The 144,179-nt window shown below is 41.1% G+C and overlaps 1 protein-coding gene and 1 long non-coding RNA gene across 5 annotated transcripts; one reads left to right on the top strand and one right to left on the bottom strand.

The window, feature by feature from the left end:
* Positions 1-28,071: 28,071 nt before the first annotated feature.
* LOC132210439 (uncharacterized) lies at positions 28,072-92,384 on the bottom strand. Of its 2 annotated transcripts, XR_009446553.1 has the most exons (4): positions 92,144-92,384; positions 91,548-91,602; positions 59,360-59,465; positions 28,072-28,271 (listed from the first exon to the last, which is right to left on the bottom strand). It is a non-coding gene; the product is annotated as an uncharacterized LOC132210439 (long non-coding RNA). The 2 variants fall into 2 exon arrangements; XR_009446554.1 differs by lacking the exons at positions 28,072-28,271; positions 59,360-59,465 and adding an exon at positions 85,261-85,597.
* LOC125457058 (immunoglobulin superfamily member 3-like) lies at positions 91,924-133,709 on the top strand. 3 transcript variants are annotated; one of them, XM_059650295.1, is made up of 10 exons: positions 91,924-92,003; positions 92,228-92,366; positions 104,669-105,046; positions 106,659-107,066; positions 111,221-111,601; positions 113,068-113,472; positions 114,793-115,194; positions 116,802-117,218; positions 125,249-125,662; positions 131,150-133,709. In XM_059650295.1, exons 2-10 carry the CDS (start codon positions 92,291-92,293, stop codon positions 131,365-131,367), a joined length of 3,099 nt encoding a protein of 1,032 aa, XP_059506278.1. In that variant the 5' UTR covers positions 91,924-92,003; positions 92,228-92,290; the 3' UTR covers positions 131,368-133,709. The 3 variants fall into 3 exon arrangements, with proteins under 3 accessions (XP_059506278.1, XP_059506277.1, XP_059506280.1); XM_059650294.1 differs by having other exon boundaries at positions 91,926-92,366; XM_059650297.1 differs by lacking the exon at positions 113,068-113,472 and having other exon boundaries at positions 91,926-92,366.
* Positions 133,710-144,179: the final 10,470 nt, after the last annotated feature.

The raw sequence follows: 144,179 nt of genomic DNA, 5'->3' as shown, positions 1-144,179 counted from the left end.
ATTAAGGAGCATAATCCCTGAGACTTGATCATGTGTATTTCAAACTCTGTGGTAAGGTAGGAAGTAATAGGTGAGCCTATTGCTGTGATACTTCTATCGTTGATAGATACAGGTAAGGTACTGAAAGACTGGAGGCTGTCTAATGTGGTGGCAGTACATATATTTGTTTTTTGAAGGGTTGGTAAGGAAAATCCGAGGAACTATAGACCAGTGAGTCTGACATCAATGGTGGGCAAGTTGTAGGTTGGAAGCCTGAGGGGCAGGATTTACATGTATTTGGAAAGACAAAGACTGATTAGGGGTAGTCAAATGGCTTTGTGCATGGGAAATCATGTCTCACTAACTTGATTTGAGTTTTATTTGAAGTAATGAAGAGAATTGGTTGAGGTGGAGCAGTGGATGTGCATTGTATGGACTTCAGTAAGGCGTTTGACAAGGTTCGGCATGGTAGACAGGTTAACAAGGTTAGATCATCTAGAAGACGGGGAGAATTTGCCATTTAGATCAGAACTGGCTCAAAGGTAGAAAATAGTGGTCAGTAGAAGGTTGCTTTTCAGACTGGAGGCCTGTGACCAGTGGTGTGCCACAAAGGTCACTGCTGGGTCCACTGCTTCTGTCGTTTACGTAAATGAGTTGGATGTAAATAAGGTATGGTTAGTAAGTTTGCAGATGACAACACCCAAAATTGGAGGTCTAGTTGTCAATGAAGGTTACCTCAGGGTGTAACAGGATCATGATCTGATGGGCCAATGGGCTGAGTGGCAGATGGAGCTTAATTTAGATAAATGTCAGGCACTGCATTTTGGGAAGGCAAATCAGGGCAGGACTTTGACATGATGGTAAGGTCCTGGGGACTGGCTGAACAAAGACCGTGGGGTGCAGGTTCAAAGCTCCTTGAAAGTGAAGCTGTAAGTAGATAGGGTTTTGAAGGCAGCATTTTGTATGCTTGTCTTTATTGGTCAATGCATTGAGAGTAGGAGTTGGGAGGTCATGTGGCTGTACAGAACATTGGTTAGACAGCCTTTGGAATACTGCATTCCACTTTTGCTTCCTTGCTTTTGGCCAGATGTGAAACTTGAAAGGGTTCAGAAAAGATTTACAAGGATTTAAGAGTTTGAGCTACAGCGAGAGGCTGAATAAGCTGGGTCTATAGCCCCCATCCCAGAATGTGGGAGGCTGAGGAATGACTTTTTTTTTTAGAGGCTTATAAAATGAGGGGTTTGGACAGGGTGAATAGACAAGATCTTTTCCCTAGTGGAGGGAGTTCACTAGGGAAAAGTCTCAAACACCCACCTCTGTACTTTTTTTTTCTTTTGTTATCTGGAAAACGGGCAAAAATGATTGCCCATGCTATTCCTTCTTTCAAATTGTTCCCTTTGAAATTTTTCTTTTAGTTCCGACAGCAACTTTTTAGCCAGCAGTCCCTTTTAAAGGACTCGTATACAGGAAGGTAAAGCCAGAAAGAGTCCAAATGTTCTCCTTGGTTCTGAAGTTTGTATACTTTCTTGTCTCTTTTTCTCCTTCTGTGCTCCCAGGATGTGGTTGAGGCCTGCTGCTGATAGGGAAGCTCTGCCAATTGAAGTTGAAGGAATAGCTGATCCAGATAGAGCTGTATTGGCGTTCCTCTGGGTTGTAACACGACTGTGAAATGGTGCAGCGAGGTGAAGATCTGTGAAAAGGGAAAGATGGAAACAAAAACAAATTACTGGAATAACTTAGCAGGTCCATCAGCATCAGTGGAGAGCAATCAGTTAACATGTCAAGTCTAGTGACACTTTCTCAGAACTGATGGTAGCTGGGAAGGTGTTGGTTTGTAAGCGGAAAATAGGGTGGGGGAGGGGGTGTAAGATGGAAACGATAAGTGGGGGATAGAGCCCAAAGAGAGAATAGTTGGAGACACAATCTGGCTCGGAGGGTGAATAGCTATTAATGGGGACTACTAGTAGCTAACAATGGAACAAAAACGAATTTGCTGGAAAAGCTCAGCAGGTCTGGAGGAGAAAAGAGTTAACATTTCAGGTCCAGTGACCCTTCCTCAGACCATGTTTCCTCGGAAATGTTTCTGGTCATTGGGCCAAAACGTTAACTCTGTTTCTCCTCCACAGATGCTGCCAGACCTGCTAAGCTTTTCCAGCAACTTTGTTTTTGCTCCTGATTTACAGCATCCACAGTTCTTTGTGTTTTAGCAGCTAACAATGGGTTGTTTGTAATAACAGACTGTGATAAGAGGGTAGGATACTGATGGGGGAGGAAGTAAATGGGCAGGTGTTGCACCTTCTACAGTTGCAGGGAAAGGGCATTTTGGGGGCGAGGGGACCCGGTATTGGGCGTGAAGGAACAGTGGATCAGGGTTTTCTGGAGGGAACGGTCCCTTTGGAAGGCAGATAAGGGAGGGGGAATTTGTGTCTGGTGACATCTTGCTGGAAATGGGCAGCTAATGAACATCTGGAGGTGAATGCTAGTGGGGTGATAGGTAAGGACAAAGGGAACGTTATCCCAGTTATGAATGGAAGGAAAGGGATTAGGGCTGAAGTGCTGGTGGTGTTTTGGACCCAGATGACAGCCCTGTCGATAATGGTCCTGAGGAAACTTTGGTTGAGGAAGAAGGTGGACATTTCAGAGGCTCCTCTGCAGCAGCTGGCATCGTTAGAACAGATGAGAGGGAGGAGAATGGAATAGTTTTTACACCCTGCTTCCTGTATGGTTATGGTAACTGTGGGAGTTAGTGGGTTTATAGTGGATATTGGTAGCTAGTCTATTGCCAGAAATGGAAACGGATGTTGAGGAAAGGAGGAGTCAAATGGGCTGGGTGAAATTGAGGGCAGGGTGGAAATCAGAAGCAAAATTGATAAATGTTTCTATTTCTGAACAAGAAAGCGAAGTACTATTGGTATACTGGGGAAAGAGTCGTGACTGGGGGCTGGAATAAGACTGGTATGAGAAATGTTCTGTGTACCCTACAGAGATAGGAAGGGGCCTATGAGGACAAGCTGGGCCAGAGCTATGGGAGCTATTCAGGCCCTTCCAGGAAGAAGGGGAGGCCCCTGATACCATCCTCATGGGGAATGGAAATCTAATAGGATTGCACATCCATGGTAATGGAGTCAGCTGGAGACTGCAAACTGGAAATTCAGAAACTTCAGGAATGGGAGGGAAAGAGATAATGAAATGAGGTGACCATGCTTGATATAATGGCTTGATGTTCTGTGGTAGGGTCATGGTCTGGGGGAGATAGAAGGTAATTGAGAGCAGGTGCTCAACCTCTGCGATGTAGAGTAGGTCTGTCAGTCAACAGCAAGCTCCCTTATCAGCAGGCTTAATTACAAAGTCAGTTTTGGATCTGAGAAAGGAACCTGCCCCCCTCATATTTGAAGGTTCTATCAGAGTAGGTTATTGATTCTTTTCAGCAGTTGTGCACCTCATGACTAACACACCCGCTATTCATCACTTTTGCACACTTCTGAACTTCCCTTAGCCACCATCCAGCAATAACAAACTTCCAACAAATTACATAATACAAAAAATGAGGGGCTAGTTATTCTTTGTGTACTCCCTTGGTGTCTTAATATTGCTTGCCCTTGGGCTCCTACACAATGGATGCAGAGAGGTCCTGACTTTCAAAATCCCTGAGTTATGGGGGAGATTGCACTCTCCACCTTGGTGATATCCTTCCTAGAACTGGGCGTTGAAAACTGGACATAATATTCCAGAAGCAGCCTTGCCAATACTCTGTACAACCTCAACATCATGTCCCAACTCCTATACTCAAAGGACTGAGCAGTGAAGGCAAGCATGCCAAACATCTTTTTAACCATCCTCTCTATGTGCCGCTTTGAAGAATTATGTAGCTGCACCCCTAGGTCCCTCTGTTCTACAGCACTACCCAAGGCCCTACCCTTTTTTGTTCTACAAAAATGCAATATGTCGCATTTATCCAGATTGAACTCCATCTGCCACTTCAGCCCATTTGACCCATTTCATCAAGATTTGTTTGTAGTCTTAGAAAATCTTCTTCACTGTCTACTCAAATCATTTACATAAATGACAAACAAAAGAGGACCCAGAACTGATCTCTGGAGCAGGGCTGGTGACAGGCCTCCAGTTTGAAAAACAACCTCTACCTTTACTGATATAATAAAATGTGAGGCTGGATGAACACAGCAGTCCAAGCAGCATCTCAGGAGCACAAAAGCTGACGTTTCGGGCCTAGACCCTTCATCAGAGGGTCTGATGAAGGGTCTAGGCCCGAAACGTCAGCTTTTGTGCTCCTGAGATGCTGCTTGGACTGCTGTGTTCATCCAGCCTCACATTTTATTATCTTGGAATTCTCCAGCATCTGCAGTTCCCATTATCTCCTCTAACTTTACTGTCTCCAATTAGTATCCAATCAGCAAGCTCACCCTGAGTCCCATGTGACCTAACTTTATTAATTTGTCTACCATACAGAACCTTAAGACCATAAGACACAGGAGTGGAAGTAAGGCCATTTGGCCCATCAAATCCACTCCGCCATTTAAATCATGGCTGATGGGCCTTTCAACTCCACTTCCCTGCACTCTCCCTGTAGCCCTTGATTCCTTCTGAGATCAAAAATTTGTCGATCTCTGCCTTGAAGGCATCCAACCTTGTCAAAGGCTATACTGCTTTGCCATCATCAAACCCTTTTTGGTAACTTCCTTGGAAAATTCGATCATGTTTGTGACACATGATTTTCTTTGCACAGAACCATCTCCAGCCTCATTTTCCAGTGGTCCAATATCTCTTTCCTACCCCTTGATATATCATAAAAGATGATCACAGCATTTTTTATACTACTAGCTAACTTACTTAACCTGTCATTTCATCTTCCCCCTGATTTTTGTTTTTTAATTATTCTCTGCTGAATTTTTAAAGTTTTCTCAATCCTTTGGCTTCCCGCTAAACTTCACCACATTGTATGCATTTTCTTTTGTTTTTATGCTATACCTGACTTCCCTTGTCCATGATTGCCTCATTCACCCCTTTACGTTGCTTCTTCCTCGGGATGAATTTCAGCTGTGCCTCAGAATTATCCCTGGCTTGTTGTGCCGTTGCTGCTCCACCTTCTTCGCTGTTAGGCTTCCCTTCCAATCAACTCTGGCTAACTCCTCCTCCATGTCTTTGTTACCTTTCACTCCATTATTATTACATCTGATGTCAGCTTCCCCCTCAAACTACAGTGAGTTCTATCATATTGTGGTTACTGCCCCCTAGGGGTTCCTTCTCCTTAAGCTCCCAAATCAAATCTGCCTCATTACACAATTGCCTGTTCCCTAGTGTGCTCTACTGCAAGCTGCTGCAAAGAAAATCTCATGGAATTTGTAGATGTCTTTGTCTTTTTCTTGAGCTCTGCTACAACCTGATTTTCCCACTCTACCTGCATATTGAAGACCCTTAAGATTATTGTAATAGTGCCTTTCTTGCCTGCCTTTTCTATCTCCTGATTTATTTTCTTCCCTACATCTTGACAGCTGTTTGGAGGCTGGTACACAACTCCCATCAGCATCCTTTTCAATTTGTGGCTCCTTCACCCCAGCTGCACATTTTATGCCATCTGACTACACATCCCCTCTTGCCATTTAAATGAGGCAGTACAAAATGAACATTCAGCTAGTTTCCAAAGTGAGTTGTACATTGGCCCTCTGCTCCTGAAAGTTGAGCAATTCAACTATTAATTAATATTGCCACATGTATGAAATTGTAGTTACCAATATAATCCTGAAAATGCTTTTATAAAAGTCCAAATACCATGGAAACATTAATCGAATCCAAAGCGAACAATCCATCGTTTCCCAAACTCCAATAGCAGCTGACTTTTTTTCTTCGTGCTGACTTGCGATTTTGAAGAAAAGCAGTAATTTCAATTATATAGTTCCTTTTGTGCAATAAGACATCTTGAGTTTCACAGAGGCATTATTAAACAACATATTTCACCTAAGCTCGGACAGATACGTTGGGTCAGATGACAACATTTTGGTCAAGGAGGTAGGTTTTGAGAAGTGACTTAACTTGATTGATTTATTGTCACGTACTGAAATACAGTGGAAATTTTTGTTTGATTTAAATGAGGACAACAAAGCGGAGTTTATGGAGGGTGGAAAGTGGAAGATCAATCAATAGTGCATCAGAATAGTCAAGGAGTTTCGGAGCCAAGGAGGAGGGTTTCAGCAACAGATGGACTGATGCAGAAGTAGTGTTGGATAATGTTATCAAGGTATAAACAGGCATTCTGGCGAAGTTTGCTGATGATACGAAGATAGATGGACAGGCAGGTAGTACTGAGGAGGTGGGCAAGCTGCAGAAAGATTTAGACGGTTTAGGAGAGTGGTCCAGGAAATGGCTGATGAAATTCAATGTGAGTAAGTGTGAGGTTTTGCACTTTGGAAAAAAGAATACAGGCATGGACTATTTTCTAAACGGTGAGAAAATTCGCAAATCAGAAGTGCAAAGGGATCTGGGAGTGTTGGTCCAGGATTCTCTAAAGGTTAACTTGCAGGTAGAGTCCGTAACTAAGAAATGTAATGTTGTCGTTTATCTCAAGAGGGTTGGAATATAAAAGCAACGATGTGCTTCTGAGGCTTTATAAGGCTCTAGTTAGGCCCCATTTAGAATACTGTGTCCAATTGTGGGCCCCACACCTCAGGAAGGACATATTAGCCCTGGAGCGTGACCAGCAGAGATTCACACGGATGATCCCTGGAATGGTAGGTTTAACGTATGATGAACGGCTAAGGATCCTGGGATTGTACTCATTAGCGTTTAGAAGGTTGAGGGGAGATCTAATAGAAACTTACAAGATAATGCATGGCTTAGAAAGGGTGGATGCTGGGAAGTTGTTTCCATTAGGCGGGGAGACTAGGACCTGGGCACAGCCTTAGAATTAGAGGGGATAAATTTAAAACGAAAATGAGACGACATTTCTTCAGCCAGAGAGTGGTGGGCTTGTGGAATTCATTGCCGCAGAGTGCAGTGGAGGCCGGGACGTTGGATGCCTTCAAAGCAGAGATCGACAAATTCTTGATCTCGGAAGGAATCAAGGGCTACGGGGAGAGTGCAGGGAAGTGGTGTTGAAATGCCCATCAGCCATGATTTAAATGGTGGAGTGGACTTTATGGGCCGAATGGCCTTACTTCCACTCCTATGTCTTATGGTCTTATTCGTAGTTTTGGCACAAATAACTAACAGAAATCCCATCCCAGGATCAAAACTGTGATTCTGAAGATGTTTGTTCATCTTTCAATTGTCAGCAGGGCTAGGAATTGATTTGGTGGCTGGGGAATGTGGTTTGGAACAGGATGAAAACTGCTTTCAATCCTCCTAAATTTAACTGAAGGAAATTTCTCATTCATTATTTGATGCAAAGTAAGTAGTCTGACAATTTAGCAACAGTGGAGGAGCTGAAAGCCTGGTTGGTGAGATAAAGGTATGTGTAATTAGCTTTCACATGAATGCCAACTTGTTTACTGATTTTTACCAGAAGGCAGAAATAGCAGAGTAAATGCAAAGGGACAGAGATGAAGTAGTCTGGGTACAGAGCCAATGGTGAAGGAATGGAAAGAAATGGCATGCTTAATGATTCTCTGGCTGTGATTGGGTAGATCAGAATGGCACCAGATGAATGCAGTTCCACCCTGGAGAGCAGCTGAGATGAACTGGGCCAAAAGACTGCAAATGATTTAGAAAAGAAGAAAAAAAACCTTTGTCACAGTCATATTGTACATCCTTGTGTTTTTGATAATAGACATTTTGATACTAGGGCAAGAGCAGATAACTAATTGGAGGGAATTCCTGTGAAGAAGAGCAAGGATGAATTGTTAAAAGTGGCTGGAGTTGACGGAAAAAGTGAGAATGGCAAAGGCAGTAAGCAGGACAGGAGGACAAGGGGAAGGTATGAGTTTATGGCTAGCAGAGAGGGGAGGGGGGGAAATGTTTCTTCTGCTGGACTAGAAGACAGGAAAGTAAGAGGGATAGTTGACCTGTTGTCTCTATCTTAAGGACAGAGGTACACAGCAATTTTTTGAAGATGTAGTGAGGGAAATGAATGAGAGATGTTTTAAGATGGTAATTTGTGGTAGAGATTTGGTAATTGGAGTTATACTTTTGCATTCTAGGATGATCCTAGAATAGTGAACAATTTTAGCAGTACAATCCAACAGTGCTTGAATAAGAATAGAAAATGCTAGAATTAATCAGATTTTTAAAAAAACGAAATGAAGTTGACCTAATGCAACAAAAAGGCAAAAAACACAGAACAAGATGGAGGTAAAGGTTATGATCCCAAGTTGTTGAACAGTTTTGAGTTCAGAAAACTGTTAAAATGCCAAGTCAAAAGGTAAGGTACAATTATAAAACAAAAAAAGATGCTGGAAATCTGAAACAAACTAAAACTGTGATGGCAGTAGTGCTTCCAGACTTGACAATCCTATGCAATTGCAGATCACATAGTGAGTTACCACACCTTTGCAATCTTTGCCACCACACTGCTGACTGAGCCCAGGCTGTACACCTGAAGTTGCCTAACTGTCCCAGATGTATTCTTTCCAACACATCATCCTGAAGGGAAACTGGGAAAATTGTCCATCTTATACTAGTATTTGATTTATCATTGTGAAATGCTGTTGGTGCCCAAAATATGTTCTTGGCCAACTAGCTAGACTTTTAATTGTATCAGAGATAATGGGAATGCAAATGCTGGAGAATCCAAGATAATAAAGTGTGAAGCTGGATGAAAACAGCAGGCCAAGCAGCATCTCAGGAGCATAAAAGCTGACGTTTTGGGCCTAGACCCTTCATCAGAGAGGTGATGTCTGATGAAGGGTCTAGGCCCAAAACGTCAGCTTTTGTGCTCCTGAGATGCTGCTTGGCATGCTGTGTTCATCCAGCTTTACACTTTGTTAGCTAGACTTTTAATCTGGCTATCTCTCAATGTTATACAAACGAAGGTTAACAGAGTCTTGGCATTATTTTGTTCCAGCTGAATACAGTTGAAACTCTCTCGCATGCTGGTCACCATTTCTCCTCAACTGTATGAAACATTTCCTTTTATGCCATTGTAGGTAAATCCAAAATGTTTCTTCCTTTTTGGGAATAATTGCTAGGACCTTAGGGAGTTGGTACACATACTGCTGCTCCATCCAAAAGCTAGAGTAAAACCCCTTGTCTTCACCAGTAGACTGTGTGGAATATGAGTAGAATAGTTGCAGCCAACATCACATGAATATTAACTCCTTGAGAACTATAACCTTGTGGCAAAAAATAGAAGGCCAAACCAGCCATGTTATCTATGACATTCAATGAAATCAGGGCTGATTTTGCACTTCAGTACTACTTTTCCACCCATTTGTCAATACCCTTTATTCACTGAAGGACCATTGCTTTGTCCAGCTCAGCCTTTAATAATTTAAACAGTGCATCACTCGCAGACTTAAGTGGAGAATTCTAAATATTCATAATAGAGTCACAGTGGAATCACAGAAGTGTTACAATGCAGAAGGAACCTTTATCCTATCATGTGTTCACCAGCTCTTCCACAAACATTATGATTCGTTGTCATCTCCCTGCTGTTTCCCTATTCCCTTGCACATTGTATCTATTCAAATCGAGATCTACTACCCTCCTGAATGCCTCAGTTAAACTTATCTCCATCACAATTCCAGACAGCCAGACAAAATAATTTGCAGAAATAAAACTGAAATTTATGGCTAGCTTTACATAATCATGTGACATTCACTTGTTGTAAATGCTTCTGTGTGCATTCTTGGCAGCAATAAGATGCAAATCACTTGTGCTAGTATCAGGAATGGGGCAGCTGTAACATCATGGATTTTTGGAACTGTTAGAGAGCGAGGAATAAAAATGTATGAATTTTCTGAGCTGTAGGAGAGCCAACAACTTAAGGAATCAGGAGGAAACAGTTAAAAATGAACAGCGATCTAGAAAAGTAAATTATTGGATGAGTCAAAATGGCTGTGTGTTTTCCATTTCCTGCTTCAGTGGAATTGAAAAGATATACAAAAGATAACAGAAGTTGTCCTATGGCAAAACTATAAAAAAGCTACAGGATTCTTTCTGAAAAAAACTTGAGCAAATAAGAATAGAAAACCTTCAGTGCTGAGTAAACATTTTTCAATTCATTCACGGTATGATGGCATTGCTGGCTGGACTAGCATTTATTGCCTATCCCTAATTTTCCAGAGGGCAGTTAAAAGTCAACTACATTGAAGTCACATGCAGGCCGTCCCCAAAAGACAAATAGTGAACCAGTATGTTTTTCCAACAATCAGCAATGGATTCATGGTCATCATTAGACTCTTCATTCCAGACTTTTGAAACCTGGAAAATTAAATTCAAATTCCACCATCTGCCACAGTGGGATTCAAATGTAGGTCCCCAGAAAATTACCTTGATCATTGGATCAAGAGTCTAATCATAATACCACTGCGCCATTACCTCCCTACAATACCATTGGGTGCTGTAGGCTGTATTGTAACATGGAGGTCACTGAAGAGCCAAAAAAACTACACTACAGAGATTTAAAATGTTTTGAGTACACACTGAATTTTACTTACGAACGTTAGGTATTCAACATTCAAAGATCGGGGTAGAGGGAAACTATGATCAGTATGTGACAACACTCTTGAGAGTTTAGAAAACTGAGGGATGATCTCACTACCATGCTGCAGTGTTTACTTGTGAGCAATTTAATAAAATCTGTTTGCAAGAGATAAAGTGGCAGTAGACTCTCTCCACAAGCCACTGCAAAGCATCTTGCTCAAATCATTGCTATCTGCTCCAAAGTATCTACAAAGAATTCGACTTAGATTGCAGAGATATCATCTTGACATAAGGATAGGAAATAGATGCATGGTTTTGATATGCTGTTGAGAACAGTTGTCCATATGAAGAGAATTGAAGATACTAAAGATGAGTCTGGAATTTCCCAGATTTAGTGAGAAGTAACAGCTCAATGTGCACTGGAAGTCATCAACTCCACAGAGTCATGGAATCTTAAAGAAAATTGTCTTGTTCACTACACACCCAGATGCAATTCTTCAAGTGTTGTAGGATGTAATGATGGAGGGCTGGTTTGAAAACATCAAGGAAATACTTGATACTTCAAGGAAGTATTAGGCATGCAGAAATAAAGTGACTACCCCAGATATTATTTTATACAAAGGAAATAGAGTCATTATCCTTAAGGAAATGAGAAAAGTGATGCTGAAGTGTATCAAGAAATTGAGTCTTGTCTGATGAGGCCAAGAAAATTGTTGTACTGACCAAACGTGAATAATGAGATAAAACAAAGAATTGTGGCTGCAAGAAATCTGAAGCAAAAACAGAAATTGCTGGAGAAACTCAGAAGGTCACATAGGCTCAGTGGAGAGAAAGCAGAGTTAACGTTTCAAGTTCAGTGACCGTTCCATGAGTATTGAGATTATAGACTGTGTCCAGGCTTTCAATGAATGTCAATTCATGCATGAAGGAATCAACTGCTTCATATAGGATTTGGAAATTTATATATCATCTCTACACTAATTGCAATCAAATTGAAAGGTTTTGGGGGGGCAAAGAAAATTGCTCAAGGGATCGTAAAGATATTGAGGAAATCCAGACCAGGCAAGGCAGTTCTTGAGTGGAGAAAGGCACAGTAGTTATTGTCCAATCCAAACTCAAATATAATGCCAAACTCCAACTACTCCTCCAATTACGAAAACTCTACTGAAGTGAGAGATAGTAACAGGTTTGAATGACAGAATCAAGGCGAAACGACAGAAGTAAATATTTTACGGTGAGAAAGCTCTCAAATCAGAGCTGAGCATTGACAATCCAGTCGGAGTGCACATTCAATGCTCTCAACAAGCAGCAGCCCACTTGGCAACTTGGGAACTGTGTGGAGGAATTGCTATCTCACTCATTTGTGAAGAATACAAATGAGCAGATATAAATGTGTTTTATTTGTTTTTTTCCTGTGAGAAGGGGTCTCACTCCTCCCTATTTTGAATCTCTTCCAGCTGTTAATGCTCCTAGATAACTGCTCTCCTCTGGTGAAATTGTTGCCATAATACTTAAAACATGCAAAGAGTTGGGTTGGCCTGTCATGTGAGCTCCCTTTTCCATCTTCCAAGGATTTCAAATTATGCTGTGAGCAGTTAATTCAAATGTCATTTGATTAGCACTTGACTGGAAACTATTTCAACCAGAGTCAGATAGTCTAGATGATTTTTCGATTGAGTAACTCAGGTGATTGCCATTGATATCTTGTTAATAGGACAGGAGATGAAGGGCTTAATTGGCATAGAAGTAGTCACAGTCGCTACCTCTGGGCCAGAAAGTCCTTACTCAAGTCCCACCTGTCTGAGACATGACACAAAGCTGTGTGCACTGGTTGATTAAAAATATCTGGGACATCAAACCTCCCTGAAGTTTTTAAACTTTGGTTTTGTAGATTTACTATTGTGATTCCAATGTTACTGTAAACTCTGTGCTATTAAAAAGTTTGTTTTTAAGCATTTTAATACAGGATTTCAGCTAAAAATTTCCAACTAAAAATCATTACTTAGCATAAAGTACATCCACTGGAAAAGAGTGTTTTGCAAATGTGGCAGTAACAAAGAGGGAGTATTAATACTGGATAGGATGTAAATAGCTAAAAAGCAGATACTTAACAGGAAACTACTAAATATAAATCAATCGTAAGAACTTGTCAATGGTAAATCGTGTTTAGCTAATTTAGTTGAGATTTTTGAAGTAACAGAGAAGCTTGATAAGGCTCAGATAGTTGATACGTCTACAATATAGATTTTTGAAAAGGTTTGCCGAAGAACTTCATAATAGTCTTGTAAGCAAAACTAAAATGCATGTGACTAAAGGGATGGTGATTGCAAATGTGCAGTTTTGTCTAACAGACAGAAATAATTAATGTCTGAAGAGATTTATTAAGATCAAAGCTGAGGGAGTTCAATTTTGTGGAGTGATTTACCTTAACATGGAGGGTTAAGAGATATAATAGTGGTCAAATCATGAATTGTGTTGATACAGTAAATAATGAGAAACTAAGTTAAGTATCAGAAGGCTAAGTAAGCAGTTTAAGGTAATGGACAACAAAATGGAGCACACTTCTTAGACTGCAAGTTGTTGAGATCTGCAATGCACTGCCTGAACAGGTGGTGAAAACAAATACAATAACATTCAAAAGGGAGCTGAGTACTTGATGGGAAAGTATAACAGGGCTCTGAAGAATGAGCAAGGAAATACAAATAATAGGAAAGCTTTACAAGCTAACCACATGTATGATGCACTGAACGGCCGCCTTCTTGCTATATCATTTTAGGATTACAAATACCTTGTGCTTGTTGTACTATGTTAATTACAGTACATCTGTAATCCTGTAATGAGGATGAATTTGTCTTGCCCATATTAGGTGTGATACCATAGACTAATTTGATCTCCAGGGCAACACACCAGCCAACTTCCTGCTTTCTCTTTGGCTTGCTGCCTCTTTCAATTTTGTTTTGTTTTGCTGCCATGTTTGTGTTCTTCCCAGTGGTAGGGAGCAGGAGCAGTTGCATCATCTGGGAATCTGCTGTGAGAATAGGCTGTGCTTTGCCTGTCTGTCCTCTAGGGGCTGTGTTTCTCAGCTGCAGTTTCTTCACCAGTTGAAAGCATTCTCAGGTCAATAACCTTCTGGTTCTGCGAGGAATGCCACAGGAAATTGACCAGCACAGCTTAACAATTATTTATGGAGCTTACTAAACTTTAATTTTATTGTTAAAACCAAAACTGCATGTTTGTTTTTCATTGATCAATCTACTTATTAAAAACAAAGCAAAATGTATCAATCTATCTGAATTGTCAATGTAGCTAACCCTAAATCTAATCCTAGTTTTAATTTAGCACCCTAAGTTTAAATTTTTTATTGGTTAATAACACAATGCACATAGTGGAAAGTTTTAAATTAATTTGGTTTATAATAAAATAAAGAACTGTGTTATTCCTCACCGGGGAGTTGGCTTTTCAACAGAGAAAGGGATAAGGTATACTGTATCCATTGTACCCATTGTGACCTCCTCTACATCAGGGAAACCAAGCGGAGGCTTGGGGACTGCTTTGCAAAACACCTACGTTCGGTTCGCAATTAACAAATGCACCTCCCAGTCGCAAACCATTTCAACTTCCCCTCCCATTCCTTAGACGATACGTCTATCCTGGGCCTCCTGCAGTGCCACAATGATGTCGCATGAAGGTTGCAGGAACAGCAACTCATATTCCGCTTGGGAACCCTGCAGCCCAATGGTATCGATGTGGATTTCACAAGGTTTAAAATCTCCCCTCCCCCCAATGCATCCCAAAACCAGCTCAGTTTGTCCCAGCCTCCATAACCTGTTAAGAACATAGAGCATTACAGCACAGTACAGGCCCTTCGGCCCTCGATGTTGTGCCGACCTGCCATACTAATCTGAAGCCCATCTAACCTACTCTATTCCATGTACGTCCATATGCTTGTCCAATGACGACTTAAATGTACTTAAAGTTGACGAATCTACTACCGTTGCAGGCAAAGTGTTCCATTCCCTTACAACTCTCTAGGAAAGAAACTACCTCTGACATCTGTCCTATATCTTTCACCTCTCAATTTAAAGCTATGCCCCCTCGTGCTCGCCGTCACCATCCTAGGAAAAAGGCTCTCCCTATCCACCCTATCTAACCCTCTGATTATCTTATATGTCTCAATTATGTCACCTCTCAACCTTCTTCTCTCTAACGAAAACAGCCTCAAGTCCCTCAGCCTTTCCTCATAAGACCTTCCCTCCATACCAGGCAACATCCTAGTAAATCTCCTCTGCACCCTTTCCAAAGCTTCCACATCCTTCTTATAATGCGGTGACCAGAACTGTACGCAATACTCCAAGTGCGGCCGCACCAGAATTTTGTACAGCTGCAGCATAACCTCATGGTTCCGGAACTCGATCCCTCTATTAATAAAAGCTAAAACACTGTGTGCCTTCTTAACAGCCCTGTCAACCTGGGTGGCAACTTTCAAGGATCTGTGTACATGGACACCAAGATATTTCTGCTCATCTACACTACCAAGAATCTTACCATTAGCCCAGTACTTTGCATTCCGGTTACTCCTACCAAATTGCATCACCTCACACTTGTCCGCATTAAACTCCATTTGCCACCTCTCAGCCCAAGTCTGCAGCTTATCTATGTCTCTCTGTAACCTACAACATCCTTCGTCACTATCCACAACTCCACCGACCTTAGTGTCGTCTGCAAATTTACTAACCCATCCTTCTACGCCCTCATCCAGGTCATTTATAAAAATGACAAACAGCAGTGGACCCAACACCGACCCTTGCGGTACACCTCTAGTAACTGGACTCCAGGATGAACATTTCCCATCAACCACCACCCTCTGTCTTCTTTCAGCAAGCCAATTTCTGATCCAAACTGCTATATCTCCCACAATCCCGTTCCTCTGCATTTTGTACAATAGCCTACTGTGGGGAACCTTATCGAACCTTTGTTCTTCCTCTCACCTATCCCCTACCCCCACCTCAAGCCACACCCCCATTTCCTACCTACTAACCTCATCCCGCCCCCTTGACCTGTCCGTCCTCCCCGACTGACCTATCTCCTCCCTACCTCCCCACTTACAATCACTTTTACTGGCTCCATCCCCGCCTCTTTGACCTGTCTGTCTCCGCTCCACCTATCTTCTCCTCTATCCATCGTTGATATGCCTCCCCCTCTCTCCCTATTTATTTCAGAACCCTCTCCCACTCCCCCTTTTCTGAAGAAGGGCCTAAGTCCGAAACATCAGCTTTTCTGTTCCTAAGATGCTGCTTGGTCTGCTGTGTTCATCCAGCTCTACACCTTGTTATCTCAAGGGATAACTGCTGTTGTGCTAAGCTATAGATTTATAACAAAACACTCGTAAATTTCTGAAAGTCTTTTTGCTGCTGAATTCTACATATTGATGCCAGTGTTCCTGTTCCATGCGATCTGACATTGTCATTGACATCATTCCTTTTCATGCTCAGTAAGTAAAGGTAAAACAGCCATTACTTTCAATAAGAACCAAAGGCACATCCTTGTCAAAATATGGTATAATTACATTATCGTTCTTCCTGTGAGAGTTTAAAAGCCCATTATTTCCTTTTGGAACCACACTCAAGTTAAAACACACAGTTTCCGTTTTATTACCGAGAATTCACAATGCAGAAACAGGCCATTCAGCCCAACTGACATAGGTTGGTAGCTTGACTGTGTGAGCTTCCTCCCAACCTACGATATTTAATATCTCTCTATTTCTTTCCTCTTCACATACATTTTTCCCCTTAAATGTATGTATGATATTCACCTCAGATATTCCATAGTGTAATAAGTTCTGCATTCCAAATAAGGAAATTTCTGATGAATTGCTTTTTGGATTTATAGGTGATAATATTTTATGTATGACATTTGGACTTTTTCAACTACATTTTCTCCACATCTCTAGCTGATCACCTGAGGCTTCTGTACTTAAGCCTTTAAAGTCTAGGGAAAAGAGTCCAAGCCCGTTCATTCTCACATTTATCATAAGCGTGCTTAGAGCTGAACATGAAACTAGATTTGGTAACCAGACTGTTCATTAAACCTCCTGCACTGCCACAATGATGCCACCCGAAGGTTGCAGGAACAGCAACTCATATTCCGCCTGGGAACCCTGCAGCCATATGGTATCAATGTGGACTTCACCAGTTTCAAAATCTCCCCTTCCCCTACTGCATCCCTAAACCAGCCCAGTTCATCTCCTCCCCCCACTGCACCACACAACCAGCCCAGCTCTTCCCCCCCACCCACTGCATCCCAAAACCAGTCCAACCTGTCTCTGCCTCCCTAACCGGTTCTTCCTCTCACCCATCCCTTCCTCCCACCCCAAGCCGCACCCCCAGCTACCTACTAACCTCATCCCACCTCTTTGACCTGTCCGTCTTCCCTGGACTGACCTATCCCCTCCCTACCTCCCCACCTACACCCTCTCCACCTATCTTCTTTACTCTCCATCTTCGGTCCGCCTCCCCCTCTCTCCCTATTTATTCCAGTTCCCTCCCCCCATCCCCCTCTCTGATGAAGGGTCTAGGCCCGAAACGTCAGCTTTTGTGCTCCTGAGATGCTGCTTGGCCTGCTGTGTTCATCCAGCCTCACATTTTATTATCTTGGAATTTCCAGCATCTGCAGTTCCCATCATCTCTGTTCATTAAACCGTACTCCTTATAAACTAGATAGGGAGAGATGACTGCATCGGAACAACTCCCACTGCACACAGAATGACAATTTACCTTACATCACTTCCTGTAAGGTAATCTTCTAAATATTGGTATCTGCAGTCTTATAAAATATTTTCCGTCATTAGTCACCCTGTTCCTGGAATTTTACTCTTTCTCAACAATAACGTGTTTATATTTTTCCATCCAGACATGTCTACATTTTGCCACAAGTAACCTTTATCCCACTCCCTTCCCAACCAGGTTTCTAATGCTGCCCCTGGAGTGGAAGGATGTCAATACTGTTTCTGAAACAATTTCTAAAGAAGGGTCTAGACCCGAAATGTCAGCTTTCCTGCTCCTCTGATGCTGCTTGGTCTGCTGTGTTCATCCATTTCTACACCTTGTTATCGCTTATCATCAATACTGTGATGGTTTGGCCAATCTCCCTGGTCATGTTCTCAGATCTGTCAGAGGAGATAATGAGTTACTGTCCTCTTGCAGAGGAATGCTTGGAGGTTCAGGGTGAAATAGGGTGGAGTCAGTGCGGCTTCATCAAAGGAGGACATGCCTAACAAATCGTTTAGAATTCTTTGAGGAAGTGATGAGTAGAAGTTAGACAAAGGAGAGACAGTGGATGTAATCTATTTAGATTTCCAGAAGGCCTTTGACAAGGCACCTCACAGGACGCTGCAAAATAAGAAAAGGACGTATGATGTTAAGGGCAAGGTTCTGGTATGGATAAATAATTGGCTGACTGGCAGAAAGTAGAGAGCAGGGATAAAGGGATATTTGCAGGATGGAAGCTTGTGGCATTCTGCAGGGGGCCATGCTGTGACTATAACTATTCACATTATATATTAACAATCTGTACGAAGGAACTGAGGGCATTGTTGCTCCATTTGCAATAACACAAGGGAAGTAGAAGGGCAGGTAGTGTTGAGGAACTAGGGAGGCTTCAGAAATACTTGGACAAGCTGGAAGAGTGGGCAAAGAAGTGTCAGATGGAACATGCTGTGGGAAAGTGTGAGGTTATGTACTTTGGTGAAAAGAATAGAGGCATTGAATATTTTCCAATTGGGGAACGGCTTCAGAAATCTGAAGCACAAGGAGACTTAGGATTCTTGGTTTAGGATTCTCTTAAGATTAACATGCAAATTCAGTTGGCAGTTAGGAAGGCAAATGCAAGGTTTGCATTCAAGAGGGCTCGAATACATGAACAGGGATGTACTGCTGAGTCTTTATAAGGTTCTGGTCAGACTGAATTTGGAAGATTGTGAGCAGTTTTGAGACCTGTATGTAAGGAAGGATGTGTTTGCACTGGAAGAGGTCCACAGGAAGTTTACTAGAACGATCCAGGGGATGAAGGGCTTATCATAGGAGGAGCAGTTAAGGACGGTGTGTCCATATTCAGTGGAATTTAGAAGGATGAAAGGGGAAATCTCATTGAAAGTTTCAGAATACTGAGAGGCCTGGATAGAATAGACTTGAAGGTGATATTTCCATAAGTAGGAGAGACAAGCACAACCCTTCAGACTTGAGATGAGAAGGAATTTCTTCAGCTAGAGGATGGTTAATCTGCGGGACTCATTGCCGCAGAACTCGAGAAGGCAAATCACAAATATAATTAAGACAGAGAAAGGTTCTTGCTTAGTAAGATGATCAAGGATTATGTGGGGGAAGGCAGGAGAATGGGGTTTAGAAACATTATTGTTGAATGGAAGAGCACATTCGATGGGCCAAATGACCTAATTCTGTTTCTATGATTTATCCTCCAGGAGAGAGGTCAGGTTGAATTATTGTGATTCAGACTATTTTGTGCAGGGGATGAGGTGACTATTGGGGTGGGTACCAGCACAGACTTGTTTCTCATGAAGTTACTGTGTTCCCATGAGATGTGATCATTGATGCGTGTTTTATCCCAGAACCTGATCTTCCAAATTCAGGTCACAGCGCTACACTGAATCACCCTATCAAGAATTCTGCAAGGGCCTGTCTTACAGCAGCGAGTATAGTTTGTGGTTCATTGTGTGTAATCCTTTTTCTCCTACTTATGTCTCTCAGAAAGAGGCACAGCTGAAACGTGTGGAAGGGCTGTTAGCTGACCATATTGTCTACTTCCTATTAGACGATCTGGTGGAGCCAGAATAGTGCAGTGACAGCTTTGTAAAATTAATATCATTGCTCCTTTTCAATAAAGATTTACAGTTCAGTCTTCTCTCTTGTATTTCCCATTGGTGTGCGACCATTGGTATGAACTATTGATATCGGTAAAGCTATAGGTCTTCATGAAGCATTTAAAGCTGCCATTGGTGAACTGTGGGCCAATATATTAAATAGCTAAGTCTTGGATGCTGCTTACCATAACAATTTTCAGGAGCAGAGCTATTCAGCAGCATTGGTGAGACTGCATAGTCATTGCACTTCAATCCATTACAAGTACTGACTGACTACAATAAGAAATGTCTTATCTTTGAAGACAAACAGACCCATCTCAAGACACTTCTGTGGACTACAAGGGAATGCGTAAGCTATCATTGGCTCCTTGTCTATGGATGGAGATAGTGACATTCCAAGAAATCATCCCCTTGAAGGCTTTTAGAGATCCTTGGTCACAAACCACACTTTTGAGTCTAAGGACCCTAAAGATTCTACCTTTCATTGTATACTAACAAATTATTCATAACATTGAGGTAAGGATGCTGTCTGAAGCACTGTTCAAGAATAAAGGTATTCAGACCATAGGCCACTCTGCTGTTGAGGCAATATTCTTGTATTATGTACACCTCACATTTGCTGTCTAAGCTATTCAAATTTCATGTTTTGCATTTTCACCATTAGATATTCAATAGTCCAAGAAATGTAGGATTCCACATCCTTGACAATATTAGTCCTGTGGAAGTTGACATTTACCCAGGAATGTAAGACAATGTGCCTGCTATGGTTTGCCTAGGCCATTTGACTGATTAAGATATCAAGGGGCCCTAATAAAATGAGAGTTAATGGGAATAGGTGGGAGCTGTTAGCCGGTTGAAGTTGTACCTGACACAGAGAAGATGATTGTGGTTGTTGGAGGACAAGGATCAACTGCAGGACATCTCTGCAGGGGCTTGTCAGGGGAATGTCCTGGGCCCAACTATCTTCTGTTGCTTCATCAATTACTTTTCTTCCATTCTAAGGCCAGAAAAGCACAATCATCAGCAAGCAATGTTCAGCACCATTCATAACTCCTGAGATAGTGAAGCAGTCCATGTGCAGATGCAGCAAGACCTGGACAATATCCAGGCTTGGGTTGAAGAGCAGCAAGTGACATTTGTACCAGGCAATGATTATTTCCATCATATGAGAATCTAACCATTATCCTCGACATTCAGTGGCATTCACATCACTAATATGACAAATCATGCATCAGGAATTGATTAAGTCTCTGGTCTACTGAAATAGTAAAACACAACTTACAAAGAAGACTTACAGCAAACAAACTGGTTTCAGTATTTGCAGCCTTGCAAAGGCATAGCAGATGACTGCCAGGTCGAATTGCAACATTGTAAACGTGAACTCATAGTGGCAAGGCACATAGATAACAGGAATGACCTCAGGTCAAGAATTAGTAGGCTGGGTTACCAGGGATTTGACCCCCTGATATATTCTTTGTTTAGCCTTCTGTAGAAATGAATTTGGATCTTTTTTATTCTAGCTTCAAAAAGAATAACGATCTGACGCCCCATGATAACGTAATGTCATAAAGCATGTTCAGTTTCCCAATGCCAATGAGAAATATTGGAAATTGTAACCTGAATTATTCTGCTTTGTCCTGGCTGTGTAATTTGTCCAATTTGTGAGTGAGTAGTAGATGTGCAAACTCTCCATCTTAGACGCAAGCACTTTTGTGTATGAATGATGTTAAACATTTCCACAATTTCTCTCCCTTCGGACTGGAGTTTTGTGGCCAGCAGGTTCTTGACCTACAGTTGAAAACCTCTGACACCATGAAGTTGAGAAGGATTGGAAAAATTCTACCTTCATCTACCATGCTGTGCCTGAAACAGTTGACACCCCTGCTGCAGCATCAAAATTAAAATTTGCTTTATGACGTAATTACAGTATGTACACACTAGAAATTTCCTAACTCCTGGATGGTACAAGATCCCTTTGTTATAAAACGCTGTTAGTGTCTAGGAAGGTGAATTGACCTAATTGAGAGAAGCTCTAAAGGCCTATTCCTGGTTGGAACTAACCAGTTCTGTTTTCATTACCAAATCAGTGGGAGAATACTTTAGTAGCCATAATGTGTGTTTACTCTTAAGTTGTACATGATATCTCACAAGACTCCATCATATATGATTGATGTAATAGAACTAGCTATGAAGTAATATGCATTATACATCGTTGAGTTAGCTTCTGTTTAGTGCTTTCACAATGCACTTTGGATCCTATGAAATTGAACAATGTTTTACAGAAAAAGGCCCTTCAGCTTATGGAGTCAGAATCAGAGAAATCCAATCAGTTTTACCATAGCTCCGCAACCCCTCTTTTTTCCCGCAAATTATTTATCCAATTTCAATTTGAGTACCTATATAATTTTTATTCACCTCAATTTCAGGGAGGTAGTGTATTCCAAAACCTAACCACTGTTAATGTAAAAACCTTCCCACCATTTCTGGAATTTTGATGAATCAGTTCAAAACATCTGCCGTTGTTAACAGTTTCTATTTGTTAAACGCTTCACAATTTTATATGTCTCTAGCAAATCCACTCAGACTTCATAGCTCTAAGGGGAGCCATCTTAGCTTCTGAGTAGTTTCTCAACATGTGAGCCATTTTAGTAATTTTTTTCTCAACCCCCTACAAAACTTTCACATCCTTCTGGTGCCTTGTCCCTGTGTGCTGCTGAACTCAGGCTATATGGTTGCCTGCCAGATGTCCCTGCTACTAAGCCAACCTATTCCTAGTCCTGTCAGTTTTGCTTCCTAGTGGAGCTTGTTCTGCTCATCTTTAGGTACTCCACATTCTGCTGTTTTATTCAAATGGTTTGCTGCTCTTCACATTAGATCATCTGTTGTGGTGTCCTTCATCTCTGCTGCTTTTCTCTTTCCACAGTTTCACTGTTTCTGCCTTTTTTGCCATTCTGATTTTGAAGCATTTGTTGCTTGCCTTTGCTTTAAATTTTTACATCAGTGCTGGACACCATCACGGGTTATTCCATTAACTCAAGGAAACAGTTTTCAGCTTTTTTAAGTTTTACATTTTGCAAACATACTTAAAAATAGGCATTGAGCAAGTGTTGACAACCAGATTAGTTCTTTTTTCAATTAAGTACATAAGATACAGAGCAAAGAGCAGTTCTGCAATGACTGCATTGGAACAAGTCCTTCTGAATATCATGTGACCCACCTATCATCGTTTCTTATGGTGGTATTGGCTATCTTATTTGAAGTAACTGCCTTATGTTATAACAATCTCTTTGGAAATCCTTTTTTATCCACTTTGTCAAAAAACACGTGTATCTTTCTTTGTAACATACTCACACAATTATAGCGACACACCAAAATATTTCTTCAATAAAATTTGGGTTAACTTGCATCCTAAGATGATAGGAACTTTTATTTGGGATGATCTGTGCAGCATTCACAGGTGTTGAACTATCTTTGAAGGCAATGTCAGAAATCCTGGTGGATTGTGTTCATAGAGTTATAGAGGATGTACAATATAGAAACAGACCCTTCAGTCCAACTCGTCCATATTGATCAGAAATTCTGAATCAATCCAGTCCCACTTGCCAACATTTGGCCATATCCCTCAAATGTTATAGAGTATGTGATACTGTTTGACGTTGACTCTTCAGTGCAAGTAAATATTATTTCTTTTCTGATAAGGCTTTGAGCAAACTGTGAGAACTGTCCAGATGGAAGATCACAAACTAACATTGTTAACCCTATTTCATTCTGTAGAGGTGTTGTCTAACCCAGTGAGAATATCCAGAATATTTTGTTTTTATTCCTCATTTTCAACAATCACAGTATTGAACTGTTGCTTTGGAATGGTAACATATCTTTAACAATACACCCTGGCAGGTCAAGTCATGATGAAACATGGCAGTCGTTTTGTATGGGAAAAGTCAGTGCTGTGCCAGAGAGCAAACTCAACAATATGAGCTTTGGAGCAGACACCACAATGTCACCTTGTAAGGAGAATGACTTTTACCAACATTAATTTTTTTCTCCTTTATTCGTTAACGGGGTGAGGGCATCTCTGACTAGGCAGCTTTTATTACCCATCTCTCTCGCCGAAAGGGCAGTTGAGAGTCATCAACGTCGCTGTGGGTCTGGAATCACATGTAGGCCAGACCAGGTAAGGATGGCAGTTTCCTTCCCTGAAGGACATTAGTGAACCAGATGGGTTTTTCCTGACAATTGATTCATGATCATCATTAGATTCTTAATTCCAGAAATTTTTTTGAATTGAAGTTCTACCATTGCCATGGTAGGATTCAAACCCTGGTCCCCAGAATGTTGTCTGGGTCTCTGGATTAACAGACCAGCAATAATACCATAAGGCCTTTGCCTCCCCACAATATCTCTCTTTGGATTTTTTTTTACCTTGAGTTACAGTTAATCACTTAAATATGAGCCTTAAGATTTGTTGTGTGAAACATGTTTTCAATGTCACATTTAAAACTTTCATGATAATACTTTAAATTGTTTTCAAATTTGTATGATTCAAACAACGGTACCTTTCCACAATAAACAGGCAGGACAAAGCATGGTTGAAATGCAGTTTTAGTGATTATTTACTTTCATACAAAGTAAATTATGTGGCAAGCATTTCAAAGGAGGAAAGAAATGATAATAATATTTTAACACTTCAGTTGCCAGACAAAGTGAATCAAAGTAACTTTCACTTTTTAATTCCTGTGTGTGCTTTGATGCTGCGGGGTGGAAATTATGGGGCGGTCAAGATAATGGAATTAAGCATAGAATCGGATTAGCAATTATCTTACAAAGCAGGCTTGAGGACTGAATTGTTTAATCCTGTTCCTAATTCATGCGTGAACTTACTGCAAAATGAAAGACATAAGTACCGTTCCACCGTCACACATAGAATTCAAATAATGCTTGTCTTCCTGCTGGATATCACAGATCTGAGTCTTGACGAACTGAGGAGATAGTTCAGTCACATGAAATGTATCATTCTCTACAGAGCCAATGCTATTTAAAAATGCCCGCACTAATATTTTGATCACATATATAATGCAATAATAAAATGAGCAAAAACAGACGTTGCTGGAAAAGCTCAGCAGGTGGTGCAGCAGCTGTGAAGAAAAATCAAAGTTAATGTTTCGGGTTCAGACCCAAAATGTTAACTCTGATTTTTCTTTACAGCTGCTGCCAGGCCTGCTGAGCTTTTCCACTAGCTTCTATTTTTGTTCTTCATTTACAGCATTGGCAGTTCTTTCAGGTTTTATTTATTAAAAATAACATATTGGTAATTTGAATTAGTTAACGTAAATCAATTTCAAAGCCAAATAAAGGAAAGCTATATTCTCAAGTTGGGCAAGAGTTTTAAAGAATATTTATGCATTTTCTCCTTTTTTAAGGGATAGAAAATAAATCCTATTATATGTAACATGAGGAGGAATTACTTTAATATTGGGCTACCTTTCAATGACCAATATTCCTATTGTTCTTTCTCATAACTTTAAATTAATTATAAAATGAATAATTATTGTTGGATTATGTTATCATGCTGTAGGCCATGCCAATTGTGACTATTAAATTGGGCTCTGTATTCACACAAGCCTCACCTTACGACAAGAACATGTTGTTTCTGCAGGAATATTATAAATTGTTTAACATGCAAGCTAGTGTGACATGATGCTGTATTTTAATATATGCAAACTGTAGAGATGGCAAGCCTCCATGGGTTGTAACAAAGAATAAATATGCTATCTGCCAGTTCATACTCTAAAGTTCCTAATTCAAAATGCTAGTAGTGGCTACCTTTTTAAATTTTTTTCTGTATCTTGCTTGCACCACTCACCCATTCATAAAAATCTTAAAAGCACAGAATAGTAATATTCTCCTACAAATGGAGGAAAGGCTCCTTCTTGGCTTAGCAGTTCTAATTACCTCAGCGGGTGCTGGGAACACTGGCCTAGCCTTCATGCATAGTGTGTTAATACAGAAATGGGTTTTGCTGCTCTCCTTTTTAGAATCCATTACTTTAAGTTTATTTATTTCCTTTCACAGTAGGTTATTAAAAAACATAGACACACAAAAGGGTTACTTGTGTTCTGTTCACTGAAGTGATTTCTCAAATTAATCTGGCATTAGCAAACTATTATCTTATTAAGTAATCTGAAAAGACCTTGCTGCATTTCTAAGAGCTGATGTCACTAATTATCTAGTTTTTACTTCAAAGATTCATCCCTTTAAGTGCCTTGGACGAAGTATGCTCATAACTACTTTGGCTCTGTACAGTAGTTCTTGTCTGTTTGAACTGTGTGCATCTCAACAATGGGCTAAAAAAGGAGCAGGAACTCACCGGAACTAATTTCACTGGAATCCAGATTTTTTCCTACAGCTATGCCTTCTAAGCTTTTGAAGCAGACAGATAAGAGCTGTGTTATATTGAGCGAAGATTGATATTATTTTAGAATAACCATTGACTCCTATTAACTTGGCATTTCTGAAGTGTATAATACATATATAATTATTCAGTGGGGAGTAAATTACATTAGAATTTTATGACAATAATATTCATTTGTTAAATTGAAGTACTCGTGTGTCTCATCAGCCCAATTGTGAGCTTACAACTCACTGATGATGAGAATAATGAACACAGTTTTGACATTGATGGGTGAACATATTTTAGATTCATGTACAGAGTCAAGAAGGTCCTCCTGTGGTTAGTTTCTACTAGAAAAATTGAAATTTTATGAGCTCTTTCCAGGTTGTTGAATGAATGATGTAAATTGTATCGAGGAGCATTTGTTGTAGCTAGCAGGTCCAGGATGGGAGACAAATTTCTAGGCTCCATTTTATATAGCACAACAGTTTCCTGTAACTAACATGAGGAACCTCAAAGCTGGCAGGTCAGATCTGGAATCAAGGCTGGCAGGTAGGATCAGGAATCAGGGACTGAGGGTAGGATCAGGAATCAAGTCACTGAGTGAGGCAGACAAGAGACAAGGTTAATAGTTCATACTAGTGAGTAGATTTCTTAGTGCTGAAAAAGAAGGGCCAGCCCAGCTACAACAAACTCTCCCCGTGATTCATAAAGATTCTGCGGAAACGTCACATGTTTGGTCTCGGCCTCATCCGGCCACTGCACCAGATTTATGTTAGAATTGGTCCAGCCTGGAATGTAAAATGGCAATTCAGTTCTGGCCTTGAGTAGGTTCCACATACCCTCCTGTTCCTTTTCTCAGGTAAATCCAGATAGCATGGTCTAAGAACTCTGCACAAGCTGCCCTATGAATAGCATTCATTCCATTCATTCCAATGGGCCAGGATTAAAATCTACTGCTTCAGATGAGTTTATTAAGTGGGAGTCTGATCCTATCTAAAAGCTATTTAAATATTGTACCCCAAACCACTGAGGTTACTGATGTCTGCTATGAATTGGAAATATTATTGTTTTCATGAAAGGTTTAAATGTCAGAAAAATTAAACCCCAATTGTTAACCAGTACCTGGGAATCCCATGCAGTGTACAAAGCCATTTCAATTCCTGGGCCTGGTCAGCTAACCAAGCAGCAGTGATATTGAATCCTGTGAGCAGGAATCTGATACCTCCGTGAGTTAATATTGTAACTATGCTGTGTACCTGTGAAGCAGCCTAGTGGGTAGAGTGCAAAATTCTTCTGAAATAAACTACAGAGAGACTGCAGGATAAAAAAAAAACTAGTAAACAAGCCAAACACTGAAAATAAACATAGCTGCAGACAACAATCAGATCTTGAAGATCTGTGGACACAAGAGACCAGTCCCTGGCATAAATTTAGTGTTGGAGATGACATTTAGAAAACAGACGTCTACTAGATGAGACAGGCAGGGACAAGGTTAGGAAATGCCCCAGCAAGATCTATTCCACAATATTTTTGGGTCTGATAGGAGTCTAGGTTTTTGGAATTAAAATTATGTTATAGTTCAGGCTTAATCATCAACCTGTGATTTTTGAATGTAAAATATCACCACCGGCCTCACCTGAGTTGCTTGTTTTGAAGTGAGCAAAACGCCAGCAGGTGGAAATGTCTCAGAAATTCAGCATGGTCCCAGCTAGCTGTCAATTTAATGACACATTGGCCCTATTTAGGCCTATTGAGTGGTTTCAGAGCCCAGGCCAAGGTGCCAGGGTTCTTCCAGTGGGTCAGTGAGAACATATCTGTAGCGTTGTGGTGCTGAGCTAGAAGTGCAAAAAGATTTATGATGCAATCAAAGTTTATAGTGAGTTAGCATAAATCAGTTCAGAGACTGTTCTTCACTTGGGGGAAGGGGAATATGAAACTGACTTTGCCATTGATGAACTGGGAAGATAATCATAGCCAGAACCATTATATTAGAGTGTAACAAAGAAGTAAAAGGCAGAAAAAAGAATGTGGATGCTAATACAATTGTTTTGAGGAAGTTTCGAATTAGAATTAGTTCCATTGTTTATTCCCATGAGTACAGTGAAAAGTTTACAAGTAGCCACTTATGGTGCCATCCTAGGCACCAAGGTACAGATTCTGAAATACAAATTCTTATGGGAATAAAATTAGAAAAATAAAATGTCCAGCAATAAGTCAGAAAAATAGGGGAATAAGAGTTCAAAATAACAGTCCTTCCAACCCAGACTGTGTCAGGCTTCACCTCGAGGCTGGGAGTCCGAGTCCACGCTGTGGACGGGGAGGCCAAGTCCATGTTGAAGTTGGAAGTCGCGTCCACACTGAGGCCAAGAAGTTGAGTCTGCTCTGAGGTCGGGAGTCCACACCAGCTTTCACCCCGGATGATCTCTGATGCTGCTCGAGGACGGGAGGCAGAAAGGAAGAAAAGGTGAAAAGAGAGAGAGAATAAGAAAAGAAAGCCCTACTTTCAGGAGTCCTACTCAACTGCCATTTTGGACACTTATACCCTTAATTCAATAATTATTTCTTGTAAGATGATTACTTTTTAAAAAATTACATGGACACGTACAAACACATCTTGAAACGAAGGGCACTTGCTAAGGAAAGGTCACTGGGAAAAACAGGAACAATTTTGCCCCTCTGAGGAGCAGGGAACTTGGATATCATACCTTCTGAAGAACCTTCGGAGAGAAGTTGCACGGAGGGAAAAGATAGTAGATTGTAGTTGATTGTAGTTTAGAGCCAAATGAGAAATTATTTGAGATCTGCCTGAGAGGCAGCAAGCCTCTGCTCTCTTGCTTTCTGTGCAACTCCTTTCAGCATGGGCTGAAAACCAAGCAGAAGTCATGGAGAATTCCAGGAGAAGATTTGTTGGAATATTCCTCAATGTTTGAAGCAAAGGGGGTTTAGTCAGCTACAACTGTTCCAGGAAGATACCACGGTGCTAGCAGCTTGCTCATGCACAGAATAACTAAAGAGTCAGAACACCATTTGGAGCAGAGTGTTCATCCTTTTTACATGAGTTTAATTATTACTGGATGAATGTACTTTAAAGTTGACACACTGCAGGGCTTTCAGTTTTTGGGCTGAAAGTTACCAAGAATCAGCTGCATGTAAATTTCTGAATGTCAACTTCCATAGAGAATGTCTCTGTGAGCGCTTGAGTTATTTCACACGGTTCTCCATTGTTTACCTAATTACATTTGCACCATGCCTCAATGGCACTGCAATTGCTTTATCTTGTGTTCACCATCAGGGAAGTATTCACCACTACCAGCATATTTAAAGCACAATTGTGCATCAGGTCAATCACCGCCAGCCAGAAACTCACCTTCACAGTTTGACTTTGGGAAGAATTGCTCCAGACACGGCCAACAGAAAATGCCACCTGGCTGACAAGAACCTGGAGGATAAAGGTTGGAGAAGAAGGCAGACCAGTTTTCCTCAGGCCTGCCAGAGGAGACAATGGCACCATACCCTGCTGACCTGGTCTGACATTGCCATCCAAGTCAGTATCCATGGTCTGGAAGATGCCCAACAATGCAGGAAGATGGTTTATGACCTCCTGCACTTTGCAAGGACAAGTGCCACCATCTTCTCTCCAATACGTCACACTCACTCTGACTCTGCTGCTGTACACAGCTTCACCATGAGTCATGCTGTAACACTCTCTTAGTTGCACGCAGCATCTTCCCTCACCTGGTCTTACCCAAACCAAACCCCAGACCCCTGGAAAAACCACACAACCAGCCCAGCTCTTCCCCTCCACCCACTGCATCCCAAAACTAGTCCAACCTGTCTCTGCCTCCCTAACCTGTTCTTCCTCTCACCCATCCCTTCCTCCCACCCCAAGCCGCACCTCCATCTCCTACCTACTAACCTCATCCCACCTCCTTGACCTGTCCATCTTCCCTGGGCTGACCTATCCCCTCTCCACCTATCTTCTTTTCTCTCCATCTTCGGTCCGCCTCCCCCTCTCTCCCTATTTATTCCAGAACCCTCACCCCATCCCCCTCTCTGATGAAGGGTCTAGGCCTGAAACGTCAGCTTTTGTGCTCCTGAGATGCTGCTGGGCCTGCTGTGTTCATCCAGCCTCACATTTCGTTGTCTCGGATTCTCCAGCATCTGCAGTTCCCATTATCACTCACCCAGACCACTAACCTTCCTTCTACATTTCAAAGTTACTCACTCAGGACACCTCATCACCTTTCCCCACTTCACAAAACTAACAGCTGTACCAACTACTTTCATCTGCCTCAATTTCTGCCTTTGTGTCATTTCAGGAGAAAAAGGCCCACAACAGGGTTAAGACAGCATATGGTATACTTTATTAGTTGAAGCTTTTGAGTTTAAGAGCAGGGGTGTTATGCTGGAACTGTATAAAGTGTTGGTTAGGTCACAGAAAGAGTACTGTATGCTGTTCTGGAGCTTACTTTATAGGAGGGATGTGATTGCACTGGAGAGGGTGCACAGGGGATTTATCAGGATGTTACCTGGGCTGGAGAGCTCTAGTTATGAAGGGAGATTGGACAGATCTAAGTGCAGAGGGAATATGATTGGGATGTATAAAATTATGAGGGACGCAGATAAGCTAAACAGGAAGAAATGTAACCCCTTAATGGAGGGATCGATGACTGAGGGAATATATTTAAGGGCTGTGGTTTTGAGGAGAAGTGGGGGATAGCATTTTCATCTAGAGGCTGGTGAGAATCTAGAACTCAGTACCTCTAAGGGTTGTAGTGGTTGAAACTCTCATAACAAGTAAGAAGTATTTAGATGTGCACTTGAAATGTCAAAGCATACAAAGATAAGGAATAAGGTGCTGGAAAATAGAAATAGAATTGTAGTTGATTGTTTTTGACTGGTGCAGATTCAATGGGCCAATGGGTCTCTTCTCTGCTGTAGATCTCTATAATTCAGGAAACATTGGAGGAGTATGCCAAAGCTCTCTGTACCATGCTTCCTTGGGCATGTGTGTATCTGACCATCTCTATGAACCGGTGAGGTATCACCATGGAGACCCAGATCCAGCAATCTCGGAGTCTGCTTGACGTGCACACGTGCCTTCACTCCATTGATCCAGGCATGAGTAATTAACACCAAGAGCAAATGATAATACAATGACGGAGATTGGTCCTTTGGTGTAAGTAGACCCACAAAGCCGTTAGGGCAAGAGTTCCAGGATTTTGATTCTTCAACACTGAAGGAATAATGATATATTTCGCAGTCTGGATGGTGAGCGTATTAGAAGGGAACTTGAAGGTGGTGGTGTTCATATCTATCTGTTGACCTTATCCTTTTAGAAGGAATTGGTTGTGGGTTTGGAAGGTGCTATCTAAGGATCCTTGGTGATTTTCTGCAGCGAATCCTATAAATGGTACACTACTGCTATTGACCTTCAGTGGTGGAGAGAATGAATGTTTATGGATGTGGTGTCAATCAAGCTGGTTGCTTTATCCTGGCTGATGTCGAGCCTCTTGAATGTCATTGGAACTGCACTCAATCATGCTAGTGTGGAGTGTTCGGTCACATCCCTGCCTTGGGCTTTGTAGATAATAAACAGGCATCAGAGGAGTCAGGAGGTGAATTACTCCCTGCAAAATTATTGGTCTCTGACTTGGTCTTGTTACTGCACTTATATAACTAGTCCAGATCAGTTTCCAGTCAACGTTAACCACCAGTATATTGATACTGGTTAGATTTAGTGATGCTGATGCTTTTGAATGTCAAGGGCCAATGGTTAGATTCTCTTTTGTTGGGGGTGGTCATTGCCTAGCACTTGTATGGTATGAATGTTATTTGCCACTTGTCAGTCTAAGCTGGATATTGCCTCAGATACTTGGCATGGACTACTTGAGTATCTGACAAATCGAGAATGAAGCTGAACATCGTGCGATCACCAATGAACATGTCCATTTCTGACATTATGATGGTGAGAAGTTCATTGATGAAACAGCTGGGGTTTATTAGATCTAGGACACTACACTGAAGAACTCCTGCAGAGATGTCCTGAAGTTGAGAACACTGACCTCCAACAACCACAACCATCTTCCCATGTGACAGGTATGACTCTAACCAGCAGAGAGTTTCACGCTGATTCCAATTGACTCCAGTATTGGTCCTTGGTGTCACACTTTTTGTGGTGTGACAGAGTTCCTCTCATACAAAAGATGAAGCTCAATTCTGGTATCTGTCTGTTGTAAGAATAGTTGTCAAGTATCAGGCTCAAAGTGAATGCTTCAAGGAACTAAAGAGCTGAAAGACCTCATCTGACAACAGCAAAAATTGATTTGACCTGATAAATCATCTTTTTCCAAACTGAAGAGAAGGGGTAGAATTGTGACATGCAGTCTGAGAGTGTAAATACTCTGACACTGATTTAATGCCGACTTAGCTGAAGTTGGATTCTTTAAAGGGGGAAACTTTTAATCATCATAGAATAATATGTTTGCACTAGATGGTGTATAGTTATTAGTAAAAAAATGTATCATTTGATGTAATTTTTGATAGGAGATTTACGGCACTGTAATCAAAATAGTATGAAAATCATTTTTGCCCCTTATTTCTGTGTTATATTTTGACATAGGTATTCAGGAAACCCATAGTTTTCAACTGACAATTGCAGACAGCCAAAAGTCCAGGAAATTATTTTCAGAACAGGGGAAGGAAGAAAGCATTTACCACTTTTGCCCAAAGTATAAATTCTTCATATAACCTTGTTCAATAAAAACACTTTAAATGGCACGTAGAAGGCATAGTTTACAACATGTCAGAAACAAAACTTGTTATGATGTCAAATTTGAAGTGGAATTCTCTATACCTTCTAATAAAAGGTGACAGTACTATTCTTCAGTGACCAATAGAAAAAACCTAAAAATAAAAAAGACTGTTGCTTTATTTCCTAAAAATCTCTTCCAAATACTTTCACTATGACAATGCACTGCTTCTTTGCTTTCACAGTCATGATGTGGAGGTGTCAGTGCTAGAATGGGGTGAACAAGATCAGAAATAACATGACATCAGGTTATAGTCCAATGGGGTTATTTGAAAACACAAGCTTTCTGGGCCTTGCTCTTTCTTTAGTTGCCAGTGAAGTGGGATGAGACACAGAATATGAAAGTAAAAGCTTAAAGGGTTCCACCACTGATGAGGATATATTAAACAAACTGAAGATGTTGTTAAATCTTTAATCAATTAGAATGCTTTAAGTCATTGACATGAAAATGAAAAATTCCAAAATCCTTTCAAGTCACTGGCTGGAGACAAGTAAAGGTTACATCAGTGTAAAGAAGAGATGACAATTTAGGTCAAACAATGCATGTTAGGTGTGAGGACTTGTTTAGAATCTGTTTGTGTGTTGGTATGGAGTAATGGCAGAAACAGAGGATGAGAAAAAGTGGATGAGAAACAGATGATGAGAAACAGGATGAGAAAGAGGGTGGCAGAAACAGAGCATGAGAAACAGAATGGAAGAAACAGAGAAGGAATCAGCAGATGAGAAATCGAGTGGCAGAAACAGAGGATAATAAACAGCTGACAAGAACCAGAGGATGAGAAACAGAGGATGAGAAAGAGAGCATGGAAACAGGGGGGCGGAAACAGAGAGACAAAAACAGATGACTAGAAACAGCGGCTGATAAACAGAGGATAACAGGACATAAACAGATTGGTAAAAACAGATGAGGAGAAAGAGATTATGAGAAACAGAGTGGCATAAAGGGAGGATGAGAAATGAAGGATGTCAAACAGAGGATGAGGAACAGAAGATGAGAAGGAGAGTGGCAGAAACAAAGGTTGTGACACAGAGGATGTGAAACAAAGTGGCAGAAGCAAACGATGAGAATTAGAGGTGGTGAAACATTGGCAGGAACACATGAAAAACAGATGAGGATGCACAGGGTGGTAGAAAGGACAGGATATGTAACAGATGAGGAGAAACAGAGTGGCATAAGCAGAGGATGAGAAGCAGAGAGGCAGAAGCAGAGGATCAGAAACTAGATCAGAAACAGTGGTAGAAAAAGAGGATGAGAAGCAGAGTGGCTGAAACTGTTGATGAGAAAAAAAGAAGAATCACAGTGTGAGAAACAAAGCTTGAGAAACAGAGGATGAGAAACAATGGCAGAAACAGAAAAGGAAACAGCAGATAAGAAAGATAGTGGCAGAAACAGTGGATGAGAAAGAGATGATAAGAAACAGAGGATAAGACACAGATTCTTAGAAAGGGAGTGACCAAAATGAAGAATGAAAAACAAAGGATGAGAAACAACATGGCAGAAACAGAGAAGGGAATAGAAGATAAGAAACAGAGTGGCAGAAACAGAGGATCAGAAACAGTAGATCAGAAACAAAGTGGTAGAAAGAGATGATGTGAAACAGAGTTGCAGAAACAAAGGATGAGAAACCAAAGATGAGAAGCCAAGTGTGAGAAACAGCATTAAAAAAAAAGAGAATGAGAAACAGAGACTGAGAAGCAGAGTAGAAAAAAACGAAGGATGAGAAACAGCTTATTAGAAAGAGAGTGACAGAAACAAATAAAAAACAGAGGATGAGAAACAGAGGATGGGAAACAGCCAATGAGAAACAGGAAGACAGAAACCGAGGATTAGAAAAAGAGGGTGGGGAACAGAGTAACACAAACAGGGGACGTGCAACACTGGATGAGAAACAGTGACAGAAAAAACATGATGAGAAACAGAGTGAGGGAAACAGAGGATGAGAAAGAGTGGATGATGAAAATGTGGCAGAAACAGTGATAGAAACATAGAAAAATAACGAGAAGAAACAGTGACAGAAACAGGATTAGAAACAGGGTGGCAGAAGAAGAGGATGAGAAACAGATGACAGGAAACAGATAATGAGGAAGACAGTGGCAGAAACTAAGGGTGACAAACCGAGGATGAGAAACAGAGTGGTAGAAACAGATGAAGAGAAAGAGAGGATGAGAAACAGAGAGTGACATAAAGAGAGAATGAGAAAGATGACATGCCAAACATAGGATGACAAACAAAAAATGAAAAGCAGAGCAGCAGAAACACAGTTAAACAGAGAATGACAAAGAGTGTGGCAGAAAGAGAGGATGAGAAAAACAAGATGAGAAAAAGAGGATGTGGACCGGGTTAGCAGAAACAGAGGATGTGCAACAGGGAATGAGAAACAGAGTGGCAGAAACTGAGGGTGAGAAACAGAGGATGGGAAACAGGAAGACAGAAACAAATTATTAGAAAAAGAGGGCATGGAATAGAGTAGCAGAAACAGAGGATGTGCAAAACTGGATGAGAAAGAGAGTGGCAGAAACAAATGTTGAGAAACAGAATGGGGGAAACAAAGGATGAGAAAGAAGAATGATAAAAAACGTGGCAGAAACAGACAATAAGAAACAGATGATGAAAAACCGAGTGGAAGAAGCAGGGGATGAGAAACCCAATAGGAAACAGAGGATTAGAAGCAGATGATGAGAAACAGAATGGCAAAAACAGTGGATGAGACAGATGACAGGAAACAGAGGATGTAAAAGACAGTGGCAGAAACTAAGGACGATAAGGATGAGAAACAGAGAGGCAGAAACTGAGGAGCATTAAATAGAGGAGGAAAATCAGGCCAGTAGAAACGGATGTGCAGAAACAGAGTACAAGAAACAGCATCAGAATCAGATGATGAGAAACAGACAATGAGAGGCAGAGGATGAGAAAGAGAGGAGGAGAGAGGGAGAATGAGTTGATGAGAGACAGAGGATGAGAAACCAAGTGGAAGAAACAGAGTGAATCAGAAACAAAGTGGTTGAAACACATTGGGAGAAACAGAATGACAGAAATGCACAATCAGAAACAGACGATGAGAAACAGACTGGCAGAAGAGGATGAGAAACAGAGTTGCAGAAACAGAGGATAAGAAACAGAGAATGACAAAGTGTTGCAGAAACACATTGGCAGAAACAGAGGATAGGAAACAGAATGATAAACTGAGTGACAGAAACAGAGAATGAGAAACAGAGGATGAGAAGCAGAGTGGCGGAAACAGATCAGGGAGAAACAGATTGCAGAAACAAAGGATACCAAACAGAATGGCATGAACAGAGGATGAAAAACAGAAGTTAAAAACCAGGGGATGAGAAACAGTGGATGGAAAACAGAGTGGCAGAAACTGATGCGGAGAAACAGAGTGACAGAAACAGAGGATGAGAAACAAAGTCAGAAATCACACAAAACCAAGTTATAGTCCAACAGGTTCAGAAATCAGACAACACCAGGCTATAGTCCAACAGGTTTATTTGAAAACACAAGCTTTTGGAGCTTCGCTACTTCTTCAGATGTCCATAAATGAGATAGTATCTGACACAGAATGTATACGTAAATAATCAAAGGATTACACCACTGATGGGGCTTATTAAACAAGCCTAAGATGCTGTTAAATCTTTAATTAGTTAGATGGTTTTAATTGATTAATATGTATATGTAAATCCCCAAATTCTTTTCAACTCACTGTGCTGAGAGAAATAAAGGTTTTATCAGTGTAAAGCAGTGACGATGTTATAGGTCATGCAATGCATGTTAGATGTCAGACCCTGTTTGTGCTTGGTTTGGAATCAGACTGGCTTTATTTTTAAAGTAGAATTTTATAAAACATCACATTGACTGACTGTCTATAAATTGTGTGCTTTTGATCAAAGTCAAATGTATCTGCAAATACAAATTCATCCCACAGATTTACGTGTGTGTGTGTGTGTGTGTGTGTGTGTGTGTGTGTGTGTGTGCGTGTGTGCGCATGCATATATATTTGTGAGGGGTGGAGAGAGAGAAAGTGAGGTGTGTGTGAGGAAGAGAGATGGGAATGATTGTGTGCACGTGTCTGAGGGGGGAAAGAGAGACAGTGTGCATGTGTTTATGCACGTGTGGGACAGAGACAGAGAAAGAATGTGTGTGCATGGCAGAGAGAGTGTGTGTGTGTGAGGGAGTAAGAGAGAGCGTGTGTGTGTGAAAGTATGTGTGTGTTTGTGTGCTTTAGAGACAATGTGTGTTTCAGAGATAATTTATACGAGGGTGTATGTCTGTGTGTGTGAGTCTGTGTGTACGAGAGACAGTCTGTGTGAGAGTGTGTGTGCGTGAGTGTGCTTGTGTGATTGAGTGTATGTGCATGTATGTGCAAGTAAGAGTGCGTGCGTGAGAACGTATAGTGAAGTGGGGTCACCTGCAGTGTGACATGAACCCAAGATCCCGTTTGAGGCTATCCTCATGGGTACCCAACTTGGCAATCAGCCTTTGCTCAGCAACACTGCTTTGTTAATAATCCTGGAGTCGACTTTGGAAGACATTTGTCCAAAGATCCAATGCTTTCACAGGCAAGCATAGCTCCAACATCACTTCGAAATCAACATAAGAACTATTTTATCAACAATATCAAGGATTATATTAAATGTGAGATTGTTTTATTACATTTGAATGGTTAATGCTGGTTTATATGTAAATTTTTGTTATACTTTCGTTCCAAATTCCTTATTGGTAAGGACACAACTGAACATGTAGTGAAAGTTAACCAGGAAACGGGAAGAAAACCAGAATAATTGAAGATTTGAATTGTTTTGATTCATGCTACAGTCTATAAGGTGTATTTGTGTTTTACATTTTCATAGCAGACAGCAGAATAGACACATTGCAAAAGGGTAGGATGGATCCACAATCCAAGGTTAACTAGAAAGATTAAAGATTGTACCATGCTTAAAGAAAAAAGCATGTAGTTGTGCAAAGAGAGGTGGCTGGTCAGAGTATTAGTCAGAATATTAAAAAATCAACAACCAATGGCCAAAAATTAATAAGGAATGAAAAAGATTAGAATATGAGTGAAAGTTAGCCAGAAATATATAAGCAAATGGTAAAAGCTTATGTAAAAGTTTTTGTTAAAACAGCTAACAAAATGAATGGGCTGCTGTCTTATTCTAAGTGCCCTCCTACTGAAAACACAGCCAGCCTAGGAGAACCATAGAATCCCAGCTGAATGTTTAGGGATCTGAATGGGTGCCAATCAATTGTCTGGGAGCCGTGAGTGATCCCAATAGTTTAATGTGTCGAATTTATGCTTCATTACCACAAGCTGTAGTTTTCTGCCAAATACTGCATTCCTCCAGTTTCACTGGTGACGATTCGCTGCTATTGTTACATAGGATCCTGATGTAGTACATTTCACAAGCATTTTCATTTCTTTTAACATCAAGTCCCTTAACAAAGATATAACTTTACTACAGCTTCCTTAAAGATTTGGGGTTTTAAAGTGCAAAGTCAGTACATTTGTGGTGAGACCTTTAATATTTGCTTTCTCTTCCTGGGCAATGCTGGGTCATCTGATAGAAAGTGCCATAGGACTCACAGACATGCAATTATCCAATTCTTAGTCAGCTACTCAGGGTGTCGGTCTGCAGAATTGCCCAACAGTGGTTGTTTATCCAAATCTCGGGTCTCTATTACTGCAATGAACATGGCTCTGCTCAGTGCAGCCATCTCACTATCTGAGACTTAGAGCTCAGCAGTGTGGGGTATCTTGTTAAAGTCTAATTGTTGGCACTCTTGCGCTTCACATCACCACGCCATACTATCCATACAACCGGCATTCTCAAACCGACCAATAATTACAACACTGCCACCTGGAAAAATAGATGCATAGGATCGCCCATGATTTTTAAAGACTTCCACATCCTTGCTTACTTTTCTTGTTTGGTTGAAAGTTATGATTTCGCCCGGCCTTTGTTAATGATGCACTGTGCATGTGAGTCTGAGTCAGAATCAGAGTCAAAGCAGTAAGGCGCATTTAGGAAGGAAATATAGAACGTACAGGGCCAACATGTTCCAATACAGATGAAGTGCTTTTTTTAATTCATTCTTGGATATGGGTGTCACTGGCTACAGCAGCATTTGTTGCCCATCCCTAATTGTCCAGGTGGCAGTTTTGAGTCAACCACATTGCTGTGGATCTCGAGTCACATGTAGGCCAAACCAGGTGAGAATGGCAGTTTCCTTCTCTGAAGGACATTACTAAACTAGATGTGTTTTTCCTTAGATATTTTTAATTGAATTCAAATTCCACTGTCTGCTGTGGTGGGATTTCAACCTGGGTCCCCAGGACATTGGCTGGGTCTCCAGATTAACAGTCTAGTGATAATACCACTAGGCCATTGCCCCATCACCCCACGTTCCCCCTCCCGCCTCAATGCGTCGGGTCAACAATTCCAGTGAACCCTGGGTATCGAGGGATATACAGATATAGATAAAGAGGAAAAGGGAGGCAATTGGCAAATATTGAGGGCTGAAAACAACAGAAGCCTGCAAGTATAGCATGTATGAGGGAGAAACTTAAGAGGGAAATTAGGAGAGAGAAAAGGAGGCATGAAAGAATAATAAAGGAAAATACTAAGTAATTTTCCAAGTAAATTAGGAACCATGGTATAGTAATTTGTGTGTGGAACTGGAGGACACAGGTAGGATTTTTTGTGCTGGTGTTCAATACTGAGAGGTGCATTGTGGGTCTACAATTCAGGGAGAAGGATTATGATATACTTTTTAAAAATTAGCAAAGACAAAAAGGAGGTTGTGAGTTGTCTGGCAGTTTTATATGTAGATAAATCTCCAAAATTGGATGAAATGTGTCCCAGGCTGTTGTGTGAGGCAAGGGAGGAAATAGGAGGGGCACTGACAGTGATTTTCAATTTCTCTCTGGCCACAAAGGTGCCAGAGGACTCGAGAACAGCTAATTAGCTACAAAAATGTGTTACCTTTATTTGAGGAAATGACAGGCTAGTCCATCTCACTTCAGTATTGGGGAAGCAATTGAAGTCAATTCTGAGGGAGAGAATTAATCTGCATTTGGAGAGGCAAGGATTAATCAAGAGCAGTCAGCTTGTTTTGTCACAGGTAGGTTAAATCTGACCAACATGATTGAATTTTAAAAGAGGTGACCAAGTTGTCAGCAAGACTGTTGAAACATCCTGCAAGGAAGACTGGAAGTCAATAGGGTCCAAGGATATGCGGCTAATTGGGTTCAGAATTTATTGAATGACAGAAAGCAGAGGGTAACAGTTGAGGCGTGTTTTGTGACTAGAAGCCATGTCTAATGGTGTTCCACAGGAATCAGTGTGGGGCCTTTGCAATTTGTGGTTTGCATAGACGATTTAGATTTGAACGTAGGAGGGTCGTTCAGTAAGTTTGTAGATTATATGAAAGTTGATGAAATGGTAAATAGTGAGGAGGATAGCCTTAGATTACAGGAGTATATAAATAGGTTCATCAAATGGACTGATCAGTGGCAAATGAAATTCAATCTAGGTAACTGTGAGGTGAAGCACTTCAGCAGGACAAATACGCAGGGGAATACATGATGAATGGTAGGACCCTGGGGAATATTAAGAATCAGACGGACATTTCTGTGCATGTCCACTGTCTTTTAAGGTAGCTGAACAGGTAGATAAAGTGTTTAAGAAGGTGCATGGGATACTTGCCTTAATTAGCCCAGGCATAGAGTTTAAGAGCAGCCAGGTTATGTTGGAACTGTATAAAACATGGGTTAGTCCACAATTAGTGTACTATGTGCAGTTCTGGAATTCACATTATAGGAGTGATGCGATAGCACAGAAGTGGATGCAGTGGAAATTTACCAGGACGTTATTTGGGCTAGAGAGTTTCAATTATGAAAAGAGATTAGATAGACCAGGGCTGTTTTCCCAAGAGCAAAGAAGATTGTGGAAGGGCATGATTGAGACAAATAAAATTATGAGGGATAAATATAGGGAAGACAGGAAGAATCTTTTCACTTGATGAAGGGATCAATGATCAGTGGCATAGCTGGTAGAGGGAACTTGGAATTCACTGTCTGGAAGGGGGGTAGAGGCAGAAACCCTTGTAACATTTTGTAAGTATTCAGACATGCACTTACAATGTTAAGGCCTACAAAGCTATGGACCAAGTGCTGGAAAATGGGATCAGGATAGCGAGGTGGTTGTTTTTGATTGGTACAGACTCAATGGGCTGAAGGACATTTTCTGTGCTGTAGATCTCTACATCGCTAGAATAAGTATGAGGAAGCCAGGGCAGTGACCACAGGAACCCCTGTGTGAACCCTATGAAGAATTGCAATAACTGCAGCCTGCCACAATCCTGATGGAATCTCTAATGCATCAAATGTCAACAGCACAAGGATTCAAACTGCCTTCTAACATTCTTTTTAACAGCTCTATGCCTACAACTATAGCTAACTGAAAGACCAGAAGAAAATGCCATGGGCCCAGCATAAGAATTCAGCAGAGTGCTCAAATGCTAAACCTGCGTTATCCACCAGGATTCAAACTTTGTCCTCCAATTAATCCGGCTAACAACACACTTCAGGAGTAAATGTCAATTTTCAATTTTCTCCCTTTGAGCACAATTTTTCTCATCATGACTTGTTCTCAATTTGGAAACTTTTCACTGGTCAGATTTTTCCAATCATTGAAGTACAATGATCTCAACTAAGGAATCCAAACACAAACTAAAATTACTTATTTTTTAAGAAGATACTCATTGAGAATTTTATAAAGTGATTCCCTAGCATACAGGGGGAGCTACAGTTGCATCATACATAAGAAATAGGGTTTATGCCAATAAAGTTATTCAGCTGATTTTTCAAGCCCATTTGACCACATGGCATACTGATTATGCTTTTCAGGAAATGTTGGGCTCACTGATCAAAATCTTTTGTTCATCAATTTTAATTGCAGGAAAATTAACGATATCACGCGCACAAGTTCCTGATATACACAGATGCATGTTAAAACTTTTCACCATGGAACAAACCCATTATGTAGCTGCCTAACTCTCCTATGATTATTGACGTGTTTCGGGGGCTTTCAGCAGCAATATTACTCTTGTGAGCAACAATAAAGAATGGAAATACTAAGTCTTCTTGTTAGCGTCTCCACTTTTTGTTTCCTTCACTAGAATTCACCGAAACAAAAATTTACCACTATGTCCATTAATTGCTTATAAAAAATTAACATTTGCATGTGAATCATTTGTGTAAATTTCATTCCAGCTAAGGATTTTTCAGAGTTCTGAGGAAGGGTCACTCAACCTGAAACATTAAGTCTGATTTCTCTCTGTGGATGCTGCCAGATTCGTGAAGCTTTTCCATCAATTCCTGTTTTTGTTTCAGAAATCCAATTGGGTGAATTAGATTAGAAAAGAAAAACAGCAAGCAAACCAAGAACCACAGATGCTGGAAATCTAAAGCAAAAGCAGAAGTTGCTCGAAAACATCAGCAAGTCTGGCAACATCTGCGTACAGAAAGTGGAGTTAATGTTTCAGGACCAATGACCCTTCTTCAGAGACTAGAGGACAATTTATATATGTAGTGAAGCATAGTTAGAAATCTTTTCTATAAACACTGTGAACAATAATATGCATTTATGAGGTGCCCTAACTGTAGTAAAATATTCCAAGGTGATTCATTGGTATGTAGTCAGGTAAAAATTGGCTGCGAATTAGTAAGTTTCGTGACCAAAAATTTGTCAAGAAAGTAGGTTTTAAGGTAACTCTTAAAGGAGGAAAAACATGTGGAGAGTTTAGGAAGGAAATTCTATAGCCTTGGACCTAGATAACTGAAAGCATGACCACTGGTGAAGGTTGATTGGGGGCAGGGGGCGGGGGGGGGGGGGGGGGGGCGGTTGGTGGGGTGGGGTGGGGAGATGCTGGTGGTAGTGTTGGGGTGGTTGAAGGAAGAGGGGAATCAATATAAGAGAACACAGTTGGAGAAATGCAGATTTATCAGAGGCTTGTGGAGCTGCCAAAGCCTACAGTGACCAAAAGGGGCGAACAACACAGGAGCTTCAACAGAAAAACTAAGAATGTTTGTGGACAGGAATAGATTACCTCAGCAAGGTCAGAGGTGATCAGTGAATTCAACTTGGTACATATATGAGCAGCAGAGTTTTGGATGCACTCGGGTTATGGAGACCGGGACCTGGAAGGCGAGCCAGGAAAGTATAACTGTGTGTTCCTGTGGAAAATGTGGTCTCCATTCCTTTCCTAGGCACTTTAAAACTTATTCCATTAACAGTATTTTAATCATTTTTCTGCTATTACTCTCTCCTTGTCCTTGTTAAGTGCCCTTCTCTTGGTAAATAGATTGAGATGCTAATTATGTGCAAAGCATATGATAATTGAAATTATTTTGCAATTTGATATCCAATGTACTTACAGTGGCCTGCATTGAAGTAAAATAACAGTAAACAATAGCCATGTGCTATGCAGTTATTCTGTACGTGTCAGGAACCTTTTTTGCCTCCTTAAATCCATTTTTGCAGGTTTTCACTGGACAGCCATGTAGCTGCAGGTTCTTTCCTCCAGAGGATGCTGTAGTAGAACTATTGTTTCAGAGACGGTAGGAACTGCAGATGCTGGAGTATCATGTGGATGCTGCCAGATTCGTGAAGCTTTTCCATCAATTCCTGTTTTTGTTTCAGAAATCCAATTGGGTGAATTAGATTAGAAAAGAAAAACAGCAAGCAAACCAAGAACCACAGATGCTGGAAATCTGAAGCAAAAGCAGAAGTTGCTCGAAAACACCAGCAAGTCTGGCAACATCTGTGTAGAGAAAGTGGCTGGAGAAGGAAGGCTGACGTTTCGGGCCTAGACCCTTCTTCAGAAAAAGGGTCATTTCTGAAGAAGGGTCTAGGCCCGAAATGTCAGCCTTCCTGCTCGGCCTGCTGTGTTCATACAACTCTACATCTTGTTATCTCTGTCGTCGAACTAATCAATTCTATCTTGTATTTTCTGAAACCACTTGGCAAGGTTTGCAGTTAATCCATATCAAACATTTTCCATTTTATCTGCAAATGAATTTATTCTTTAGAGCCTATAAGACAGCTATTAGCACCAAATGAAATATACCCCTCTGACCAGATAAATAGCAAAGTCCAGTGGAACCAGAAAACTGTTAGTTTGGAAGAGCTGGATTTTAGTAACAAGTTAGAAAGTAGTCCCATGAAACTGTGGGTTTTTTTATGAAAAGGAATTGTTCTAAGAACACGCTTTCAAATCCTCAGGAAGTCTCAAAGTTTCTCCAGTGAAATAGGGAAAGGACACTGTGAATGGGATAAAATTTTATGGCCAAGTGGTGTTAATACTGGACTATTAATCTGGAGACCAAGATAATGTCCTGTGGACCCAGATTCAAATCCTGCCATGGCAGATGGTGGAAGAGGAAGGAAACTGCTGTCCTTACCTAGTCTGGGCTACATGTGATTCTAGACCCACAGCAATGTGGTTAACTCTTAACTGCCCTCTGGGTAATTAGGATGGCAATAAATATTGCCCAAGTTAGCACTGCCCTTATCTTGTGAATAAATTAAAAATATGTGTATATTTGAAGTATAATGCCAGAGTCTGTGAGTATAATTGATGCACAGCAAGGTCCCATAAGATGTGATAAACATCCTGAAAAATTATGGGATGGGTTACTATCAATGTCACTGGATACCAGATACACAGTTGGCAAAGTGTCTGTCCCACCTACTGAAAACTCGTGTTCAGGTCCCTCACAGGGTCACAGTTTAGTCTCTATTGAATGCTTCAGATGCTCTACCACAGAGTGCTGAAATGGGAAACTAGCTGTCTTTACTGTTGTGCCAACTAACAGGGAGTGGCAGGGCATTCCAATGAAGAGTCATACTGGACTCAAAATGTTAACTCTGTATTTCTCCTGCTGCCACACCTGCTGAGTTTCCCCAGCACTTCCTGCTTTCATACCAGGGAGTTGGCTCAGAGGGTGAACACGTGACAGAATTTGGGCTGCAGAGTTTCTGCAACGCCGAGAGGAACATTATCGGTCTTTAAGGATCTCTTTGTGGCCAGCTGAAGACCACTAATTAGGTCAACAGTAAAACATGGACAGAATGTGCAAGGAACCTGCTCTGCCCCTTCACCCTTTAAAACAACAATTAGCAGCCAGTAATGAACAAGAGCCACGATTTACAAATTTAAAGAGTCTTCCGCTTGAAACGGGGGGATGTATTGTTTGTCTGTTTACAGGTCACACTGGGACTTGCTTACCATGAGTCTAAAGTGAGTCTTCAGTATCTAGGGGCCAGCAAGTATTTTTCCCTGATATGCCCATCATTCCTAAGTGAGACACCAGCAAGGAATCTTAGCCGATCACCTCACCCACTGCAACAGTTGCTGATCTTACTACATATAGAAATTTTGGCTTCAAGAAATTACCCTTCATGGAGCCACTGCATAATTGGACCTTTCATTCCCATATAGGTAACGTAAGAATGACCAGAGCAGTAAAGGTAAGTAAAACAAGCAGGAAACAGATATGGCCGCACTTCCAGAAGTTAAGCATTATCACATTTCGGTAGATATACAGCAAAACAGCAGTGAAATAAAAAGAAACAAGCACACTGGTGGTTATTCACATGATCAACCAAGTAAAAGCACGCAACATATTGTAACAACTATATGCAGCATCAGACTGATGTGGGTTTTAATGAACCTTGTGCACAAATTTATGCACATGTTCTCAGCACCATAACCACTTTCCAACTGGTATTATGCTGCATCTTTTAACTAAGGGCTGAGTAGGCCTGATGGGCCTCAGTAACAACTGACTCAAATAGAGTTAAATTGGTTGGTAAAGTATACAGTTAAAAGAAAATTCACATCAGGAATGCAAAAACTTCAGACCATGAGCTCTGGCATTCCATTTCGATTACACCCTCCCCTTCAACTCTACACCATTTTGGATCTTGGTTGCATGGGTGTCACAGTTGACCTATTGTCCACTATAAACACTGACAATTAACAAATACTGTTCTCCATATCTCTTTTCTACTATCATTTGTGCTCCCTTTGCCATTTGTTTCTTCTTCCACCTCTTTCTAAAGTATAAACTTGTCAATTTTCCAGTCCCTTCGGTTCTGAAAAAGAGTCATATTGGACTTGAAACATTAACTCTGTTTCTTTCTCTACTAGACCTGCTCAGTTTCTCTAACAATCTCTTTTTATTTTTATTTCAGATCTTCCCTAACCACAATAGATTACTTTATGAAGTCGAGAAAGGTGCTTTCCAAGGGCAAACATCTGTTTTAGACACTAGAATTCCAAAATAACGTCAAAAATGGTGGAAACACCATCAAATCATTTTATGTCAATGGAGGAAGTTAATTAAGGTAGGGACCCAAAACACTTCATAGTCAGCATTTGTGAAATACAGGCAATTCTATGTCACTAGCAACATGGCAATTAATTTGCACGCTGCAGGCACCCACAAACTGCTACAGATAACAATCAGGTTATCTTTTTAATAGTATTAATGAGGACTAGGTATTGGCTGGGAGTCTAGAGAAAACTTTGAGGAGTCTTATGGGGGTTTGAATCAGACAAGAAGTCTGGTGAGGCCTGTCTCAATGTCAGATGCATGGTGCTGCATCTCTACTTTATTTCCTAAGCTGTGAGCCGGGTTTCTCACTAGACAGTGGCAAGTTGCCAGTATGGAAGGTTATAGCTTATTAAACACCTTATTAACATTGCAATTCACCTCCTATCTTATCAAGCATGCCAAATAAGCGAGATGTTGAGAATTCTCAACACTGAAGTCCAAATGGGTACCTAGATAACAAAGTGTGGAGCTGGATGAACACAGCAGGCCAAGCAGCATCTTAGGAGGACAAGCTTTTGTGCTCCTAAGATGCTGCTTGGCCTGCTGTGTTCATCATGCTCCACACTTTGTTATCTTGGATTCTCCAGCATCTGCAGTTCCTATTATCTCCAAATGGGTACCTGGCAGCTTCAGTTGACTCTTGGCTGCAACTAGTCTCCAGGGTTGCTCAGGATCAAGCAACATCTCAGGCCAACTTCCCCTTCTCTAACACATTCAGACTCCATACTTGACCAGCAGTACAGCTTTGGAATGCCAGCGCTCATCAATGTGCCATGCAGCCTTTTACATTTGGAACAGGCTCCAGAGATAATTTGATGGATATTCAGTAAATGGCACATAGTTCTCTAAACTGTGTGTGGTAAGATAGGGCTAATATCAGATGTGACAGATGTCACAGGGATGGAGTAGGTAGTTATTGCGCCACATTTCATAAGATCGGGGAAGAAATTGCTAGGTCTTGTGCCAAAATTCCCTAAAAAAAACTCAATACAACTTGCAATTAGACAAAAACAAAATAAGATTCAGCTCTCTGCTCCTTTCCAGAACAGTCCATTGACTCTCAACATGCCCGAGTTTTAACATTTCAGGACCTCTTATTGCAGCACCCCCTCAGTACTGCATCAGGTTAGATTTTTACGCTCATATCTCTGGAGCCAATTTTGAACTCATAAACCACTGATTCGTAGGAAAGACTGTGAACACGTAACTTGTAGCTTACACAACATTTTGTGTTCTGCTCTGGCCAAAAATTCCTGTCAGAATTAAACTGCATTCACAGCATTATTCAATACGGTATTCTATTTATATTGCTACAGTGTCCAGTCTTTGCAACAACACAATTGTTGTCTAAACTGTGTGCCTTTCATTTCAAAGCAACTAGAGATTTTAATAGTATTTAATTATTTGATGTACTTTTAATTTTTTTTAAAAATTCACTCATGGCATGTGGCTGTCACAGGCTGGGCCTGCCTTATTGTCCGTTCCTAGTTGCCCTTGAGAAGGTGGTGTTGTGCTACCTTGTTGAGCATCTAGAGTCCATTTACGTACGACCCCATTTAACTTTTCTCGAGGTGTTTACATGTGCAATGTAACTGTTTAGAAACAACAATGAGGTGATTTTAATTTTGTCTTTTTGGCTATATTTAGCTTGTTTGACCAATAGCTTTTGTATTGTATCTTCTGTGAAGGTGATGACACAAAATGATACAGAAATTCAACAATAGACATGTATGCATTTTTTTCTTTGAATTTGTTTCATAAACACAATTTAAATCATTGATTGAAGACAAATTTCCAGAAAATGTTGTTACCATGAAGTGGCGAGATAAAAGATAGATTGCAGAGAACATTCTTTTACTGTAGCTAAAATATCTTGCTAGCTATAAATAATCTGGTGAGTACAAAGGTCTGCAGAATAAACAGAAATTAGTCAATGGCCTTGCAGCTTATGATGATGAGAAATAGGAGCAGAAGTAGGCCATTTGACCCATCAAGTCTACTTTACTGTTCAATATGATGATGGCTGATCTCATTGTGACATCCACTCCTCTTGCTTGCCTACTATCCATACCTTTGATTCCCTCAGCAGTGAAAAATCTGACTAATTCAGCCTTAAATATATTCAACGACCCAGTCTCCACTGCTTTCCGGGAATGGAATTCCAAAGCATGTTCCAAGTGTGGTCTCACCAATATTCTACAAAGTTGTGGCAAGACTTCCTTACTTTCATCTCCTTGCAATAAAGACCAACATTCAATTTGTGCTTCTAAGTGCTTGCTGCATCTGCATCATAATGTTTTGTGATTCATTTACTCCAGATATCTCCACACCTGCAACATTCTGCAATCTCTCAACTTTTAAATAATATTCTGCTTTCTATCCTTCTTGCTAATGTGGCCAATTTCACATTTTCCCACACTATAATTTGTCTGCCAGATTTTTGCTCATTCACTTGACCTTTTGCAGAATTACTGTCTCTCCCCAGAGCTTGTTTTCCTATCTATCTTTGTATCATTAGCAAATTTGGCTGTAATAGTCAATACCCATGCAGATTACAAATAGTTGAGACCCCAGCACAGATCCTGTGTCTCTACACAAAATGCATTTTGCTGATCTGAAAATGACCCAATTATCCCCATTCTCCATTTCCTGTTGGTTAACTAATCCCTTATCCATTCTAATATATCACTGCCAACACCATTACCTCTTGTGCAGTAACCTTTCATGTGGCACCTTATTGCATTCTTTGGACATCTAAAGTTACTACATCTACTGGCCTACTGTTGTTGGTCACTTATATAAATAATTTGGATGAGAATACAGGAAACATGGTTAGTAAATTTGCAGATTACACCAAAATTGCTGGTATACCAGACAGCTGAGGAAGGTTTTCTAAGATCACACAGAGGCCTTGATCAATTGGGCCAGTGCGCTAAAGAGTGGCAGGTGGAGTTTAATTTAGATAAATGCGAGATGTTGCAATTTGGTAAGACAAACCAGGGCAGGACTTGCACAGTTAATGGTAGGGCCCTGGGAATTTGTTGTGGAACAAAGAGACCTAGGAACTCAGGTATATAGTTCATTGAAAGCTGTGTCACAGGTAATCAGAGTAGTAAATAAGATGCTTTTTGGAGCACTTGCCTTCACTGCTGAGACCATGAAGTATAGGAGTTGGAATGTCACATTACAATTGTATATGATGTTGGTGAGTCCACATTTGGAGTGCTGTGTACAGTTCAGGTTGCCCTGCTATAGAAAGATATATTAAATTTTGGAAAATGCAGAAAAGGTTGACAATGCTGATACTGGCACTAGCGGGTTTGTGTCATAAGCAGAAGCTGGACACACTGGGACATTTTTCACAAATGTTTATTAGGTGGTTGAGGGATGACCTTACAGAAGGTTATAACATCATGAGGGGCATAGATAAGATGAATCGCAAAGATTTTGTTTCATGGCTAGGGGACCAAAACTACAGGGCATAATTTTAAGGTCAGAGGAGAAAGGTTTAAAAATGACCAAAATGGCAACTTTTTTCACACAGAGGCTGGCTTGCATGTGGAGTGAACTGCCAGAGGAAGTAATAAATGTAGGCACAGTCAAAACATTTAAGACATTTGGATAGTTAATGAATAAGAAGTGTTTAGAGGGATATAGGTCAGATGCAGACAAGATACAGACTAATTTGATTTGGGAAACTGGGTTGGCATGAATGGGTTGGACTAAAGAGTCTGTTTCTGTGCCGTCTGACTCAGCGAGTCTATTGAATTTAAACTAGTTCCTCATTACCCACCCTGCTTGTTGCTGCAAGTGTAAAGGGTTAATATGAATATGTAGATATGATAGTTTACACCATAGGGAAGAGATGCAAGATCACATGATTATAAAGAGATGGTTCTACCCAGCAGCTTTGTGGCAGAGGTGAAGTCATCTTCTTTATAAAGTTAGTGTCTAGTATTTTTAAGTAGAAAGGTAATATTTTGACCCTGTGTCAAAAGACTTCTACAATGTCAACCAACTTCTGCCCTGGATTCAACCATTGTATGCTTACATCCTATAATACATCCTATCATAACTCAAATAAATCTGTCAAATATGAGCTTTCTTTCGCAAAATGATGTTGACAATTTCTGATTGTTCTAGGATCTTCAAAAATTGACTTTGATATAGCTTTAATAATGGATTCTAGTATTTTCTCAATGACAGATTTGGATTAACTGTCTCATTGCTTTCTGCTTTCTGACTCGCTCCTTTCTTGAGCTGTTGAATAAATATCCTGTAGGCATGTAAGCTTCTTAGAATCACCAATATTACATAAATATACAAATTGTTCCAAAATTCTAAGGCTTTTGTGTCTACGTCAAGGTTACCTGTTGCTCAGATGTGGCCTTGATTGTAACATGTGCTATGAATGACAATAATAAGACTTATATTAACCAACGCTGGTGGTAAGAATGGATTTAGTTCCTGAAAGTTGCTAAATTGAAGTTCATCTCTAATAACATTGTATTCCTCCACAAATGCTGAGATAAAATTTCAAAAGCAATGACATTCTAACAATCAAGTTATCAGTGAAGAACAATTGTACTGGTTCATTTCAACACCAGTTGTGTAATATTTTGAATTTATGAGCTCTTAATGTATTTACTAGCTCATATTCTTTATGTTTTTCTTTCAATTCTTTCTCTCAGTTTTATGGAGAGGCCTTGATGAACATCCATGGAGCAGCAGTAAGATCGAGCTAACAGAACTATATGTACTATGATGCATATCCAGGTTTGTCTGACCCATATGAATTGTTATAACTTAATGCCTTACACATCTTCAGGAACCCCCAATGAGAAAAGTAGCAGTTCTTGAGAAATCTACCACGTGCCAAACTGCTCGAGGAACCATGGTATTTTGTCAAAGTTTGAAAACAACTAAGCTGTGCCTAGCAACTTAGAAGGAGGATATAGAAGAAAGATTTGTCGTTACTTGGATAAAGATTTGTCCACACAGTATTCAAAAAGCTTTCAACTCTATGGACAGATGTGGAGGTGCTGCTGTGGGACTGGAGTGGAGAAAGGTCAGAAATCGCTCGACATCAGGTTATAATCCAACAGGTTTATTTGAAAACACAAGGTTTCAAAACTTTTCTTCTTCTTCAGGTGTTGGTGAGAGAGATGGTATCAGACACAGGCTTTATAGTGAAAGATCAAAAGGTCACACCACTGATGAGGATGTATTAAACAAACCTATGATACTGCGAAATCTTTAATTAGTTAGAAGGCTTTAATTTGTTAATATGTATATGTAAATCCCAAATTCCTTTCAAGTCACTGCCCCGATAGAACTAAAGATTTTATCAGTCTAAATAAGAGGTGACATTTTAGGTCAGACACTGCATGCTAGGTGTGAGGCCTTGCTTAGATTCTGTTTATGTTTTTGATTCAAAGTCAGACTAGTTTTATTTCTGAGGCAGTAATTTATAAAATGCCACTTTGACTGACTGTTAAGAAATTGGGTGTTTTTACATTCATTTACATAACCAGTGCTGGTAAATTGATTCTAATGACACCCCTATTGAGCCAAATGTGTGATAAACATACTATTCTACAAAATGATGTTCTAAAAGATTTTTGCCATTGAATGTAAAGCATATTAATAGTATTCTCACGTTAATGAAAAATGTTTTGCTTCTCAAGATAACACAGGTCATTACCACTGAGATTAATTGCTGTACAGAATACAAACAAGTCAGTGGAGAAGATATCTCTATTTTAATGGCTTTTAAGTGTTTACAACTGAATACTTCTTGATTGTATTTTGAATTGACTTGGCAATCTGAGCTAAAGATAATGTCCCAGAGATTCTATCAAAAAAAACCATTAAAAAATATTTGGATGAGTATTTCAAATATCGTAACATTCAACTATAAGTGCAGGAAATTGGGATTGGCATGTCTGTAGTGGTAGTTATATTGGTGCAGACTCGATGGGCCAAAAGGGCCTTTGCTGCATTGTAGGAATTTATGGATCGATGACCTATTTTATTAGGAACGTTGATTGCATAAAGGTTAGGCATAAGTAATTGTGTGGACTTATTGCTGTAAAATTAATTACTTAAAAAGATCTGTTACTACAGACAGAGGTAGTAGGAACTGCAGATTCTGGAGAATCTGAGATAACAAGGTGTAGAGCTGGATGAACACAGCAGGCCAAGCAGCATCAGAGGATCAGGAAAGCTGACGTTTTGGGCCCAGACTACAGACAGTTCATTTAAAGATTCTGCAAAACAAAAGTGCCCTTTAAGGCAGTGAGCTTAGAGGTCCTGCCTTATTTAGAAGGTGGGAGGTTTGAATCTATTATCAGCTAGTCCTATGAGTGGAGCTGAGAGCACACTTTGTTAAGACAGGATTGATTTTAGATCATGACTGGACTTTGTGACTATTGGCTCAGTGCTAATATTCCTGCCTCTGAGTCACACTGGTTGGGTTTGAGCTTGACTCAACAAGTGCAGCTCCCACCTCCACTGAATAATGTTCTGATGGCCGTGTCTAATCATTACAGGTCAGTTCCCCAGGGTCAGGGTAAGTGGAGCTCTTCAAGCTTGCTTACAGACCCCAGAGGTACATTGACAATCAGTGAAGGCTGCAAAAAACTCTCAGCTCAACTGGCACAGCAATGGCAAATGACAGGCATGTAGTACAATTAGTGCTTTGCACAAAAATGAAAATAATTTAAATGTGCCATTTTTGCTGTGATCACATTGATTCACTTAACTGGACAAACTTTCAAGCAAACGAAATGGTACAAATGTTAGGATTATTCTTATGGCTGAGAAATGTGATTGACCTCCCAGAGTTATGTTTCAGAACCTAAACCTCCAATATGACATATGACATATGACATATGACAATGCATATGCATTGTATGAAGCAAAGTGCACTTGTTTGTCATCACACTTCCTCCCATCCCAGTTGCCGTACCATCTCCTACCCCTTCCTCATGAAGGTGAAGCAGCCGTCCAAAATGTAAAGCTTCCTAATGTGAACTGAGTGGGGAATCCCTCACCATGCCTGCAGCTTGTTAGCCTCACTCACATAAAGCCTCCTGAAACATGTGCAGGAATTATTTCCTGCATATTTTACAATAAGTATTTGGAGTAGGATCAGGGGACTGTTTTCAGATGGTTTATTAACCTTGAATTGAATTTAATTAGCTTTATTATCACATATACTCAAATAAGCACAGTGAAAAGTTTACAACTTAGGGCTATCTTAGGCACAAAGGCACCTAGGTACTGATTTTTAAGTGCAAAATCTTAGGAGAAAAATAGAAAAATAAAGGAATAAAATGTCCAGCATTACCGATCATAAATCATAAATAAATAGAATTAAAATAAATATAAATATACAAATAAATTATATAAAAAAATAAAATGTTCAGAATAACAGTCATTACAACCCAAACCATGCCAGCACTACCCCTGCAGATCTTGCCAGACATTGACTCCAAACCACCTTGGGCTTTACCTCAAGGCTCTTGAGATGATTCCAGAGCAGCCTCCCAGCCTCAAGGCCAGAGGTCCAGCTGAGGTCATGGTGGGCTGGGAGACCACCAAGTTGGGCTGGGAGAAAGCCATGCCAGGCCAGGAGACAGCCACTCCGGGCCACTGAGAGACTGCCAGGCTAGGCCGGGAGACCGCCAGGAGACAGCCATATCTGTCCAGTTTATTAAGCAGCAATTTAGATCTAATGCATTAGATAATTTGACAAAGAACACTACACAGCCTGTGAAAACTGTGCATAGGTCGCTGATATCAGAGGACAAACAGACTGTTGGCATGGAACATATCCTTCTCATTAAAGCTGAGAATGCAGCAATATACTCTCCAGTTTAAGTGTTAGAGAACTTTTCTCTGGGTCTTCCTTCAATGTCTGCAGGTCCATCTTCAATCTAAAGACAGTTCCCTTGTGAGGGAATAACTACACCTAAATGATTGCCCAATGGGCTGGCACAGTGGCATAGTGGTTAGTATTGCTGCCTCACAATGCCAGGGACCTGAGTTTGATTCTGTCCTCAGACTACCATTTGTGTGGAGTTTGCACATTCTCTGCATGTCTGTGTAGGTTTCCTCCAGGTTCCTCCCACAGTCTAAAGATGTACAGGTTAGGTAGATTGGCCATGCTAAATTGTGTGTAATGTCTGGCGATGTACAGGCTTGGTGGGTTAGCCATGGGAAATGCAACGTTGCACAGGGTTGTTGTGTGGGTCTGGCTGGGATGCTCTTCAGAGGGTCAATATGAACTTGATGGGCTGAATGGCCTGCTTAGACACTGAAGGAACTCTGCAAGGACTGCTCTCCTTCCTGATCACTTAATATACCCTATTTCTAGGAGTCGGTAGTTCATGCTGTGAATCCCCCATTTGTTTCCTTTCAGCCAAGGACCACAGCACAGCTATTCATGACATCAGAATGATTGTTGTCCCTTTGAGCACTTCCATCTGAGCGTTAGTTTGTCATTCCTTCTATGAACAGAATGGCTTATTTCCCCAACATTGCATTGATAGCAGTGTAAAAATGGTACTATATGTGTCCTTGACACTAGTTCAGTGGATCATCATGACCTCAGTGGTTCTGATGATTCTTATGACCATACGCGTACCTTCCTTTTGTTTTAATTTACTCAAAATTTGGAAAGCCATTCACTGCTGTAACAGCAATTGCATAATATTGCATGCTATACTGGAGGTGCTAGGAAAATTCAGTTTTAAAGCGACCCCAAATTCCAAAACATCAAATGTTTTAATTCCTAAAGATGTCCATTAGGTTACCCTTTAATATTCTCTTTCCTTGGAAGAACTGTCCCCATCTGTTCAATTTCTCTGGCTTATAACATCTTTGCTCTGATAAATTGTTTCTGCAGTTACTCCTTTATATCCTTTATGTAATATAAAGAGACCAGAACTTACGTGTGGCCTAATCAGTGTTCTACGTCTGTTTCAGATCATTTCTTTGCTTTTCAATTCTATCCCTTCAGAATAAACCGTTCGGACATTTTTTGCTTTCTAATGACATTTTGAACCTGCGAAACTGATTTTAGTGTTCTGTATCTACAGTTCCCTTTGTTCATCCACCCCTTTTAAACATGTGCTTTCCAATATGGTCTCCTAATTCTTCCTACCAAAATTCATTCCTCACACTTACCTACAATCGATGTTCATTTGTTAATTACATGCCCATTTTCAAGTCTATTAGTGACTCCTGTATCTTGTCAAATTCTCGGTGTTAGCTATATATTTTTATTTGGTGTCATCTGCAGATTTTGATCTATTGCTTTTGATTCTGAATACACCTACCTATATTATTTGTACATATTAATTACAGCAATATGTCATCCAATAGCTATCCCATTATCTCTGTCAACAACTCTGTCTGAGAGAGTAAAAATTAAAAGATGATTTTGCCTGGTGAAATTGATTGAAACATGATCAATTGCACTGAACAAGGCAAGATAGTAAAAGCTGACTGAATTTCCCATCCAGTTGGAGGCTTCCTAATGGCAGCCTATCCCTCCCACAACATGTAATATCACAGTTGCCTTTGCAAACATTTCCTTCTCTTCACTTATAAAAGGAATCAGAAGTGGTGTACAATTTGCTGGAAGGATGCCAGTAACCTCAAGTTGACCTTGACCACAAAAGACCTGATATTGAGTGCTAACTGAAACAACCTAGAGAAAATCCTAAATCACCGATCCTGCAGCATTCACACTGAATCTGAAATTTTGTGGTGAAGAGTCAGAGAACAAAACGTGAAATCCCTCAGTTGACAGCTTCATTTTTATAGGTACACACATCTAAAAAGGACTCAGGCAGGTGAACGTGTAGTTGAATGTTTAGTTCCAGTAAATTACATTCACCGAATAACACTGCATTTGGGAGCAGCATAGGAAGGTACAGCACAGAATTAACAGTTCATGTAGCCTTGAGGATCAATTCCATTGCTGTTTACAGCCTATTAATAATTCAAAAATAGTGCAAGCAGTACTTTTAGGCTGAACATTTTGGTGAAAGCAATTTCAGCCACAGTTTACATTCTCAGAAGAGAAAATGGAGCAGAGTTAAATTTCCTGAGCAAGCCTTTCAAAAAAACAGGGAAGAATGCAGCTGAAAATTTCATCATCGTATTCCCTTAAACTACAACCTTCTGATTCTTCTCAATGCTTTTATCAGTGGTACAGGGTCTCACAACATGTACTCATACAGTTCAACTTTGTTTGCTTTGTAAGTTCCTGCTGCTCAGTGACCGTACATGGTAGTGAAATTCTTTACTATGCACAAACAGAACTAAGGACAATTCTGGAAAGAATAACAAGTGGAAGAAAAAGAAACCTCCATTTGAATTTGGATTTTTCCACTGCTATTTACTTGATTTTGAGCAGTAATCAGGATGAGTGGGAGGTAGGAGAAGCGTAGAGATCTATCACACTGGAATCCCATCTACAATGAGTACCAGAGAATAAAATGTGAGGCTGGATGAACACAGCAGGCCAAGCAGCATCTCAGGAGCACAAAAGCTGAAGTTTCGGGCCTAGACCCTTCATCAGAGAGGGGGATGGGGTGAGGGTTCTGGAATAAATAGGGAGAGAGGGGGAGGCGGACCGAAGATGGAGAGAAAAGGAAATAGGTGGAGAGGAGAGTATAGGTGGGGAGGTAGGGAGGGGATAGGTCAGTCCAGGGAAGACAGACAGGTCAAGGAGGTGGGATGAGGTTAGTAGGTAGATGGGGGTGCGGCTTGGGGTGGGAGGAAGGGATGGGCGAGAGGAAAAACCGGTTAGGGAGGCAGAGACAGGTTGGACTGGTTTTCAGTCTTACTTCCTGGCAGACCTCAGTCAAAGCGTGAACTAACTGCAATGTTAGTTTGCCACCAGTACCTTCCAACGCAACATTTTCTGGCATACCACATCAGATGTAAATCACGCCCAAGAATATGAAATGTCAGGGGGAGCTGGACAATAGTAAGTAAACAGAAGTTAACTTAAAGAGTACCATCATTAAAGGAAGTGTATTCAGTTGAACTGTAGCCATTTCATAAACATACACTTGCTTCCTCCTTCTGACACTTCTTGAATTTTTGGACTGATTGTTTAAGTGCTGTGTTTCGCACCTCTGGGGTTTCCAGTGGAATTTCCCAAAACTAAAGTTCTTCAAACAAAAAAAAAATCAACGAATCCCTTCCCCCACCGCATCCCAAAACCAGCCCAGTTCGTCCCCTCCCCCCACTGCATCACACAACCAGCCCAGCTCATCCCCTCCCCCCACTGAATCCCAAAACCAGCCCAGCCTGTCTCTGCCTCCCTAACCGGTTCTTCCTCTCACCCATCCCTTCCTCCCACCCCAAGCCGCACCTCCATTTCCTACCTACCACCTCATCCCACCTCCTTGAACTGTCCGTCTTCCCTGGACTGACCTATCCCCTCCCTACCTCCCCACCTATACTCTCCTCTCCACCTATCTTCTTTTCTCTCCATCTTCGGTCTGCCTCCCCCTCTCTCCCTATTTATTCCAGTTCCCTCTCCCCATCCCCCTCTCTGATGAAGGGTCTAGGCTCGAAACGTCAGCTTTTGTGCTCCCGAGATGCTGCTTGGCCTGCTGTGTTCATCCAGCTCCACATTGTTATCAATGAATGTAGCATTGCTGCGCAGGACAAGTAGTGTGTCAGGTATTTGGCACACACTTCCTCATGCATAATGCGCCTCACCCTGGCAGATAACTAGAGTCACTTGATCAGACAAAGAGTTTCCAGAACCTGATCCCCACAATGGCATATTTTTCCTTCTTTCCTTTTTCAAATGGCCATCACTTCCAGCTGATCAGTGAAGTACGAGTAGCTTTCAATTGTTTGGTCTAAGCCTATTTGCGTAATACTCTTGAGCATGTCTAAGTAGCACACTAGGAGACAATAAATATTTAAAGAGATGACATTGCTCTGATAGTAAGTAATTCAATCACTTTAATAGGGTATGAGGAGAGGCCACTTAAGGGAAGACATGCTCCCTATTGCAAATTCTTCAAAAATCAGACAGGCTCAATTATCCCCTTCACGACCTGGTGAAGATCATTGAACTTATTTCAATAGCAAGTGGTCAGAGTGCTAGAATTGACCAGATTGACCATGTCTTTCCATTTGGTCTAAGGATTCCTTGGCAAGGTTTTTGTTGGAGATAGCAGCTCACGTTTAGCAATTCACTAGCTAATTTCACAGCGCTGGGAAGTGTAAGGCACATCTCTGGAGTTATTTGTGATAAAACCAACCCACTTCACTAACCTCATGCTTGAAATCTTTTGGATAGTTGACAGACTGGTTCTTGATATATTCCACTTTTTTACCAGTCTAACTGGCCCTTTCTGAACCATTGCTTTACTTGTCACCATCAGCAAATTCCTGAGATTCTTAACTTATTTTTCCCCCCTCGAGGTGTCTGCCAGAAATAAACAGCAGCAACATCATAAAGACATCAATGCAATTTTTTTCCACTTACAAGAGATGACAATGCTTTCTAACTTTCCCCATATTAATTGAACTTCACTGTATTACCAGTGTAAAATATTAGTACGCATAATGCATTTGGAACATTGAAGATCTCCAGAATAATGGTTAGAGACAGTAGGATAGTATCATTGCATCGCACATTCTACAAAACATGCATAGAAAAATATACACATATTTTGTGACTTAAAAATGAGATGAGGTGAAGAAATTGGTGATTACTAGTATCTGAAAACTGAACAGCACTGCAAATATGATTAGTTTTTCACAGCCTAATTTAGGTGTTATTTCTTGGAGACTGAATTTTCTTTGTTTCTTTTTGAACTTCACTGATAAATTAATTTTGTTATTTACTGGGAAAACATGAAATGTCATCCTCCTCTGCTGATAGTGTATATTGGAACTCAGAGTGCTTTCAAAAATCCCACGTAGTGTACAACACTAATGAGATATTCTACTGATGGAAGTGTCTTGTGAATTTAACGTTATTACTGCTGTTTTTCCCTCTGGCTCTGTATGTTCTTAGCATGTGCGTATTGCAATACCATTTCTGCAGTGGAATATGTAATCTCAGAGTTCTGCTGAGAAAATGCTTGCCACCTGCATTCTGCAAGTCGTTGGTGCTTGTGCATTTGTCCCAGAAATAAGAGGATCGGTTTAGTTGTAGTCCAGTATATTGTAAATCTGAACACACAATTTGGGAGCAAGTATAAAACACTTAGCTAGCTCTACCATTCAATAAGTTCATGGCTGATCATATTTCCACTTACCTTGGTAATTCTTCACCTTTCATCAGGAATCTGAAAAGCACCTCAAGTCAGAATCTGAAGACTGCTTCCACCACTTTTTGAGGAAAGGAATTCCAAAGTGTAACAACTGTGAGAAAAAAATAAACTCCTCATCCTTTCCTTAAATGAGCAACCCCTTATTTTGAAATAGTGTCCTCAGTTTTAGCTTTTCCAACATGAAGTGACAACCTTTCCACATGCACACTGTCCAAGGACCCCTCTGGATGGTACATGTTGCATCTTACTCTACTAATCACCAAGGGATATAAGCCAGCTTATCCATCATTTCCTTGTAAAGAATGTATCTTCATTTTTAGATTTTTGATTGTGGACTGAAATGAGAAAAAAAGACTGGCTTTATACCACAGATTGTGCAAGTGTTTGCAGCATTGTTTAAAAGCAAGCTACTCACACTAATTTTATGTATTGTTTATACTGTTGTTTATTCAACCAGTGAAGGATATTTATTTGCAGATGAAACATGACCAGAAGGTGTGTACAAAGGGAAATCTGGCCAGCAACAAGTCACTGATTGGTCTGTGGAGTGGTGACTAGTTGTCATTGACAAAGGCGTCTGCCTACAGACAACTATATGATTGGCTCCTAGGTAGCTGAACAACTTAACGATGAGAAGAAAATAGCCAGAAGCCTCCAGACCTCTAAAAAGGGGAGATGTGTTCTTTTCTTTGCTATAAAGCACCTTAAGCAAAAAGAAAGCCTTTATGAGTTTCTGTAAGCTATTGCTTAAGTCAGAGACTTCATAAGTCGTGAACCATTTACTGTGACCCCAATAAGCAAGGGAAGGTACCTGGGGAAGAAATTGAGGATTGTTTGAGGAACTGCAAGTCCTAGTAAAGCAAAAGCATCGCCTTAGTGAACCCTGTAAAAGGGAGCCTTGAACTACCTTCCCATCTATTACCTCCACCTATGATGTAATTTTTTTTTGTGCCTTGTCTGTGTCTGTTTGTATGTGCACGTAGGGATTAAAGTTTTAACCAATAATGTTGTATGTTGACAGTCCAACCAGAATGTGCATTTTTTGTAAGAAATAGTGATTCTTGTTAAATACAGAATCCTGGTCCATGCTTTCTGTCTACAGAGTAGAAAAAGATAAGTATATTGGAGAATTTTGAATGCTTTTACGATATCGTTAACTCTTGACACAATGGCCGGAATAGTGGGGATTTGTTTTCACTGAGGTTTGACAAAGATTGGGGACTTAACTGAGATCAAATTTGGAACAGAGCCTATGAGGGTTTGGGTGTGGTATTGGTAAATAATAGAGATGAAGGAAACATTGGATTCTGGATTGCATGTGAGACTTGATATTGGAAGTGGGAAAGAATTTCCTGCAGGTGGCAGAATTAGCCCTGATAGTCTTAAGGGAGCCTTCAAAGCATCAGGTTGATTGAATTGGTGGCTAAACTGAAGAGAACATTGCCTGGCAGACCTAAAAAGGCAAATATAATTGAGGTGTTAGCACTATATTTGGGTTGAGAGGAAATACACAAGAGATACCCAGTACACCGGGTAGTGAAACAACAGAATCAGGTGATATTCTGTAAATATTAAACAGCTTGAGCCTGAGGAAAAGAAAGAAGAAAATAGAGATGGAAGAAAAATATAAAAGGAAGTTAGAATTAAGAAGACAGGACTCGGGAATTAAAATTAGATTGACAAAGATCAAGTGAGGGGATATGAATATAAATTTTAAAAATGACATAGTTGAAATAGAAAACATCAGATGCTAATGCAGGTTCTTGTGGGGGAATGAGAGTCATTACTTGAGATCCAGTAAGAGTGGAAATTTGATTTCTGATTCTGTCAACATTTCAGAAAATAGAAATGGAGGAATTTTTTTCATTTCATTTGAAAAAATGGCTAGAAATGAAGGCATTTCTTCATTTCATTTGAGAAAATGGCTGGACAAATGAATTGAGGAAAAGAAAAATACCTTTTTCATGCAGAGTAAGTTGACAGGTAAAGCACAGGAAATTTATATTCACTATAGAAGAGGTTTCTTGGGATTATGCCACTGTTTATATTAGCTAGCCGCAGGTCAGTACATCAGGCATTTAGGTAAGGGTTACAGAATTTAAGGAAACAGCCTTAACAGATCATTCTTGGAAGAGAAAAACTCACCATTTTTCATAATAAGAATGCACGTTGAAGAGCAAAAGGTTAGAATGACTAAACAGGCAACAATAATGGCTGGCAATTATGAACTAATCCATAAAAATCAATCTATTTTTCCATCACTATCAAACTCAAAAGGGATAGGAAATAGGAATGTGAAAGGAAGGCAAGTAGCCAAGGTGAAGAATAGATAGCTGGGAATGCCCTATAGTCTCATGCTCAGATCAGGGGGAAAATACTGAGAGTAGAGGCGAAAATTGGAAGCCAAAGTGTGTTTCTATTGTAACGATGGGTGAAACATTTGTTCAGAAGGCTAAAGGTTGAAGTGGAAACCCATGGGACTTATTGGAACTCATAAGATTCAGCCCAAAAATGCAAACTCCAAAGAAAATAACAATGGATCAGATTGTAGCTCTAAGTACAAATAGGAGACTGAAGGCAAATATTGCAGTGCAATAATACATTGGCGGGGGTGACTAACAGGAAGCATCCTTGTCCAAAAGTGAAGGCAACTCCTTTTTCTTCAAATGGCACATCCAAGTCCTGAACAATACTGCTAAGAAACAAAGGCCAAATCAAGCCCTCTCGCTGGAGAAAGATTCTGTTTTCCGAAGAGGGTTCAATGGAAGTTAAAATGGGATGCGTGGAGACCGCATCCCAGTTCCACTGAACAAAGTCCAGTTGGACAGTGACTTGTTGTCTTGACTATTGGTAATTAAGATAGTCGAGAAATTATCTGTAGATTGATCTGATTTACATCTGGGGAATGATTTGGCAACAGTGAAAGCTATCATGTCAAGTCTAGTTGAGATTAAAATGACAGAATCATTGCAAGAAAATGTCCTGGTTATTTTTCCATTCTCTGTGGTGACCAGAGCAATGGTGAAATAAAGTGTACCATTTGACCTCACAGTCATACCACAAGGAGCCTTCTCCTATGCTCTTACATCTTCCTTAAATAGTGAGCTTAATACTGTATACAGTATTTCAGATGTGGTTTCAAAAAATGCCTTGTATAGCATTCTAGTTCTGTTTTCAATTTCCTTGCAATAGGGTAACACATTACAGTCTGTCAAAATTACTTCCTATATTTGCATATTAACATGTTGCATTTCTTGTACAATGAAAATTTAATCCCCTTTCATCACAGAACTCTGCAGTCCCTTACCGTTTAGATAATGTGTTTCTTTTTTATTCATCCTGCTAAAATGACCAATTACACATTTTCCCGTTTTATTCTTTATTTACCAGATCTTTGTGCACTCACTCAGCCTAACTAAATCCTTTCTACCCTCTTCACAACTTCCTTAACTAAGATAATAAAATGCGAGGCTGGATGAACACAGCAGGCCCAGCAGCCTCACATTTTATTATCTTGGATTCTCCAGCATCTGCAGTTCCCATTATCACTCACACTTCCTTATCTATCTTTGTATCATTAGAAAATTTAGCAACCATACCTTCAATCACTTTATCTAAGTTATTTAGATAAATTTTAAAAATTGAAACCCCTGTGCTTATCTGGGACATACCACCCGTTATATCTTTCCAAACAGAAAATATCCATTTATGCCTAATATCGGTTTCCTATTAGAAAGTCAATTTTCTATCCATGCTACCCATTACATTATGAGCTTCTATTTTCCACAGTAATTTTGTGTCTTCTTATTAAATGCCTTCTGGAAACTTAAATACAGTACATTCTCTGGTTCCCAAGGTGTGCAGAATCAGTGCAAACTGTCACTTTGATAGGCAAAAGTGCAGGCTCCAACTCTGCTGAACAGGAAGGCAATGAAGGGGCAAAGGCATTAATCATGCAGTTACAAATTGCAGCTACCTTTCATTTGCAGTCAAATCATTGAGATGTCAAATACATGAAGTCTGAAAGTTTTTAGGGTTCAAATGCTTGTCACAGGCAGTGTCCATCATGTCACTGACCTTTGCAAATTGCACAGTGAAATCTCAGTGAAGCACAGGTTATCACCCTAACTTTAAAAGATGGTAGATACTGGCTGCAACCAACACCACATTTGTACCACTTCCAACTGTGTGGGGCACAGAGCAGTGTTCCTGTAAACTGTACTGTGGGTTTAATAATATGGGCTGGGGTGGAAAGGACTCACAGAACATAGAACAATCACAGTACCTGTGTTACTCATTCACTTGCACTTCCTCAGGATGAGCATGATGCAGTGTCAACACAAATTCCATACTTCATGGAACATTGTGATGGATTAATGCCAGCAGTTGGATCAGACCCAGAGACCTGCAGGAGTGGGGGACCATCCTCTCTGGGTTGCTCTAAAGGTGACAGCTACTTTAGACTTCAGTGTGACTGGCTTCTTCCAGGGTGCAATGGGTGATTTTGTGGGATCTCTCAGTCATCCACCCACAAACATAATAACTGATGCCATCTGTGTCAGGTCGCACCAATTTATTTCAGGCCTCCAATGATGAGCTCAGTACTGCAACCTGGGCAGTAGGACTCTGAAACAAACTAGGCTTTCCACAGTGCAAGGTACTAATGACTGCAACGCCGAGGGGTTATATCAAAATGTTGCACAGTTCCTCAAAAGGAAGGGCATCATTTCCATGTTGAACGAATTCACGAACTGAAAGTGTGCGCCACTACTTTGGTAGGTGCCATACACGTACATCTTGGAGAACTCTTGTGCTCCTTTGCAATTCTGTAGATACTGACATATCTACTTGTCATTAACCATTGAGAACTCTCTTCTCAAAGTCTGCATCAACAGAGAAGACCTTTGCAAGTTACTGCAAGGACACAATGCAGCATAAGACTGACAGATGCAAGGACAAATACTATCATCTGTGAACTGCTATATTTCCATGAGACTGTGATACAAATTTGTTGAAATGCCATGATGACATGATAGAGAATAAACCCTGACTTTGGCACCTTGCTTGATCCCAGCCAGTTGTTACATAGGGGTTCAATTTCTGTGCTCAACCAGGATTTGTTTACAGGGTAATGCCAACATATGGGGTTTCCATATTTTAACTTTTGCCTACAATTGCTTAATTCTCTGTTTCTTCGGTCTTGGTAAATGCTTCTGATCAGGTGAAATGCCTCAGAATGTCTTCAAATGCTTACTGATTTTTTTTGTCTTATTCAGACACTCCCCTTTAATTGTTCCCAATGATTAATATTTCAGTAAGTTTCAGTGAATTTTCCATTTCCATCATTAATGCCTTCCACACACCCCTTTGCATTAATGGCTGGAATTGTAATTATACCGTTCGTGTAGGCAGGGAATTTAGCTAGTGCTTTACGCACTTGACCTTTCTAGCAAAATTAACATGCTCTCTAAACTAACATGGAAGAGGCCCCGTTTGATTCTGGAATTTGTCCTATTTATTTGTCAGTGGCAGTTGCAGACAAGACACTACTGGAATTAGAGACCAGCTTGTGAGATCCTGTCTAGTTTTACATGTTAAACCTGCTGTGGGCTGAGTCATCACATTGGTTAGTAATCTACATAAGCGCAGACTGTTTATACTGGGGCTTGGGTGTCACCGTGAAAGTGTTAAAGCTCACTGTTAACACATAATCGAGTATAAAGCTCAATGTCTCAACAGCATCATCATAGTTATTCATAAAATCCCTACAGTGCAGAAACAGGCCATTCAGCCCATCAAGTTCAAACTGCCCCTCCAAGGAGCACCCCACTCATGCACCCACACCCCTTAGCCCCCTACCGTCTCTCTAAAACCCTGCATTTCCGATGGATAATCCACCTCACCTCTGAATACTATGGGCATTTAGCATGGCAAATCCTCCTAACCTGCAAATCTTTGAACTGTGGGAGGAAACAGGAGCACCCAGCAGAAACCCACGCAAACTCAGCAAGAACGTGCAAACTCCACACAGGCAGTCACCCGAGGGTGGAATCGAACCCACTTCCCTGGCGCTGTGAGGCAACAGAGCTAACCACAGAGCCACCGTGCCACCCAAAAGTCTTCTGCACGTAATAGTCCGAGGCAGTCTTCCATCCAAGTACTAGTCAAGTCTGAGTCTGCTTAACTTCTGAGATCAGGCGAGATTGGGCATTAATGAACTGGATAGGTTTTTCTCCCAAACAATCAGCAACAGTTTAATCATCGGTTGAATCTATATTCCAAATTTTCATTGAAATCAAATTCCACCATCTGCCAAGGCGGGATTTGAACATAGGTGCTTAGAGCATTGCCAGTTCTTTGGATTTAATGTCCAGTGATAATGCCACTAGTCCATCATCTCCCCTTCCACAGCACCTCTTATCGGCAAGGTCTGTGCCCTCTTGACTGTCAGAATGTCAACAATGTCACCATCTAGAATGCATACCTGGCCAAGTAGAGCTCCTCCAGAACATAGACATTGATTTGTACAGTGCATATACAGAATTTCCTATTCACATAGCCAGCCAGATGCCTTTTAAATGTTCTGACTGTATCAGCCTCTACCAGTCCTTTGGCAGCTTATACACATTCACCCTTTCATATACACATCACCATTTGCATGAAAAAGTTGCTGTTCAGGTCCCTTTTGAACTTTTCCCCTCTCACCTTAATCCTGTGTCCTCTAGCTTTTATAACTCCCCTACCATGTGGAAAAGACCTTGGCTATTCACTCTATCCATGGTCCTCATGATTCTATAAACCTCTATAAAGGTCTCCCATCAGCCTCCAATGCTTCAGGGGAGAAAAGATCTAGCCTATTCATCCACTCCCTATAGCTCACAACCTCATACTCCTTGTAAATCTTTTCTGAACCTGTTGTGTCAGCATGCTGCTGGTTGGTTTAATGGCTGTCATAGTTAACCAGCTGGTCACATGTGCTTGGCTGCAGAGTGAAGTCATGAGGTAGTGGGAACATGCTCCTTTGTTAAAGTGCTGATTATGCACAAATTGCTCCTGGTTTGGGAAGGAACAGAAAAAATGTTTGTGGAAGACAATAGTGGAATAAAATCTTCTGCTGAGAGCCCTTTTCTGCCTTCTCCTCCTCCAGCTGTGCACTATGACTTCCTTGTTGCTTCTCATTAGCATCCTTCTCATTCCACAGCTGAGAGAGTTGGTGGGGTGATGGTTTGGTATAGCAAATGATTTGACCAGAAACCTTAATGCGATATACAAGTGTTCTCTAATTTACCGAAGATTGAGCACAACCACCAGTTTACAGAACTGGTCAGGTCAGACCTGTTTCAATTACACTTACTGGTGAACAACGAGAGCCAAAACATTGTTCAGAATTTCGGCTGCATCTGACAGGGACATCGTCAGCAGCAACAACAGGAACAGACAGAGTGTCCACAGTTTGAAGTATGTCAGCACCCTTTACCTGTGCTGCAAGGAGAACACAGACACAACCGATGAGTGAAAAAACAATTTATTCCAGTCATAAGATAACAAAGTGTGGAGCTGGATGAACACAGCAGGCCAAGCAGCATCTCAGGTGCACCTTTATCAGAGAGGGTCTAGGCCTGAAACGTCAGCTTTTGGGCTCCTTAGATGCTGCTTGGCCTGCTGTGTTCATCCAGCTCCACGCTTTGTTATTTTGGATTCTACAGCATCTGCAATTCCAATTATCACTTATTCCAGTCATAACTTCATTGGCGAGAGAGTGAAATACATAGAGGGTCACATGTAAGCAAACAGAAAACCTCTCTCTATTGTGGGACCACTTCCAGAAAGCCAGCAAACCATCAACCTTCCATCAACTCAGTCAGTCTGTAGAAATTAACCCAGCTTTGAAGCCGAAAGCTGTTGATGCCTTAAAAAACAGCAATGATAGCGGTGGGCCTTCCTGTTGTTACTCAGCTTTGTAGGTTAATTACACATTAGTGTTGTATGGGTACTGACTATAATGTATGAGCTGCTGATGATGATAAAGGTTGTTGCTATCATTCTCTTGAAGCGTAGGGAACAACAGGGTCTACTTGGTCGAATGCAGTGAAGCGACACCACTTCCTGTTTCTTGAGAAGAGCCTCTTGTCTTTAACAAGACAGTTAGAATGCCAGCAACTGTGACATTAATATGAGAAACATTGCTACTGAGACTTTGACGAGGATGAGATGTTGGAATCACTCCTTTAAGATTCCATCTGTTCTCTACAAATCCATGCAGCCTCAACATAGCCAGTGATGTGTTAGATATCTTAAGTATTAACCTTTTTAGAACTATATACAACAGTTAACTGGAAAAACAAGGTACTACATCAGAAATATATGTTGGCAGACATATCTGATTTATATAAACGGGAGATAAAAACAGACATTGTTAATAAGGAAGACCACAGTGAAACATCAGATGAGATGGTCATTGTGAGGGAGCAAACAATAAGATCCTGAAAAATGATAAATCCCTCAACCAGATAAATTGTACCTCAGATTCTTAAGTAAAACAAGGGATAAAATTGTGTATCTTCTGAGCTCTATTCTGTCTGGCTATCAGTGCAGCATCAGAAAACCAGACAGTTATCTTTGTATGAACACAGCAGGCCAAGCCACATCAGAGAAGCAGGAAAGCTGACATTTCAGGCCTAGACCTTCTTCAGAAAGGGGGAGGGGAAGGGCGTTCTGAAATAAATAGAGAGAGATGGGGAGGCGGATAGAGGAGAAGGTAGGTGGAGAGGGGACAGGCATGTCAAGAAGACAGGGATGGGGCCACTAAAGTTGAGTGTAGGTGGGGAGCTAGGGAGGGGATAGGTCAGTCCAGGGAGGGTGGACGGGTCAAGGGGGCGGGATGAGGCGGGTAGGTTAGAGATGGGAAGGGGCTTGAGTTGGGAGGAGGGGATAGGTGGGAGAAAGGATAGGATAGGCAGACGGGGACAAGCTAGGCTAGTTTTGGGATGTGGTAGGGGGACGGGAGATTTTGAAGCTTGTGAAATCCACATTGATACCATTGGGCGGCAGGGTTCCCAAGTGGAATATGAGTTGCTGTTCCTGCAACCTTCGGGTGGCATCATTGTGGCACTGCAGGAAGCCCATGATGGGCATGTCTTCTGAGAAATGGGAGGGGAGTTGAAAAGGTTCGCAACTGGGAGGTGCAGTTTTTTATTGTGAACCAAGTGTAGGTGTTCCGCAAAGAGGTCCCCAAGCCTCTGCTTGGTTCCCCAACATAGAGGAGGCCACAACGGGAACAGCGGATGCAGTATATCACATTGGCAGATGTGCAGGTGAACATCAGCTTGATGTGGAAAGTCATTGTGGGGCCTGGGATGGGGGTGAAGGAGGTGGTGTGGGGGCAAGTGTAGCACTTCCTGCGGTTGCAGGGGAAGGTGCAGGGTGTGGTGGGGTTGGAGGGGAGTGTGGAGCAGATAAGACAGTCATGGAGAGAGTGGTCACTCCGGAAAGCAGATCAGGGTGGGGAGGGAAAAATATCTTTGGTGGTGGGGTTGGACTGCAGATGGCGGAAGTGTTGGAGGATGATGCGTTGGATCTGGAGGTTGGTGGGATGGTACGTGAGGACGAGGGGGATTCTGTTTTGGTTGTTATAGTTCCATTTCAACTCCCCCCTCCCATTCCTCAGACGGCATGTCCATCCTGGGCCTCCTGAAGTGCCACAATGATGCCACCCGAAGGTTTCAGGAACAGTACCTCATATTTCACTTGGGAACCCTGCAGCCTCAAGGTATCAATGTGGACTTCACAAACTTCAAAATCTCCCCTCCCACTACTGCATCCTAACACCAGCCCAGCTTGTCCTTCCTCCTACCTATCCCCTCCTCCCACCTCAAGCCCCACCACCATCCTACCTCCTTGACCTGTCTGTCCTCCCTGGACTGATCTAACCCCTCCCTAACTCTCCACCTGCACTCACCTTTACTGGCTCCATCCCCAGCTCTGACTTGTCTGTCTCCTTTCCACCTACCTTCTGCTCTATCCATCTTCTATCTGCCTCTTCCCTATTTATTTCCCTCTCTTCCTAATTATTTCAGAATCCCCTTCCCCATTTCTGAAGGAGGGTGTTGGCCTGAAACGTCAGCTTTCCTGCTCCTCTGATGTTGCTAGGCCTGCTGCGGTCATCCAGCTCTATGCCTTGTTATCCCAAACTATCTAGTCTTTCTTCGTAGCCGAATTGCTCAAGCCCAAGCAACATTCTGGTGAAAGTCCTCTGTAGCTTCTCGTGCAATCACATCCTTCCGATAGTGTGGCAATCCAAACAACCGTCAGAACTCTAGCTGTGGTCTAATGTTGTATAGAGCTCCTTCGTAACCTCTTTGCTTTTGTTTCTTTCATTCACGTGTGAGGCATGGGCATCTCTGGCTGGATCAGCATCCATTCCCGATGCCTACTTGGCCTTGAGAAGGTGGTGGTGAACTTCCTTCATAAACCGTTGCAATCTATTTGGCATAGCATACAAATAATGCTGTTAGAGAGGTAATAGCAGGATGTTGATCCAATGATTTTGATCCAATGACACTGACGGACATATTTTCAAGTCAAGGTGGTTTGTAGCTTCAAGAGGAACTTGCAGGTGATGGTCCCATATATCTGCTGCTCTTGTCCTCTGCATAGAAGTGATCAAAAGTTTGGAAGGTATCCAAGGAGCCTTGATGAATTTCTGCAGAACACCTTGTAGATAGTACACAATGCTGCTGCTGAGAATTGGTGGTGAAGGGAGTGAATGTTTGTAGATGTGATGTCAATCAAGTAGGTTGCTTTGTCCTAGATGGTGTCAAGCTTCTAACGTGTTCCTGGAGCTACACCCATCCAGAAAAGCAGGGAGTATTTCACCACATTTTGTAATCAATGCCTTGACTAGTGAAAGCAATTACTTCCTGTGTTTTTTTAACCACTGCCTTCAAGGATCTGTGGAGATGCACACATGTCACTCTGATCTTCTATATTTCATATGGGTTCCCTCACATTGTCAGTCCTCCCAAAATACATCTTACACTTTCAGGACCAAATTCCTTTTGCCATTATTCAAGCCATCTGACCAGTCTGTCTATATCATCTTGTGGACTAATGCTTTCCTCCTCGCTATGTACCACACCACCAAGCTTTGAATCATCTGCAGACTTATTGACCATACTTCTAATATTCACGTCTAGATCATTAATGTACTACAAACAGAATGGGGCCAAGTACTGAACCCTGTGGTATAATACTGGGTACCAGCTTCTAGTCACAAAAGACCTTAGACATCATCAGGGTTGTTGATCTGCTCGCCGAGCTGGCTTTTCGTTCAGATGTTTCATTATCATTCTAGGAGACGTCATCAGTGAGGCCTCCAATGAAGCAATGTGTTCTATTCCACTTGGAATTTATACTGTTTGATTCATTATGGTGAATAGTGTCATTTCTGGTTTTTGATCTGTTTGGGTTTGTATGTAGAATCCAATTCTATATGTTTGTCGATTGCATTACGGGTGGAGAACCGTGCCTCGAGCATTCCTATGAGTGTCTATGTTAGGCTTGAGCTATTAGTTGTCTTCATGTCATTTTTTCTTCCAACTTTGCTCATCTAATGATCATGAAAGTAACGTCCACGTACCTAACCCATGGTTTAGGCTGAATCTGGGGGGAGAGCTGTGCATTCAAGTCTTTGCAATAACAGCTTCTGCTATGAAGCCCAAGCTGCGTGAACCCATGAGTATCCCATTAATTTGTTCATACACCTGATCACTGAAGATGAAGTGCATGGTAAGGATAGGTCAGTAATTTTAGCATGATGTCCTTGCTGATGATTTCATTGGAGGTTTGTGTTTTCTGATTACCTAGTAATGTGGCTAGTGTCTCCTTTGCTAGAGTCATGTCAGTAGAGGTGAATACTGCTGTAACTTCGAAAGAGGTCATTTCCTCCTTGTTGATTTTTACGTTCTGATGTTATTCAGGAATTCCTGTGCTGAGTGTATGGAGTGAGTCAATCCACTGGGGAGGTGTTTCAGTCTTTGTTGTAACTCTTTGCCTAGCCTGTGTGTCGGTGTGTCCAGCAGGGCAACTGTGGGTCTGAGGAGCATGTCCAGTTTGTGTACCTTGGGTAGTCCATAGAATCGGCGGGGGGGGAGGTGGTGTTTGAGCCATCAGGTTTCATTTTTAGGAAGTCTGTTCTTGTTCATTGGCCTGCCCGTTGTAATTTCTTTAGTGTATAAGCACAAATAAAAAGTTAGTAAAAAATACACCACCTTATTAACAGCATATTCACCAGGATCAAGTTCGCCAGGAAGGAAGAGAACAATCAACTCCCATTTCCAGACATAATGGTGGAACGAATGATCAATGGTGAATTCCTTACTAGTGTATACAGAAACACTACACACATAGACCAAATTGTGAATTACAACAGTAACCACCGCAACATCCACAAACAGAGTTGTGTCAAGACTCTGTTTAAACAAGCAACAACACACTGCAACACCCCAAAGCCTCTCAAAAACACCTATACAAAGCCTTTACGAACAATGTATGTCCTAACAGCTTCATCCACTGATGCTTGGAAAATAAGCAACACCAAGAAGACACTGTTCGCCCCACCACACGGGCTACCCCACCCTCTATCAGAAACACATCGGAACTAGATAAAAAAAACTCCTACAGCCTCTTGGAATAATGATAGCACCCGAACCAACAGCACAGTTCACCAGTTACTCTCAAAGACGAAAGACCCCATACCAACAATGAGCAGGACAAACGTGATACACAAAATACTGTGCAGCAGTCGCAAGAAACACTACATAGGACAGATGGGCAGGAAACCCGCCACCAGGATACAGAATCACCAACTCGCAGCAAAATGACATGACCAACTCTCCCTCTTTTCAATGCACTCCAATATAGAAGGACATCAATTTAAAAAGCTAGAAGGGGGTATGAGAAAACCTTGGCGGGTAGGATCAAGGAAAACCACAAGGCATTCTACACTTATGTGAGGAACTAAAGCATGGCCAGAGTGAGGGTAGGGCCAATAAGGGATAGTGGAGCTAACTCGTGCATGGAATCAGAGGAGATGGGGAGGTCCTTAATGAATACTTCGGTTCAGTACTCACCAGTTAGAGGGAGCTTGACTATGAGGACAGCATGAAATAGGCAGATATGCTCAAACAGGTTGATGTTACGAAGGAGGATTTGGTAGAAATATTAAAAAAATGAGAATAGATAGTCCCCTGGGCCAGACGGGATATATCCAAGGTTGCTACGGGAAATGAGGGAAGAGATTGCTGCCCCTTTGGCAATGATCTTTGCATCCTCACTGTTCAGTGGAATAGTACCAGATGATTGGAGGGTGGCAAATGTCATTGACTTGTTCAAGAAAGGGAAAAGGGATAATCCTGGGAATTACAGACTGGTCAGTCTTACTCCTGTGGTAGACAAATTATTGGAGAGGGTAATGAGATGTAGTATTTATGATTATTTGGAAGAGCACAGTTTGGTTAGAAATAGTCAGCATGGCTTTGTGAGGGGCAGGTCATGTCTCACAAGCCTTACTGCATTCTTTGAGGATGTGACAAAAGATGTGAAGACAGAGCAGTGGATGTGGTGGATTTTAGCAAGGTATTTGATAAGGTTCCATAAGGTAGCCTCATTCAGAAAGTAAGGAGGCATGGGATTCATGGAAATTTGGCTGTCTGGATTCAAAATTGGCTGTCAAATAGAAGATAGAGGGTGGTAGTAGATTGGTGGAGTTATGGATCGTGTGGAGGATTGCTGTAGGTCACAATGGGACATTGACAGGATGCAGAGCTGGGCAAAGCAGTGGCTGATGGAATTCAACCCGGAAAAGTGTGAAGTGATTCATTTTGGAAGGTCGAATTTGATTGCCGAATATAGGGTTAACGACAGGATTCTTGGCAGTGTGCAGGAACAGGGGGATCTTGGGGTCCATGTCCAAAGATCCCTCAAAAGTTGCTACCCAAGTTGAAAGGGTTGTTAAGAAGGCATGTGGTGTGTTGGCAGGGAATTGAGTCTAAGAGCCGTGAGGTTATGCTGCAGCTCTATAAAACTCTGATTAGACCACTCTTGGAATATTGTGTTCAGTTCTGGTCACCTCACTATAGGAAAGGTGTGGAAGCTTTAGAGAGGGTGCAGAGGAAATTTACCAGGATGCTGCCTGGACTGGAGGGCAGGTCTTACGATGAAAAGTTGAGGGAGCTCAGGTTTTTTCACTGGAGCGAAGGAGGTGGAGAGGTGACTTGAAAGAGGCATACAAGATGATGAGAGGCATAGATAGTGTAGATAGTCAGAGACTTTTTCCGAGGGAGAAATGACTATTACAAGGGGGCATAATTTTAAGGTGACTGGAGGAAGGTATAGGGGAGATGTCAGAGGGAGGTTCTCTACACAGAGAGTGGTGAGTGTGTGGAATGTGCTGCCAGCAGTGGTAGAGGAGTCAGATACTTTAGAGAATTGTAAGTGACTCTTGGGTAGACACATGGAGGATAGTAAAATGTAGGGCATGCAGGGTAGATTGTTCTTAGTAGGATAATAGGTCGGCACAACATCGTGAGCCGAAGGGCCTGTACTGTGCAGTACTGCTCAGTATTCTATGTATATTCTAACTGGCCCAAAGTTGCAGCACTAGGACAAGCAAAGCAAAGGCAAGCATGAGAATTCCTGGAGGCCTGATTTTCAATCATTAGTGCAATAAACCCTATCTACATACCACTATGGTGCAAAACCGAAAACAAGACTACCCACCATGACAGACTAGACCATATAAATTCAGAGTGGGACAGGACAACAGCGCTTCAGTGGAGGCTAAACAACACTAAACATGTCACCTTGTAGGGAGTCAAAACGGTTGCAGAAAAACCATTACTACCACTCTGCCGCCTCCTCCAAGTCATTAGTATACACAGTAAATAATTGAAGCCAAAGGACTAACCCTTGCGGCACTCAATTCATTACATCCATCTAAACTCAACAAGACCTATGAATCCCAACTCTGTTCTCTATACATGAATTGTTCCTTAAGCACTGTGAATATACGTACCCCAATACCATGAGACCTGTACTGTCCAATAGTCTTTTATTTGACACCTTTCAAAAGTTTTCTGGAAGTCTAAATCATTACATCTACCAGTTCCCTTTATCATCTCTGCTTGTTAAATCAAAAGAACTCCAGGAAATTTGTCAAACCTTTTCACAAAACCCATGTTAATTTTGTTTTATTGTGTTAAACTTTTCTAAATGTCCTGCCATCTCGTCCTTGACAATGATTCTAGCATTTTCCCAATAACACATGTAAGGCTAACTGGCCTATAATTTCTTATTTTCTGTTTCCCTCCCTTCACGAACAGGGATGTCACATTAGCAGTTTTCTAATGCATTGGAACCTTCCTGGAATCCATTGAGTTCTGTATTATATTTAATTAATACTTCTAATACTTCTCTCACCACTTGCTTTAAAAATGTGTGCAAACCATTCCCTGTGGACATGTCTGCCTTAACTCTCATTAGTTTGCCAAATACTTTATTTCTCATGATAGAGATTGTTACAAGATCTTACTTCCTATTAGTACCTTACTTTTCTAATAATTTTGTAATGTCCCCAAACATGAATCTTGATGTAAAACATTTATTTAAATTGTCTGCTAATGTCCTGTTCCCCATTATCAATTCCCCATCAAGAGTTCCATGTTAATTTTAGCTGCATTCCTCTTGCAAATTTATTTTGATAATCAACGTTTACCCCTTTTTATTAGCTTTCTAGTCATCTGCTGCTAATTCCTAAAAGGATTTCAAATCCCCTGGTTTACCATTAGTTTTCACCTCTTCGTATGCCATGGTTTTTGAGTGGATACTCTCCTCGACTGGGAGACAGTGAGAACTGCAGATGTTAGAACAGTAAGGACTGCATGCTGGAGTCTCCTTGACTGCCTTTGTCAACTGTGGGTCATCCATCCTTCTCATCACCACTTTTCACTGTACCTAAGTACGTGTGACAATAATAAATCAATCTATCAATCAATCTTCAAGCCATGCATTTGCCTCTCTAATCTTATTTACCCTGTGTTAATTTGCATGTGGCCTTGGTAGCAATCCTGCTGTTATTACCTTCATGGTTCTGCTTAATAATTTAGCCCAAATTGAATCCTTCAGCAGCAACTCTTTCCTAATCCTACCTATGCTGTTGGTACTTGTGTAGAGTAAAACAACTGGATCCTTCCCCTCCAACTCCCAAGTTCCTCCCAAGCTGAAAAGTCCTTAATCTTGGCACTAGGTAGGTAACAGCCCTAAGGACACTCTGCCAGTGCTGCAGAAAGTAGGATATGTTTCCCTAACTATGCTATTAATACTAAATTTCATTTTTCTCCGCTCCACCTCCCCCAGTTGAATGGTTCTCTGACAACAGTGCTTTGGTCAATTTACTCATCCTCCCTGTGATCTGTGCCCTTATCTGCTCTGGGAGCAAGAACCTCGTATCTATCTGACAAAGGCACCAACTGAGGCTCCTCCAAATCTAAATTCTGGGTTTCAAGATCTGTTTCACTCGCAATCACACCCTCCCATCCCTAATCAGAGACAACATTTGATGCAGTTTAATCCAAGGGACATGTCACAGCGTCCATGGCCTGGACTCCAGCTCATCAACTCTGATCTCCTCGAGCAGCCCAACACTTGCTGTGGGTGTAATAACTGTACATTCCCACACTCCTGCTGAAATACACTGACTGCCCAGCTATTTCTATTCTATTTAATTCATGAACTTGTATGATAAATATTACAAAAGTGAATTTCCAACTTGTACATTTTAACTGTAATAACATCACTTGATTTAAACCACTAGGCCAATCAAGAGAGTATGGAAGTGCACTGACCTGTTTTCCTATGACATAACACTTCTGGTAGAAACAGGTTGGAGGGATTCCCTGTCCCCACATTTTATCTCCTACTGTTTGCTGCTCTTACATAAAGGTTCACTCTCCCAGTCTACTTCACAGGGATACTGAATTGCTGCATAATCCTCCCAGTTGGAGAGGACAAAGAAGACAAGGGAATAAACAATAATTGGTAGGATCTGAGAAATATAGAAAAACACAGCACCTTGGAGTATTTATTCACAGTTTCCCAAAGGTGGCAGGAGAGATAGACAAGATGGTTAATAAGGAATATTAGATATTTCCCTTTATTAAAAAAAGAGATAGGAATGATGTGCCAGAACTGTTTGAAACACTGTAAGGCTATGACAAGGATATTGTATACTCTTGTGATTTCTGGTTTATAAGAAGAATGTGATCATAAAACGGAGGGTGAGGGGCAGATTTATGAGGATGTGGCCAGGAATGAAGAATTTAGGAATAAGGAAAGACTGGAAAGGTTGTTTTTATTCCCCACTACGGAATGGAAGAGGCCGATGGAAAATTTAATTTGAATGTATAAAATTATGAGGAACTTAAATTGATTGGACAGGAAAGATTTATTTCACTTAGCTGAAGGATCAATAACCGTGCAACTTTGATTTAAACTACATAAAGGAAGCATTGGAGAGGAGTTGAAAAGTAATTTTGTTTTTAGCCAGAGGGTAGCTGGGTTCTGGAGCTCAGTAGTGTTGGAAACAAAAATGCTCATAAAATTAAAAGCAACATGGATAAACACTTGAAGTACTGAAACGTTCAGGGCAATGATTCAAGTTTTGGAAAGTGGGATTAGCAGACGTGGCTCTTTTTCTCCAGCAGGTGGACAGCAGGTGTCTTCCTTCTGTGCTGCCTATTTTTCTCTGTGTCTATGCTTCTATCAGCCCTCCCTGGATACTTCAGTGCCTGCTGCTCATGCCCTCTCCGGAGTTTGTGCTGTACTGTGTCCAAACTGTTCCCGGGAAACAAGGGTACTATTCTGTTATCAAAGCAACCCTCTCCACACTGAAATTGCAGAAGCTCAAAAATTACAACCAATCTGGAATTGTACGGCAATTCTTTTTGAAAACATCGGCTTCCCCTGATTTTTGAGGCAAATTACTCAGCTCAAAGAGCCTCAAGCTATCAAGCTGTAACCCAGCTGATGCCCATTGATTTCAGACAGGTTGATAAAGCCTTCATACCATTGTTCAGCAGACTGGAAATGCTATAACTCTAGTACGTCGGATGGATCAGTTTTTGTCCAATGTGTGCAGGAGGGTTTCCTGACTCAGTATGTCAAAGGGCTGACAAGAGGGGAGACCACACTGGATCTGGTACATGGTAATGAACCAGGCCAGGTGTTTGATTTAGTGGTAGGTGAACACTTTGGAGAGAGTGACCATAACTCGGTTATGTTTACTTTAGCAATGGAAAGGGATAGGAACCTGCCACAGGGCAAGAGTTATAGATGGGGGAAGGGCAATTATAATGCGATTAGGCAAGACTTAGGAGGCATAGAATGGGTTAGCAAAATGCAGGGAATGGGGACAATCGAAATGTGGAGCTGGTTTAAGGAACAGATATTGCGTGTCCTTGATAGGTATGTCCCTGTCAGGCAGGGAGAAAGCGATAAGGTAAGGGAACCATGGGTTACTAAAGAAATTGCATCTCTTGTTAAGCAGAAGAGGGAGGCTTATGTGACGATGAGACGAGATGGTTCAGATGAGGCGATGGAGAGTTACAGATTAGCTAGGAAGGATTTAAAGAGAGAGTTAAGAAGAGCAAGGAGGGGACATGAGCAGACATTGACAGGTAGAATAAAGGAGAACCTTAAAGCTTCCTATAGGTATGTGAGGAATAAGAGGATGACTGGGGTAGGAATAGAGCCAGTCAAAGATAGAAGTGGGAAGTTGTGTGTGGACCCTGTGGAGATTGGAGAAGTGCTAAATTATTATTTCTCATCTGTTTTCACTGAGGAACAGGAGAATATTGTAGAGGAGATGACCGAGTTACCGGCTATTAGAATTGAAAGGATTAAGGTTAGTAAGGAGGAGGTGTTATCAATTCTAGAAGGTGTGAAGGTAGATAAATCCCTGGGCCAGATGGGATTTTTCAGAGGATTGTCTGGGAAGCTAGGGAGGAGGTGGCAGCGCATTTAGCCTTGATCTTTGAGTCCTCATTGTCTGCAGGCTTAGTACCAGAGGACTGGAGGGTTGCAAATGTTGTGCCCTTGTTCAAGAAGGGCAGTAGGGATGACCCAGGTAATTACAGACCTGTGAGCCTTACCTCTGTTGTAGGAAAGATTTTGGAAAAGATTATAAGAGATAGGATTTATAATCATCTAGCAAGCAACAATTTGATTGGAGATAGTCAGCATGGATTCGTCAAGGGCAGGTCGTGTCTCACAAACCGCATTGAGTTTTTTGAGAAGGTGACCAAGCATGGGGATGAGGGTAGGATAGTTGACGTGGTGTACATGGACTTCAGTAAAGCCTTTGATAAGGTTCCACATGGTAGGCTATTGGAGAAAATACAGAGGCACGGGATTGAGGGAGATTTAGCAGCTTGGATTAGAAACTGGCTTTCTGTAAGAAGGCAACGAGTGGTGGTTGATGGAAAATATTCAGCCTGGAGTCCGGTTACTAGTGGTGTGCCTCAAGGATGTTTTGGGACTACTGCTGTTTGGCATTTTTATAAATGATTTGGATGCAAGCATAGGTGGATGGGTTAGTAAGTTTGCAGGTGACACTAAAGTCAGTGGAATGGTGGACACTGGAAGAATATTGCAGGTTGGAGGGAGACTTGGATAAACTGCAGAATTGGGCCAAAAGGTAGCAAATGGAGTTTAATACAGACAAATGTGGGGTGATTCACTTTGGGAGGAAATAATAGGAAGGCAGAGTACCAGGTCAATGGAAAGATTCTTGGTAGTGTAAATATGCAGAAGGGTTTGGTGTCCATGTACATAGATCCCTGAAAGTTGCCACCCAGGTTGATCATGCTATTAAGGCAGCTTACGGTGTGTTAGGTTTTATTGGTAGAGGGATTGAGTTCCGGAGCAGTGATGTCATGCTGCAACTATACAAAACGTGAGTGCGGCCTCATTTGGAATATTGTGTGCAGTTCTGGTCACCCCATTACAGGAAGGATGTGGAAGCATTGGGAAAAGGTGCAGAGGAGATTTACCAGGATGTTGCCTGGCCTGGAGCGCAGGCCCTATGAAGAAAGGCTGAGGGACTTGGGTCTGTTCTCATTGGAGAGAAGGAAGCTCAAAGGGGATTTAATAGAGACATACAAGATGATCAGAGGATTAGATAGGGTGGACAGTGGGAGTCTTTTTCTGAGGATGATGACTTCAGCTTGTATGAGGGGGCATAGCTACAAATTGAGGGGTGATAGATTTAAGATAGATGTCAGAGGCAGGTTCTTTACTCAGAGTGGTAAGGGCGTGGAATACCCTGCCTGCCAATGTAGCTAACTCACCCACATTAGGGGCATTTAAACAGTCCTTGGATATGTGTATGGATAATGATGGGATAGTGTAGGGGGGGGGGATGGGCTTAGTTTAGTTCACAGGTCAGCGCAACATCAAGGGCCAAAGGGCCTGTTCTGCGCTGTATTGTTCTATAGTCTATGATGTGTCTAATATGCCTGAAAAAAAATCTCAGATTCAATTTTTATTTCAACCTGATAAAGTTTCAATGCCATTTTATCCTAATGTATTACTTGGGATAGGCACAGGACATGACTCTATTAAATGTGCATCAGAGGCAAGGACCAGCACACCAGCACCAGGCCATTCTTTGTAGAATCACTATAGTGTAAAAGGAGATGGCTCATTTGGCCCATCATATCTGCATTGTCTTTCTGAATAAATGCAATTCTCTTGCTCCTTGCCAATGACTTTGTACATTATTTAATTACAAGCAATCACCAAATATCTTCTGTCATGGCATGATGACCTCCTATTGGGGTTCCAGGTGTGGCATGGCAACCTCCCAGCCTTCTCACATTGGGTCCTCCTGGCATGGTGTGACAACCTCCCGGCCTCTTGCACAGCCTCCTCCACTAAGGGTCTCCCAGTGTGGCACAGAGACCTTCTAGCCTCCTGCATTCAGCTCCCAGTGCATTGTGGATCCAGGGCCCAGTGCAGACTGGAAGCTAGGTGCCAGTGTAGTCTGCTGTACTGAACATTTATTTTGGCAATGCTAGACATTTTATTTCTGTATTGTAAAAGATCGTGTCACTACAAATGCTGTGCCCAGGTACTCTGGTATCTAGGTTGCTACTATAATTGACAACATACAAACTTTTCACTATACTCATGGAGCATATGTGACAATAAAGGCTATTCTATTGTATTTATTCTGTTGAATGCTGTCTCGCCCTCAATTCTAAACAATGTGCTCTCAACCCTAGGTATCACTATGTAAAATGGTTTATGATGTGGTTTATTTCCCATTGCATAGATTTATTTTCTGCTGCAAGACAGTTAAACTGTGTCCTCTTGTCTTGACATAAAAGACTGCAGATGCTAGAGAATCCAAGATAACAAAGTGTGGAGCTGGACGAACACAGCAAGCCAAGCAGCATCTTAGGAGCACAAAAGCTGACATTTTGGGCCTAGACCCTTCAGAAAGGGGGATGGGGAGAGAGAACTGGAATAAATAGGGAGAGAGGGGGAGGCGGACCAAAGATGGAGTGAAAACAAGATAGGCAGAGAGGAGTGTATAGGTGAGGAGGTAGGAGGGGATAGGTCAGTGCAGGGAAGATGGATAGGTCAACAAGGCAGGATGAGGTGAGGCTTGAGGTGCAAGGAAGGGATGGGTGAGGGGAAGAACTGGTTAGGAAGCAGAGACAGGCTGGGCTGGTTTTGGGATGCAGTGGGAGAAGGGGAGATTTTGAAGCTTGTGAAGTCCACATTGATGCCATTGGGCTGCAGGGTTTCCAAGCGAAATATGAGTTGCTGTAACCTCAACAACTTCTTTCTCACATCCTATATCTCCACTTCCTACAGACAAAGGGGGTGGCCATGGATACCCGCATGGGGCCAAGCTATGCCTGCCTCTTTGTAGGTTACGTGGAACAGTTTCTCTTCCGCACCTACACAGGCCCCAAAACCCACCTGTTCCTCCGTTACATTGGATGACTGCATTGGCGCCGCCTCTTGCTCCCAAGGGAGCGTGAACAGTTCATCCACTTTACCAATACCTTCCACCCCAACCTTCAGTTCACCTGGGCCATGTCCAGCACATCCCTCACCTTCCTGGACCCCTCAGTCTCCATCTCAGGTAACCAGCTAGAAACTGATGTCCATTTCAAGCCCACCGACTCCCACAGCTACCTAGAATACACCTCCTCCCACCCACCCCCCTGCAAAAATTCCATCCCTTATTCCCAATTCCTCCGCCTCCACTGCACCTGCTCAGAGGATGAGGCATTCCACTGCTGCACATCCCAGATGTCCAAGTTCTTCAAGGACCACAACTCCAACCCCACCACCCCCCACCCCTCCCCGGCAGTGGTCAAGAACACCCGTGACTGCATCTCCCGCAACACATCCCTCACACCCCACCCCCGCCACAACCGCCCCCAGAGGATCCCCCTCATTCTCTCATACCACCCCACCAACCTCCGGATACAACGTATCATCCTCCGACACTTCTGCCGTCTACAATCCAACCCCACCACCCAAGCTATTTTTCCATCCCCACCTTTGTCTGCCTTCCGGAGAGACCACTCTCTCCGCGACTTCCTTGTCCACTCCACACTCCCCTCCAACCCCACCACACCCGGCACCTTCCCCTGCAACCACAGGAAGTGCTACACTTGCCCCCACACCACCTCCCTCACCCCCATCCCAGGCCCCAAGATGACCTTCCACATCAAGCAGATGTTCACCTGCACATCTGCCAATGTGGTATATTGTATCCACTGCACCCAGTGTGGCTTCCTCTATATTGGGGAAACCAAGCGGAGGCTTGTAGACCACTTTGCAGAACACCTCCACTTGGTTTGCAACAAACAATTGCACCTCCCAGTCGCAAACCATTTCAACTCCCCCTCCCATCCTCAGACGACATGTCCATCATGGGCCTCCTGCAGTGCCACAATGATGCCACCCAAAAGGTTGCAGGAACAGCAACTCATATTCCGCTTGGGAACCCTGCAGCCCAATGGTATCAATGTGGACTTCACCAGCTTCAAAATCTCCCCTTCCACCACTGCATCCCAAAACCAGTCCAACCTGTCTCTGCTTCCCCAACCTGTTCTTCCTCTCATCCATCCCTTCCTCCCACCCCAAGCCGCACCTCCATTTCTCACCTACCACCTCATCCCACCTCCTTGACCTGTCCATCTTCCCTGGATGGACCTATCCCCTCTCCTCTCTACCTCTCCATCTTTGGTCCAGCTCTCATGCTCTCTCTATTCCAGTTCCCTCTCCCCATCCCCCTCTCTGATGAAGGGTCTAGGCCCAAAACGTCAGCTTTTGTGCTCCTGAGATGCTGCTTGGCCTGCTGTGTTCATCCAGCTCCACACTTTTGTTATCCTCTTGTCTTGGCTCTTTTAGAAGTGGCAGCAGTTCCTCCCCGAATACTCTGACCAAACATCTCAACATTGAAATTTTCAATCAAATATCATTTCAAATTCATGTTCACTTTTAAAAGGACATCCTATTAAAATGAGATTTTTCATTCCTGTAGCCATTTTGGTAAACCTCTTCTGCATTCTCTCCAATGAATTTACATCATTCTGAAAATGTAACTCCCTAAAACGGCACTTAATACTCCTGCTGAAGTCTAACTAGTGTCTTATATAGGTTCAGCATGCACACTCAAACATATTTCACTCTCACTTACACGCACAATCTTTCCTTTTCACAAAGATCATTTTGAATCTGTCTGGACAGATTCAAATCAACACACACTTCAGATTCTCTTAAAACACATACATAGGTGACTGATGGTTCAGCCTCTCATGCAAACACATTCACTCCCTCTCATATGCTATCAAATACAAATCACTTTCTCAGATTGCCTGTATGTTGAGTCGTTCAATTGTGTACATTCACACAGATCTCATCCTCTCTCAAAAAATACAATAGTGATAGGATAGGTCACGTGTTGCTGCTGCAGCATACAGAGCTGTTAACATGAAGATGATTACATATTTGAAGATAAAGAACTGTTGATCAAATTGGAGGAACCACAGAGAGGGAGAAGTTACCTGAAAAATTTGCTCCAGAACATAGTGACAGCCCCCAAATTATGTAATTCAAATTTAGTCTGTGATCAGAGACAGGAGGGCACACTTGCAGGTGAGGCAGATATGGGGACTCAGTGGTGGTATTTGTGGGGCCTTGGTACCTGCCATTGTTCAACAGTTACAAGGGTTCTTGCAAGCTGTGAGGAAGAGCATGGAGAATGCAGGGAAGGTGTGCAAATTGACTATGGCACCATGGAACAGACAGCTATTAAATTTGGCAGACTAAACAGCAACATAGTAGTGCTAAGGACAGTATAATTAGATGAATGGATAATACTCTCTGCAAATGTGACCTTGAGTCCTGAAGGCTGTGCTGCTTTTCCTGTGTTAAAAGGGGAGGAATCCAGTTTTCATTGTCCATTTGGTACCAACCACATTGATAGGAATAGAAAGGTTTTGCTGAAAAATTTGAACAGTTAGGAACAAGATCTAAAAATTCTGGATTACTACTGAGACAAAAACAACTAGCATAGGGTAAATAAATAAACAAATGCATGGCTCAAACAAATGCATGGCTCAAAGATTAGTGTGGGAGGAGGGGGTTTTAGTTCAAGCAATTCTGACACCAGTACTGGAACAGATGGAAGGTATTCTCATGGGATGGGCTACACTTGAATCATGCTGCGATCAGTGTCCTGCTGAATCAAGTAAATAGGGCTGTAGAGAAGATTTTAATTTAAAAATAGAGGAAGGGCAGGCTCAGGAAAGGGGAAGCATTGGCCAAAAGGCCAATGGAAATATTAGAACTACAGGGTAGCCATTTGGGTAGAGACACAAAAGGTCTCAGGGAGGAAAAGGGTGTACAACCATTAAAAAAACCAGCAAATAGGGTCAAAAGGGGAAAATTATGATTGAAAAACAAAATGAATGGCTTGTACTTAATGCCTGCAGTATTTGGACCAAAAAAAGTGAATCAATGACAGAAACAGGTTAAATGGCATGATTTTATGGCCATTAGAGATATGTTTAGAAGAAGACCAAAGCAGGAGTGTGAATTCAAGGATATGGAACTTTTCAGAATAACAAGCAAGTAGTAAAGGGTGGTGGTAGACCTGTTCATACATGAAGAGCAATGTCAAGAAATAATCTTGGAACAGAAGATGCAAAATCCATATGGATGAAAAAAGTGGGCAGAGTCTATTGGGCGCCCTCACAGCAGAAAAAGTAGATATACTGTAGGAGAGAGAATAGATCTGGAGATAACAAGAGTATGTAAAATAAGCAACACATTCTTGTTCGGTGACTTTGTACAGACTGGGAAAATCAGAATCAGAAGTAGCCAGGAAAAAGAATTTATATAGAGTTTAGTTCAGACAGGTTCCGAGAATAACACTTCATGGATGAAACTAGGGTTCAGAATATTTGGATTTTGTCATTTGTAATAAGGCATATTTAATAAGTGATCTCAGAAGACAAGATCATAAGAAACAGTGGTCATATTTAAGCAGAATATAGATTTCAGGAGATAATGGGAACTGCAGATGCTGGAGAATCCAAGATAATAAAGTGTGAAGCTGGATGAACACAGCAGGCCAAGCAGCATCTCCGGAGCACAAAAGCTGACGTTTTGGGCCTAGATCCTTCAGAGACTCTGATGAAGGAGTTAGGCCCGAAACATCAGCTTTTGCACTCGAGATGCAGCTTGGCCTGCTGTGTTCATCCAGCTTCACACTTTATTATCTATATAGATTTCAGGATGCGAGTTTGCTCGCTGAGCTGGAAGGTTAGTTTTCCGACATTGTCACCATTCTAGGTAACATCAGTAAGCCTCTGATGAAGCACTGGTGTTATGTCCTGCTGGTGTTCTGTCCCGCTTTCTATTATCTGTTTAGGTTTCCTTGGGTTGGTGATGTCATTTCTTGCACTGGTGATGTCATTTCCTGTTCTTTTTCTCAGAGGATGGTAGATTGGCTCCAAATCAATGTGTTTGTTGATGGAGTTCCGGTTGGAATGCCATGCTTCTAGGAATTCTCGTGCATGTCTCTGCTTGGCTTGTCCTAGGATGGATGTGTTGTCCCAAAGTAGTGTCCTTCCTCATCTGTATGTAAGGATACTAGTGATAGTGAATCATGTCGTTTTGTGGCTAGTTGATGTTCATGTATCCTGGTGGCTAGCTTTCTGCTTGTTTGTCCAATGTAGTTACACCACAACTGGAAGTGAAGTGAACAGTGAAACAGGCTCCCAGAGCACAACAGGATCTTGATCAGATGGCCAATGGGCCAACAAGTGGCAGATGGTGTTTAACTTTGATAAATGGGAGGCACTGCGTTTTGGAAAGGCAAATCAGAACAGTACTTATACACTTAATGGGAAGAACCTGGAGGGTGTTGCTGAACAAAGAACTTGGAATGCAGGTTCATAGTTCATTGAAAGTAGACTCCTAAGTAGGCAGGATAGTGAAGGTGTTTGATTTGCTCACACTGGAATGCAGGCGGTTGGTTGGGGGTGGAGTAACCTAATAGAAATTTAAAAGATTGTCAATGGCATGGATACAGTGGAAAATGAGGCTTTATCCTGGGCTGGAGGGGTCACTTACAAGATGACACAGATTCAAAGTTTGAGAGGTGGGGGGGAATGTTTAAAAGAGATGTGTGAGGCAAGTATTTCACAAAGGGTGGTGACTGCCTGGAATGCATTGCTAGAGGCAATGGTGGAAGCAGACACAATAGCAGCATTCAAATACCTGGATGAATATATAAATAAGAAGGGAAGAGAGGGGGACAGATCCTGTAAGTGAAGACAATTTTTACATGGAAGGGAAAAATATGGTGACAGGCTTGGCGGGTCAAGGGCCTGTTCCTGTGCTATATTGTTGTTTGTTATTTGTCAGTGCATTGAGTATAGGAGTTAAGAGATTATCTTGTGGCTGTGCAGTCCATTAGTGAGGCCACTTTTGGAATACTGTGTGTAATTCTGGTCCCCCTGCTATAGAAAGAATGTTGCCAGGGTTTGAGCTGCAGGGAGAGACTGAATAGGCTGGGGCTATTTTCCCCTGGAGCAGAGGCTAAGGGGCAACCTTGAGGTTTTTTTAAGTCATGAGGTGCATGGATTAGGTAAATAGACAAGGTCTTTTCCCCAGAATTTGGAGGGGGGGTGGAGTCCATAGGTTTAAGGTAGGAGGGGAAGATTTAATAGAACCGAAGGGACATCTTTTTTATGCAGAGGGTGTTGCTTGTATGGAAATGAGCTGCCAGAGGGACTGGTGAAGGATTGTACAATTACAACATCCTAAAAGGCATCTGGATGGGTATTTGAATAAGAAAGGTTTAGAAGGATATGGGCCAAGTGCTGGCAATTGGGATTAGATGAATTTAGGATCTCAGCATGGATGAATTGGATTGATGGGTCTGTTTCTGTGCTGAACATTCCTATAATGCTATGATTCTTAGGAAACAGAATCCCTAAAATCAAATTTATGATAATTTTCAAACTCATCCCTCAACCCCTGAACTTATTGTTTGTTTTCTGGAAAAACAGGAGCAAAAAGGACTGCTTGCCAAGGCTATTACTTCTTTCAAATTGCACCATTTAAATTTTTCACTTAGTTTCTACAGCACGTCTAGCCAGTAGTCCTTAAAAGGAGCAATACACAAAGTGAAGACAGGGGGTTCCAAATGTTCTCCTTGGTTTTAAAGAAAGTTCACATGCTTGTCTCTTACTCTGCTTTTGCTGTGCTCCCAGGATGTGGTTGAGGCCTGCTGCTGATAGGGAAGCTCTGCCAATTGAATTGAAGGAATAGCTGATCCAGATAGAAGAGCTGTGTTGGTGTTCCTATGGGTTTGTAACATGACTGAAATGGTACACAGAGAGGGGAAGATCTGTGAAAAGGGAAAGATGGGAACAAAAACAGAAATTGCTGGAATAACTCAACAGGTCCATCAGCATCTATGGAGATGAGTAAATATTTCAGGTCCAGGTGACCCTTCCTCAGAACTGATGGTCAGTAGGAAAGTGTCAGTTTATATGCAGAAGTTGGGTGGGGGTGCAGGGGGCATAGTTGGGGTTAGAGCCCAAAGAGAAAGAACAACTTTTGGAAGGTCACAGGAATGAATAACAATCTGGCTAGGAGGGTGAATAGTTATTAATAGGGACTGCTTGTAGGTACCAATGGGCTGTGTATAATAGCAGACTGTGATAAGAAGGGGGTAGGGGAAAGGACATGGGAGTGTTCAAGCCCTAGAGTTGTTGAACTTAATATTGAACATGGAAAGCTGCAGGGTCCCCAAGTAGAAAATGAGGTGCTGTTCTTCTAGCTTGTGCTGAACTTCCCTGGAGCACTGCGGCAAGCCTGAGGCAGAGATGTTGGCCAGGATGCTGTCTCAAAGTGGGTGGCAACTGGAAGTTCAGGGTCTTTATTTGCAGGCAGAATGTTGGTGTTCTGAAAAGTGGTCACCCAGTCTATGCTTTGTTTCCCCCATATAGAGGAAATCACACTGCAGTGAATGCAGGAGACTACATTGTGTGACATTTAGGTAAAGTGCTGCTTCACCTAGAAGCTGTGTTTGGGCCCTTGGATACTGAAGTGGGAGGAAGTAAATGGGCAATTGTTATACCTTCTGTGATTGCAGGTGGTGTTGCTGTGGCAGGGTATTGGGAGTCACGGAGCAGTGGACTGTGATGTCCTGGAGGGAATAGTCTCTGTGGAAGGTGAACAAGGGAGGGGTGGGAATCTGTTTCTGGCGGTGGCATCTCTCTGGAAGTGGCAGAAATGGGTGGCTAATGATCCTCTGGAGGTGAATGCTGATGGAATGGTAGGTAAGGACAGGGTGAACTCTATTCCTGTTGTGGGAGGGAAGCGGGTGGGGGGTGAGGGCCGAAGTGCAGGAGATTTATTTCCAATATCTGGTCAGCACAGGCAAGTTGGACTGAACGGTCTATTTCCATGTTATACATCTGTAGGACTCTAAAAAGATGACCAAAAACTACTGAAGATGGAGAAAGTGAACTTTGAGAATAAACCAGTCAGTAATACCAGACAGGAAGAGCTACTTTGAATAGATAAAAAGAAATACAGAGACCAAAATTAATGTATTCCCCTTAGAGAATGAGGCTGGAGAAATAATGGGGATCAAGTAACAGGGTGGGGGACAGGCATTGAATAAATATGTAAACAGCATCCCAAAAATACTACATAAACAGGGGTTAAAAGGGGAAATTATATAAACACAAAAACGCTAAGGACACAAATAATACTCAATACTGATAGGTCCCCTGGACATATTGTGTTACGTCCTTCAATATTAAACCAAGTAGCTACAGAGATAACGGATACACTGGTAGTAAACTTCTAAGAATCCTCAGTTTCTGGAAAAGTCCCAGATATTTGGAAAACTGTCAAAGTAACATTTATTCAAAATGGAAGTAGGAAATACAAACAACTGAAGAACAGTTAGCTTAACATTTGTCATTATAGTAAATGCCAACATTTTCTCAAAGGATGGAACAGGAGAACATTTAGAAACATAATAATCAAGTAAGGTTAGCATGCTTCAAGGAGAAATCATACCTGAAAATTTTAAACTGAATTCTGAGAAGGTAACAAGCATGACAGGTAAAGGGGAACCAAAAATTGTAACGTATTTGGATTTCAAAAACAAATCTAACAAGGCACTGATTTAAAAAGAGCCTATGGTGTTGGTATGTTTGTATTTCAGTATGAATAGAGCATTGGCTAACTAATACAAGACAGATTGTTGGGATAAGGGAGCATTTCTGGGAATGGCAACTTAGAACTACAAGTATATACAATATATATTAAGAACTGGAAAGAAGTCAATGTGCTCTCACCAGTTTTACGGAAGACAAAAATAGAGAAGCCAAGTAACGACATAGACAGGTTCAGTGAATGTCAAAACCTTCACAGATGGAATGTAATGTAGGAAACTGAGGAGATGCAATTTGGCAGGAAGAATGGAGGAACTGAATATTATTTAAAGGAGAAAGACTGCAGAAAGCAACAGTACAAAGGGAGTTAGGTCTTCAGGAATCTTAAAAAGCTAGCAAACAAGTTCGATGGACAGTGAAGGCCTTTATTTCAAGGGAATGAAGTGAATAATAAAAATAGGGAAGTCTTGCAAAAACTAAGGCATTAGTTAGGCCACACCTAGACTAATGTGAACAACAACAGTTCCCTTATCTAAGGGAAGATGCACTGGCTTTGCAGGCAGCCAGAGAAGGTTCACTAGGTTAATCCCAGGTGTGCGAGCTTGAGCAGTTAAGGACTGTATTCATTAGAGTTTAGACAAATGAGAGGTGACCTTATTGAAGCAAATGAGATTATTATGGAAATTAACAATAGACAGGTTCTTAAGCCCTGCAGGAGACTCTCTCCTGATGGCATGTTTTCAGAGTAAGGGGTCACCCATTTAAGATAGTGATGAGAAGGAATTTCTTCTCAATAGATGGAGAATTTGTGGAATTCTTTACTAGAGGGCTGCTGAGTTTTAGCTGTTGTTAAACATATCCAAGGTCAAGGTCGACAGATTATTAGTGAGGGAGTCAAGAGTCATGGGGAAAAAACTGGAAAATGGAGTTGAAGATTATCAGATCTGCTATAGCCTTACAGGATATCAAAACAGACTCAATGGCTGAAAGGCCTCTGCCCCTATTTCTTATGCTTTTATAATCTTACACAGAGATCACACCTCACAAACGAGATAAAATGTGAAGCTGGATGAACACAGCAGGCCAAGAGGTATCTTAGGAGCACAAAAGCTGGCGCTTCGGGTCTAGACCCCTAGCTCTCTGAAGGGTCTAGGCCTGAAACGTCAGCTTTTGTGCTCCTAAGATGCTGCTTGGCCTGCTGTGTTCATCCAGCTCCACACTTTTTTTATCTTGGATTCTCCTGCATCTGCAGTTCCCATTATCTCTGACCACACCTCACAAATGTACCGTTTGCACAGATCATACTCTCAATAATGCATAATTACATATCCGCAGTGGGATAGCACAGGTGTAGTAATATCAGTTGACTAGTACTGCCAGTTAATGTGCTGGGGAGACAGGAAGAACTGCTGATGCTGGAGTCAGAGATAACAGTGTGGAGCTGGAGGAACACAGGCCAGGCAGCAGCTGAGGAGCAGGGAAGTTGACATTTCGGGTCAGGACCCTTCTAAAGTTCTGTGGATATGGATTTGCATTTATCTATAGAAGAACATTAAATTAGTATTTAATAAAAGTCAGGAATGAAAAGCTAACCAAATGGAGATTGCCAATTTTTTTTATTTAAATCTGGCTCACTGGTGTCTTTTAGCAAAACAAACTGTCATTCTTGACAACAAAATGTGAGGCTGGATGAACACAGCAGGCCAAGCAGCATCTCAGGAGCACAAAAGCTGACGCTTCGGGCCTAGACCCTTCATCAGGGAGAGGGATGGGGAGAGGGAACTGGAATAAATAGGGAGAGGGGGGAGGCAGACTGAAGATGGAGAGTAAAGAAGATAGGTGGAGAGAGTATAGGTGGGGAGGTAGGGAGGGGATAGGTCAGTCCAGGGAAGACGGACAGGTCAAGGAGGTGGGATGAGGTTAGTAGGTAGATGGGGGTGCGGCTTGGGGTGGGAGGAAGGGATGGGTGAGAAGAAGAACCGGTTAGGGAGGCAGAGACAGGTTGGACTGGTTTTGGGATGCAGTGGGTGGTGGGGGAGAAGAGCTGGGCTGGTTGTGTGGTGCAGTGGGGGGAGGGGACAAACTGGGCTGGTTTTGGGATGCAGTTGGGGAAGGGGAGATTTTGAAACTGGTGAAGTCCACATTGATACCATTAGGCTGCAGGGTTCCTAGGCAGAATATGAGTTGCTGTTCCTGCAACCTTCGGGTGGCATCATTGTGGCAGTGCAGGAGGCCCATGATGGACATGTCATCAAGAGAATGGGAGGGGGGAGTGGAAATGGTTTGCGACTGGGAGGTGCAGTCGTTTGTTGCGAACTGAGCGGAAGTGTTCTGCAAAGCGGTCTCCAAGCCTCCGCTTGGTTTCCCCAATGTGTCATTCTTACCTGGTCTGGCGTATGTGCGCCTCCAGGCTCCTAGCAATGTGGCACATTTTCAATCCTGAGAATTAGGGAGGGACAGTAAATATTTAAGTCACAAACGCCCAGAAATTATATAAATTTGCTGCCACATCTAAACATACACTGAACTCTAACAAATAGTTCACTCAATAGGCACTCACAGATGAGACTCCTTTCCCTCACACCCAAATCTGACTCGCTCATACACTCAGACATCAGGCTCATACATTGTTTCTCTTACATATATACTCTCTCCATATCAGAACCTAATTTTCCCAGGCAGCCGCTCCCTATATTAGTAAACTTCCGGAACCTAAACTCTTAATTGACACCATGCCATTTTAGAATCACTGCAGGCGAGATATTGTGACCCATTTACGTACAGCTCAAATTGGAAACGAGGACAAACGGGAGAACACAATTCACACCTTATGAGCCTCGGTACATCTGCTGCTACAGAGCCGATTTCCTTTAAACCAGTCTTTTTTTTAAAGTTGACATGAACTATATTCAGCACACCGAAGATAGGATCCGTGTCGGGTTGACTTCCCTTAATGTCACGACATTGAAAATATACTTACACCACTTCTGTCGTTGCTGCTGCTAGTGGTTTTAACCATTCTAGTCGTAAATTTGCTGAACACTGCGGTTTGTCTTTCCCCTAGCTACCTCTACGCAGATAAACCTCGTCTACAGCTGTCTTTTAGTCAAACTGCTGTCTGAGTGAAATGGAACAGTCCTGTTTTAAAGAGACATATTTGAAGATTGGAACTTTGCTTGTATTTTCGTTGATTTTCTCATTGGGTGAGTAATGCTTTTTCTTTGACTGTATCACTCGGCGCTACAAGCCGCCCTGTTTTAAAATATCATACCTGCATGGCTCTCGCTTAATCTGTTCCAGAAACACTAGTTGGAGAAGCCGCTCCCCTTTTTATAAGAATGGCTCAACGATAAGTGATTAACTGGCAGTAATTGTAAAACAATTGGTGGAGCAGAGGCAATCAAAATGAAAGCTTGCTGCCATAGTAATTGTTCCACACTTCAGAAAGAAATACTTTCTTTATATTGAATCTTTCATTGTCTCAGGACACCCTTTAACATTGAATGGAGTGCTTCGGAACTGGAGTCAGTGTGGTGGTACAAAACGCGCAGCAGGCAGTTAGCATACAGCAGTCATATTGACCAGGTAATCAGTTTCAGTCATGTTGATTTCGACATAAGTATGAGTCAGGACACTGGGGAGAACTCCCTTCCTCCGCTTTCAGATCTTTTGACATCTAACTGAGAGAGAAGAATCACTGATTTAGAACACTGCACCACCCACTTTGCAACACTCCCTCAGTCTTACACTGAGGTGTGTGCCAGATTGCTCTAAAGCGGGATTGAAGCCTCAAACTTCTGGTTCAGGTGAAAAACTACCAATTCGGTAATGGGAAAGATCACATTCCAACAAGGAACCTGTTACATTTCAATACAAAATGTGCGATAGAGAGCGGAGACCCTGCTGCACATGGATTACATAATCAAATACATCTAACTATAAACAAAAACAACCAATGCTAGAAAAAGACCGGAAAACAGGCTGGGATTTTTTGAGAGTGATAATGGGAACTGCAGATGCTGGAGAATCCAAGATAATAAAGTGTGAGGCTGGATGAACACAGCAGGCCAAGCAGCGTCTCAGGAGCACAAAAGCTGACGTTTCGGGCCTAGACCCTTCATCAGAGAGGGGGATGGGGAGAGGGTTCTGGAATAAATAGGGAGAGAGGGGGAGGCGGACCGAAGATGGAGAGAAAACAAGGTAGGTGGAGAGGAGATTACAGGTGGGGAGGTAGGGAGGGGACAGGTCAGTAGGGAAGATGGACAGGTCAAGGAGGCGGGATGAGGTGGTAGGTAGGAAATGGAGGTGCGGCTTGAGGTGGGAGGAAGGGATGGGTGAGAGGAAGAACAGGTTAGGGAAGCAGAGACAGGCTGGGCTGGTTTTGGGATGCAGTGGGGGGAGGGGACGAGCTGGGCTGGTTTTGTGTTGCACTGGGGGAGGGGACGAACTGGGCTGGTTTTGGGATGCGGTGGGGGAAGGGGAGATTTTGAAGCTTGTGAAGTCCACATTGATACCATTGGGCTGCAGGGTTCCCAAGCGGAATATGAGTTGCTGTTCCTGCAACCTTCAGGTGGCATCATTGTGGCACTGCAGGAGGCCCACGATGTTCATGACCTCCGCTCGGTTTGCAACAAACAACTGCACCTCCCAGTCGCGAACCATTTCAACTCCCCCCTCCCATTCCTCAGACGACATGTCTGAGGAATGGGAGGGGGTTGCAGGAACAGCAACTCATATTCCGCTTGGGAACCCTGCAGCCCAATAGTATCAATGTGGACTTCACAAGCTTCAAAATCTCCCGTTCGCCCACTGCATCCCAAAACCAGCCCAGTTCTTCCCCTCCCCCCACTGCATGACAAAACCAGCCCAGCTCGTCCCCTCCCCCCACTGCATGCCAAAACCAGCCCATTCCTGTCTCTGCTTCCCTAACCTGTTCTTCCTCTCACCCATCCCTTCCTCCCACCTCAAGCCGCACCTCCATTTCCTACCTACCACCTCATCCCGCCTCCTTGACCTGTCCATCTTCCCTACTGACCTATCCCCTCCCTACCTCCTCACCTATACTCTCCTCTCTACCTATCTTCTTTTCTCTCCATCTTCGGTCTGCCTCCTCCTCTCTCCCTATTTATTCCAGTTCCCTCACCCCGTCCCCCTCTCTGATGAAGGGTCGAGACCCGAAACATCAGCTTTTGTGCTCCTGAGATGCTGCTTGGCCTGCCGTGTTCATCCAGCTTGACACTTTATTATATTGGGTTTTGATAGTCTTTCTACCAAACAGCTTGATTTGTTCTATACTAAATAAAAACTGCAGATGCAAGGAATCAGAGGCAAAAACAGAAATTGCTGTAAAACCTCAGCATGTCCAGCTGCATCTTTGCAGAGAAAGCAAAGTTAACCTTTTGAATCCAGTGATCCTTTTTCAGAACTAATTTGTTCTATGTTCATGATTTTGTTCAATATTCACTGTGTCCAAACCCAGGAAAACATTCCTACAACTGTCCAAGTCGGAACAGTGTCTGCTCCCTGAATAAATCTGCTGAAGGAGAAGCATTTTTAGTCACATTTATTATCTGCAGACTCATTATAGATATCACAGCCTAGATCTTCCAGTAATTACTTATAGATTAGGCTTCTCTGAAATAACATTATATTTAATATTGCAAGTATTAACTATCTTGTATGAATATTATTGCACATTGAATCACATTAAAAGTTCTTGTTTATGTGCTACAGCTGATCCCTAACCAAAACTGACAAGATGTTTCAACACAGAAATAAAATGAATAAATGAAGAGTGTTTCTTAGTTTGTGATAAGATCTTGGGGTACTGAAGTTTCTAGTTTGTGCTTTTCATTCACATTACCTAACTAATGACTCCATCCCTCTCCTTGGTAACACTCTGAGATTAAGCCAGTTTGTTCATAACCTTGATCCCAAGAGGAGTATCCAACTTTATGTTCATTCCACCTCTAAGACCACCTAGTGTCACTTCCACAGGGCTGCCTGACTTTACCCCGCCTTAGTTTTTCTGAGGAAGGGTCACCAGACCCGAAACGTTAACTCTGTTTTCTCCTCTACAGATGCTTCCAGACCTGCTGAGCTTTTCCAGCGACTTTGTTTTTGTTCTTAGTATATCTATAGCTGTTACCCTCATCCATGCTTTTATTATATTTAGACCCGACTTTTCTAGTACACTCCTTGGTCTTCTCCCCCATTCTGGCCTCCAATAAATTTGGCGTCATTAAGTGTCTTTTAATTCAAACGGGTTCAGTTATGTAGCCTTGCACCACAGGTGCCCATATCTTCAGTTATCTAGGACACAATCTTTAAAAGTCTGTGCTTACACCTTTCTGTCTCTCAATCTCACTTGTCTCCTTTAACTCACACCTAAAAATCATGTCTTAACCTCAGATGATCTTTTTTCTCTTTAAGTATCTGCATTTTTTTTTTGAAATGCTCCTTCAAAGTATCTTGGGATTTTTAGTGTGTTGAAGGTGCTATTATTGTAGGTAAATCAACACCAGTTACCTTTAATTCCGCTACTTATTTAGAAATCTCACAGACAATCCAGCACTGAAACAATGATTTAAACGTTATTGCATGTAGAAACGAAATTAAGACCCTTCCAGTAGGCAAGTTAACCTCACAACTCAACTTGGCTATTATCCGATTTAAGGGCGGAATATAGCTTCAGTTTTAAACTAAGAATGTCTGTCTCTGGAAGTGTCCAGAATTCGATCCTTGTGCAACGTTGTTCTTTGTAGTTCTGCTAATGAAGAGTTCTGGCGTTGGATTCTTATACAGTTTTATTGCCCTTCAAGCCTGCAATGTGATATTATTGATCATTCTTTAGATTCTTTCATGAATGTTATTGACTATTCCTCTGAAACCACCAAGTCTGCAGCTTGACTTCTTGTCAGAAGTACAAACAGTTTCCCTGTTCCTTGTTACATTTGGCAATGACTGCCTATTTGACGATAGTTTTAGTGTGACTAACTCCTTAAATTCTTCTGCAGGCAATCAGTGGCATAAGGCAGCCAGTTATCAAGGAGATGTCAAAACAATCTTGTTCATGTAGCTTTGACTGCTTTTTGTCCCAGATGTGGCTAATTGCCTGTAATTCCTGCATACTTTTGTCTTTAATGCTTCGTAGTTTATTACGAGAGGTATCGCTGATCTTTTCATATTTAACAGTTTATCTTTGTTTTCAATCCACGAACAGTTATTAAAGTTCTGAAGTTTATAACATCAATACATAAATGCTAGTTGTTTTCACATCAATCAAATTTCTGTCACTACCTTACAGCCAGTGAAATACTTTGTAGTCACTGCTGTAATGTAGGTAATCTGACAGTCAAGCCCCCATAAAGAGCAACGTGACAATGATCAGATAATCGGTTCTTGTGATTTTTTTGATTGTGGGATAAACACTGGTAAAGACTCCATGGATAATAACTCAACTCTTCATTGATATCACACCATTGGATTTTTTTGTCTGCCTTAGGAAGCATTGAGACCTTAGTTTAACATTACATCTGAAAGGCAGTACCTCTGTTAGAGTGCAACACTCTTATCAGTGTGGCACTGGAAGTTCACTTTTGATTTTTGTGTTCAAAGTCTGGAGTGGAACTTGAACTCAGACTTTAGCACCTTCACCAATGAACCGTTGCTGACACATTGTCTGATGTTGTATGCCAAAAGATCTAAATGATTAACTTTGTCACATTATTAACAAAACAGTATATTTTGATCTACTATACCATAACTGATTGAGTAAAGGAAAGACTGGAAGTAAGTTTAACCTAGCCTTCAGGCTTATGCAAGGTATTCTATCTATTGTAATCACATATGGGCACATGTGTGTGTATCTAAATGTGAAGCGGACCTTCACAGCTGATCCGAAATCCAACCTCAAGTATACTGTTAGGATCTTGGTGATATGTTGCTTCAATGTGAAGCCAGGATCCATGGTACAGTTATGGTTGCTGATTAGATCTTAAGACTAAACGGATGAGAAGGATCAGAATTTGCTGGCATATGTTGCAGTTAGCTTCCAATTCTCCAGTTCTGTGCCACTTCATTCTGCAAGAGTGAGCAAAGTGTGTCAGTTAATGGCCTGAATTTCTTTGAATGTTCTGCAATATCGTCATAAGATTATGTTGAATACAAACTGTGAGATTTGGGTGAGTGGCTTACAATTAGCATTGCTGTATGAGATGAGGTGTTATGCATGCAAGCTAGATATGTATCTATGAGTCATGGGTTGTAGCAAATTTGGCTTATGGCATGGTTCATGAGATATGTCATTTAGTCTTTGTGAGCACAAGAATGTTGCCACCATCCCTGTTCCCTTTTTTTTGTGTCGAAGGCCAATTTAATTAACAGTGGTAGAGGAACAATCACGAGAGAGTCTTAAAAAAAGGTTCATGTCTTAACAGGATGCAGATATTGTGTAATAGAGATTATTTACTAGTTATGCTAGCTAGTTAGACTTTATTACTACGTCTATTCAAAATCATAAATAATACATCTGTCCCCTTCAAGCTATTCTCCTAATTTCCCCATCCACCCTATATTAAATCATCATAAATTGGGTGGATCTTAATGCATTCTCCAACATTTTAATGTTTTCAGACCGCTTACCCAAACAACGTATCCCCAAACATTTTTTTCCATTGTTAACATGTATGTATTCATTTATAAAACTATATTTACCATAATTCCATCTCCTACCAGGTCTGTAATATTACAATGATTTAATACAGAATGGATGGGGAAATTGGGAGAATAGCTTGAAAGGGACAGATGTATTATTTATGATTTCAAAGACATTGTTACTACATCTATAACTAGCCAGCATAACTAGTAGCCTGGAGGTATTCCAATATTTTCAAAATAAATTATTTTTTGACTTGGAAGATTGGGAGGTCTTGAGCTTGAGCACTGTTGACCTTGATTCTGATCTTGACCATGCATTGTCATACTGTGTCGCCACAGCAGGACCATTTATTTCTTAGATCTCCTCTGCAGTAGATGTTGTTTCTGCCAAGTAAAGTGACTGATCCATTATCTTTTCTGGAGGCCACTTAGCTCCTGAATGTCATTTTCAAAGGGACACATCCCTACTGTATCAAGAGTGCCAAGCTACAACATCTGGTAGGCTTTTAATCTCATGAATTTCCATCATGCTAGATGGCTAATCTGTGGAAATAACTACTTTCTGCTTTGCAGTTTTTGGACTGGATTTCAACACTAGATATATTCTTCTTTTCAACAGCGTCCTAAACCTGTGGACACTGTCTGGTTTCCATAGAATTATGTGTAGTTTGTCTGAATTTTGTTCAAGAATATCTTTACTTTCAATCGGCTGATAGATTGTTATAATTTCCCTCCTTTTATTTCCCTGTTGATTAGATTAGTTGCCTTTATTTGCCCTCATTGGTTGTTGCACTAGTGTAGAGGACATTTTACCATCCTTAGTTAAGGTACTGAAGGATTGATACCTCCTTAGCATTATCACTGTCACTGACACTGATCGTTCTGCTTTGAGTGCAAAGCTTTGAAATATTCCTCTTCAACATGTGTCAGCTCATTCACTGACATTCAATTTAAATCTGCAATCACAAATTGTTCTACAAGCAATTTTGCTGTTTGAGAAACTTCTTCAGTTAACCATTCCCCAATGAACTCGTGGGATGTACTGCTTATCATTGTTATCAGAATATGCTTCTGCTTGTAAACTGTGCTGATTTTTGCAGCCCAAATGTTCTTCAATGAAAATAGGAATGGACAATATTTCCACCACTCCTGTGTGGTTGTAAATTTCTTTCCTGACAGTAGTAAACAGTTCTCTTATGCCTACATAGAAACCCAATTTCAAAGGTTCAACGGACCCAAAATGTTAACTGTTTTTTCCTTCACAGATGCTGCTAGACCTGCTCAGCTTTTCCAGAAATTTTGTTCTTGTTCCTAGAATCTTACACTAGTTGACTTTGGACCGGTTGGACAACCATAGTTAAGAGATAATGGGAACTGCAGATAATGGAGAATCCGAGATAACAAAGTGTGGAGCTGGATGAACACAGCAGGCCAAGCAACATCTTAGGAGCACAAAAGCTGACGTTTCGGGCCTAGACCCTTCATCAGAAACCTCCCACCTCAAGCTGCACCTCCATTTCCTACTACTAACCTCATCCTGCTCCCTTGACCTGTCTGTCCTCCCCAAACTGACCTATCGCCTCCCTACCTCCCCACCTAAACTTACCTCTACATGCTCCATCCCTGCCCCTTTAACTTGTCTGTCTCCTCTCTACCTATCTTCTCCTCTCTCCACCTTCGATCCGCCTCCCCCTCTCTCCCTATTTATTTCAGAACCCTCTCCCCATCTCCCTTTTCTGATGAAGGTTCTAGGCCCGAAACGTCAGCTTTTGTGCTCCTAAGATGCTGCTTGGCCTGCTGTGTTCATTCAGCCCCATACTTTGTTATCTCGGACAACCATAGTTGTTCCTATACCAGTTGTTTTCTGATTCCATTCTGTTTGAGTAAACGTAGAAAAACTTGATTCCCTTGACCTGTAGCTCTTGGGAGTATCTGAACACCTGCTGCTACCTGAACAATGTTGAGATCAAGACATAACTTCAGGCTCAAAAGTGAGAAGTGTTGATGTGAAGCACACAGATGCTCTCAACTCTCTTATGCTACTTGTGTTTCAGAATAATTTGCAGCATACTTTTAAAGTTGAGAATTATACTCTCTGGACCATATCGTTTAATCCTTTTGGGCTGTTTCTGTTTCCTCTTCAGTCATGGTTTTTAATATGATAAAATGGTTACAATCACCCCTGAATTAAGCTTAAAATTAATGAGATGACCCTTTGACATGAACAGGTTCTGTCAAACTCAAGTCGTTTGGATCTTGAATTTCCCTTAGGAATACATTTGAATATCTTTTATAATGCTGATGATCCTATCATTTTCACACCTTTTTATATGACTCAGCATTTGACTTTTTGGTGACAAAAACCACATTCTAATTGTACCCGTCCTGTGGAAGTGACTAATAGTTTAATGAATGCTGTATCCTTTGTCATAGCTGGGCTCTGTTTGTGCTTGCCAGGATCTTTTGTTTCACAGGCCTACTCTGTGTACCATGTGCATCTATGGCGTTTTTGTACTTCATAAACAAAATTGGATTCTCTTGTGTTAAAAATGTCCTTCTCCTCCCAGGGTTCATCTGTGATTCTTCCTGGTATTTGTTTTCTGTTTGATCTGCATAGTTACCTTCAAAGTCAAATGTTCTTTCGATTGCAAAAAAACCAGGAACACACTATCAACAATTTCAAGATAATTCTGTCTCTTATGAATTCTGATTTCAAAGTTCCAGAGGCATAGATTTCTAATAATCTGCAGAGATGATTAACAAAATTATCAAAACCAGGGATTTCCCTTTATTGCTGAACTCTCCTATTAAATCTTGCTGTTTCAAGATTTATTTTTCTCTCAAGATTAAAATAACATTTTCCCATCCTTAGTTAAGGTCCTGGGGGATTGATACCTCCTTAGCATTATCACTGTCTCTGGTACTGTTCGTTCTGCTCTGGAGTACTAAGATTTGAAATATTCCTCTTGAACATATGTCAGCTCATTCCCTGACATTCAATTTAAATCTGCAATCACAAATTGTTCTGCAAGCAGTTCTGCTGTCTGAGAAGCTTCAGTTAACCATTAGATCTTCATCAGAACTACCTATGCCTTTTTAGTGTTTTGTTAATTTATAATATCAGCAGTAGGTACTAGTAAATACAACCGTATATTTACTTGTTCAGCATATGATTTAATGTTAAGTTTGAAACAGTTTTGTACCTTAAGATCTCTTTTTTTCTAAGATGTCCAATCCTGTGAGCAAACAAAGGTAAATCTCAAATTCAGTATTATTTCTCTTGCTGCGTCTTCATACTGTGATTATTTATTCTTGTCACTTTATATTTTACATTCGACCATATCTCTATCATACTGTCAATTTTGCTTCACTTGAAGACTTGTACTTCTGTAACAGCAATTATGTTTTATCTTACAGAGTCATAGAGTCATAAAGTGGTACAGCATGGAAACAGACTCTTCTGTCTAACTCATCCACGCTGAACATATAATCTAAATAAATCTAGTTGCATTTGGCCCATATCCCTCTAATCCCTTCCTACTCATGTACCCATCCAGGTGCCCATTAAATGGTGTAATTGTACCACTTCCTCTGGAAGCTCATTCATTACATGTACCACCCTCTGCATGTAAAAGTTACCCTTAGGTCCTTTTTAAATCTTTCCCCACTTATCTTAAACCTGTGCTCTCCAGTTCTTCTTACTCTTTAAGCTTTCAAACAGTTCAGAATTCCAATGCTATATTTGTTTCCTTTTTTGAAATATTCCTCTTGAACATCTGTTATTGTTTAGACTAAATAATGGTAAATAACTGTATACTGGTGGGCTTTCCATATCACTGATCAAAAATAGAGGTTTCCTACATTCTGCAGGCAACATGGACATTTCTTGATTTTCCACAGGCAAAATGGATACGTTCCCGCCTTTCACAACCTGATTCACAACCTTTCCAAATACAGTCTTGCACCTGCACGCTTCTGCCCAGAACCACTGTTAAATTATTAATCTTTCAATGTATTTATAAAATCACTATTGGAAAGTATTTGTCACTGACTGGCCAAGTATTTATTCCCAATCTCTAGAAGTCCTTGAAATGATGGTGGTGAACTACCTTCTTGAACCATTGCAATCTATTCAACACTGTAGTCTCAAATGGGTTCTTCCTTTGAAATCTGTCTGCTTTAGCTTGGAAATTGTCTCTTTTGTCACCATAACGCTGATTTCTGATGCTTTCAACACTGAGCCCTAAGCACAAAATACTCTTGTGGCCCCTGTTTCCACTATTGTAGCTGCGTCTCTTGGTGCGTGTTCACTATAACATTCAATGTGAGCCATAAGTACTCATTACTTTAACTTCTAGCCCTCTTACCCTGTTTGATTTTTGTGCCATTAATTTAAAGTTTCTCCAATTGCCCTATTGGGATTTTTAACTTTACTTTTGAAGTTCCAATGTATTTGCTTCCTAACTGAGAATGCTTTCTGATGGAATTTGTAACTGTCAGATGTGATTAGTCATTAAGATTTCGCACCCACACACTTTAATCTGTGCATCTAACCAGGACAGACATAATGGCTTTAACCTAAAGTGAAGTGCCATTTCTTTCTTGTTGGTCTTTACTTGAGTTCCTGCTCAGCACTTGCTTGTTCAAATTCTGACAGCTGCTGAGTGTAATTCTCAAAGCTACAAAAACTTTAAAGCTGTACACTTACATGGTTTCTGGAAGTTTCAGCCCAGAGGTAGAACAGAACTTTATGCCCTTGTGCCTTGCAATATTCAATAATGTTCACTGCTGATCACCACATTATATTTATCGGTAAAAGAATGCTGCAACATTCCCCTTACCTTGAGAAATGTATAGCCTGATATTAAAAAGAACAGAAAGCTTTGTTCTGACTAATCACAGAGGCTGAAATTAAGGAATTTTTTTACTCCTTGTCACCATAACAAGACACATTTGCAGGGGCCATATCACAATGCTGAATTGCACCAGAACTGTTTTTAAAAATACCAATTTCCAAATGTTGTCATGTGACTACATTCAGAATGTCATGCTGGTGATTGTCTGCTACCTTTGCAGCCGTGGTTCATTTGGCCTGCACTTCCCCATTGTTCCAGCAACCTTTCAACCAACATGTCATTTTGTGGCTGCTTTCTGACAAGGGTTGGTCACTCTACAATGACTACTCTCTATTATCCAACCACACTTAACCAGCATGCAACCTAGTGACAATCAAACCAATATGAGGACACCATCAGGTAGACCATATGACTGAAGCAGTGATACTGCCGCCTACAGGAGCTCACCAGTAGTTGCTGCAGTAAGTATTCCCATTCCTGGAGCTCCAATGAATCTTTAACATCGTGGCGATCATGAGGTCACACCTCTTACTACCAGGGTTCAACAACAAGCTCAAGAGGAAGAGGAAGAAAAAGTGAAACAAGGGAAAGAAAGGCAGGAGACAACTGGTACAATACAATTCCAGGCAAGTTGCCTGTGAGCTCAGTATTTGACTACAAATCCCATGAATAAACTTCCAAATCCCAAATGTTTGACAAATCTCTACTTTACCACTCCATTGTAACAGATCTGTGGTGAACAGTCAGCCAAGGTTGTGTTCAATGCTGGGAGTAACACATCACAATCATTATGATTAGAAGACAGCATAAGGTATGCACACTGCCTGCATCATTGAGTATGCACACCATCATCCACACAGCCACTCTCTGAGTTATTTAAAGCAGCCCTTTGCATCTACAAGCAGGTTGCATAGGTGCAAACATACGTTGTTCTCCATGTCAGTCTGCAGCTTCCACATCTAATGGTGAGGATCTTGAAGTTTCTCATGCATTATTTTAGCAGTTATCACATCTTTTCAAAAAAATAAACAAGTTAACATAGCACAAAAGATTAAAAGTCTGTTATTTACAGAAGGAAGACAATTGGCAGACTCTTCTAATGAGCAATTCGATTATTTCTACTTTCTGACTCTTTCTCCCTATCTCCACAAATCTATCTCCATGTATCTATCCAAATGCCTTTTGAAAGCTATTGTTGAAGCTGTATCCTACCAAACAGTGTGTTCCTAATCCTAGTATTTATTGTGTAAAAGGTTTCCCTCAGTTTGTTTTTCTAGCTCTTAGGCCAGATTAATCAGTTTAAATGTATAAGAAACCATTACTTATTCATTCTTGCTTAAGGTTGCTTTTTTGGCTTTGTTCACCCATAGTATTCCACATGAGGCAAATGTTTAATCACCAAGGATAAAATGATTGCTTTATAGACTGTCCACCGGGTGATTGCAGTGGACTTCTGTGAGCTTTTTAATGGGTACTCCTGTGTTTCAATATTACTGCCCCAGTTGAATACTATATTATACGGAGTTAATAGCTGTTATGCTAATAGATAGACTGCATCTTCAGATGACCTGATAAAGATAAAGTCACCATAGTCCTACTCGTAGTGGTTTAACCTGAGGATGACCACACCTCCAGCTGAGAAGAGAATCCCTCATGCTAAACTCAGCTGGTATAGGGATTGAGCCCATACAGTCAGCTTTGCACTGTTTTTACAAACTAGCCATGCCGCCACTGACCTCTGAAGACCTAGGAAGAAGGTTGTAATGTCCTGCTCAACCAGATGTCTGACAATAGTGTGAGTAGCTAATAAGTGTTCATTAGTTTCCATTAGTACAGTTTCCTGTCCTCATCTGTCAATGTGATCTCTATAAAAATATTAGATTTGTAATTTCCTGTCTTCAGGATAACATTCAGATTAGCTTGTTCATAATATATTGTCACTTCAAGAAAAATAAACTGAAATGTCTCTTCTCTTTTATGTCTTGCTATAGATTCATGCACTGCTCAAAGACAAGTGAAATTACAAGAAGGGCCCCTAGTCCGGGCTGAGGGTCACCACATCACAATTCAATGTGATGTGAGCGGGTATCAGGGATCATCAGAGCAGAACTTTGAGTGGTCCGTCTTTCGTCCAGATAAGCCTACACTGAAAATCCAGATTATCAGCTCAAATGATCCTGAGTTCCCTTATGCTGTGTTTGGAGAAAGAGTGCAAAAGAATGACATCTACATCGAAAGGATTAAAGGAGACTCTGTGTTGTTACACATTACAAAGCTGCAGAAAAGTGATGAAGGGATGTATGAGTGTGCCACTCCCAGCACAGACAATGCATACTGGGGATCCTATAGTGCCATGATGAACTTGACAGGTGGGTATTTAAAGCATTCTTCTTTCTTATTTTTTTTTGTCAGGATTTTACTTTATCTTTTCATTATCAACTTCATAGTTCTGATCGTTTCAATCAGAAAGATGGCTGCACCCAATTAAATGTGCTGTTGTTTATAATTGCAATTTATTGAAAACGCAGCAGTAAATACAACTAATCTTGTCTAAATCTCAATAAACCGTTATGAATCTGATCACATTCAAACCAATGCAGAATTGAACATCTTTGAGGATTTAGATTAATGCGCTATTAGGAAATCTGGTTGATTTATACAGATATGGAAGGGCAAGTACAACATATGAGCATATGGTACATGAAGAAAGACAGATTCCTCAGAACTTCAAGCCTGTTGTGCCATTCAATACAGTCAAGGCTCTTCTGATTTTAACATCAACTCTACAGGCCTGCATAACCCCATTAGTCCTTCATTCCCTTAGTAATCAAGAATCTTTCTACCTCTACCTTAAAAAATTTCAAACATTTTCATTCATCTTTTGAGGAAAGGAATTTCAAATATAGAATTTTATTGAGTGCACATTGCAAACATGTAGCACCCTGAAGTATACCATTTTTTTAAAACATGTTTTGTTGAACATACAGATTTGCTTTTTTAAAAGTCCTATTTAGCACGAAGAAATGAATCATATAGTTTTACTGTATGTGCAGTTTGCTTTATTTATAGGTGAACACATTTCTTTGTGATTTGCTGGGAAGTGAATCAAAGAGAAAGCGCATTCATTGTCAACTGAATTAGATAAGCAGTCTGCTCATGTGGTTCAGGAGCAATATTGAGTTTCATTGTTTATAATATTCAAAATGCTTTTTGATTCCAAAATCCCTTGGCCTAGTTTGTGATGGAAATTCCTCCTGTGGTACTGAGCCCTAGAGATCATAGGTTCAGTTTATAGAATCATTGAATGTCATAGCACAGAGGGAATATGTTTGGCTCTACACTCTTTGAAAGAGATATTCAATTAGCCTCCTTTAGCCTCTAAAGGACATCGGTGAATATGTTGGATCAGCAGTGTTGGCAGACTACCCAAGTTTATGGTGAGTTCAAGCTCAAGCTAATTCTTAACCGAAAACTATACATTTGCCAGCAGGGATAACACTGTGTTTGGGAACAGGATTCTTTTCTGGCTACTCCCATCCTAGTCAAAGATTGCTGAGGAATCGGTGTCTAATTCCATCTGGTCGTGTGCAGTGTAATAGCATCTAATACAGCTGTCTAATTCATTGATCCATTGAGGATGCCCAGAAAATAGAGTATTTTAATACATTAGGCTACAGTATTCAAAATCTCTCTTTAGTTATATCCCAGCTGGATTTGGACACTGGGGAAAATAATGAATGGCTGGGAGATCTCTAATTCATTATAGCAACTGGGTTCTGTAAAGTATTAGATCTGTACTTTACTACTCCATGTTTTTATTCCTGTCATACTAAGAATGACATTGGTATGTATGGGTGATATTGATTGTGTTAAGGTACCCTTAACACTAGTAAGATTGTGGAAGTATTGCATTATTGTATACAGAATATGATTTTTCTTTCATACATCACAAAAAACATATCAAAAAACATATATTCTTAGTTGTTCCAGATACGCTTAGTGCAACATTGGCACCCCAAACCCTGGATAAAGTTGAAGGTGACTCCCTGGAATTGATCTGTGAAGTATCTAAAGAAACATCACAGCACACACACGTGGCTGTCACATGGTACATACAGAAGGGAGATCAGAAACTCATGGTCATCTCTCTGACAAGAGATTTCATCATACGTTCTGGAGATTCGTATAAGCAGAAAGAGGCGGCAGGAGATGTACAACTGGATAAGATTGGTGTGACTTCATTCAAACTCACCATCTCCAAACTACAGCTGTCAGATCAAGGAAATTATTATTGTGAAGGTGCAGAGTGGATTCAAGACATAGACAAATCCTGGTATGGCCTGTCTAGTAAAAATACTGAAAATACCACAGTGAATGTTAAGAGCATAGGTAAGATTCATAAGTACAGAAAACTATCTCCTTTATACAGCTATTGTTTCATAGTGTGACTGCTTCAACCATTGTAGTTAGAGAATCACACACAAAACAGCGCTGAATTTCCTGCACACAATGTCATAGTTTGTGGCGAAGTTGAGAAAGGCTGGAAATTGAATATTTACTACCCATTTTATGTGCATGAACATAAGTTTTATTTGTAGAAAAGGCAAGATAGACTGAAAGGAAAAGACTGTGAAATTGGGTGTAAGCTTGAACTAAAGTCAGGTCAAGTGAGAACAGACTCCTGTTGTAATTCTGTGACCAGCTTCAACAATGTAATAATGCCGGACTTCTGGCATTGCTATTGCCTGATAGGGGCTTTGGTCCATAACAATTCAAGAAATTGGCCGCTGATGCAGGGTTGCAAGTTTGCAGTTTTCATTAGCTTTTCAAGATTATAAATTGCTTAAGAGGTTCTGGATACCTGGGGGAAAATGTAACAACACAGGAGATACCCAGTGTTTTAGATGGTGCTTGACACAGATGTTGGTTCTGTCTGAGGGGCAACGACACCAAATGATCACAAAGGTGCTTAGATTGTAAGGTAGTATGGTATAAAAGGAGCATATATTTTTCACTGAAGTATCACAAAGGTCCAATTCATTTTAATACCCAAAATCTAGAAAAATATTCAGAATACAAATTGGACTTTCAGCTTGTGTACATGCTTATTTTGGATGCATCTGGGACACTATAGGATGAAAATTCAAGACATGAATTGTGCAACTGGCTCCTGCTAGACTGAATTGCTTTCCAAAATTATTCTTCAACAGATACAGCAGAATATGTCCGTTTAATTCTGGTTGTGTCTATTCATGTGGCACATCAATGTATCATACGAATATTTCTTGTCATTTGTGTAGAAAATAAAGCAAAGTGCAATATAAACTACAACGGAGAGAGGAGAGAGATTTAACATTTTAAATTCTTTTGAGGAAGCAGAGTAACAATTATAATCTCTACCAAGTTAATTGCAGAATTGACAGGAGTTATTCTGTCTTCAGTCACCTCAAAGGAAATAGGTCTTGTTTAATGGTTTCCCATTCTCACACCCTTGATGGAGATAAAAATCCACCAGGAATTGCCCAAATAATTTAAATGAGACCTACTTCAGAAGATCAGAGCTTGACACAGGTTGACGGTAATTTTTCAAGTGAATTTCTGGTGGGGTTCTATCCAATCAGAAAAATGACTTGTCAAATTGCTTCTGTTGTCCAGGAGAGAAGATATGTACTTCAAATACAAGCATCTTTTGGATTTGTTTATATATGTAATTATATATGTGAATATGTACATGTGATGGGCAGCCTTCTTTGAGTTGAGATAAATGTTAACATTTATATGTCCCAAGCAAACTTGCAACAAGTTATTTCTCATCTGGTTTTGTTCAAAGTCTGTGATCCATTTCAAGACATGAGAAAGCAATAAAAGCAAAAAGGTGACGCATTTGTCAGAAAAGCACCAGGAACAATAAAACATGTAAAATTTAATATTGAGAATGAGGACAGTGGTTACTTTGTAGTGAGTCCTTGGTGCCATTCAATAAATCTGTGTTAAATCTATTAAACAGTTTGATCTAGGACTGATCATTCTGCTGTATCACAAAATTAAGAAACTTCACCAGAAGCCTGAAATATAACTGTGGAGCCAAAAAATAATATTGAGGATTTTCTGTCCAGCTCTTGGTTGGCTAAAAGAGACTTAACTGATGATCAAGTAAAAGCACGTTTTGGTTAAAAGGCACAAAGCTGACTCACAGGAGTGCTCTGAGAAGCTAAACCTGAGAACAAACACCTTGAATAAACATTCAACAATATAACAGAGCTTGCAAATGAGAATCCCATGGACAAGATACCACAGATCTGGAGGCAGTGAGTAAGGATGTTAACTAACATTGCTTAATCTTCCATTAGCTCAGTGTATGATCAATCCCTGATAGTTAAAACTACACACCATTTCCAGTATCTTGAATGCTTCAGTTCTGACCACAATATCACAACACCAAAATTAGTCCTCTCAATTATTTTTTATAAATGTTTCCTTTCTGAACATCAAAAATTAATTGTATTCATTGACAATTATATTGAGCAGTATGTTGTCGATGATGTCTTGGGTAAAGGAATCCATTATCAACCCATCTGCAGCCTTGCAAAAAGGTTTATAATGGTAGACTCCTTCTTAGTCTCTATAGTTCTTGAGTAGATTTGGAGCTTGGGTTATGGGTGAGGTGGTTGGTTCGCTCACTGAGCTGATTCGTTAGTTCACAGAAGTTGTGTTACTCTGCTGGGTAACATCATCAGTGCAGCTTCCCATGAAGGACTGCTGTGTTTTCCCACTTAGTATATAAATTCTGGGGTCCACTGGATTTGATTACCTCATTTCCGGTTTTCCTTTGCAATGGTGTGTGTGTATATATATATCGTGTCTAGTTCGGTGTTTGTTGATGGCCTTCTTGGTGGAGAACCAGACCTCCAGGAATTCCCTTGTTTGTCTCTGTCTGACGTGTCCTATGATCCGGGTGTTGTCCCAATCGAATGGAGCTTTTCATGAGTTGTTGCAGTGCATCTTGTAGATGGTACTGCTACCACTATGTTTCAGTCAGTAAGGAGTGAATGTTGAAGGTGATAGATGCGGTGCCAATTAAGTGAACTGCTTTGTCCTAGATGTCGTGTTTTTTTTTTAAGTGTTGTAGGAGCTGCACTCATCTAGGAAGGAGGAGAGTATTGCGTCCTGACTTGTGCCTTGCAGATGATGGACAGGCTTTGAGGAGTCAAAAGACGGATTACTTATTTAACCATGCGCCCTTTTATTTTCAGATTAAACCATTTGGAAACTTTAGGTATGGTTACATGCACTGGCAGCTGGCTCAAAAAGTATCTTGCATCTGTAATAAAACAGAGAGTTAGGTAAAAGACCTGAGCACATTTGGATTTTGCAGTTCAATTGAACAGAATCAAATTTTAGTCTTTGGTTGTTCAAATTCAGCATAAGTAGACGTTCATGTGTGTAATTAATATTGTTTGTGTGAAAAAATTGCAGATGCTATAGCCAGTTATTTTCGAGCCTCGCTTTTTGGTGCCTTTGCATTACATATATATACATAAAAAACATATATAGACATAATATATTATGTATGTTTAAACATATTCAAAATGTTCCTATTTCATGCAGCTCTCGGCTGTATTGTTTCTTTTGATGACAACCACTGAGCAGTTTGCTAGGCCTTGATCTAAGTGGCAGTGACAGGAGATCATAAGAAACAACAATGTACCAGACAGGTTAATTATAGCAAAAGCAGTCTGGAGATGTATAAACTGAAGGGCTTTTGTTGAAGTTTGAATCACTGACCTTTTGATGAACGGCAGTATTGTTTTAATGCACGGAGTGAATCACTGCCCTTAACCTTCAAGAGGCTTCAAATGCTGATGTGATCAGTTTCAGCTTCAATGGCACTTTTCAGTTTACACCAAATAGCGCATTTTACAATTTAAAAGTAACCTCCAAGGTCCAGGTTGCACCACTTAAAGGCAGATGGAATAAGTTGACTCATTTTGGATAACTGCCAGTAGTGAGCTGGTGACAGCCTCTGAATATTGCTAAGGAGGCATTACAGAGCCTGAATTTTACATGCAATTGCTTCCATCTCATTTTGATCCCTTAATCTCCATGCACATTTCATTACCCTTCTCCAGTGATGAAGGTATGTTGCTCGAAGCCCTTGGGATATGGAAGCAAATAGGAAAGATGATTTAGATCCATTTTAGTTAAGTAACAGTTGAAAACATTGAAAAATTTAATACATCCTTTTTTTTAAAAAAAGGAAGCAAGTAATTATGCTGCAAGTATCTCCCTGAGCCATCAGGATACCTATACAATCCACAGAAATTTTCTCTGGCATTCGCTCCATCAAAGCAGATTCAGTGCAAGGCAATGCATATTTCCAGCTAATCTTTGCAAGCGTTTGTTTTCTCTATACTACATTAAGGTCAGAATTGAAATAGAGGTCTTCTATCAAGCTAAAGTTTGACAAATTTGCTGACTTTGTTTTTTTGTTAAACTCCGTTCACTGCCTGACACAGTAATGATATTCATTTTACTTCATGCAGGTAACCAGTTTCTCGCACTGATTAAAGCCACTGAAGTCAACATTAATGTAGGTGGCACATTGGAGATAATCTGCACAATTGAAGCTCAGAATTTCCCAGATCGTTTCTTCTCCGTTGCCTGGTTCTTAAACAATAGAGAAATAATCCGTTTTGGATCAAATGCGGTACCATCCTTTCACGGGGAATATAAAATGAGAGAGAGCTTGGGAAAAGTGATGGTCCATAAGAAAAGTGACAGGGTTTATGTTCTGAAAATATATCAGATTCAAGTGGAAGATGGTGGTACATATCACTGCCAAGTGGAGGAGAATGAGAAAGTATCATCTGCAGCATTCTCAACTAATAAATCCAACGAGATCACAATCACTGTTCAACGACCACGTAAGAAACATGCAAATAAATGTATTCTATTTTCTGCTTGTAATTTAACAGTTGTATTATATCATGGTATCCTTACCTAATTAAAGGATATTGTTGCCATAGAGGAAATACAACAAAGAATCATCAGCTGGATTCCTGGGATTGTTCCCTGAGAAGAGATTAGGGAGATGGTGTCTATATTTTCTGGCATTTAGAAGAATGTGAGGTAATCTCACTGAAACAAACAAAACTCTTCCAAAGATTGATAGTGGAATGCTGCAGGAAGGATGTTTCCCTTGGTTGGGGTGTCCAGCACGAGGGGTCAAAGTCTCAGAATAAAAGGCTGGCTGTTTAGGACTGAGGTGAGGAGGAAAATTTAGAATTCTCTACCCTCGAGAGTTGTAGATGTTCAGTCATTCAAGGTGGAAATTTATAGATTTCTAGATATTAAAGATATCAGGGATATGGGATAGCACTGGAAAATGGTGTTGAGGTAAAAAGATCAACCATGATGTAGTTGAATTGCAGAGCACGCTCCTGTTTCCTAGTTCCTATATTCCTATCTGGGAGGTTGGTTGGTTTCCAGGAATTATGAACATTCTAGATACAAAATGAGAGACACACCCATCTTAGGCATAGGAAGAAAACAGGCTGGAAATAAAAAGGCAGTCTTAAAAAGATAACCAGGTGTAGAGCTGGATGAATGCAGCAGGCCAAGCAGCATTAGAGGAACAGGAAAGCTGACATTTCGGGTCTGGATCCTTCTTCAGAAATCTCTGAAAGCTTTTTCATGCAGCAAAGATGCAGATATATCGAACTTCAAAAGGAATAATCACTTACACAAAAGGAGAAATGGGGTGCTGACTGGAATTTAGAAAAGGCAAGTTGACTCTGATTGGTTGCAACCAATAGGGAACGCACCAGGATAGCATTGTCCCCCAAGCTTTTGATTTGATAGAAAAGGTGTTATACGTAGAGATGTCCTTTTGCTTGCAAAGGCAGCCCCCTGCATGTAAATGTGCTGTTTTTAGCAAGTGTAAGTGAACCACATTGCAATCTTGACAGATGATCTTCAGTGTGATCTTTGATGGATGATCTTCACATAATTCTTCACTTAATTATTTATGCAGTTCTTGGCATAGGCTAGAATGTTTTCCACAAAATGCACCATTTTTCTGTCTCTCTCTTTTTTGTTAAGATGGTTATTGAAACAGTCTAATTGATCAAATGCTTTGGTTATCTTTCCCGATTTCCCACCATGTGGCTTAATGTCAAAAGAAGTCCAAGGTTCTTGTTAAGTGCCTTGAAATGCTTTTTCTCTGTTAGGTGTGCTATCTAAATGTAAGCTATTATTATCTGCTGATATTCACAAACCTCTTGGTCTTTATTATATTAGCTAGCATCTTTGAATAAACCCAGAACTTCCACTTTTCCAAATGTGGCCCCCGTGTATCTCTCACGTTATACCGGTTTTTGTCATTTCACAGAAGCCAACCTCAAAGTGTTAATCAACAGTAGTGTGACTGAAGTTTTGGAAGGTGATTTAGTTCAGTTTGCCTGTGATATTCATTCAGCAAGTGCAGCCTATGGACAGCTCTCTATTACTTGGCAAATCATAAACAACCAGAGCCAACACAGTGACATAATTGGAATGAACCGAGATGGTATTCAGGTTACTTCCCAGCCTTACCAGGAGCGTGTAATCAACAGTGACATCAGAATGGCACGAGTGAAATCAAATACCTTCACATTGGGCATTTATAATGCCCAGACTTCAGATCAAGGACACTATGCTTGCAAAGTGATGGAATGGGAAATAGAATCTGATGGAAACTGGCACCTAATTGGAGAATATGTTAGTGACAAGAGGGCAGTAACTATCAAATCCCTTGGTAAGCAATTCACTGTGAAATATTATTGTATTTCATTTAAATAATTGCAGGGTTCTCAATTAGACATTAAATCAAGATTTTTTTTTAAAGGATGGCCCCTGTTCTATCTTACAAAATCAAGTCACAGCATACTGCATTGAAAGCTGGAATTTCCATTGCCTTCATGGTCATGGTCAAAACAGACATGATGGGCCAAAGGGCAAGTTCTTGTGCTGTATTGTTCTATGTTCTATATTCACTGATTACGTTGCATTTTGCCATCAGTTTAATGAAAAACATTGCGCACAGAAAATTCATACTTTCACTGAAAACTGGTGAACAGAAAAGTAGGCTTTTTTCAGTGTCTCCTACCATCACGCCACTCTGAATAAACGAGTGAGTGACTTGTGATTAATTGCTGAAGAGGTGAGGGAGAATATTTGAGAGAGATGAGGGGTAAGTAGTTTTCTTGCATATCAAACAATTGGAAAAAAAATGCTGAAAATCCATGGTTGACCTTAGTGGTCAACGAATCTATAAAAGCTCAAATGAATTTTAAAAATGAGATTTTCTTTTCCTCTGTCAGTCATGAGCTACAGAATTCTGTTCCCTAGGAGTCTTTGAATATTTTTAAGGCAGAGAGTTAGGTCACAGTTAGAACCGCCTTGATCTGACCAAATGTCAGAGCAGCTTTAATGGCCCTACTGACCCAGTCCTATCTTACTGTACAACACCTCTTTGCAGGTTTGTATTTTAACTCTGAACAAGTTGATGACAGAAACCATTTCAGTGATTTGGTTTCCCAAAAGACAGAAGTAGCAGTGGGCCATAGCAATTTTAACCTGCAGGCCCCATGTTACTGCTACTAGTCCACTTATTGACCTGAAAGAGATATAAAGAGGCACAGAACCAGCTACTACATAACAGCCTATGACTAGCGGGTAACTAGCAGGGTGGGTCTTCGGTATGATCTACCTCTGCTTTTTGTGGTTCTCCAGAGGAAAGCTTTAGAATTTCTAAAGAGCAACATCCACTTTCTGACAAGCTGCCTATTGGAATCTGGCTATCGAGAAAAACATGGTCTCACTAATCAAAGATTAATTGAATTGAACAAAAGAGCAGTGTTCTCATCCTGTAAACCCAGAATTGTCCTGTTTCTAAAATATTGAAATGGGAATTGACATCACAATATTGCAAACAATGTTTACACCCTATGGGAATACTCTCTTTTTTGTTTTAATTAAACTGATTTTATAGTTTGGGATTCAATTATCTGTACTAGAAAGTCTCAGAAGAGTTTGTTGACAGTCTTTAACTTTTTCTCTTTTTTTGTGTTTGCAGAAAGCAACTTTAAGGTTACGGCAATCACCCGGACACCAACTGTGAAATACTATGGTACATTTGAACTCCAGTGTATCATTAGGCCGATAAATATTACCCATGTGCCAGCATCTGTATCCTGGAAATTCCAACCAGCCAATTCTAATGACAGTTACAACCTTGTAACTTTCACCCATGATACCGCGATTAAGTGGGGGAACATAGCAGAGAACTTCAAAGGAAAGATGATTGTAGTGAAATCTGTGTCCAATGCTGTCCGGTTGAGTGTTTCAAGGGCCAGTAAATTGGAAGCTGGGAAGTTTCTATGTATTGCAGAATTATGGGGAAGGCATAATCCAAACAAATGGGTCAAAAAAGCCAGTGCAACATCAAACATCCTGGAAGTAAAGGTTGGACCCCCAGGTAAGGTGACAGACTACTTTTCATATTTACAGCATCAAAGTGAAACTGAGGGTTCCAAGGAAGAGTTACTAGAACCAAAATGGTAACTCTGATTTCTCGCTACAGATGCTGCCAGATTTGCTGAGTTATTTTAGCAACTTTATGTTTTTGTTTCTGATTTGCAGTTATTTCAATTTTTATTTAGGTAACCTTGTTACATTTGTAGTCACAAGAGATCACAGTCCAGTCTGCCTTGACTGCCTGTTCGCCTCTTTTGCTCTTTGTTAGAAATTCCTTTGCATCGCTAAGTGTGAAATTCCATGGTTCTCTCTCTCTACAGACAGCCACTTAATTTACAGCGACTCTTTTTGTGCATCAGCCCTCTTTTTAAAAAAAACACTTTTTTTGGATTACCAGTCCCGAATGTCCTTAATTGTCCATAGGGGAGAAGGTTTGTTTTTTTTAGTTTAGTCAGGGCATGATGATCAGCACAGGCCTGTAGGGCTGAGCAGGCTTTTCCTGTGCTGTACTTCTCTTTTGTCCTTCAGAGCTCTGACCTATGGTCATGACAGTTATAATTCAATATTAAAAATCATCAATAAGATAATTATAATTCCACCATTGTGTTTTAGTATTGTTCAATCACCTGTAATCAACTTGCATAAGGAAAGACACATTCCTTCCAAAAAGGCAGTGCAGCAGGGATTCACCAGAATGATTCCTGGAATAGCAGGTCTAAGCTACGAGGAAAAATTGAAGGGATATTTTAGTTTTTGAAGAATGAGAGGTAATCTCATTCTTTACCCTAGTGGGCTGTGGAAGTTCACTCATTGATCAAGATGGATGTCAATAGATTTCTAGATACTAATGATATCAAAAGGGGTCTGGAAATAGGTGGGGAAATTGTATTAAGGAAGGTGATGGGACATGATCTAGAATGGCAGGGCAAGCGCGAGGGACTGGATAGCCTATTCTTTTTTGACCTCCTTCCTAATTAAATAGATTCTTGGCAAAATGAGATTGTTTGTACTTATCTAAGGTACTGCAGTCAAACAAAACATTCGAGGGGCTGTATTATGCCAGTAATACAATGTCAACTTATTGCTAAAATGCAGTTTTGATGCATTCAAAGAAAATCCGTATTTTAATATATATTGATTCTCTGTATATATTCTGCTATGAAACATTACACTGAACCTGACAGCACTAAAACAGAGTTAAGTTGTTCATATTGTCTTGGAAAATCTGCAATTTATCCCTTGAATTTGCTGTACTTCCATACCTTCTGGGAAATAAACAGCATTAATTGAGCAATGACAGAACTAACCAAGAGTAGGTAACCAGTTCTTTTAACTCACTGATGTCTAGAATTTTGACAGTTACATGAAAGAATGGGATAAAAAATAATTTACAATAAAAAGAATGCAAAGACAACAAGATCATTAGTGCCATAAGTTCATAATTGCAGCATCTTTGGTGCTGTTAGATTATTAAACATGGATAAGTTTTATATAAGGAAAATAGTAGTTAGTCATTGACTGATTTCCATGGTACATCATGTTGAAACTAAATGCTGCAAAGAAATACTGTGAAATTATTTTGACAGGCTGTCTTTTCTATTTTTGTAGCTTGTCTCTTACAGCTTACTAAGCAAGTTACCACGATATATAAAAGAATCAATGACATCACTGAACTTGAATGTAAAATTTTAGCTCGAACTCAAAACGATTCCCAATTCTCAGTCATGTGGCTCTTCAGTAAGCCACATGGACCAAACGTGAAAGGGGAAAATCTTCTGAACGTTGATCGCAACAGTATTGTCCAGTACTATGGAGAATTGCTTACTAATTCTCAGAAGAAAATGAAATTTCAGGATGAGAAGCCCTCCAGTGATGTGTACAAGTTGATGATACAGAAAACTGATGTAAATGACAGTGGAAATTACTACTGTCACGTAACAGAGTGGCTCTTGGATCCCAACAACATCTGGTATAAAGTGGGAGAGGATACATCAGCAATGACAATTGTGCAAGTGCGTACAGCAGGTAAACAAATTTCCTAAATTTCTCATAAATATTGTAGCACCGGCACAAACGACAATTTCTTTGTCCAATACAATGAACTAAGACAAGGATAGATTCTTGATAACAAGGTGTAGGGCTACATGAACACAGCAGGCCAAGCAGCATTATAGGAACAGGAAAGCTGACATTTCGGGCCCAGACCCTTCTTCTGACCCCTTTTCTGAAGAAGGGTCTAGGCCCAAAACGTCACCTTTCCTGCTCCTATGATGCTGCTTGGCCTGCTGTGTTCATCCAGCTCTCCAGCATCTGCTGCAGTTCCTACTATCTCTTAGATATTTCCTTGCTTGGCAAGACACCCAGAACTAATCACAGTAGATGGGATTGCAGAATTTGAAGTGCAATCAGATCAATCATGACGTTTTGAATGCTGGCACAGGTTGAGGGGCTGAATGGTCTTCTTCTGCTCCAATTTCATATGTTCTTACATAACTGCACCCTGCAACCAGGAATGCTGAAGTGAAAATCATGTGTGGAGCTCTCAGTAGCACAAACACTAAGGAATAATAATTTGGCGGTGATTGATTTTTTTTTTTTCAAATTCACTTGTGATGAGGGTGCCACCAGCTAGGCCAGCATTTCTTGCCTATTCTTGAGAGCAGCTTAGAATCGACAAATTTGCTTTGGGTGTGGTGTCACATATAGGCTAGACCAGTTAAAGATGGCAGTTTTCTTCGACAAATGACATTAGTGAATCAGATGGGGTTTTTTGACAATGGATTCATGATCATCATTAGACTCTTTATGATTCATGAATCAATTGTTGATTGTTGGGAAAATCCCATCTGCTTCTCCAATCACTTTTATGATGGGAAACATGTGATGCTAACTAAAGAAGTAACTTTTCATATTTGCTGGCCTGTTGGAAATTAGCAGGCTGTAGCCCATACAATGCATAACTTCTAAGTCATGAATCTGAATGGTCGTTAAACTAAATAGTTTCCCCAATGGATAAGTGCATTAAGAAAAGAAAATAATGTTGGGAAATGAAATCCGTGGGGCGAAGTGAGCTAAGAGAATTAGAAGAAATGTAAGAAAATGCTAAGAATGAGTAACAATGGGCTTTTGAGTTTAAAAATCAATTAGAGTAGAATTTTTGTTATCATATATTTCAAGAAAGAATGGCTACGGAGGATATGATTTTCCCTTTGTTATTCTGTCAAAAATCAGGCTATATAATCGTGGAAAACAACAAATAAAATGAGGTGGCTACTCAATTGACTCACAAGGAATTATACAGTCTGATCCCAGATTGCTGCAGCACTTGATGGACTCTGTTTAATTCTCTTTTGCCACTACTGTGGCTGACTTCAGGCACCAACAGGCCTGGGATAGTTGTACAGACGCTTATTTTTAAATCAACCAGATTGGATGTGTTATGACACACCTCTGCAAGTGGAACTTGAACCCAACCTTCTGGTCCACGCTGGATAGTGGTACATAGTATGGTTGAGGTCATATAATGAGTACCTATTCCTCTTTGAGGCTCCAATCATTTGAGCGATGAGAGAATCGGACAAATTTATGGTTTACATGAAAAGTTGTAATTTTATCTTTGGATCCTTCCAGCTCCTTTAAATTTTAAGATCCAATACTGCTTGTTGAGGGGCACATACCTGCTTGCTGACATGGCTTCCATCAATCTGACCTACATAAATAATGATCTCTGGCTCCAGAAAGTGGGTCAGTGACTGCAACAGAAGAAGGGCAGACAACAGACTCACCCTGGTTGTCCTTGTTTTTTTTTGCTTAATCCAAGCCTATGTCCTTAAAAGATGAAAGTGGTGGAATAACTTAAAGATTATTTTATCACTACCGTCTTAAAGTATTCACCAGCAACCTCTTGATTTTCAATAACTGTGGTACCTTGCAGAATATTTTGAAATGTGAGAGGTGGGACTATTTGATGAGTTAAAAGAAATAAAGACAAATCCCGCCAGACATACAGCAGTTGCAGAATGAGACTAGGGTGGAAAATAGCAGAGTGTAATGTTGAAAGATTTCTGGGTATTATAGAAGTGACACAGGATTAGAAGTAACAACATGTTACTTACTTACTTACTTACAACAACATGTTGTGCATATGATTCAAAAGGGAGAGAAATATGATTCTGACTTATGTTGGTGCTGAGTAAAATATTGACAAAGATACTGTAAAGTAGATTCATGGATATATACTACACAATAATGTCCACTGAAATGGCAAATATTTTACGCTTTGTCAACTTGTAATTGACAAAGTGGCAGTAGGTCAATTTTGTGAATTAGCACTTGCTTTGTGGTGATGGTGCCTTCAATGTAGTGCTACAAAGAGAATTTCTATGATTTTTACACTGTGACAGTGAAAGGACAATATATATCTAAGTCAGTTTGTATATTATAACTTTAAAGTCATCCTGGATTTAGGAAGAAACATTCCTGTGATGAAAACCCCTTTAAACCTCCCTGATGATGTTACAAATAAATGGTGAAATTTTTGTAATGTCATTATCATTAATTCCACTTTTTCGTAAGAACTTTGATAAATTTCAACTTGGAAGAATATGTTAAATTAAACAAAAGTCATGGGAATCTAGAAGAGAATGTGACTAAAAGAAATTGAATTTTTATAAAATGGGAAACACGGTCAGAGTTTGGGGGTACTGGATGGAGACAGTGTTGATGACCATATCACTGTAGTTGCTGTTATGACATTATTAGCCAGAATACAAAAACAGTTTTTCATTTTTGAGATTATATAAAATATAGAGAACTTTAAGAATGAAAGAAGAAGGGTTTCAAGTTGGTATGCAATTGCTTACACAATTTGTGGAGAAAATCTAATGTAGATACAGGCAAATTAATTTATGTTGTTTAGAAGGATTGAGAAACATGTAACATAACAAAGGAAGTAGCATAGGACACTGTAAAGGTTCTGCGTTGTTTGCTGATTCAGCACTGTCACTGTTGATACAATGTGGAGAAATAACAAAAAGTGCATAACACAGAAGAATAGTGGAATATTAATTTTCATGGGTTATGTTGAAGGTTTTAATTCACTGTCCAGGTTTTAGAGGGAATATTAACCCTGAATTATGCGATTCCACCTACTAAGCTAAATCCTTTCTTCAAATTCCTTCACAGATTGGCTAGAGCAGCATTTATTGTCATTTCCTAATTGCCTTTGAGAAGGTCATGATAACCTGTCTTCTTAAATTGCTACAGTGTGATAATAGCACATCCACAAGTCTGTTAGCAAGAGAGCTCCAGGATTTTGATCCAGTGATTGGAGGGTGGCGGTGATATCCTTGGAGGAGAGATTGCAGGTTATGTTCCCATGTATCTGTTGTCCTTCTCTGTCTCAGTTAGTAGAGGTTACAGAACTTCATTTGAAAAGTTCTGCCAAAGGAGCCTTGGTGAGTTGCAGTAGTGCATCTTGTAAATATTATACGCAGTTGTCACTATGGATGGAATGAGTGAATCTTTAAGGCAGCAAATGGGGTGTCAATCAAGTGGGCTGAATTGTCCTGGATAGTGTCAACCATGTGTTATTGGAGCTGCACTCTTCCAGGCAAGTGCAGAGTGTTCCTACAGACTCCTGACTTGTACATTGTAGACAGTGGACAACAGATAAGTTATTTACCACAGAACCCCCAGCATCTGAACTGCTGTCATTGCCATTGCATTTACAAAGCTAGTCCAGGGTGGCGCAGTGGTAGTATGGCGCACTGACCTCTACATCGCCGAGGCCAGACGCCAACTCTCCGACACCACCTCCTACCGCCTCCTCGATCATGACCCCACACCCGAGCACCAAACCATCATCTCCAACACCATTCACGACCTCATCACCTCAGGGGACCTCCCACCCACAGCCTCCAACCTCATTGTTCCCCAACCCCGCACGGCCCGTTTCTATCTCCTTCCCAAAATCCACAAACCTGCCTGCCCTGGTCGACCCATCGTCTCAGCCTGCTCCTGCCCCACCGAACTCATCTCCACCTATCTGGACTCCATTTTCTCCCCTTTGGTCCAGGAACTCCCCACCTACGTCCGTGACACCACCCACGCCCTCCACCTCCTCCAGGACTTCCAATTCCCTGGCCCCCAACATCTCATATTCACCATGGACGTCCAGTCCCTGTACACCTGCATTCCGCATGGAGATGGCCTCAAGGCCCTCCGCTTCTTCCTGTCCCGCAGGCCCGACCAGGCCCCCTCCACCGACACTCTCATCCGCCTAGCTGAACTCGTCCTCACACTCAACAACTTCTCTTTTGACTCCTCCCACTTCCTACAGACTAAGGGGGTGGCCATGGGCACCCGCATGGGCCCCAGCTATGCCTGCCTCTTTGTAGGTTACGTGGAACAGTCCCTCTTCCGCACCTACACAGGCCCCAAACCCCACCTCTTCCTCCGGTACATTGATGACTGTATCGGCGCCGCCTCTTGCTCCCCAGAGGAGCTCGAACAGTTCATCCACTTCACCAACACCTTCCACCCCAACCTTCAGTTCACCTGGGCCATCTCCAGCACATCCCTCACCTTCCTGGACCTCTCAGTCTCCATCTCAGGCAACCAGCTTGTAACTGATGTCCATTTCAAGCCCACCGACTCCCACAGCTACCTAGAATACACCTCCTCCCACCCACCCTCCTGCAAAAATTCCATCCCCTATTCCCAATTCCTCCGCCTCCGCCGCATCTGCTCCCACGATAAGACATTCCACTCCCGCACATCCCAGATGTCCAAGTTCTTTAAGGACCGCAACTTTCCCCCCACGGTGATCGATAACGCCCTTGACCACGTCTCCCGCATTTCCCGCGCCACAACCGCCCCAAGAGGATCCCCCTCGTTCTCACACGCCACCCTACCAACCTCCAGATACAACGCATTATCCTCCGACACTTCCGCCATTTACAATCCGACCCCACCACCCAAGACATTTTTCCATCCCCTCCCCTGTCTGCTTTCCGGAGAGACCACTGTCTCCGTGACTCCCTTGTTCGCTCCACACTGCCCTCCAACCCCACCACACCCGGCACCTTCCCCTGCAACCGCAGGAAATGCTACACTTGTCCCCACACCTCCTCCCTCACCCCCATCCCAGGCCCCAAGATGACATTCCACATTAAGCAGAGGTTCACCTGCACATCTGCCAATGTGGTATACTGCATCCACTGAACCCGGTGCGGCTTCCTCTACATTGGGGAAACCAAGCGGAGGCTTGGGGACCGCTTTGCAGAACACCTCCGCTCAGTTCGCAACAAACAACTGCACCTCCCAGTCGCAAACCATTTCCACTCCCCCTCCCATTCTTTAGATGACATGTCCATCATGGGCCTCCTGCACTGCCACAATGATGCCACCCGAAGGTTGCAGGAACAGCAACTCATATTCCGCCTGGGAACCCTGCAGCCATATGGTATCAATGTGGACTTCACCAGTTTCAAAATCTCCCCTTCCCCTACTGCATCCCTAAACCAGCCCAGTTCATCCCCTCCCCCCACTGCACCACACAACCAGCCCAGCTCTTCCCCCCCACCCACTGCATCCCAAAACTAGTCCAACCTGTCTCTGCCTCCCTAACCGGTCCTTCCTCTCACCCATCCCTTCCTCCCACCCCAAGCCGCACCCCCAGCTACCTACTAACCTCATCCCACCTCCTTGACCTGTCCGTCTTCCCTGGACTGACCTATCCCCTCCCTACCTCCCCACCTACACTCTCTCCACCTATCTTCTTTACTCTCCATCTTCGGTCCGCCTCCCCCTCTCTCCCTATTTATTCCAGTTCCCTCCCCCCATCCCCCTCTCTGATGAAGGGTCTAGGCCCGAAACGTCAGCTTTTGTGCTCCTGAGATGCTGCTTGGCCTGCTGTGTTCATCCAGCCTCACATTTTATTATCTTGGAACCTCCAGCATCTGCAGTTCCCATTATCTCCAGTTCAAGTTCTGGCCAACGTTAAGCCCCCAGGGTGTTGACGGTGGGGAATTCAGTGATAGTGATGCCATTGAATGCTCTAGGGGTGATGGTTCTTGCTGAACATAATAACTGCCAGGAATTGTAAAGAATGAATGTACCCACGACTCATCAGCTCAATGCTGTTTAGGTCTTGCTACATATGGACAACAGACTGTTTCAGTACCTGAGGAGTCATGAATGGTGTTGAACATTGCTCAATCATCAGTGAACATCCCTAGTTGTGTCCTCCAAAAATCATAACCATCTTCTATTGATCTAGGTACGACTCCAACCAGCATAGTGTTTTCCCCTGACTCCTATTAACCCTAATTTTCCTGGGAGTACTTGACACCATATTCAGTCAAATGTAACCTTGATAGCAAAAGCAATAATTCTCACTGCACCTCTAGGGCTCAGCACATTAGCCCATGTTTGGAGCAAGGCTGCAATGAGCTGAATGACCTGGATGGACCCCAAGTTGAACATCAAGTTGTTGCTCAGCAAGAACAACTTGAAGCTCTGTTGACCCGTTCCATCACCTCATCAATGATTGCATAGAGAGTGATGGGCAGTAATTGACCCACCTCAGTGCTGGTTGGCAGGATAGGAAAATTTTACATGCCTGTCTTGCTGTAATGGACATTTTTGAACAAATTATTTTAAAGCGCAGAAGAAGCTCAATTGCAGAAATTTTCAACCACATTTCTGTTGAATATTTGTTTAAATCTGATCCATTTTTTAAAAAAAAACTGCATTATCCATCCCCTGTTACATTGTAACGATAGTAGTGGAACCATTTGAACCATTTGAAATAATGCAATGATGGTGCAGCTCTGACGATATTATGTAGGGATTATGTAGTGATAATAAAGGGATGGGGTATAGAGCAGTACAAATAATAAAAGTTTCTTACTCCTATGCATCCAGATATGAAGGATCTCTTACAAGCCACTCTTGCCTTTGCATTAACAGGAAAATTGAACATTCAGTCTCAATAGGTCTATCCTCCTCTTGAAGCACCTTTTTTTACAGAGTTCAAAATTTAGTTTGGTCTATGTTGGTGAGTCTGTCACATATAAGTTGTACTCCTAATGTCATGTGCCCATATTCAACAGAAACTAGTTGCTTTTGTAAGATTAGGGCAGAATTCTAGATTTTACTTGTGATCTTTAAATGTTAGTGAATTTGTTAGACTAATGATGGTTAGTGAAGGTCTGTATCAAATTGAAATTTAAAAAGTTTTTAGTATAGATGAGAAAATGTCCATATCCCTAGTATTTATGATACAAAACATTATTTTAGTGAATGGAGATTTATTCTCTGTAGTGTTCAATGGATTAAATCTTCTGAGTTTTATCATGGGCTTATTTAATTGACTTAACATTCATTGTACTTAAATGAGCCTGGCTGAAATCTCTGAATGCTAAAGTGAACAAATGCTTCCAGAAAGACCTGAAAAACTCAAGCTGTGAACATTTGTGTAGAGCTTCTATGATTGTGGAACCATTTTAAAGCACTGTAAGTAAAGCTGTTCAGACCTAGCACTAGGGTCATCTCTGCATTGCTCAGAGATAAACCGGACATACAAAGAGTGCAACAAACTGGTGAACATACAACGCTATCCATAACTTTAGTGTCTCTGGTTACTTGATTAAAGTAAAATGAGAAAGTAAAACTTGCGCAATGATGATTTGATTACAGATCTTCAAGGTAGAGTTTACAATTAAGCCCTGAAGAAAACAATACTGCAATTTACTGGGGATAATGGGAACTGCAGATGCTGGAGATTCCAAGATAATAAAATGTGGGGCTGGATGAACACAGCAGGCCAAGCAGCATCTCAGGAGCACAAAAGACCCTTGGGTCTAGGCCCGAAACGTCAGCTTTTGTGCTCCTGAGATGCTGCTTGGCCTGCTGTGTTCATCCAGCCCCACATTTTATTATCCTGCAATTTACTTGGCACATTTTCTCTGAGCTCAACGCCAAAATGCACTGTGATTTTCCTCACTTCCAAGCAAGTTTCATGATTTTTTTGTCTTGTATTGCTTCTGCAGATGCAAACCTACAAATCAGTAACAATAACTCAACTCTCTCAATAAATGAGAACACTGCTGTCGAACTTGAATGCCAGATCATTAACCAGACACAGAGACAATCACAATTTTCAGTCACATGGTACTTCCAAAATGATAATCCAAACACCAAGGAGACAGCACTTCTCAAAGCTGATCGAAATAATATCCTGCAATATTTTGGAGATCTGCAGGTAGATCCTCAGAAAATGATGAAATTCCAAAGTGTGAAGACCTCCAGTAACACCTACAAATTGATAATACAGAAGGCAGCGCAGAGTGACAATGGTGTTTACTTCTGTGATGTGGAAGAATGGGTCTCTGGCACCCAGAATGAATGGGTTCTACAAGGACATGCTCGCTCTGGATCAATAATTCTTCAAGTTCAGACACCAGGTAATATATATAACTATTTCACCAGAAACCAACTTGTTTGATCAGAAGTATGTCTCCTGGAATATGTTTCTCAATCAGGCTGCATAGAAATGATGCAAGTTATGCCAATATTAGAATGGGATTTTGGATTAATTGTATATTAAATGTTGACCTTTCTTTCTTTCTCTCCACTGACACTAGACTCAAACACAATCATCAGAAAGATGAGTTACTTATGGTGATGCGTGTGAAGCTATTATCTTTATATCTCTCTAATTCTAGTAGACAGCTAATACGTAGAAAGGAACTGAAGGTTTCCGTTCTGAAACTTGACCAGAACACTGCAGTAAATGCCTATATGATTCAGAGAGAATGCAAATTGACAACAGTAACTTGTTCTAATAATTACCAATGCTACATATATTGAGGAATGTAGAAGGAAGCTGCCGTTTATCTCAGGGATTTAGATTTTAATTTAGTTCAATTTCTAAATGGTAAAAACTTCTCTATCTTCTGGATATAAAAGCCATACACGAAGTCAATTCAGGCAGGCTCAGTTCAGTTCTAAACGCCTGGGGTCTCAAAGTGCAGAACTTTTCACACATACAAATTAGAACTATGAGTAGGTCATTTTGGCCCTTTGTACTTGTGCTGCTATTTGATAAGGTGAGTGCTTATAAGGTTGTAGTCTTAACTCCACTTTCTTTCCTGTTTCTCAATTTGTGGTTAATTGGCTTTAACTCAGTGATCTTGCTCAGACTGCAGAGAATGTGTGTTTTACTATGTTGTAGAAGGTACTTTCCGGAGGCCAGACCAAAGTCACTATGGAAATCAGAATAAGGTGTGGTACACACTCCGTCTGACTATAATAAGTCTGAATGAAAAGATTTGAAATTGATTTGGGATGGGTGAGAAGCACTGCGATTTGAAGTTTTTTTTTATTTTATTTCACCCCAGAAATCTGATTATTTGAACTCCTGAGTCTTTAATAAATTTCACTTACCGACTTATCACCAATAATTGTCAGAAAGCCAATGGAAAACACAATAAAGCAAATACGTCCTACCAATACCAGGTTCCTGCCATTACCTAGATTTGGCCTTGTGGACTTTGCAACAATGAATCCCACAATTGGGAAGTGAGGGAATGTTTTGGTGGTGGGAGAACCTTGCATGAAGGGAAAGGCCTAAAAACTTTCTCTGTGAAATCTAGAGGAGCACTGCTGCTACTCGTGGCCACAAAGGTGAGGGAAAAAAAGATCCTAGCTGTTCAGGACTCTTGTGGACACAACTCCTCTTCCCACTATCTTCTCCTGATGGGAAAGCTGCAGTAGCTACTTTCTTTAGCACCACAGTTTTTATTGACTTTTAAAAAACATCTGGATAGGGACGTGGATGAGAAGAGTTTAGAGGGATATGGATCAAATGCAGGCAATTGGAACTAGCTGAGTGGGCACCATGGTCAGCATGGACCAGTTTGAGCTGAAGGACCTGTTTCCATGCTGTGTTACTATGTAACCCAATGACTCTAAATGAAATGGTTGTTTCTATCAATCTGCCTGTTTCCTGTTGGTCATTTAGCTAAAATTACCCATAGAAACTTAAAACTAATTGGCTCAATCTCAGTTATGAACTAATCAGCTGCAGACTTCCTGGGTTTAGTCAGTATACGCTGGCTCAGTTGAGCTATTGCGATGTGGTTACGGCTCAGAGGATCTGCAACGAGGTCTTTAAAATGTATGCATTTTCCTTTTCCTTTACTCACTGTCTTTCGTTGGAAAAATACAAATAAAAATACTGGCAGAGCAATCAGTACTGTCACCAGCAAAAAAATGTACTTTCATAACTGAAAATGAAGGAAATGCAGGATGTCTGCTTTATAACTGATACTTGCAATTAAGAACATTTGATTAGAGAGATAAAGGTTGGAAGCTTGAGATGAGAGGTGGAACCACCTATCTGACAAGAATTAACATTCTCTCTCGAACACTGGTGCGTTGCTATTAAGGTCACTTCAGGTGAGGGGCAGGATTCAAATTTGGTTGATCAAAGAATCCTATAGGAATGTGAGAATCATTGAAAGGAAATAAAGATTTTGCATGAGGAAAAGAAATGGGATTTTTTTGGGTCAATCACAGCAATAACAACAAAATAGAATTTCATTTGAGTCCAGTGATAATGGTGAAATCAATGAAGAGATGTGGACTCAGGTCGGAGCTTTATTCCAGTACTGTACTTAGGTAACATTCATGTAAGAAGTTAAACATGGAGTTACTTTAAAGCTTGTACAGGACTGTTCTTTTTTTTTCATTTATTTATGGAATGGGAGTATCAATGGCAAGGTCAGCAGTTATTACCCATTCTTATTGTCCTTGAAAAACTGAAACAAGTCCTGTCCCTAAATAATAATGTCCCTAAATAATAACAATGTCTAACTTAAAGCATTTAATTAGTTTTTGAGTAACTTCTGAAATAAAGCAGAATGCAATAATTATACAAATTATTTCTTTGTTGGGGTTAAAGTCCTCAAACTTAACTCAAATTCCATGAATGCCATAGCATTTTCTTCAATAGTCTTACTCTTTAACACAATAATTAAAATACTGATTAAAAAATAACTACTATTTCCATGTAAAAGTTCTGAATTGAAAAAAAGCCTTAAAATAATTTATTTTACCAAAATCATAAACTTTTCAAATGAATGCAAAATAGTAAGTGAGCTTTTCCTTGGTTTACATCTGGATTTGATTGTGATTGCATTGGTATGTAGCCATATTCTTATTTACTCTTTCCATTGGCAGTGGTACATGAGGCAAACAAACCACATGCTCACTTATGCTTGCCATGGCTGGAATTTTCATGAATAGGCCAGTGGCCTGTTGCCAGACACTAGGTCTTGTGGAGCACCAGCATCAAGCTGAGCAAGAGTGTGCCCTGCTCTTGCTACCTGCCTGGAGCATATTAAAATAACTTAGAAGTTGCCAAACTAGGCTATCAAGTCCTGAAAAAGAATTTGAACCTGAACTACGAGTCCAGAGGCAGGGCTGCTACCTACTGCACTACAATGGTCTCTCCACATAACCCTGTTGGTGATATATCACTTATAATATACAGACATTGAAATGTAGTCAACATTGAGGTTGCACCAGGGCTTTAATAACACAAACCTCATATAGTCTATTGTTCTCGTAGGCTTTTGCCTCATGATTTAAGTTGTTCTATCATAATACCATCTGGAATGAACAAAATGATTCCAAGAGCTGTTTATTACATGCTATATATCATTACTAGAGCAGTCACAGTCTGCTTTAATTATCTCTCTGTCCTGATTTTACTGAAAATATAATTCAATAGGACGTAATGGAATATCAAAAACTCCATAAAGTCATTTTTTTTAGGGTAGCAGTATTTGAAAAGTACATTTGCTGTGTATTTCAGCTGAAGTGAATGGATGTAACAATTTATTACCCATCTGTTATTTTAAATCAGGAAGATATTTTTTTTAATCATTCAATGGCTGGATTTTACATTGTGGTTAAAACAGTGAAGATCATACTCCCTTCCTGGTGCAGTTGATTGTTTTGTGATCTTTATTACTTTGATACATTTCGGTATTTATACGTAGCTTCCCTTGCAGCTTTGACCTTAGCACAAAGCAAATTCAACAGAACAAAGGAAAGTTCAAGCAGCAAATCTACATGAAAAATGCATACTTTGCATATGCAAATAGCTTTAAGTCATAATATATGATAGCTGCACTTGGGTTATGATTTTAGACTGATGTGGTTTAGTAGCAGATGATGAGTCATCCTGAGAAGCATTTTCTTCTTACCTACTTACCCCTGCAGTGGTATTGCTGTTGGCACTCTCTCAGCATGTTGGACCATGCAGCCGCTGTGAGCTCGTGCTTACTCTGTCATTGATTCCAATGAGCAACCAACATGACCAGTCCCTGAAGGTCATACTGATAGAGCTCTGACTATTGTTGTGACACCCTTGAAAGAGCCCACAGCAACATTTAGGATCCTTTAGATGGTTTGGCAATCAGCAAATATGCTATAGCCTGAGCAAGGATCAGCAAAAATGAAGAAAATATAGAAATGAACGCCTTGTGGATCCTAATGACAGTCCCCCATTTTAATAGTTTTCCCAATACTCCCTATTTTTATAGTCTGACAGTAGGGAGCTACAAAGAAGGGGCAAGAGGGCACAACTGGGGTCGTCTGCAGACAAAGCCAATAGTCACTAGAGACTGAAGGTTTGGAAGTGCATTTAGGGCTGGGGGAGGCCGAAGGCTTCTTCTGGCCAGCGACGAATGTGAAATAACTGGAGCAATTCACTTGTTCAGTTGATACATCTAGCCTCACATCTGCTATGGGTTATCTAGGAATCTCTCACTAATACTAGTACCTCTTACACAATACATCAGGAGATCTGCCACCCATCTTCCCATTCCTGGAATGGAACTTCAAAGACATAATTACTTGGATGTGGTAAAGTGTTAGAAAGACACTTGCATTCTTAAAGAAAATTTCAATATAGAAATATGGAAATAATGTTTAATATTTAGTAATTGATTAAAATGCATAGACTAATGAGAATGTTTAGTTATGAAACTAGAACATGGTATGTGTGAGACATAACTGAATGTGGAGACAAAATATGGTGTATAAATTGAATACTTGAATACGAAATTTTCAGTATTATCAAAATACTTATTTGGGATTGCTGACAAGGAGGATTTTCATGAATGACTTTCAACTAAACTGAAAAGCCGGCTTCATTTTTAGAATAAGTCCCACATTGAATGGCACATACTCTTCTTATTAATGCAAGTTATTTTCTGATTGCTTTTTGCTCTACAGTTGAAAATCTTGGAATTGGAGCTTAAAGTTATCATAGAATCCCTACAGTTTGGAAACAGGCAATTTGGCCCAAAAAATCCACACCACTCCTCTGAAGAGCATCCCACCCAGGCCCAACCACCACCCCCCCCCCCGCCACCCTCACCTTTCCCTGTAACCCTACATTTCCCATGGCTAATCCACCTAATTCACACACCATGGACAATTTAGCATGGCCATTCTACTTAATCTGCACATCTTTGGATTGTGGGAAGAAACCACAGCACCTGGCAGAAACCCACACCGACATGGGGAGAATGTGCAAACTCCACACAGACAGTGGCCCGAGGGTGGAATTGAATCTGGGTCCCTGGTGCTGTGAGGCAGCAGTGCTAACCACTAAGCTCCAGTACCACCCTTTTTTCTTTAGTTCTTTCTTTCTTCCACCACCCTCGTCCCACTCCACCCCAGGCCGTCCCCACACTCTCTTCCCCCTTTCCCACACCAGTCCAGTACCCCCCAAGCCCGATTGGAGCTGTGGTCTTATCTTAGAAAAAAGTTACCTAAAGTTCAGATTCCGTTTTTAGATTGAAAATATGAGCTCAAACTATCCAATGTTTCAAAGAATACTATCATTTCTAACATGTTTTTGTTTTATTTTCTAGGTGCTACTCTTCACTCAAAGGCTTGTGCATCGTCCTCTCTCTTCTACTTCATATTTATCTATCCATTTATAGTCATTATAGCTCTTATCATCGTTGCACTTTATTTTTATTTGAGGCCAAAGAAACCACAGAAACCTATTAATGAAAAGAGCTTTTGGACACCGATAGAAACATTCATTGACGATCCTAAGAGTGAAGAAGAAGAAAATGTAAAATAGCACTTCAATTTTTTATCTTTGCAACTCTCTATTGTTGCTATGGGAACTGTGACCTAATTGGCAGCAAGATATCACTTGTGGGGAAATATTCATAGTGGTGCCAACCAAACAGAACATTAATTTTCATTTTACTATAAACTAGACTTTATAAACTTTGAAATCACAAGCTTCCATAGCATAGTCCCTTCGTCAGATGAAGAAGGGGCTCTGCTCTGAAAACTTCTGATTTCAAATAAACCTGTTGGACTATAACTTGATATTGTTTGACTTCTGACTTTGTCCATCGCAGTACGGCACCGGCATCTCCACGTCATTGATAAACTTTGAACAAGAAATGTATAAATATGTTTTCATTGGTTTTGCAGTAATTTGCGAGAAAGCCCAGCTTATCTTCTGCTTCAAACAACTTCACTTCATTCTTTGCATGATTGCAATCATTTAAGATTTAGGAACCTTCTTGTAATTTTCCGTTCTTGAATTCAAACTTAAGATGAACATCAATACTTTTTCATGAAGGTTTCATTTTCAACCCTTCCCATGTGTTGAAATTATTGCAGCCAATGCCCCAAATCTAGAGTACCTGTAAGTGTAAAAATAACGAAATAAGCAGAGTGTAATATTCTAAAAGCCTAACAGACCAAGCCCTGAAAAGCAATGCGATGCTTTCATAGAATTTGTGCTCAGGATTGGACTTGTCAAAACTGCTATACTAAATTGCTGCATCAGCAGAGAAGAATTAGTTATTCAGTATCTGGAAAGTGCATTGTCGGGGACACTGTATATTTAGCGGTTGTTTTGTCACTAGGATACAAAGTATTTGTCCAAACCTTGAAGATAATGCAGAGCTGTTTACTCTCACTGCAGTGTGAAACCAGATTCATTTTAATTCGTTCAGTCTTAAAATGAAGTGGCTGAAACAACACCTCTTCAAATATATAAGAGAGTGAAAAGCCTGGGAAAAAGTACAATGGAAGCACATCATTCAAATCTCACCGACGCCAACAACAATAGGGAAGAGAAACATTTGGAAGTTCTATATGCAAAAAATAGCCAATGTTGGTAATGTAATTGAGAGTGCTGGTTTAATGCTGAAATAAGGAATGGTGATCGTCGGGCTCTAAGCAGACTGTTGGACATGGGTGAAATAACTTTCACCAGTCGAATATAGCCTGTGACCTCAGGCATATTAATATTGTTGGCAGATAGGAGAGAAGCAATTTAAAATTTATTTCTGAAAGATACTATCAGAACATGGCAGGAGACAAGACTTTTTAAAAATATACATCATGCTAAAGGCCTTAAATGTGTTGTGATGAAGGGCAGGATGGCTCAGTTATTCAAGCAATTGTAGTTCAGAGCCAGCCTTTACTGAGACAGTATTACGTGTAACAGTTTGCATGTGCGTGCAGTTGGAGTCAGAATGTTTTTTAAGCTTTTCTGATGGCATTTATTTTGCCATGCATGAGGAAGCAGATTTTTCAAAGATAAATCTTATTTTAGGGGAATATGGTAATAAGGAAGGGATTCTGATTTTTATTAAGGTTTATACCAGACATAAGGGAGATATCGAAGAGTTTTATTTTCTCGTTTACATTGTTTTCAGTAGCTTTTTAGTGTTTATACCTTTTTTGGCAATGTTTAGTATTATTACAATTGGGGAATTTTTGTGCATAGTCAGGTATATTGCATGCAGAATGATCAAACATTTAAGTAAATTTCAACCAGCCTCCAGAATTCAGCGAAACAAGATTAGACAATGGGGTAGGAAAATGAGCTTGAAACATTTGTTGCAGTACACCAGTTGCAAGGTTACAGGCTCCTCTGCCAGCTTCCATACCAATGCAAAACAAATTATTGACAATTGCTTTCTAAATACTCCAAAGAACAATGTCGAGCTTTAAGATGAAAGAAGGCATGTCAAGGAAGTCTATGTGAGCTGGCATTAGAGTGCTAAAGTTCAAACAGCAGTCATTAAGGGGAAGTAAAGGCCATAAAATGTGAGGCTGGATGAACACAGCAGGCCCAGCAGCATCTCAGGAGCACAAAAGCTGACGTTTCGGGCCTAGACCCTTCATCAGAGAGGGGGATGGGGTGAGGGTTCTGGAATAAATAAGGAGAGAGGGGGAGGTGGACCGAAGATGGAGAGAAAAGAAGATAGGTGGAGAGGAAAGTATAGGTGGGAAGGTAGGGAGGGGATAGGTCAGTCCAGGGAAGACGGACAGGTCGAGGTGGGATGAGGTTAGTAGGTAGGAGATGGAGGTGCGGCTTGGGGTGGAACGAAGGGATGGGTGAGAGGAAGAACAGGTTAGGGAAGCAGAGACAGGTTGGACTGGTTTTGGGATGCAGTGTGGTGCAGTGGGGGGAGGGGACGAACTGGGCTGGTTTTGGGATGCGGTGGGGGAAGGGGAGATTTTGAAGCTGGTGAAGTCCACATTGATACCATTGGGCTGCAGGGTTGCCCAATGGTATCAATGTGGACTTCACCAGCTTCAAAATCTCCCCTTCCCCCACCGCATCCCAAAACCAGCCCAGTTCGTCCCCTCCTGTGCTCCTGAGATGCTGCTGGGCCTGCTGTGTTCACCCAGCCTCACATTTTATTGTCTTGGATTCTCCAGCATCTGTAGTTCCCATTATCACGGAAGTAAAGGCCAACTAGTTTTATTGCCAGACTATTAATCCAGAGATTTGGGAAATGACCTGGATTGTTGGATCAAATCACACCATTGCAGATGGTGGAATTTGAATTTTAAAAAAAAGAAAATTATGGAATTAAAAGTATAACCATCAATTGTTGGAATGACCTATCTGTTCCACTAATGTCTTTTGAGGAAGGTAACTGCCATTCTTGTCTAGTCTGAACTCCAGACCCACCGTAATACAGTTGACTCTTAAGTGTCCTCTGTGCAATTATAAAGGGTAAATAAATGCTGGCTTAGCCGGCGATGTAAACATCCTGAGAGAATGAAAAAAAAAAGAATGTGTGGACAACCATCTGTGGACATGGCACAACTAAGGACCACTATCTGTTCAGGTTTCTAATTGCCAGAAAGAAAGTTTCAAAGGTATGCCATCTGATAGAAGATGTCTACAGCCAGTCAAAATAACTAATGGTAGTGTAGATCACATCACCCTCAGTTCCTTTACATCTGTCCCTTTCCAATCTAGCAGTGGAAACATCTACAGTTTCCAGCTCTTCCTGTAGCACTGTACACAGTGGGTAAAAACAGATTAGACATAACTGCAATGCCTTTGGTCAAGCAGTCCGCTGACACTTGTCTTCCTGGTTCATTCCAAAAGAATAACAACAACAAATAGATATCAGAGGGTTGCAACAGTTGAAATAGAGCACAGATTTTGACTTAGTCTATCCATTGGGAAAGCGATAGTAGCTCCATTGTTGCTGTGACCTAACCTGGCTCAACTTTACCTTCACAACTAAGCAAATCCCAATTTAAAAATTTTATGTACTAATGGGCAGAGTTGGACCTGGTCCCCTTAGAACTGGTGAATTTTAACAGGGTATTAACCATTTAAGGTACGTGTCTCAAATTGGTCAAAACTTTTTGCTGGTAGTTAAAGTTAGTCCTTCATGTCCACAAGGGACAGTGTTGACAGGAGAAATTGAAAATTAAAATAGTTACTATCTAGGGAATTATGTGTCATTAAATAATCTCTGGATGTTGCCATTTTTGATTGGCTTTATATGCCTAAGATTTGTTTTTTATATATTATATATGCATATTGAGTAACCGCCTTACGCTGGCAAGTTCATTCTTAATAGGTCCATTTTGTACAGCTTATAATTTAAAATTTCACAAACGTTCTTTATGTTTTCTATGAATAAATGCTGAAAATTCTATCTTACAAAGTTAAAGTGAAAATGAGAGGGTGTTTGATTTCTGTCACAGATTTTTGAGAGGATGGCAAGTGAGAAGGTACACATCAGCAAAATGGAGCATCATTCCAGTTTTGATCCTCTGATTGGGTACAGCTACTTTTAGTGTGCTTTTCCCTTGTAAAATGAGGCAGATTTCACTGAGTTTGCAGAATGACTATATTCAAGTACTTTGTTTAAACAATGGCAAGCTGAAATGCCATCAACCATCAGTAAATCCCTTAAAGTCAGTAAAGACTACAAATTATGTTTCCACAACGCTGTGGGTTTCAGTACTACGGGAGTCTGGCAATGACTGGGTGCCTGTGTCTAGTGACTTCTGGCACATTACACATGAATCATCATGTTCGAAAAGATGGCACACTGTTGGCATCCTGTACTTGTGCTGGAAGCATGATGGCAGGGCACATTCTCATTCAGAGTCTATTAGTTATGTTGCGTCAGACCACCATTCTGAACCTCCAGATCTTAAACATGCACAGATGAACTGGTATTTAAATGAAAAACTTTGCCCCCACATAAGCACATTAAAAGGTTTGTCAGAGGATGTGATATTGAAAAATAAAGTGAAATGGTCCCACTGCTGAAGCATGTAATTTATACGAGACTGTGGGTTGACAATGAAGTGGAATTTGAGAAGGTGCCTAAAGTAAGAATTTGCGGTCATTCCGGATGGTTTCAGCAGTGTCAGATACTGCAAACCTTGTGGCCACCAGGTCCTGTAACTAAATTCTCTGCACCACTCTCCTTGCATTGGCCTCTGCGCCAATCTGCATTCCCTTCAGATTATATGTTTCTTGAGCTGCTAAGCCCCTCTGCAGAAAAAAGAATTGCCACGTACCTTCACTTTTTCTCATGAAGGATCCCAGTGCTCTTTCAGATAGCATGAGGGTCTTTATTGTGAAAAACAGTCACAGATGCTGCTGCTCCTTCACTGGCTTTAAAGCAAGCCTGCATTCACGTTAACCTTGCATGAAAACTGGCCCCTACCGATACCACAATCATGGGGATGATCAAGCAATGCAAAGTTTGCGTGCTGTCTGCTTCACCACCATCCATCAAGGTCGGAACTGTGTGTTGCGATCTTCAAATAAGGACACAAGTGAGTCATATCAAGCTTTTAGCTCACAAAGCACAAGCTATTTCATCTGAAAAAGCCCAGCTTCCAATTCCAGCTCAGATGAAGCGCTGACTCTTAGCTATTCTGTAATGAGCTAAACAGTACATGAGCAGAATAGATGGGTATTTCTGCACTCAATTCTATGAAGGATGAAAATAAATATTCAGAAAGCAAGGCACAATTAACATCATTAGCAATGTCTTTCCACAGACCCAGTGGTACATATAGTGTACATTTTTTTTTCTCATAGTGTATTTTCTCCTTTCTTAAAATATTTGGACTTTGACTGAAATTGTGCCTCTGCTTATTGTGATGGAGTTAATGATCGTACAATTTCTTCACCAGGCAGCAAGGTTGGATAAAGAAAAAGTGATTGTAGCTCTTAACCGTGACCACAATACTGAGAAAAAGCATCAGGCAGTGCACACCAAGCAGTATGATTAATTTATTAATGACACATCACTGAATGACCTCAGCAACATATAAAATGAAGAAGGAAAAGCACAACTTAAAGTGACAAATCAAGGGAAGATTTGTTTCAAACACAAATGTTGTGTTTAACAAGTCAATATTTTAACAACTCATTGGCCCAGAAATCCTAGTATTACTCCTATTTCAAAGAATCATGCAATATCACACAATCAAAGAATTATTCCAACACAGGAGAAGACCATTCATCCCCTTGTGGCTGCACTGTCTGTCAGCATAAGCAAGTCATCCATTAAAATTCTCCCACTTTCTGCCCATAACCATGTACATTGCCCCTTTTCAAATAACTACCTAATTCCCTCATGAATGTCTCAATTGAACCTACCTTCAAGATACACTCAGGCAGTGCATTCCACTCTGATGATGAAATTTTTCTACTTGCTACTTTTGCATCTTTTGCCAAGTAGTTTAAATCTGTGCCCTCCCATTCGAAGAGCTTTCACAAGTAGACATTGTTTCTTCTAAACAATTCTGACCATATTCCTCATGGATCTCAATACCCCTGTAAATCCCCTCTCTTTACACTTATGTGAGGAATAAGAGAATGGTCAAAGAAAGAGTAGGGCCGATCAGGGATAGCATAGGGAACTTGTGTGTGGAGCCTGGGGAGGTAGTGGAAGCCCTAAATGAGTTTTTTGCTTCTGTCTTTACGAAAGAAACAAACTTTGTAGTGAATGAAACCTTTGAAGAGCAGGTGTGCATGCTGGAATGGATAGAGATAGAGGAAGCTGATGTGCTGAAAATTTTGTCAAACATTAAGATTGACAAGTCGCCAGGCCCGGACCAGATTTGTCCTCGGCTGCTTTGGGAAGCGAGAAATGCAATTGCTTCATCACTTGCGAAGATCTTTGCATCCTCGCTCTCCACTGGAGTCGTATCTGAGGACTGGAGAGAGGCAAATGTAATTCCTCTCTTCAAGAAAGGAAATAGGGAAATCCCCGGCAATTATAGACCAGTAAGTCTCACGTCTGTCGTCTGCAAGGTGTTAGAAAGGATTCTGAGGGATAAGATTTATGACCATCTGGAAGAGCATGGCTTGATCAAATACAGTCAACACGGCTTTGTGAGGGGTAGGTCATGCCTTACAAACCTTATCGAGTTTTTTGAGGATGTGACTAGAAAAGTTGATGAGGGTCGAGCTGTGGATGTGGTGTATATGGACTTCAGTAAGGCATTTGATAAGGTTCCCCATGGTAGGCTCATTCAGAAGGTCAGGAGGAATGGGATACAGGGGAACTTAGCTGCTTGGATACAGAATTGGCTGGCCAACAGAAGACAGCGAGTGGTAGTAGAAGGAAAATATTCTGCCTGGAAGTCAGTGGTGAGTGGTGTTCCACAGGGCTCTGTCCTTGGGCCTCTACTGTTTGTAATTTTTATTAATGACTTGGACGAGGGGATTGAAGGATGGGTCAGCAAGTTTGCAGACGACACAAAGGTCGGAGGTGTCGTTGACAGTGTAGAGGGCTGTTGTAGGCTGCAGCGGGACGTTGACAGGATGCAGAGATGGGCTGAGAGATGGCAGATGGAGTTCAACCTGGATAAATGCGAGGTGATGCATTTTGGAAGGTCGAATTTGAAAGCTGAGTACAGGATTAAGGATAGGATTCTTGGCAGCGTGGAGGAACAGAGGGATCTTGGTGTGCAGATACATAGATCCCTTAAAATGGCCACCCAAGTGGACAGGGTTGTTAAGAAAGCATATGGTGTTTTGGCTTTCATTAACGGGGGATTGAGTTTAAGAGTCGTGAGATCTTGTTGCAGCTCTATAAAACTTTGGTTAGACCGCACTTGGAATACTGCGTCCAGTTCTGGGCGCCCTATTATAGGAAAGATGTGGATGCTTTGGAGAGGGTTCAGAGGAGGTTTACCAGGATGCTGCCTGGACTGGAGGGCTTATCTTCTGAAGAGAGGTTGACTGAGCTCGGTCTCTTTTCATTGGAGAAAAGGAGGAGGAGAGGGGACCTAATTGAGGTATACAAGATAATGAGAGGCATAGATAAAGTTGATAGCCAGAGACTATTTCCCAGGGCAGAAATGGCTAGCACGAGGGGTCATAGTTTTAAGCTGGTTGGTGGAAAGTATAGAGGGGATGTCAGAGGCAGGTTCTTTACGCAGAGAGTTGTGAGAGCATGGAATGCGTTGCCAGCAGCAGTTGTGGAAGCAAGGTCATTGGGGTCATTTAAGAGACTGCTGGACATGTATATGGTCACAGAAATTTGAGGGTGCATGCATGAGGATCAATGGTCGGCACAACATTGTGGGCTGAAGGGTCTGTTCTGTGCTGTACTGTTCTATGTTCTATGTTCATTATTCTCTCACCGAGGAAAACAGACTGATTTTTTCCGATCTATCCTCACAACTTCAGTTCTCTCATTTTTAGTGCAGTTTGGATTATTCAGTAAATGATTTCTAATCACACTAAGTGTGGATAAACTTTCTGTAGCTGGCAAACACAGCCTCTTGAGTACAATTAATAATGCTATCCTCTGTAAATGGTTAGTGGGGACTATTGTTTGAAACAGTGCACCAGGAGTTGAGTCATAGGGCAAACTTACCTGAAATCACCCCAGCACTGAAGCTCATATCATTTTACTCATTTGTGTAGGAGGTAAAATATCTTTTCTGTTCTGACAGCAGCTAGCTGGCACATGCTGCAACTTTGAACGAACCTGTAAGTGGTTTTCTCCATTGACAGAATCCAAGGCTGTACAAGTTTGTAGAGGACTAAAAAATGCATAGATAACTTGGGACAAGTGAGTGCTAAATTTACTTCACAAATGATACCAAAATAACTGAAATGAAACAAAAGTGGGCTCAAGTTCTGCAAAAAGCACAAATCAAAGTGCAGTCAAACCACACACTGAGTACTTTGCCCATCAAGCTCATTGAAATTTTAACTCAAACTCTAAGGCAGTACTGCAAATAAGAATGATAACTAAGGCTGAAACAGTCATTGTGAGTCATATAAAATGGTCAGGTATTCATTGATATCTAATTTCACACCACATTTAATTTTACATTGGAATCAAGAAAATTGAGTGCAACCGCATGCTGGTGAATTATGTTCCTGTTCTGCTTTGCTACAATACCCAATTTTACCCTTCAGTATCGGATGATCAAACAATGAGGAAAGACTGGGGAAAGCTGAAAAGATTCAATTAAGAGCAGATATAGGCTATTCAGCTGATCAAATCTGCTCTGCCATTGAAAGACAACACGGCTCATCTAATAACCTTCAACCCTGCTTTCCTGCTCTTTTCTCATAGCTGTTGATTGCCTACAGATTAAAAATATGTCCATCACAGCCTTGAATATATTTCACAACTTTGACAGCCCTCTATGATAAAAAAAATTCCACAGATCCACTATCATCTGAGAGAAGAAATTCCACCTCATTTCTGTCTTAAACATACAACCACCCATGCAGAGATTATGCCGTGTGGTCACGGGGAAACATGCCTTTTGCATCTTCCCTGTCAAGTCCTCCAAGAATCATATATGTTTTAAATTAAGTGGGAATGAGAGACAAACATATCATCTAATAGGTATCTTGGAATCTCCAGCATCTGCAGTTCCCATTATATCTAATAGGTATCATTCAGTTGCGAACTGTACAAACAAGCTCAAAAAATGATTCTTCATATAAATTGTGACCAAAAAATCAAAATTTATACATTCAATTAGGACAGGTGCAACAATAGTGTCCCCACCTCTGAGCCAGGAGCCCCAGCTTCAAGTACCTACTGCTCCAGAGATGAGTTCTCACATTTCTGAACAGGTTGATTTGAAAATATCTGGAGCAGGACCCAGGAAACTGCTATGTATCTCCCTCTGGTGGTCAGTAGCGGTTTCAACAGATTTATTTAAAAATGCAAGTCATGAGGAAATTCAGAGCAATATGTGTTTAAATAGGGAACACATTGTTCAGGTATTGTGCTCCTGAGATGTTGCTGGGCCAGCTGTGTTCATCCAGCCTCACATTTTATTCTCTTGGATTCTCCAGCATCTGCAGTTCCCATTATCATTGTTCAGGTAATGTATGTTGTTGTGGACGAGACCAAACCATCTCAAAATATATTAGAAGATAGCCTAGACCCTAACTTTTTCTTATTTTAAAGGTAAGTATAAGGCATTGTGTTCCAGATGCAATTCGATTGGTCAAACTACTCAACTTTAAACAAAATGCACTTTATTTTTACACTACACTACCACAGTTAAAACAATGATGAAATAAAAATGAAAGAAAAGATTTAGCTTAACTGTAATTCTATCGAATGCTTAACAAAATAATACAAATATATATATAAACTACTATTAATTCTCATGTAGTAACAATTCATAAACACACCCTTCGAAAAGGCAAACTCAGTAAAATAGGTTGTCTCTGGCAGCAAGAAGAGAATCCCAGCTTTTAGCTTCCACATTCAGCTTCAAGATTCAAGCAACTGTTGAAAGCTAAAACTAAAAATCCTGGTTCTGAGAAAACTTGAACCGACCTATCAAGTTGCTTCTATTGTTTCAAATTTTTTAAAAAAAGGCCTTACAAACTGTTTATTGGCTTTGGCCAACCACTCGATACCTCTGCCTCAACCTTTCTTCAGAAATAATAGACAGGACAAAATACATCTCTTTAAGACAGAGGATCATCACAGCATAAGTTTATTAACCCAGAGAAAATGACAAAAAATACAAGGTGGCCTGCATTAACACTTCAAAAAGACAATTCCTAACTTTTCTAAACATAGCTCAAAAAATTTTGCAGATTCGAGAAATTTGAAATAGAAATAGAAACTGCTGAAAACATACAGTAACAACTGGCAATACTTTTGAATTTTTTTTGTTTCTCGTCTGAGAGCAAATTGCATTGAGGTCTTCAGAGGGATGCTTACTTAGAGACCCAGAGAAATTTCTCCCAAACATTACCACATTTCTTTAATCACCCAACCACCCCTAAGACATTCCTCTTGTCTGATTTTAGCCTATCATACTATGTGTCATTCCCAGAAGAACCTCCCACTCGGTCAATATCTGCAAAAATACCACAGCCCTTGCACCATCTTTAAAAGCCTGTTTTGCACCTGGATGGTTGCTGGCAGTCCAGAGTTTCCCTGCATAGTTCCTGCCATCTGTCCTGAACGTGGCAAACAAGGAGAATTTAGCAAGATAGTAAAATGTGAGGCTGGATGAACACAGCAGGCCAAGCAGCATCTCAGGAGCACAAAAGCTGACGTTTCAGGCCTAGACCCTTCATCAGAGAGGGGGATGGGGAGAGGGAACTGGAATAAATAGGGAGAGAGGGGGAGGCGGACCGAAGATGGAGAGTAAAGAAGATAGGTGGAGAGAGTATAGGTGGGGAGGTATGGAGGGGATAGGTCAGTCCAGGGAAGACGGACAGGTCAAGGAGGTGGGATGAGGTTAGTAGGTAGATGGGGGTGCGGCTTGGGGTGGGAGGAAGGGATGGGTGAGAGGAAGAACCGGTTAGGGAGGCAGAGACAGGTTGGACTGGTTTTGGGATGCAGTGGGTGGGGGGGAAGAGCTGGGCTGGTTGTGTGGTGCAGTGGGGGGAGGGGACGAACTGGGCTGGTTTAGGGATGCAGTTGGGGAAGGGGAGATTTTGAAACTGGTGAAGTCCACATTGATACCATTAGGCTGCAGGGTTCCCAGGCGGAATATGAGTTGCTGTTCCTGCAACCTTCGGGTGGCATCATTGTGGCAGTGCAGGAGGCCCATGATGGACATGTCATCTAAAGAATGGGAGGGGGAGTGGAAATGGTTTGCGACTGGGAGGTGCAGTTGTTTGTTGCGAACTGAGCGGAGGTGTTCTGCAAAGCGGTCTCCAAGCCTCCGCTTGGTTTCCCCAATGTAGAGGAAGCCGCACCGGGTACAACGGATGCAGTATACCACATTGGCAGATGTGCAGGTGAACCTCTGCTTAATGTGGAATGTCATCTTGGGGCCTGGGATAGGGGTGAGGGAGGAGGTGTGGGGGCAAGTGTAGCATTTCCTGCGGTTGCAGGGGAAGGTGCCGGGTGTGGTGGGGTTGGAGGTCAGTGTGGAGCGAACAAGGGAGTCACGGAGAGAGTGGTCTCTCCGGAAAGCAGACAGGGGTGGGGATGGAAAAATGTCTTGGGTGGTGGGGTCGGATTGTAAATGGCGAAAGTGTCGAAGGATGATGCGTTGTATCCGGAGGTTGGTAGGGTGGTGTGTGAGAACGAGGGGGATCCTCTTAGGGCGGTTGTGGCGGGGGCGGGGTGTGAGGGATGTGTTGCGGGAAATACGGGAGACGCGGTCAAGGGCGTTCTCGATCACTGTGGGGGGAAAGTTGCGGTCCTTAAAGATCTTGGACATCTGGGATGTGCGGAATTTAGCAGCCTGCTTTGGAGTCAAGGACCTGGAATACCAACTAGATAAGGTACTGCACAGACAGAGAGCCACATCCCAGAAGACCATAAGATGTCAGAGAAGAATCAGGCCATCAGCCCATCATGTCTGCTGTTCCATTTGATCTTGGCTGACATGTTTCTCAATCCCATTCTCCTGCCTTCTCCCCAGAGCATTTGATCTCCTTACCAATCAAGAACCTATCTATCTCTATCTTAAAGACATTCAATAACTTGGCCTCCACAATTCTTTGTAACAAATAGTTTCAAAAACTAACTACACTCTGGATCAATAAATTGCTCCTCCTCTCAGGTCTAAAGGGTTGTCCCTTCACTCTGAGGCTACTCCAAAAAATTCGAAGAGAAGAGACGTAAAGGGCAAAATGATGGTCTACTAAATTAACCTCTAACATAGGGATAATGTTAGAAGCTATCACTAAAGAAGTTACTAAAGGACACTTAGATTAGTTCGAGGTACTGGTCAGAGTCAACATAATTTTGTGAAAAGGAAATCAAGTTTTACTTACCTATTCCTTGAGGCAACACGTGCTTTGGTTAAAGATTAGCCAGTAGTGTATACAGTACTTAGATTTCCAGAAGATATTTGATAAGGTGCCATATTTAAAATTATTGTGGAAAATTAAAGCTCATCTTATCAAGGATAGAATATCGTTGGGAATAAAGGATTGACTGGTTAATGGGAAGCCGAGAGTTAGCATAAAAGGGTCTTTTTCAAGATGGAAAGATATAATGAGAGATGTGCTGCAGAGATCAGTGCTGGCACATCAATTGTTTACAATTTACAGAAATCACATGGATGAAGAGATGGAAGTTAGAGTTGCCAAATTTGCCAATGAAACCTACGTTGATAGCAAAGTAAGTTACGAAGAGGATATAAAGAGGTTAAAAAAAGGTATATGATACTTTA

Source organism: Stegostoma tigrinum, chromosome 12 (genome assembly GCF_030684315.1).
Source record: "Stegostoma tigrinum isolate sSteTig4 chromosome 12, sSteTig4.hap1, whole genome shotgun sequence".
Taxonomy (NCBI): Eukaryota; Metazoa; Chordata; class Chondrichthyes; order Orectolobiformes; family Stegostomatidae; genus Stegostoma; species Stegostoma tigrinum.
This window is presented reverse-complemented; position numbering and strand designations above follow the sequence as displayed.

Bases quoted from the DNA above. Each gene is read 5' to 3' on its own strand.
- LOC125457058 (XM_059650295.1), top strand. From the start codon at position 92,291: ATGGAACAGTCCTGTTTTAAAGAGACATATTTGAAGATTGGAACTTTG. The intron at 105,047-106,658 runs GTGGGTATTTAA...ATATATTCTTAG, and splicing joins TGCCATGATGAACTTGACAG to TTGTTCCAGATACGCTTAGT. The intron at 113,473-114,792 runs GTAAGCAATTCA...TTGTGTTTGCAG, and splicing joins AGTAACTATCAAATCCCTTG to AAAGCAACTTTAAGGTTACG.